The sequence below is a fragment of the Prunus mume genome, linkage group LG8 (assembly GCF_029339155.1).
Source record: "Prunus mume cultivar Tortuosa linkage group LG8, ASM2933915v1, whole genome shotgun sequence".
Lineage (NCBI taxonomy): Eukaryota > Viridiplantae > Streptophyta > Magnoliopsida > Rosales > Rosaceae > Prunus > Prunus mume.
Window position 1 is genome coordinate 13,662,061 of NC_142705.1, and position 118,457 is coordinate 13,780,517.

The following is a 118,457-nucleotide window of genomic DNA, read 5'->3' on the forward strand; positions in this document are numbered from 1 at the left end:
TTAAATTATTCTTTCCGTGATTAAATACTTATTATGTTTAGTTAATATATCAAATATAACAGTGATACATGAATGGTTTTTTTTTTTAATTATATTAATGTTAGTAATACTAAAAATACTTGAATATATCATAATACACTATGTTATTTTAGTTTTGGTGAGTGTATTACTTTATTGTGAATATTAAAAACAAATGATGTAAATCTTGTTTTTGTTGAATATGTATTTGTATTTACAACATTCAATAGCCATCGTTATCACTATTACAACGGGTTCAAAGTGTCGTAAAAATTATTTTTAAATCCAACGAAGAAACGGTTGCAACGCTGTGCTTGCCATTGTAATTGGTTTTCACGACAAAACCGCTGTAATAAGCATCAGAACCTTTTGTGACACCAGTTGGTTGTGTCGCGTGAACAAGCATCACAAGACCATCGTAAAAAGGCATTTGCAATGTATGCTTGACCTTTCACGACGGGTTTCTAGCGTCGCATCTAGCCTTATCCTCTATTTATTGGCATCCTTATCTTGTTGGATTTGATAGGCATGCTGCTCTTGTAGGAGCTCTAACTTTCACTCCTATATTCCTTTGCCTCATTTCCTTGTTGAACCAATTCAGACAAGAACTTTCCACTTTGGTTGAGATAACCTTCAACACTTTTCCCTTTTATTTTTTCATCCTTCTGTTTATCTCTTCCCAACAACCTTTGAGTGGGCATGACCACATCATCTTAATCTTCCTCCAAATTGACTGTATTGCATTATGGGAAGAATCTTTGAATGTTTGTGTGGGAGATTCGCATAGGTCATTCCATTTTGGGCAATTTTTAAGATTTGCCAAGCATGATACAACTTGAAAGGCCTATTCGGAGGTTTATTATCATTCAAGAAAAGTGTTTTTGCATTCATATCCTACCCACGAAATAAAATAAAAATCAAGTTAATAATTGAAAAGAATTATAATTATAAATTTAAGCATTTAAAAAGGAGTTTCACTAAAACACCCAAAATGGGGGTTGAAATTATAAAAAAACCCAAGCACTATTTAAACATATAAACACACCCAAAACTCATCATTACACACACTCAAAACCCATTTATAAACACACCCAAAAAGTTGACTATGAGATTGATTTTGGGTGTGTTTCTATGTTTAAATAGTGCTTGAGTTTTTTTATAAATACATGTCTAGGATTGGGTTTATTTATAAATTTGTATTTAAAAAATAGGTACTCACCACATATTCAAGATTGAAGCCAATCACATGTCTTGCATTGGCATTTGTCATACATGTATTCCATAGAGAACATTGTTGGTTGATTCTTGAACCGAGAAGCGATAGTTTGCAGTGATTGTTGAAATAAAAAAATTCATTGACAGCAAATTAAATTTTGGCCCGAGTTTAAAGAAGTTGGGCTCATAGCTAAAATGGTTTTGTGGGCTTGTTGCTAAATTGGTTTAGGCCCAAATGAATTAATATTAATATTTTTACAAAGAAAATATTAACGTACTGAAAGCAGTAACAGAACATGTACGTTGAGGGGGTGACTGCAATGGGAAGTTACTCCCACCCACACAGTACGTGAGGCCATAACTGGCTCCACTCTGTCAGTTCCTCTGGGTCTATAAAAAGGGACCAAAAGAGGGCAGAAAAAAAAGAGGAGGTGCTGCAGGAAGAAGGGCAGAAACAGAGGCAGGAGAGAAAACGCAGAGAGGAACCAAAGGGCTGCACATAAGGGGCGAGAAGTCTGAAGGAGGCAAAAATAAAAGCTGCTGCAGGAAAGAAAAGTCTAGAGAGAAAACGAAGAGCCTGCTGGGATTCTGATTAAGGAGGAAGAGAAAGAAAAGGGCAGAAGAAAGGCAAGGTATAAAGTTTATTTCTTCTGCCAGAAAATTTCATCATGTTTCTCTGTGCAGTATATTCCCTTGCTGCTCAAAACTCAAACATCTTATGTGAAGTTTAATTAAACAAGCCTCTGCAAATGACGTTTCCTGAGCATCACACTGAAGTCGACCTTTAAATAACAGTCATGGGGCACCAAATTGATGACAGATTTCCTATCAAAAGTTCAAAGTCCCCTTCCGCTGCTGTCTTCCATAAAGGCTTTGAGAATGTGCATTGCGAAATTCCTCCATGTCTTTGCTGTCAAAGAAGTCTCATGAGACTACTGCAGCAAAAAGAAATTCATCATTCTCAAAAAATAATTGAAGAATCATGTCCCTGCTTTTAGAGAAATCTCAAGAAATCACACAAGCGGGAGCTCTCGCAAGGACCTCCTTATTGTGAAAATATACAGATGGGCTTTCGTAAGAACCCCACTGTATTGAGTGCTATGAGCACCTTGCAGGTGTTCATAGGCATATTTGATGAAAATCTTGCAGGTGTTCGTAGGCATATTTGATGAAAATCTTGCAGGTGTTTACAGACATACTCATGAAAATAATGCAGGTGCTTTTGAGTAACAAACAGAAAGACAAAGATATTCAAGGGGTTTCTGTACAAAAGAAAACTGTCTTCTTGTCAGACCAAAACTTCTCCAAGTCAAGCACAAGAGAATTAATTTGCACCCCTCAATTTCCCTGGAGCCTTGGAGTCTTTAACAAATAAAGAAGAAAAGAATGCACCAAAGCATCAGCAAACAAAAGAAAGGATGGAGGTCATAGCCAACAAGAAAGGCTCTGCTGCTCTGTCAAGACGAATAATAAAAATAAGCAAATGAGCCATGTAAAGGCTCGTCTGAATACACTGCATCACTTTGAGGCCATATGGCCTTGAAAATTCTCTTCTCTCTATGAAACCCAACTCGTGCACTTCACTATGCTAGCTTGGAGGCTACAGCCAATTGGGTGGTGGAACATGAAAATAATCCAAACATAATGCCATCAGTACTAGTCAACACCAAAGTTGAGGCTCCAAAACCTTCTCTCACATCAGAGCAATTAAAAGCCAAACAACAAGAGCTTAGGGAGAAAGCTCGCAAGAAGAAAGAAGAAAAGCACAAAAAACCAAAAAAAGTAGCAAAACAAGCTCTCTGACAAAAGTTTCATGGAATGGTATGCCTGATCATATATTAGATGACATTTGGAAAGATGTGCAGATAAACAACAAAACACTAATTTCAAACATGCTAGTATTATTTTTTTAGTGAAATGCTAGTATTTTTAATTTTTTTTTACTGGTTACTATCTATTAATTGTAGGATAACACAGATGTCCCTTACGCATATAGATCCCATTGCTTAAAGGTAGTTGGTAATAGATGGGGAGATTGGAAATGTCGACTTACCATATATGAGACCAATGAAGAGCGTTTAGCCATCACTCCGGCTGAAGTCCCTACAGACCAATGGAAGATACTTGTAAAGTATTGGGGTCTACCTGATGTTAAGGTACATAGACATAAGATACAATTACTGAGTTTATAGTAGTAATGAATGTTGACTGAATTAATCATATTGTAGGGATGTTCTAAAGCAAATAAGGCTAATTGTGCACTAAGAAGTGCCCCTCATAGGATCGGTCGTACTTCTTTTGCTAAAGTGAAAAATAAGTTAAGAGTGCTAATCTTATTTTTATTTTTTTTAAGCATGCAGTGGCGGCGGATCCAGACTTTCTTTAAAGGAGGGGCAATATTTAAAAGTCTAAAGCTTAAAAAAAAACCAAAAAAACCTTTATTTCATAAAAACTATCTATTATATTGATTGATTATGGGCTAAAAGGGTTTTTGTTTGTTGTATAATCTTCTATTATATTTTTCGACCAAAATAAAATATTATATTATATTGAGAATTTCTAAATTTTTAATAGGCAACATTTTGATTTTAACTGGGCTAAGCAATAGTTTATTGTTGTTTCTTTTTGGATTTAGTGTAGGTGACGATATGATTTTATATGACTTGGGTAGTGGGCCCATTGGGGCAATTTTGTATTTCCAATGGCTTAGAAACCAATTTTAGTGAAACACTGTGTTTCATTAAACATAATGAAACCAGACGATGCCGTTTCAGAAAAAGAAAAATTAGGGTATTATGTCTTCTTCTTCCTTCGTGAGGCAGTGCCTCAACCTCCATTAACAACACTTCTGCAACCTGTCATCTGCTAAATCAGTGGCACCATGAGAACTTGTGAGCACTACGCAGTTTCGGCGAGAGGAGGTGCAAGTGCTCCTCCTTGCGCCTCTGTGGGTCCGCCACTGCTTCCAGATTTTAATTTTATCTAGGAAAAAATCTATGGCCAAACTTGACAGCATTATTATAAAGAAATTTTTATTGCTAACATGGTTAAATTTCCTTTGTTATTAAGATGGAAGAGAAATGATAGAAAACAGATCGGTTGAGCTTGACAAGAAAAATTAAAAAAAAGAATGACGATAGGGAAGTTTTTGACTATGAGCAAATATTATTGTAAGTATGATGTAGTTTTTTTTCTTCTAAAAGTATATGTGGAATATTGACCCAAAAAGAAAAGAAAAAAACGAATATGTGGGGTTGTGCATATGTTGTATCTTTTGACTAAGTTCAATATTGCATTATGATTTTATAGAATCAATTCAATCAGTACTTGGAAGAAAGGGAGGAGCATGAACAAGACGAGGATTATAGAGAGGAGGTCTCTACTAAAGTTATGGGACTGATGGACATGGACATGTTTGTATGTATCGGACAGGTATTACTCCATCTCAAGTGTTTGGTCAAATTTCAAGAGTTTCTGACATTAAGGAGAATAGTATACGAGAAGAGCTAGAGAGACAATACCAATCTAAAATAGATGATCTTAGTCTCATTATGAATCTAAACTTGGAGATCTCATCCAAGTATGAGGATCTCAGTTCGCAAATCCATCTCATGAAAGCTCATGTTGGTTTCCAAGTTAACCCAACTGAAAGCGGAAGTGGACATGTATAATATGTTTTAGTGTAACTTTGATATCTTTTTACTTTATTATAAAGAATAAATTACAGTGAAGAGTTAATTAATATTGATTTCCATCTAACTTTTTATGTGTGTGTATATATATAAATTGGTGAGTTATAGATTCCAGGTGCATCAAGCCTACACCAACGAAGACTTAGTGTGAGTAGTGAACAGCAACATCAATTTGACCCAAAAGCATAAAAGCATGAAGCAATTGTTTTCATTAAAGGTATATGTTCACAAATATTTGCTACTCAAGAAAAATTGTAATTTTTTAAAATAATTTATTAATGGTTTTTAAATTTCTTTTTTCAGGTTTTGTACAATCATAATTCTCTTAGTATAATCTTGTGAACTTTGTTTGGGCATTTGAAACCAAAAATATGTTTATTCACTTTAGAGACAATGTTGTTCGCCCTTTGACTTTAAATTATTCTTTCCGTGATTGTTACTTATGTTTAGTTAATATATCAAATATAACAGTGATACATGAATGGTTTTTTTTTTTAATTATATTAATGTTAGTAATACTAAAAATACTTGAATATATCATAATACACTATGTTATTTTAGTTTTGGTGAGTGTATTACTCTTATTGTGAATATTAAAAACAAATGATGTAAATCTTGTTTTTGTTGAATATGTATTTGTATTTACAACATTCAATAGCCATCGTTATCACTATTACAACGGGTTCAAAGTGTCGTAAAAATTATTTTTAAATCCAACGAAGAAACGGTTGCAACGCTGTGCTTGCCATTGTAATTGGTTTTCACGACAGGTAAAACCGTCGTAATAAGCATCAGAACCTTTTGTGACACCAGTTGGTTGTGTCGCGTGAACAAGCATCACAAGACCATCGTAAAAAGGCATTTGCAATGTATGCTTGACCTTTCACGACGGGTTTCTAGCGTCGCATCTAGCCTTATCCTCTATTTATTGGCATCCTTATCTTGTTGGATTTGATAGGCATGCTGCTCTTGTAGGAGCTCTAACTTTCACTCCTATATTCCTTTGCCTCATTTCCTTGTTGAACCAATTCAGACAAGAACTTTCCACTTTGGTTGAGATAACCTTCAACACTTTTCCCTTTTATTTTTTCATCCTTCTGTTTATCTCTTCCCAACAACCTTTGAGTGGGCATGACCACATCATCTTAATCTTCCTCCAAATTGACTGTATTGCCATTATGGGAAGAATCTTTGAATGTTTGTGTGGGAGATTCGCATAGGTCATTCCATTTTGGGCAATTTTTTAAGATTTGCCAAGCATGATACAACTTGAAAGGCCTATTCGGAGGTTTATTATCATTCAAGAAAAGTGTTTTTGCATTCATATCCTACCCACGAAATAAAATAAAAATCAAGTTAATAATTGAAAAGAATTATAATTATAAATTTAAGCATTTAAAAAAGGGAGTTTCACTAAAACACCCAAAATGGGGGTTGAAATTATAAAAAAACCCAAGCACTATTTAAACATATAAACACACCCAAAACTCATCATTACACACACTCAAAACCCATTTATAAACACACCCAAAAAGTTGACTATGAGATTGATTTTGGGTGTGTTTCTATGTTTAAATAGTACTTGGGTTTTTATAAATACATGTCTAGGATTGGGTTTATTTATAAATTTGTACTTAAAAAATAGGTACACCACATATTCAAGATTGAAGCCAATCACATGTCTTGCATTGGCATTTGTCATACATGTCTTCCATAGAGAACATTGTTGGTTGATTCTTGAACCGAGAAGCGATAGTTTGCAGTGATTGTTGAAATAAAAAAATTCATTGACAGCAAATTAAATTTTGGCCCGAGTTTAAAGAAGTTGGGCTCATAGCTAAAATGGTTTTGTGGGCTTGTTGCTAAATTGGTTTAGGCCCAAATGAATTAATATTAATATTTTTACAAAGAAAATATTAACGTACTGAAAGCAGTAACAGAACATGTACGTTGAGGGGGTGACTGCAATGGGAAGTTACTCCCACCCACACAGTACGTGAGGCCATAACTGGCTCCACTCTGTCAGTTCCTCTGGGTCTATAAAAAGGGACCAAAAGAGGGCAGAAAAAAAAGAGGAGGTGCTGCAGGAAGAAGGGCAGAAACAGAGGCAGGAGAGAAAACGCAGAGAGGAACCAAAGGGCTGCACATAAGGGGCGAGAAGTCTGAAGGAGGCAAAAATAAAAGCTGCTGCAGGAAAGAAAAGTCTAGAGAGAAAACGAAGAGGCTGCTGGGATTCTGATTAAGGAGGAAGAGAAAGAAAAGGGCAGAAGAAAGGCAAGGTATAAAGTTTATTTCTTCTGCCAGAAAATTTCATCATGTTTCTCTGTGCAGTATATTCCCTTGCTGCTCAAAACTCAAACATCTTATGTGAAGTTTAATTAAACAAGCCTCTGCAAATGACGTTTCCTGAGCATCACACTGAAGTCGACCTTTAAATAACAGTCATGGGGCACCAAATTGATGACAGATTTCCTATCAAAAGTTCAAAGTCCCCTTCCGCTGCTGTCTTCCATAAAGGCTTTGAGAATGTGCATTGCGAAATTCCTCCATGTCTTTGCTGTCAAAGAAGTCTCATGAGACTACTGCAGCAAAAAGAAATTCATCATTCTCAAAAAATAATTGAAGAATCATGTCCCTGCTTTTAGAGAAATCTCAAGAAATCACACAAGCGGGAGCTCTCGCAAGGACCTCCTTATTGTGAAAATATACAGATGGGCTTTCGTAAGAACCCCACTGTATTGAGTGCTATGAGCACCTTGCAGGTGTTCATAGGCATATTTGATGAAAATCTTGCAGGTGTTCGTAGGCATATTTGATGAAAATCTTGCAGGTGTTTACAGACATACTCATGAAAATAATGCAGGTGCTTTTGAGTAACAAACAGAAAGACAAAGATATTCAAGGGGTTTCTGTACAAAAGAAAACTGTCTTCTTGTCAGACCAAAACTTCTCCAAGTCAAGCACAAGAGAATTAATTTGCACCCCTCAATTTCCCTGGAGCCTTGGAGTCTTTAACAAATAAAGAAGAAAAGAATGCACCAAAGCATCAGCAAACAAAAAGAAAAGGATGGAGGTCATAGCCAACAAGAAAGGCTCTGCTGCTCTGTCAAGACGAATAATAAAAAAATAAGCAAATGAGCCATGTAAAGGCTCGTCTGAATACACTGCATCACTTTGAGGCCATATGGCCTTGAAAATTCTCTTCTCTCTATGAAACCCAACTCGTGCACTTCACTATGCTAGCTTGGAGGCTACAGCCAATTGGGTGGTGGAACATGAAAATAATCCAAACATAATGCCATCAGTACTAGTCAACACCAAAGTTGAGGCTCCAAAACCTTCTCTCACATCAGAGCAATTAAAAGCCAAACAACAAGAGCTTAGGGAGAAAGCTCGCAAGAAGAAAGAAGAAAAGCACAAAAAACCAAAAAAAGTAGCAAAACAAGCTCTGTATAAACAGACGTGGCCTCTTTAAATTCCATGACTTTCAATTCATGTTTAGTGGACTACATGGTCTGCTTTGACAGACATGAGCAAAGGAAGGGTCTTGCCTTGGTCTTTGCATCTCAGACCCAAGGCTCCGTATTGATTGTGACAGATGAGTAGTTGAAGAGATATATATAATCTGGTCCAGTTTGAATTGATTTGAACTACTCCAGATCCAGATGGGAATGACTCAGTTTGGATTAATCTCTACTACTCCAAATGGATATCGGTTTCAAATTCAATTGGCTCTCAAAGCTTTTCTGACATGGACTCTTTGTTTATGGGCCAACTAATAGAAATGTTAAGGCCCGAAAACAAATTAATGGGTTGATAAAATAAATTACCCATTAACTCTCAAAAGCCCAAAATATTTTATGGGTGGTCCAAATAAATTATGTGGTTAATGGATTAATCCTTAAAACCATATGTGAGTAAATTAATTGGCTCATCAAAATGCCTTTTTAATTTTCTTTGGACATTAACAATAAAAATGGTACAAAACCATTCCAAATTTTCTCATGAGTCATCTACCCTGCAAATTTTCAATGAGATCAAATTCAAATATCTCAAACATACAAATTCTTTTAAGGGGTCATTCATTCCTTGAAAGTCCAATCAAATTTTTTCTGAACTACGTCCGATTTGATTTCGCCAAGGATACGTAGGCAATTTGGAAATTCAATCCAAATACAACCGCAAGTCCAAACAAAATCCCTGGTTTACCTTAACCAAATTCGCCCCAAACACTTTTCCAATCATAAAATCAAATTGAATCCCTAGTCCAACCACATTCATCCAAATTCCATAAAATATTTCTCATACCACAAATTCTTTCAAAGGAGTCATTCATTCCTTGAAAGTCCAATAAAATTGTGTGAGAACTACAAAAGGCTTGATCCCTAAAATGGAGTATGTAGGCAGTCTAGGGTTCCCTGGATGCAGCCGCAACATCAAATCAAATTCCATTATTTATTTCATTCTTCATATTGGAATCAAAGGGTCTTTCTCTTTCCAAAGAGATTATAATTAAGAGATATTTTTATCTTGAATGGGTCGTACTCAATTAAAAATAAAATAAAAACTCTTATTTGTAAATAAGAGTGAGATTATGTTGAGTGAATTTTTAATTTTCTTATTACATTTTTTATCTAAGAGTGATCGTACCCTGGCTCTGCTCATGCCCGGATTATTTCCCAAAAACTTTTGGTACACACGCAACCAAAATGAGTCGTTTGATTGATTGGTGACAATAGCTCCCATCTTCAGAGATGGAAACCTACTCTTTGCACAATGCCTCGTCTTCTTATGGTTATTCACACCTTTTTGGGATTTTGAGGCCATTCTCAATAAGAATGAAAGTAGAATGAAAAAATATAACAAAGGGAGAAAAGAAAAAAAATAATTTTTTGTGGATTATTTACCGAATGAATGGCTATTTATAGAGTTTGGAATAAGTTTTGGGGTTGGATCTTATTTAGATTAATTATAAATATTATTTTGACTATTGGATTTAAATTTGAGTCGTTGAATGTGAAATTTTACAGTTCATATTGCCTAAAATTAATCATGATCGCTGATGTAAAATAAAGCCATTGGAATTTTTTTTTAAAAGCACACCTTTTGAATTTTTAGATGTTGGAATCACCTTTGCTAGAGTTGCCAGCTGTGTCACACAACTCTGCTGGCCAGACAGCAAAGCTGTCACGCAGGCCCAACAACTTTTCTTCTCCACATGGGTTTCCACGTAAAAAATAAATAAATAAATAAAGCAAAATTTGGGCTCCACATAAAATACCGGTCCATGCAAAACTTGGACTGAAATTCCACCCCAAATTTGACATTTCTCACATTTCCACCCTCCAAAATACATGGATTGGAGAAGAATTTTGGACTCATAACTGAAAATTTGAGTTTCCACCCCAATGGTTGGAGATGGCCTAAAATGGCTAAACATAGTTTTAGTTGATGCACTTTCATGAAAGATCACATTTGATCATTTTTAGTTTATACTACGCTACTAGGCAAAAAAAAAAAAAAAACATTACCGAAACCCTAGCCGTTCTCTCCTTTGTGAATTCCAAAGAAAACTCCATAGAGTCGGAGGAAGAAGCGCGTCATTGCCCCTCCTCTCTCATCGCCTTTTTCTTTTGAGTTAGTGAATAAGTCTACTGGGGCATTTTGAATAAGAAAGCTTTTATGGTGGTTTCTTCTGAGCCATTCTTAGATAGAAGTAGACATCACCCCTTTTAGGCTTTCTCAAATAAATCCTTTTCCCAAAACTCGGTCTCTAACACTGCTCATTTTCTCTAAATTTGGGTGTACATTGTCTTCGACGAAAGTTGCTTCAAATCACCCAATTATTCTTTGTAATATATTGTGAATACAACTTTGTTTTCTCATTTTCATTATTTGGAAACATTTCACAAAAATATATTTTAAAAATGTTACCATTTAATGGCCTTTATTCTCATATTAATAGTGTGGCTGACTTTTCTAACAAAAGAGTTAACATATGCTTTTATACGGTGTAAAAACCGGACGTCATCATCTAATTTTAAGGGTGTATTCAATTGAGATTTTAAAAGACTATTTAGGGATAAAAAAGTCTTGCATATTTAAGCAAAATATAATTACTTATAGGATTTTTTTAATGGATTTCTATAATCAAGATTTTTTACTTATGAATAAGTCACCCCACGTCTTAGGTTTGATTCCTCCCTCTCTTAATATCGCTTTTATATGGTCTCAGGTTTAAATCTCATGGCACCTGATAGTATGTGTGTAAGAAGTCCCCACGTGGTCCTCGATGTTAACATGCGTGCTCCCAGTTAGTCCATGTCGTCATGTTCCGTCCAAAAGTCTGTTAGATTGATGACGCGGCACATGTCCAATGACACGACGCCCATTCTAAGGTTAGGTAGGGCTTGAGCTTAAGATTTAAAGGCACGCCCAATGTTCGCCTGCATATGCCCTTGTTCTTTTAAGATTTAATTGATACACTCTCTGACCTCATTTTATACTTAATCAAAATAATGTAATATGAATGATAAAGTAATAAACTTCTTATTTTGTTTACACATATTATAAATTAAGTTAAATGTTTCAAGTAATAAAGTAATAAACTCCTCATTTTACTTTCGATTTGCCCCATATCTTTTTTTAATAGAAAATTAAGTACCTTAATTAAATTTTACTGCCAATCCCCCCCATCCCCGGCAGTCAATTTTTCATATATTTCATCCATCTTGTCGTCAAATTAGTCACGTGGGAGGCATGTGATGCCCTTTTTTAGGGCAAAACTGTCCATTCTGTGGGTCATTAAAGTTCAATTGTTTGAGCGAGCTCGAACTAAAAGGTTTTTTAGCACGACTCTTCCAAGTCTCCTGGGGGTTGTTTGTTACACATATTTGACTTGGTAGTATTTTGGATATTTTGGTATTGAGCTGTGATGCTCTTGTTTTGGATGCATGCTTCTGGATCATTGGGATATGCAGTAATTGAGCTTTCATGCTCTTATTTTGGATACAATTGGTAGTTTTTTGGATATTTTGATATTGAGCCGTGGTGCTCTTATTTTGGATGCTTGCTTCTGGATCTTTGGGATATGTAGTAATTGAGCTATTATTGTCTTATTTTCGTTTGGATAACATTACCTTTGTTTTGGATATTTGAATATTTGGTAATTGAGCATTATTGCTATTGTTTGGATGTGTATTGCTAATTTCCATATATTCATTTGTTTGGTATGTCAAAATACATTTCAAAATAATTTTTAAAATGTGGTCCTACTTTGGGTTTGCAATATTTAATGTTGGGCCGCATATACATTCTATTAACATCCATTTAGTAATAATTGATAAATAAACAAGCATTTAATCTCGCTCAAGTTTCAATCGGGCTTCAAGCCCACCGACATATCACCGACATATTCAAAACCAAACCCAACAAAAATAATAAATAGGATTTGAATCCAATAACCATATTAAAGTCCCAAAAATATATTTTATTTTGCTACTGAACCAAGTTGAAACCCTAGGCTACCTATGTACTCCTTTTCTTAAGTGATTAAGTCACACATAGTTCTTTCTACCATAAAACCAAAAAGAAATCATCCAGATACATAGCTGAAGACATCAATTGCTTTTGGTACCGTTGAATTATATACATACTTTCATATCGCGAAACCTTACTAACTCATTCGTTCAATCCCATTACAATTTTAACTCGGTACCTTTCCTAAGATCAAGCCTTTTTATCTAAAATTCATTCTTTGGGAAATCCTACTCGGACACTTGCAGAGTAACCTCGATACAGGTACAAGCAATTCCTTGATAGCTGGACACATGTAGAGCAACATCAATACAGGTACATGCAATTCTTTTGTGGTCGGACACCTGCAAAGCAATATCAATACATGCACATGCAACCCACTGGCCGAACACTCGTATATGTATATGAGTACATGCAATTTACTGGCCGGGTACAGGAAAATTCTCTTGGTCGAACACCTGTATCCAAACTAAAGGTACATGCAATATTCTTTCCCAAAGGAAACTTATAAAAATCCTTTTCCAAATCCTTAACTGAATTCCTTTTCCAATAATCAACATTGCAAAAACCATTTCCCATTTTCCACTTTCCAAACTACTCATCATTTATGAACATGCGTATACATTTAAAATCATCCCAAGCCATATCCGAATAAGAAACATAAATACATCACACTTGAACTGAAATGTAAAGCAATAAAATAATAAATTCATAAACACTGAAATTCATCTTGCTATAAACGATAATTAAACAAGAAATCAAACTTGCCCAATTAACAAATGGGCTTTAAACTATCAAACAAAGTCAATACAAACATCCCATTCTCAATCCGTAAATTCTTACATGCCCTTAAAGATCCAAGGTAAGACATATTCTAAAACAGGACCGATCCGATGGTCCGATCATAAAAACCTAAAAATCACATAATATGCGAAATTCCGATTCACCGACCAAACAGTGGAATCTCTCGTATCCAGGCATACCGTCGTCCTCAGAACAACACGAGAATAATTTTAGGACCAAAATATAATTTGAAAAGTGGCCTATGAGCAGCCACACGCTGCCAAAGCAACGGCGGTGGATCGGGCGGTTTCGACGATAGAAAATTTCCACATCGATTTAGTAATACCTATATGAAAACATTCAGACTAAATGGGACTAGAGTTTATACTTAACTCGACGGCTCGAGGGTGGTCGGTTTGGCCCCAAAACACTCTCTAACCGTTGGCCTTAATGGGTGTCCACAACAAACCCTAAAACTGGAAAATCAAGCTCAAAACCCTATACCAATAGCTAGAACACGAAAGAGGATGAAGTTTCACACCTTAATCGACGAAAATGGTGGTAGGAGTTGCTAGAAACTATCGAAACCCTCGACTTTTCTTCTAGCTTGCGCCCTCGCTATGTGGCCTAGGGTGGTGGGGTATTTGCCCACCATGATTGTCAACTCGGTCCTTTCCGATCAACGACTTGGCCTGGGACGGCTGAAGGTGATGATCGTCGGCCTAGAAGGCTCGGCGTCGCTTGCGCATAGAGAAAGAGAGGGTCAGGGAGAGAGAAAATAAGGAGGGAGGGTAACACATGTTGGGCTGGGGTATTCAGGGTTTTTAAAGAACAAAATTTCAAATTCCCAACAAGTCCTTTTCGTTTCTTGACTGGAATTTTCTCGTTTAAACTCATAATTGAGCATGCCGCCTGTCTACGAACTCGTATACAAGCTCCACGCGATGGTGTGACTCAATCTCCCAAAAATGATCTCGAGCAAAAAGTGACTAAAATGCCCCTATGCCCAAAGAAAAAAAAATTGTAATTTCAAACTAATTTTCCAAAATAAAATATCATTTTGGGCAGGGATGTTATGTGCTGCATCTCAAAGGATTGTTTTCTGTGGTCACCTTCTACACCTCATGTGCATAGTCGTGTATTTCGATCATGTGAGAGATCTCTTTAGCATAGTCGTACTCAGAAAACATTGAGTCACAGTATTTGCAAAATACCAAATCATCATAGGGATCCATCTCCTCAACTTGACATTAATACAAAACAAAATGTTAGAACATAAGCAGTCAAAGCCAAGGCCCAAAGAACCTAACCCAAATCATCAATCAAAGAAGGATGCTGAATAACAAAAATGAATATTAGTAGAGTACACTCCTTTGAGTAGCTTAGGGATCATCATTTGTCTCGCGGCCGTAGGCCAAATTAGGTAGCCCGAGGCCTAATGGGCCAAAGCCTGGCCTAGCTTGTTTTAAGGTTAGGCAGGACTTTGGCTTAGGATTTGAAACACTTAGCGCGGCCCGGCCTAGGCCCTCCCAAGGCCAAACCACATATACCCTTCCTTTTTTAAGATTTAATTGTTGTACTCCTTAACCTCATTTTATACTTAATCAAAATAATGTAATATGTATGATAAACGAATAAACTTCTTATTTTGTTTACACATGTTATAAATTAAATTAATTTTTCCATGATGTCTAACATTTTGTAATAAACAAGCAATATACATACGTTTTAGCGTCCAGTTTTTGTCAAGTTCAAATTTAATGGTTCAATAAAGAATTTGAAGTAATGAGAGAAGACTCTTTATCCATCACGTTTGACAAAAAAAAAAGTGCAACAATAAGATTTAAAAGATTTAGTTTTTTTTTTATTTTAAATTTTTAAAAAAGGCATGTGGTGTTTAGCCCCATGCGCCCCGCCCAATGGGCGGAGCCTCGCCAAGTCTTTTGAAACTTCAGCCCGGTTTGAAAATTTTAAAATGCCTGAAAGACCGGCCCGAACCTTAAAATTTCAGGCCGAGCAAGGTTTTGAACAGAACATGACGGCATGGAGTACTTGTGAGAATGCATGTTAACATTGAGGACCACAAATGATATACAAAAAATAAAAAGGATGCAACCTAATAGTTTCGTGAACCTCAGGGATGTTTTGTGATAAAAATCTTTAAAAAAAATTCCTAAGTCACCCAACAAGTAAGTAATATAAGCCCAACATTTGAAAACTTAACCCAAGATTCATCACTATAAATATAGAGATAAAAAGTAATTAATATGATATGAAAACATTTACAACTCACAAATATGAGTAATTTTTGGGTGTTCCGAGTACACCACGTGGCTAGTGTACCATCCAATAGACAGAAGACATATGAAATATTTGCAATGCAGCCCGCCACATGTTATAAAAAGAAATGCAGTAAGTTAGACAATAATTTCACATGTCCTATGTTGTACCATCCACGTGGTGTACCCGGAACATATAAAAATTTCTCCACAAATACAAGCTAATAACAATAGCATTTAGTGCATACGTTATGAGACATTTTTCCCTCTTTAGAGCTCCAAACTATGTTGAAGAGAGCCAACTCTTTGTGTACGTGGGCCAAAATACAACGACTATATCACAGAGACGACATTGCTTCACGACAAATGCTTCCACATCACAATGTAAATTAACAATCTTGAGGGAAAAGGGAGAGGAGAAGAGATGAAAGGAGATGGGAGAAGATAGGGAAGGATGCCAACCCCCAAATGGGGTGGCGACTGAGACTTTTTTAGTTAGGCTTTTCTCGAGAGATTGTTTAGGGTTTTTTTGCCTTCTTAAAAAAATTTCAAATACATTTTTACAATAGGATGACACCCACAGGAAAAAAAAAAAAAAAAACCTACGTCACCACAGTGAGGTTAGCACTAAATAGGTATCAAACTCATGACAAATATATATCATCTTCACATATGTGAATCGAACTTGAGACATTTCCAACCAAGTGGGGATAACTACAATTAGACTAAAGGCTAATTCGTACACATTATTAGCTCATACTATCTTGAAAGATATAAACTGTCCTTCAAACTAAGTTAAAAAAAAACAGAAGATTAATAGTTAGGATAAAAACAATAATCAATCGAGGAGAAACCATGTCAGCGGTGAGATGATATAGCATGATTGATGTCCCAAGTGTTTTATATTCCAACTTATTAAATCCCAAATTGATATGATATAATTTCATTTGTTTTGTTTTTCAAACAAGCGATAGTGAAGGAAGGGCCAATTGAACCTAGGACATGAAGTGCATGGGTAAATGTTCTTAACTACTTCAGTTATAAGACCCTTGATAATTTCATTTGCTTTTGTTTGGTTTCGTTAATAACTTTATTTATTTACAACCAATAAGTAACAAACATACTATGCATGTTCCACATCAATTGATATTAAAAAGTTTGGATAATATGTAAAAGACTTCTAACTCATGTCATTAAGAACATTTCCCTGCAGCAAAGGTCCTGTATTTAAACCCTCATTCACTTATCTTTTTCACGAACCAAATGGGATCTAAGAGCATCTCCAAAAAAGTATGCAAAAAAAGTAAGCAAAGCCTTGCCACATAAACATTTTTATCCATTGTAGACATTTCTTTTTCTTTTTGCCAAAATGGAGTAGACATTCAAGGAGACAAAATTTACCTATCCCTCTAATAAAGGAATGTTGCACATCTCAAAAGCAATATGTATTAAGTCCCACTAATATTTTATAACAAAATATCATTTCCTCCCTCCCATCTACTTTTCATAAAAGAGAAAAATAAATGTAAAATATAAAAATAAAATGATAAAATAATAGTTAATACAACTATATTATCAAGTTGATTGGAGTGATCAACTTAACGAATGCATAAACAACATGTCACTTAAATTGTTGAATTACATATTTGCCTAGCTCATTTGTATGGTATCTTGAAGATGACGTCCTTAATTAGCTGAAAAGAAAAATTTTAAATGATGTGACTTAAATGGCAGCTTACCAAAATTTGCACTTAAGAGGTAAACTTGCACTAGAAAAAAAAGGGCAACTTACCAGAAAAATTGGTCACTTAAATGATGTGACTCAAACCTTCATTATTGGTTCACAAAGGAAGAACGCATGGACAATGATGATCACGTTGACACGTGTGTCAAATGTGACGGGATTCAGCGGGCCACTTCATGACACGGAGGCACAGTTGACATCCACCACATACCACTTGGGTTTGTCGTCGTCAAGAACAGGCCACACAAGCTTCACCTTTACAAATCTCTTTGGGTCACTCGGAGAGTTTGGGCTGCAAAATGATTTCTTCTCTCGTTCTCATATCTCTCAGCTCTCTGGTAAGCAATAAGTTCTCTACTTTAATTCACTGTGAGCTTCCTTTCTTGTAGATTTTTGTACTTTTGTTCTTCTAAATTCCCAGAAAAATCTTTTCAGGATTGAAAGGATTGTTCTGGCTTTAATGCTAGAGCTCCAATTGCTGTTTTCTGTATGTATGTGTGAAAATTAAATTTCCTAAAGTGAACCCATCTCGGAAATTTTGAGTTCTCAGTTGGGAACTGCGAGAATTCTTCACGCCCAGACTGTAGTTTCAGGAACTTCAGGCGACCCAGTTTGAGTTTTAGGGAGATATCTGGAAAAAGTGTTGGGAATTCATGGATACATTACTTAAAACTCATAACAAGCTTGAATTTTTGCACCCGCTTCATGGGTTTTCAGAGAAAGTTAGTAATTTGAATTCTTCGAAGCTTCAAAACCAGGAGCTGAGATGTGGCCTTAGAAAGTCTCATATGAAATTGAGCCGGACTGGTCTTGTTAAGGCTAGTAGCAGTGCTCTTCTGGAGCTTGTTCCAGAAACCAAGAAGGAGAGTCTTGACTTTGAGCTTCCCATGTATGACCCATCAAAGGGTCTTGTGGTGGACCTTGCAGTTGTAGGCGGCGGTCCTGCAGGACTTGCCGTGGCACAGCAAGTCTCAGCGGCAGGGCTTTCTGTTTGCGCGATTGACCCGTCTCCCAAATTAATTTGGCCCAATAATTATGGTGTTTGGGTGGATGAATTTGAGGCCATGGATTTGCTTGATTGCCTGGACACTACCTGGTCTGGTGCTGTTGTGTTCATAGATGAGCAGACGAAAAAGGATCTTGACAGACCTTATGGAAGGGTTAACAGGAAGCAGCTTAAGTCCAAGATGCTGCAAAAATGCATATCGAATGGTGTCAAATTTCACCAAGCTAAAGTAAATAAGGTTATTCACGAGGAGGAAAAATCACTGTTGATTTGCAATGATGGTGTCACTATTCAAGCTGCTGTGGTTCTTGATGCAACTGGTTTTTCAAGATGCCTTGTACAGTATGATAAGCCCTACAATCCAGGTTACCAAGTGGCTTATGGGATTTTGGCGGAGGTTGAAGAGCATCCATTTGATGTAGATAAGATGGTTTTTATGGATTGGAGAGACTCACACTTGAACAATAATATCGAACTGAAGGAGAGAAATGCTAGGATCCCTACTTTTCTATATGCAATGCCTTTTTCATCCAATAGGATATTTCTTGAAGAAACTTCCCTGGTAGCTAGGCCTGGAGTACCTATGAAAGATATCCAGGATAGGATGGTTGCTAGGTTAAGGCACCTAGGCATTAAAATTAAGAGCATTGAAGAGGATGAGCATTGTGTCATTCCAATGGGGGGCCCCCTTCCAGTGCTCCCTCAAAGAGTTGTTGGAATTGGTGGTACAGCTGGGATGGTGCATCCTTCAACTGGTTATATGGTTGCAAGGACTCTGGCAGCGGCTCCTATTGTTGCAAATGCGATAGTTCAGTACCTTGGTTCTGATCGAATTCTTTCAGGAAATGAGCTGTCTGCAGAAGTTTGGAAAGATTTATGGCCCATAGAAAGGAGGAGACAGAGGGAGTTTTTCTGTTTTGGTATGGCTATTCTGCTTAAGCTTGATTTGAAAAGTACTCGGAGGTTTTTCAATGCATTCTTTGATCTAGAACCCCGTTATTGGCACGGATTCTTGTCATCTCGACTCTTTCTACCTGATCTTGTATTTTTTGGGCTTTCACTGTTTTCTCATGCTTCTAATGCTAGTAGAATAGAAATTATGGCAAAGGGGACTCTTCCTTTGGTAAAGATGATCAACAACTTGATACAGGATAGAGATTAGGACTGATGTTATTTGTATTAAGCAAATTGCGTCGATAAATTTGCATCTTTGAAAATACTTACAATTGCTAATAGTTGTCAGCAAATCATTATGAATCAGCTACTCTTTTTTTATAACAAAAAGGAAAAAAAAAGGAAGAAAAAGGAATCATCTGTGCCTTATTATTATATGTACAATACTTAGCTTACAGAAACTCTTGTTGTTGAACATGGCTTTAATTATTTTAAATTTCAAATAATTTACCTAGTTGTGTGCTTACTTGCAAGTCAATTTGTTTATTTATTTATTGATTTTTTTTTTATGCTGTGCAATCAAATCAATGAAGGTTAGTTTTCTTGTCCTGTCGGTTTACCCATTTTGGTTTGTAAGAAAAAAGGAAACGAACAACAAAGAATAATGGTTACTGTTGCATTGCTGAGACATTACCTCTAAATCATGAGCTGTACAGGCCAGGTTTTGAAGATGGAAAAGTTAATTGAAGTTGATGCAGAATTCATAGGGTCACAACAAGAAGTAACCAAGAAAATCATTAAGCTGAAACAAAAAGCAAAAAACTCTAATCTCAATCCTTTTCTAAAATTGTTTAGACTAAGCTTGTTTACACCTCATCTGAAAATGTTTGGACTAATCTTTTTGTCAAGTTGGTCTAATTGAGGTCGGTTAGAACTTAAAATGCAACCCCAAATTCGATTCAAGCTGAGCTTTTTGGGTGGCTGCATTTGGTTTTGTCAATTTGAACAGAAAATTCGATTTGAGCTGAGGTTGCTGTGCACCTGACCAATTTTGTCAAGAGGCTTTTGAAATGTTTAGGAAATGTTTCTTACAACATGTAACATGCTGGTTAGTTTACAGAAACTCATAAAATATGCAACATATGGGCTCGTTTGGGAGTGCTTCTCTAGGAAGCACTTCTACTTATAAGTGCTTTTACCAAAAACACTTTTATTATAAAGACGTTGAAATTTTCATAAGAAACATAAGTGCTTCTTGGAAGCACTTGGGAGTGCTTCCTGAAGAAGCACATGATAGGTGCTTCTCCGGAAAGCGCTTTTATGGCCTAAAAGCGCTTCTAAACATTTCTGCCAAACGCCTATCAGAAGCGCTTTTGGTTGTCGAGAAAGCACTTTTAACTATTCTAGAAGCACTCCCAAAGCGGCCCGGAATCACTTGGTTGCTTAAACGAAAACTTACAAACACATTGGCCACACAAAATTAAATTACATTCTGATAAACACCTCAACCAAGTAAGACAACTTGGCTTATTATAGTCACACTTGCACACACACAAATTTAAATGAGAACTGAAAGGTTGGATACCAGTACAGGCACCGGCAACTAGAAGGTATAAAACCATGTAGCCAAACAAACCAGAAAGAAGAAATGCATGTAAAAACAACCGAAGCATGTATTTTAGTAACTGTATGTATCTGTCAGGTTAGGTGTAGCCGTGTTTTCAAGTACTGGCATACAGCCTCACAGGGAGAGGGTTAAGAAGGGACTGTGTACCAAGTCTGAATGCCGCTTAACCCAAGTGCTGATAAGACCCCAAGGAAAGCCAGGATAGTCCAGGGGCTACTGAAATGATCGTGACAGAACTGAGACATCCAGGTCTTCCACTTGGTTTTGTAGTGCTTTTCTAATTCGGCTTTAACACTGAGGTATATGGCAGTGTTAGGCACCAAGTCAGTGCCTATCTCATTGAAGAGTTTAGCCACCTCCTCATCACTCCCCAGAAAGTTGAACAGCACAGACGCTGACCTTAGCTTCTTAACATCGTCAGTATGATCAATGAGTGCATCGAGGAAACCTATGTAAGAGGTAACCCCGTAATCATTTGGGAAATCAGGACACATTTCATAGGCTATCAAATTCATGAACTTAGGCCCTGTTGAGTCGTCTACTGATATTGGAGGAAGACTAAGGAATCCTGCAAAGCAATGAGACTTAAAAGATATGTCCCCCAAGAAGTTAGTCTTACTGGGCTGAAAATGTATCCCAGCTGCACTAAGCTCCTGCACGTTACGAAAAGTTTGTTTAGAGGACTCTCCAACTTCTTTCTTTGGAACATCCTTTTTTGGTGGACCTCGAATTCTTTTGAGCAGAACGTCAAGAAGATGAGTGAGCTCTTTTGGTTGTTGCTTCTGATTCGCGTCCGTTGTTACGCCTGATTGTTGAACATCCTTTTTTGGTGGACCTAGAATTCTTTTGCGCAGAAGGTCAAGAAGATGAATGGGCTCTTTTGGTTGTTGCTTCTGATTCGCGTCCATTGTTACGTCTGGTTGTTGCTTCTGATTCGCGTCTGTTGTTACGCCTGGTTGTTGCTTCTGATCAGTGTCTGTTGTTAAGCCTTCTTGTTGCTTTGTTTCTGTGTTTTCTGTTATGTCTACCTTATGTTCCGTGCTTGCTGTTGTGTCTGGTTCTTGCTTCTGTTCCCTGTTTTCTGTTTTTCCTGGTTGGTGCTTCTGTTCCTGCCCTTTTGATTGCTTCTCAACGTGTACAATAATGTGCATCTGAACAAAACTCTCGATTGCGCTCTTCAAATCCTCACGTTTGTCGCTTGAGCTCATCAACAGCTCGAGGACTTGATATGGGATTTGATTCTCCAGCAAGAATAAGTCTTGCTGTGCAAAGGCTACCTGGTCTCTTTTGATCTCAAACCCTTCATGCTCGTTCATGAGGGAGTATATGAATTGTAAGGTTGAACACCCATCTAAGAACAACATCCAGGCGAGGTCATCATCATCAATGTGCTCTGTTGCTTCCTTGACGTAGCATTCCCTTAGTTCTTTGATCTTCTCCTCAATCTTCTTATACAAATCTTCATCTTTCTGGCCAACAAATTCGGCAAACTTTTTTGTCAACATACGCTTGTATTTTTGTGCCAGCTTGCACCTTGGATTACCACGATGGAAAGGGCCAATTGCTACTGCCCTTGGCACATAGTATTTGTCGAAATTTTTGTGATCCCGGAGCATGAAGGGAACCTTTTGGATCTTCGGTTCCGAGCTGGGAATTGGACTTTTTGGTGCATCCCTCAATTTTCTGAATCTCTTCTCCTTACGACTTTCCCTTACATCCCCCATGGAAACTATGGTTTTTTCACTTCCAATCTCAGGCTATTTTTTAGTTGCTTGTCTAAACAAAGCAAAGCTTTGATATTCCCTAGTTTCTGCATTTTATAGTAAACCATAGGTTTTAGGCACTTGAAATTTAACTAAGAATATAGGATCTGTCACCCTTATTATTCAAATATATTTGGATGTGCACTTTGCTATTGAGCAAGTAGGCCGAAAGGAAAAAGCAAATATAATGACTTTATTTGCCTGGGAGGCTTAGAATGATTTCTTGAAATTCACACATTTGGTAGTGACTTTAACTTCATCACAAGTTTAGCATATACGCCGATCATTGTATAAGGAAGAACTCTTGCTTGGGAAAACCAAAAAGTTGTTACTTGCAACTTTATTCTCGTATCTAAGCAACTTCTGTAAAAACTCTACAAAGGAACAACTGGTTATATGCTTGGGGTCCAACTAAAAACTTTAAACTCACAACTCATCACAGGAAGCAGAAGCTTATTTGCCACAGCAAAAGAAAAAAACTAGTCAACACAACCAATTTGATACTCTGTAGTAGCACACAGAGGCACCAAAAGCATTAAGACACTCAGCTACATAGTCTGATCGCAGCATCAGACCATCAAAGTTTAGTTTAACAAATTAACCAGGCGACGGAGAGCTTTTTATTGCGACAAATCCACCCGTCAAGGGTTCAAGATATATCGAATAATATGCGGCGAATTAAAGTCAATATAACTCTGCAATCGACGTTAAGGATCAATTTTAGTGAATTAAAGTCAATATAACTCTGCAGTGGAAGTTAAGGACCAATTTTAGTGCATTGTGAGGGAACAACAGGCACATAAGCTTCACAACTAAAAAGCCTCGAATGTGAAATATTGGGTTGCCTCTCAAAAGCAAGTTGTAAAATAGAGTACTGATGGTTGGTATAATACTTCTGAACCGAGCAAATTATTGTAAAAGTGAATATTGATGGTTGGTAACGGTTCTCAGTCGTAAGTATGATGCTGCATATGTCTCCAAAATTGGCGGCAAGACGCTTAATAGAAACTGCTGCTAAGCCATTTTGGATATGGATATGGGGAATTGGATACTCAACATCAATGCCCAAGTCACATGCAATAGTTATCAAAAGTTTTGGAAAGTAAACTTAGGAGCGTTAGGAATTGTGCTCGTATATAAGAAGTCTAGCAAATGCAAGTTTACAAGGTGCCATCTTGCAGATGCATTTACTGAAAACATAAAATAGTATCACTTAAATGAGGCTAGCTTATTATCATTCCATTTGATTTCGGGAGTTTCTTTATTTAAACGGTATCTATTTGTAATGGTCTATGAACTTATATAGTTATACTCGAGTTTTATGTTGGTCCTCCAATTCATTTTTGAATCATTTTGGTCCTCCAATTATCGCACATGTTCCAAGTTTTGTTTTTTCTGTCAAATTTCATTAATTTTTTATCTATTGGACCAGTAAAATCGTCAATTTAGATACAATTTTCCTCTAAAAAATCACCAGATAACTAAACTAGATTCTCGAGCCATGAATGTTAGACATTCAAAACAAAATCAGCTAAAAAGTATAAATTATTATTATACATAAATATGTGCGCCAAAAAGCAAAGCGAAGTCACCTCAACCATAATGTTTGAATGTGCTTTATCGTCCTAAAATGTTCCAAATTTGATGTAAGCGAAGGTTGTATTTAACTCACCGACTCAATTTTGTGAAAAGATTTACCAGAGTGAACACAATATTCTTTGATATTATATGGTCAGTAGTGTCAACCAGGGGTGGCCCTGATATGGTGCAAGTGGCGTCACCTCACAAGCCCCTGAATTTTTTTTGTTTTATATTATATATATTAATATTATAAAACCGGTATATATACTCAAGCGTGAAGCACTTTGACATAAAAGTGTATTTAGTGAAGTTGATTTCTAGCGCTTTCTCCTATATATTCCACTCAAAACAAAACTAAAAAAAAAAAATTCATGCCTTCTTCTTTCGCTTGAACTGTAATTTTTTTATTTATCAAACATACTAATATTTAACTTTATCAAATGAAAATATTAAAAAAGTAATGAATTTGGTTTGTGATTGTTATTACATGCTAATTGAAAATGAATTTTAGTTATAAAAAAAATTATTTTATGACATTAAGTCATGGCCAAAAAACATTTGGTATTTTCATATTAGATTATATAAGGGCTCTAGTTTAAATTTCACACAAGGCCCTAAAAATGTCAAGACTTGCTCTGATGTCAACTTATTGCATTAAGAGCATCCACAGTGGGGGACTGTATTTTCGAAGTGTAAAGCCACTTTTACATCCCCTTTACACCTCCGTGGGGTGTAAATACGTTTTTTGCTCTAATGGGAAACAATATAAATCTAAGATGTATAATTTTTCCTCTCTTTTCTCGGGTGGGTCCCGCCTGCAAAAGATGTAAAAATAAATGCAAATTTGCATTTTATTTTACATCTTCATGGTGGTAATGTATGTTTACAACCCTTTATATCTCCCCATTGGAGATGATTCCGGTGACAAGGGGTGTATATTTAGCATACACTCCCTTATACACCCTCCCATTGTGGATGCTCTAGCAAACACATTGACTCTCACATAATATGATTAGTTAAATTTGACAGAATCTGAGATCCCTCTTGCAATATAATTTTTTTTTTATATAATTTTTTTATTTTATAAAGTTTGGAATGCTATAAAACAAACAAGAGGCTTCCAACATGTAATCTGCATGATTAATTCAGGGATCACAAATTGTTTATTTATTTATTGTTTATTTTTTCCAAGAATCACATCGATTATCAAATGACAACTTACAATAAGCATATTACACACAAACTTCAACTAAAATCAAACAAAAAGTTCCACCAAATTAAGAAAAAAACACACATATGTTCAACTTGCCTTATTTTAGCCACCATCTGCTCACTGTAAATTACCAAATGGAGAGAGGACCCTTGAGAAGCTATGACTTGTGAAAACCACTGGAAGAATTAGTATGGGGGGACGTACAGAACCATGCAGCGCACAAACTGCAAAGCAGAAAATGTATTTTTAGTACCTGAAAAAGTCTGAAGGGATCACAATAAAGTTAGGTGCAGTTGATGTGTACTTATTACATTATAATTACCATGTTCGTATATATGTTAATTACCACATCATGCTGCCAGACTATGCTTTAGCTAAAGTACGTAGTCCTTTTAGTACCCGCGCGCTTTCAGGTACTCAAGTAGGGCCTTGCATGGAGATGAAGGGTTATCAGAATTGGCGGAGTACCACGTCTGAACAGCGCTCAGCCCAAGCCCTGAGAGAACACCAATGAAAGCCAAAATCCAGGGCTTGCTGAAATGGTCGTAAAAGAATTGAGCCATCCATTTCTTCCACCTGGTCTGGTAGTGATCTTCTATCATGCGTTTAACATTGCTGTAAATTGCATTGTTAGGCACTAAGTCAGTGCCTATCTCATTGAAGAGTTGAGCCACCTCCTCGTCACTCCCAATTAAGTTTCGAAGTATGTGGTTTTTCCTTAGATGCTTCACATCATCCGGATAATTGATGAGCGAGTCGAGGAAGCCTATGTAAGAGGTGACCCCGAAATCGTTCTGGAAATCGGGACACATTTCGTAGGCTATCAAGTTCATGAACTTATACCCCATCGAGGCGTCTACTTTTATTTTGGGAAGATAAAGGAACCCAAGCCATAGAAAGCTCTTAAAATATATGTGGCCCAATACGCTTGGTCCCCTTACCGGCCTAAACTGGATCCCGGCTGCCTGAAGCTCTTGTACATTGTGAAAAGATTGGGGACGAATGTTGACACTTGGCTCACCTTTTTTAGGTGGATATCCTAGCATTCTTGTCAGAAGAAGCTCAAGAAGATGAGTTGGCTCTGGTTCTGTGCTTATTATTACGCCTGCTTCGCCTGCTCCCCATTGTCGCTGATATGGTGTACCACTGTGCATCTGAACAAACCTCTCGATTGAGTGCTTCAAGTCCTCATGTATGCTGCTCGAGCTCATCAACAGCTTGAGGAGTTGATAAGGAAGTTGGTTCTCGAGCAAGAAAATGTCCTGTTCTGCATAGGCCACCTGGTCGCTCTTGATCTCAAAACATTCTAAGTCATCATATTTGTATATGAATTCCAGCGTCGAACACCCATCAACGAAAAACATCAACGCGAGGTAATCGTCGTCAATGTCCTCTATGTCTACCTCGTCATAGCACTCCCTTAGTTCCTTGATGTTCACATCAACCTTCTTGAGCAAATCTGCTGCATCCTGCTTACTGTCTCTGACAAAATTTACCGCTAATTGAAGCTTGAGTTTCTCACCCCCGTGGTAGATTGGATTACCATGGTGGAAAGTGCTAAAATATGAAAACTATGAGAGAATATTTGTTTGTGAGAATTTTCTGTGTATTCTTCTCCTTGTAGGAGGTCATATTTATAATACAACGAAACCTGAATGGGCAAGTAAATAATAAATTCCTAAATCTATTTACAATCGGAAATCAAGAATTAAAGTAAATCAATTATAATTATAATAGGAATTCTTGATGTGTAAGGAAAGTAAGTCAATATCCACAAGTCACGCCAACACTCCCCCTCACGTTGGTGCATAGATGTCGCCAATGCCCAGTGATCCAGTGAATTGTGGAATGCTTTACTGAAATCACCTTTGTCAAAATATCCGCCAATTGATCCTCGGATTTCACAAAAGGAAACTGAAACACTTTAGCCTCAAGCTGTTTGATGAAGTGTCGATCCACCTCAACATGTTTAGTACGATCATGCTGAATCGGATTCTGTGCAATGGCTATAGCAGCCTTGTTGTCACAAAGAGATTCATTGTAGATGTAAGTTTATACCCAAGTTCAGTAAGCAACTTTCTTAACCAAAGAAGTTCACAAATCCCTTTAGTCATGCCTCACGAACTACCTTTGGATAAAGCTACTACATTACATTTCTTGCTCCTCCATGTCACCAAATTACCTCCCATGAATGTGAAGTAACCCGATGTGGATTTTCTATCTGTTACATTACCTGCCCAATCTGCATCTGAATAACCATCAATATTTAGATGACCATGCTTTGAGAACATAAGTCCTTTTCCAGGTGCAGACTTCAAATATCTAAGTATCCGAAGAACTGCATTCATGTGGTCTTCACTTGGAGAGTGCATAAATTGACTGACAACGCTCACTGCATAAGCAATGTCTGGTCGAGTATGTGACAAATAGATCAATCTTCCCACTAACCTTTGGTATCTTTCTTTGTTAGTTGGAACTTGATCCGGATATTCTCAAGATGATGATTCTGAACAATAGGAGTGTCCGCAGGTTTGCAATCTAGCATTCCTGTGTGTCAACAAGTCCAAGACATATTTCCTTTGAGAGAGAAATATGCCTTGCTGCGATCGAGCCACCTCAATTCCCAAGAAATACTTGAGTCCACCTAGATCCTTCATTTCAAACTCGTAGCGGATAGTCTTGTAGCTGTGATATTTCCTGTTTATCATTCCCAGTAATAATCATATCATCAACATAAATTATTAATGCTGTTACCTTCCCTTTCCGATGTTTCAAGAACAGAGTATGATCGGAGTTGCATTGTTTGAAACCATTGTTCTTCATTGCCATGGTGAACCGTCCAAACCATGCACGTGGTGACTGTTTCAACCCATACAATACTTTTCGTAACCTGCAAACTGTTCAAGTCTGAGTAGTATTATAACCAGGAGGAATGTCCATGTACACCTCCTTCGTGAGTTCGCCATGTAGAAAAGCATTCTTTACATCAAACTGGTGTAATGGCCAATCCAAATTAGCTGCAAGGGACAATAAGACTCTGACGGTGTTTAACTTTGCAACTGGAGCAAAGGTTTCTTCATAGTCTATACCATAGGTCTGTGTGTACCCTTTTGCCACAAGTCTTGCCTTGTATCGCTTGATAGATCCATCTGCATTGTGTTTTATAGTAAACACCCATCTACATCCGATAGTCTTTTTTCCTCGTGGTATAGTCTCCAATGTCCAAGTCTGATTTTTCTCAAGAGCTTTCATCTCCTCTTTTATAGCTTGGACCCACTTAGGATCTTTCAATGCTTCAGAGACCTTGGTTGGAATATGGATAGCAGACAACTGATGCACAAAAGCCTTGAGTGGTTCAGACAGCTTCTCAGTGGATACATGATTTGCAATCGGATACTTAGATGTTTTGCCAATATCAGGTGAATAGCGGTTTGGTGGCTTCCCACAATTTTGCCTGAAAGGTAATTGATATCCAATAGTTTTATCCTATAAATGCACAAGTCTAGTAGGAGTAGTTACCTCAAAGATATTCTCAGGAGATTGGTCTGCATTGGTACTTTGTTGAGTTAAAGGGGGTCTTCATCTTGTTGTTCTGTATTGTCTGTAGGTGTGAGACTCGGATCAGAAATATCTTTGTATGGATCAAGTGGGTCAGGTAATTGATCGCTATGAATGGGCGATTGGTCGCTTTTCGGCATAGAGTAATCTTGTGCTCCAGACTCGGGATGATCAATCATTTCTGTACATAGGAGAATTTCTTCATTTTCCAAGTTGCTCCACCGCTCTTCACCGTATCTCCCCACAAGCGTAGAATTGGATGATGGGTCATGAAAGAACAGCTCAGATTCCGAAAGGTCACATCCAAAGTGACATAGGTACGTCGGGTATGAGGGTGATAATAGCGGTAGCCTTTCGATGAGTGGCATAACCCACAAAAACACAGCGAAGCGCACAGGATCAAGTTTGCTACGTTGATTTTGTGGAGATGAACAAAAGCCACACATCCAAAGATTCGGGGTGTGAGTACCAAAACAGAGGGCGAGGTCTGTGTTGCGCAAGCACCTGTAAGGGAGTTTTAAAGGTCAATACACCGAAGGCATGCGGTTGATTAGGTGAACTGCGGTGACAATAGCATCATCCCGGTGATGGCGAGGAACATGAGCGCCAATCGAAGTGCTCGAGCGGTTTCAATAAGATGTCGATTCTTTCGTTCAGAACACCATTTTGTTGCGGTGTCCGAGGACAAGTCGTCTCATGGATAATTCCATGTTGTTGGAAGTATGTCCTGAAAGTCATGATTGACAAATTCTCCACTATTGTCGGAGCGAAGAATCTGGATTTGAGCATTAAACTGAAGTTTTCATCTGTTTGTGGAAGGACTGAAAGGAAAACACTTCGTTTTATTCTTCAAAGCAAATAAAGCCATGTCATCCGTGTACAACCATCTATGAACGTGACAAACCATCGAACAGCAGAATGAGCAGTGATAGGTGAAGGTCCCCGGACATCAGAGTGAATTAACGTAAATGGAGTAGTACACGTGTTCGTACTCAACGGGTAGGGCACACGGTGACTCTTGGCCAAAATACAAGTATCACATGTGAAATTGGAGTCCTTGAAACCTGAGAATAAATTTGGTATAAGATGCTTCATATAATTAAAAGACGGATGTCCCAATCGACGGTGCCACAACCAGATTTGCTTTTGTTTGCTATCAAATGGATGCGTCACATTAGCCATGCCAGGATCAAGTCATCGACATAATATAGCCCCCCTCTCTTAGTATCACGACCAAGAATCTCCTTAGTGTGAATATCCTGAAGCGAAAAAACTCGGGTAAATGAGTACACAACAATTCAATTGTTCAGAAGTCTGACTAACGGACAACAATTTAATGGATAAAGATGGAACAAGTAAAGTATTAGACAGTGTGAGAGAGGATGAGAGTGCAACAGCTGCATCACAGGGATAAGTAACACCATTGGCATTTGCAATACAGTTCGTCGAGGTTGTGTAGTATTCAGAAAATCATCAGGATCAAACGTCATATGATCAGTTGCACCAGAATCAATTATCTAACTCCTAGAATCAATCTTAGCGGAAGTATGGAATCCATAACCAATACCATTACTGGTCGTATTGTGTTGTCCTCGATCTTTAAGAGTAGCCCACCAATCGGGATAGCCATGCAATTTAAAACAAGTCTCACGAGTGTGTCTTGGATCACCACAATATTCGCAATTTGGTCCATGTGTCGGGGTCGTTAGTCGAGAAGTCATAATCTGTGCAGCGGAAGATGTATAGGATACGGTGTTTAGTAGGAATTGGATCGAGATCGAGCCGAGTCGGGTCGGAGTCGGAGTCGGGTCGGATCGGGTCCGAATCAAAGATAAATTCGGGTCGGGGTCGGAGTCGAGTCATCATCGGAGTGGGGTCGAGGTCGTTGTCGGAGTTGGAGTCGAGTCGAGGTCGTCGTCGTCGTCATAGTCGGGGTCGGTCGGGTCGTCAAAGAGGATCCTGATTCAGGATTAGATTCGGGGCCAAAGTCTGCATTTGTAGGAGCTGAGCCATCTGGGCACTCAACTCGGCTATGGTTGGTTGAGAAGGAGAGAAGGAGTCGGTGGTGCTACCTCCATTAGGGATGAAAAAATCACCAACCCCCATAGCGGTGGCGGGGGTGTGAAACTAGAGTCAGTAATTCCAAGATCGCCGCTCTGATACCATGCTAAAATATGAAAACTATGAGAGAATATTTGTTTGTGGCAATTTTCTGTGTATTCTTCTCCTTGTAGGAGGTCATATTTATAATACAACGAAACCTGAATGAGCAAGTAAATAATAAATTCCTAAATCTATTTACAATAGGAAATCAAGAATTAAAGTAAATCAATTATAATTATAATAGGAATTCTTGATGTGTAATGAAAGTAAGTCAATATCCACAAGTCACGCCAACAGAAAGGACCGATGGCAGTTACCCTTGGCTCGTAGTATCTTTGGAAATATTTGTGATTTTCTCGGAACATGACGGGAACCTTTTGGATCTTTGGTTTGGCATTAATATTTTGATACCGAGATGACTTTGCTTCTTCTGCTGCTGCTGCTACTTCCCTGAATTTTCGGAGTCTCTTCTCCACGGAATCTACATGTTCATATTTTCGGGCCATGTAAGTTCAAAGTGCTGCTAGTCGAAATGAAGATATGTGGCTATTCTTTTTTATTTTATTTTATTTTTTCCTTTTTTTTTCGTGGTTTGCCCTGAATGATCTGTGGCTATTATGACATGCATAGATATAGAGCAACATGCCACAGAAATTCATCACTTGAGCTTCAAGAAAATAGAAGCTTAATTCAGAAGAGAGATCCTTGATATACTTGGATGACACAATATTTATGGTGTTCGTGAAGGAATAAGTACACTTGCATGACTTTATATGAATCGGAAGATTGGTATATATTTTATTAGTAAGTACACCAATCATAAGGAATAAGCTTTTTGTCTCCATCAGATAAAATAAAAATTCTGTTTGCCTGTAACTTTAATCATGCAGTGGCATATATGTTATCTTGGACCACACTCTTGACAAAAGAGAGGGTTTTGCTCATCATGAATATTGGCTTGGCATAAATATTACGACTTGCTAAAATACTTACCTGGGATCGTTTCTTTCACTAAAAAAGAATGAAAAAGCTAGCAAATGTTTTACGATAAGAATCAATAATGTGATGCACATGTAAAGTAGAGTTTGCATCCGTGAAGAGAAATTTTCAAATAAAATGATCAAGAACGCGAGTCACGTAGTTCATTAGGATTTAGATGGAGTAATTCCAATATAGCGATTTGGATAAAATTATAATATCAAATTGTTTGTTTAGACTACTGCAATCCATGCATGCTACAATTTGAATAAAAAGAAAACGACGAAAACAAATGGACTCCAAATAACTCATGACGGTCGGCCTTAGGCCTAGGCTTCGAGGGCGGTCACCAAAGGCCTCGAATCAAGGGTCCTCAAAACTTTATATATATATATATATATATTTATTGAGGACTCTTGATTCAATAAATATCTTTTAGGCCCTACAAGATATTTATTGAAAGTTTAAAAATAGAAGGGACAAATAAACATACTTCCAAGTCTTTAAAAACGGAAATGCTATAATGTATGTGACTTGAAAGAATTCTAGGAAAACTCTGGATCTTCGGTAAGTTACTAGTTGAACAGACAAAATGGGTAGCGGATCCACTGCCTTTGTGTCCCCTCCATTTGCCCTCGTGTCCTACTATTTAACAGAGAATTAAATCTAAGGAGATTCACTATTATACCCAATATAGGGGCCTAAATTATAAAAATACCCCATATGAAATGGACTTTAGAAACACACCCAAAGCCCATTTACAATATAACAAAGAGACTTTTAACTTCTTGTAAATTACAAGACTGCCATCAATTTCTTAAAACAAGCCCAACCCCAAAATCTCATAAAAATACCCAAAACACTCAATATGGCATCAAAGTAATTTAATAATAAATATTAAATTCAATAAAGTCAGCTGTCATTTTTTAGGTTTTTTTGAGTTTGTTTATAGAAATTAAATGGTGTATGGTTTATTTATAATATTAGTGCTAAGAATGGATATATCACTAAATATCTCTTAAATCTGTTAACTTCTTTTATTTTGCTTTTAAAAAAATTAAAAATTAAAACTCCAAAATAGTCTGGAGCATCCTCTGGCTCCGGCCTGTCAACTCTCAAGCCCCACCCAACCACGTCTCTGAATTCTCGAGACCTAAGTTTCAATGCAACACCACTTCTGTTGCTCTATCTCTATTCGCTGACTATCTCCTAGGACGAATACCATAGCCCATTTTGAGGACTTAAGAATTCAATATTGGGACTTCCCACCAAGGCTTTCATGGAGACCATGACCCAATCATGAAAAGGTTCACATGCAAATGCATAATTAAGAATTTAAATTGTTCATTGATGTGATTATGTGGTTCGTTGTTGGAGATATCTCCTGGTGTTGTACTGAATTTTGGAATGATAAGGTTTGTATGACAAGTGTGAGATAGTTGAATGCATATTACTTGTTCGACAAAATGTGCAGCTGGTGGCTCGTGGATTTCCTGCTCTGTTTTTCTGCTTGTTGGCTTTAATGAAATATTTGATTGAACAAAGGCATACTCAAGAATTTAAATTGTTCATTTGATTAACTGGGCTTGAAGGAAACAGAGATTAGAAGGGAGGAGAAATCCTAAACCTTAAAATGACGTTGTCTTTGCCACAAACACATCATTAGGATTGAAAATGTAAATAGGGAACCCTATTTCTGATAAAAACTGAGGACTGTGTACCAAGTCTGGATGCCGCTTAAGACAAGCACTATTAGAGCTCCAATGAAAGCAAGCATGACCCAGGGGCTACTGAAATGATCTTCGAAAAATTGAGCGAACCATGTCTTCCACTTGGTCTTGTAGTGTTTTTCTAATTTGGCATTGATAAAGTTGTACATGGGATGGGCAAGCACCAAATCAGGGCCTATCTCATGAAAGAGGTCGGCGAGGGCTTGGTCGCTCCCACGTAAGTTGCAAAGTATGCGGGCTGACCGTAGCTGCTTAGCATCGTCGGGATGAGCAATGAGTGAACTGAGGAAGCTGAAGTAAGAGGTGACACCAAAATCATTTAGGAAATCAGGACACATTTCGTAGGCTATCAAATTCAAGAACAAAGACATTGTGTCTTCGTTTATTGGAGGAAGATTAAGAAATCCAACAAAGCCTATAGAAGTGAAAGATATGTCCCGCAAGGAGCTAGTTTTGCTGCGCCTAAAATGAACCCCCGCTGCCTTAAGCTCCTGTGCATTGCGAAAAGATGGTGAATTGTCTTCTTTGCGATGATCATCATTGGGAATCTTTGGTGGTGAAACTAGCATTCTTTCCCGAAGAAAATCAAGAAGATGATGATAAGTGGGGTGACTATAATAAGCAGGACGATGATGGGTTTCTTTAAATAAATAGGATTCCCTAATGGCTTCCGCGTGAGCTCTAATCTTCATTAGCGTCTCTTGCTTGTCCAGTGGCATTTCTGCTGCAATAATCTGCAGTTCAACAAAACTCTGTATACTTCTCAACAGCTGACTTTTTTTTGGGTTTGAGCTCATCAACAGCTCGAGGAGTTGATAAGGGAGTTGGTTCTCTAGCAGGAACAAGTCGAGCCGTGCAAAGGCAGCTTGGGTTCTGTTCATCCCAAACTCTTCCAAGCGATTAATTTTGTGCATGAATTGCAAGGTTGAACATCCATCTATGAACAACATCCAGGCGAGTGTCTCATCATCATTGTAGCACTTTGTTGCTTCGTTATCGTAGCAGTCCTTCATGTCAGCGATGCGGTCCAGAATCTGCTTGTACAACTGGTCGTAGGTGCAGTCGGAATCCTTGACAAAGTCTGCTGCCAATGTGTATTTGAGTTTCTCTGCTTCAATGCACTTATCATGATGGATTGGACCCATTGCTAGTACTCTTGGCTCGAAGTATTTATCCAAATTACTGTGACTTCGGAGAATTCTTGGAACACTTTGGATCTTCGATCTTGAGCTTCTAGCTGAAATGTCATCGGGAGCTGGAACAAGTCTTCTTTCTGCGTCCCTCAGTTTATTTACTCCCTGCTCCACAGAATCAGGCATTTTAATGCTCTGCTGATTTGAACCAAATTTCGCTTCCTGACTAATTTGTCTTCCTTTTGCGCGGCCAGTTAGTTAATTCCCTCTTATTATATAATATGACTCCACAGATGAACAAAAATGAGAGAGAGAGAGAGAGAGAGAGAGAGAGAGAGAGGAAGAAGATGGCAGGCGGCTGAAATGAGAGAGGGTGGACAAGAGTGCAGCAAAAAGGCTGAAGGTAAATCCCACTTGCCCAAGACGTGCGCCTATAGGGTAGTTGTTTGTTTGACAAAAGATTATATGTGGGGCCCGCGTCAATTATATAAGAGGGAGAATTGAGAGTGATGAAGAATGGTGATTTTTATGAACGAAGATTATATGAGTATCAGATTTTTTGTATCAATCTTTGGACAAAATTTCTTTAAAAAATCACAGCCATCCAGATGATGGCCTTTCATTTCAAAAGCCATCCAATTTGTAGCCGGTTGCTTTTGAGTTTTGACAGCGTGCTTTGATTTTTTTTGTTTCTTATATTCACAGACAGCTCCATCTCCATGGAAACTACATTTTTATTTGTTTGGGCCATTTAATTTCAAGCTGCTGCTTGTCGAAATGAATATTTGTGGCTATTCTTTTATTTATTTATTTTTTTTGGCCTGAATAATCTGTGGATGTCATGCATATTTATATATAGAACAACATGCCACAGAAATTCATCACTTGGGCTTCAAGAAAATAGAAGCTTAATTTATAGGGAGTTTCACTAATACACTCAAAATAGAGGCTGAAATTATAAATAAAAAAACCCAACATGAAAAACACTTTAGAAACACACCCAAAATCCATTTATTAAACACACTCAAAACCCATTTATAAACACACCCAAACAATATACAATTGTTGATTTTTGGGTTGATTTTGGGTGTGTTTCTATGTTTTAAATAGTGTTTGGTTTTTTTATATAAATTCATGTCTAAGATTGAGTTTATTTATAAATTTGTATAATTTATAAGAGTGATGCTTAATGTTTGGACATGTATATGAAACAATATTGATAGTGAAGGAACAAGCACAGTTGAATGACTTCATCCAAGAAGCAAGGAAGTTCTCTCTCTCTCTCTCTCTCTCTCTCATATGACTCTCTGACACCCTCCAGACCAAAAATTCAATCTAAAGTCTAATTCAATGACATCAAATTCACAATTTGCCCCCAAGAAAATTTTAATTTTCAAATTCCACATAAATATGTGATACTTCACTACTACAAAAGTGCAAAAAGACAACGCAGAATACATAACGGTTGGCTCCACAACTGTTGTAGTTGTTTTCCCACAACCGTTATTACGTCATCGTTGTCAAATGGAGTTTATAAACGTTGTGGATGTACATATATGGTTTTCTGATTTTATTTGACAACCGTTTTTGTTGCAACCGTGGTATATGAACCTTAAAAAAAACACGGACTCAACAAATGTACTTAATTATTTTTTCTCAAAGACTACTAAGGCCCGATAGTTTCTCTCTTATCTCTTTTGTCAAGCTTGTTCTTTCCTCCAGTCTTACTCTCATGCTCTACCCCTCTTTTTCTGTCTCACCATCTTCTTCAGACATCATTGCCAGATTTATTGGCTAGTAATCACCATATTCTCGTTTATTTGGGTTCATCAACGGTTTTAAAACATTTTCAACAACGGTTTTTACCCGTCATCTATTAGTGTTTTTGAAGTAGTGCTTGCACAACATCTTCTATTCATAGATCTGCGTCTGACTTTGAACAGTTAGATACATAATTATCTATTTTTGAAACATAAATTAAAGTAATATATATTTTAGCTCCTTATAAGTGTGGAGGAAAAATATGACTTTTTTCACCAAAAAAAAGAAAAAAAGAAAAAAGGGACTTTTTGGGAGGGCTAAAATAACATTGCCAAAGCTCAGGGGGGCTGTGTCTGTATCCTAATTTGAGCCACTAAGCGCTATCCCAACATCAATCTCTTAGTTCTTGTTTGGTATCCTACTCAAAAAATTAAATTCAAATATTATGATTCTTTTTAAAAATATGAGTTTTCAAATATTGATTTTAAGATATAAAAACTTGTTTGGTATTGAACTCCAAACTATTTTTAAGATCTAAAAACATTGAAATTAAAATCATAAACCCCTAGATTCCCAAATTGAAATTAACAAAAGAAAAGGAGAGAGGGAGGAGAGAGGAAGGGAGAGAGAGAAAGATGGAAGAGGGAGGAGAGATAGAGATGAGAGAGGAAGGAGGAAGAGATAGAGACGAGAGAGGGAAGATGTTGGCATGAGTCAATGTTGTCGTCGGATTAGCTGCACCAAAATGGATTCAGATACATCCTCAACTCGTGATACTCGCAAGTGCACGAGCCATTCGGTAGTATAGTATATGTAAGAGCGAGGTCGACCCCACGAGGATTGGTGATTGAATGATCCAATTCATTTTCCCTACACAAAACAGAAATGAAAAAGAAAGGAATTAAATAAAACAAGAAAGAAAGAAAATAAATTAACTCAAGCAAATAAGTTCCCAAGTTCAATTTAGATTAACGGATTGATTCTAGCTAAAGTATAATTAAGCCATGGTGTCTGGTCCTAACTTTGTATTCCTAATTCCCTAATTTGATCATCTGTTGTCTAACCTAAAATTAAGCACTAGGAATCTATTAAGCATAGAAGAATGTTTTAAACAACCAAGTATGTATCTAATCCCTGTTGTCGAATGTCCATACATACTCTTCCTATTCATAGTTCAATTCGAATTAAAGCATGGTGTCTACTCTTAATTCAAACCAAGATAGCTAACATATAAGTTTTAATGATGACCAATCATTCAAACTAGCATATTAACTTATAAGCATAATGAATAAGAGCAAAAACCATAATTGAAACTTGAAAACTAATCAAACTTGAAAACTTAAGAAAATAATTTACATTACAAAGAAAAATAAGTTACAACTAAGAAGCAAAAGGAAAACTAGAATTGAGAACTAGAAAGGAAAACTAAGAGAATTTGAGGGAGAGAAGGGAGGGGAGCTCTAGAGAAGTGTTTGAGAGCTCCCCCCCCCTTGGGGTGTGTTTACAAGCTTGGAGAACCTCACTATTTATAGGCCTAGGAGAAGTAAGAATCTAATTATACAATTGAGTGCACCAATCACAAATCTAATTATACAATTGAGTACACTAATCATATTCACTTCTCCTAACACACAATTGCATTTGAAAACAATTCCTCTTTTCTTTAGGCTTAGTGTTGCAGCTCCCACTTCATCTTGTTTAATTCTTTTGGCTGCTGCAAAACTTCACTAACAAATCCCACCACAAACAATTAGCTCATGCATATGTTATGCATGACAATGCATTGCAGTCTTCATTTTGGCTCAGTTTGGGCTTGTTCCTCCATTCTGAAAAATCTGGAAAAATATGGATCTTGAAGCTCTTTGTTTTATCTTTCCAAGAATATGCAGCCCAGCTCAAGGAAAAATCGGAAAGACCTTCAAATGTGATTTTTGGCCCAATAACGCAGATGCTGCCAATTTTTGACCTTAAGCTGCCAAAACTTGTATAACTTTCTCTAGAAGACTCGAAATCATGAACCGTAAAATTCTCCAGAAACTAGACTTCCGCATCTTTCAAATGATGTATGTCTCATTTTCTGGTTCTTCCTGAGTAAGTACAGTCCAATCCGTGAAGTTGACTGATATGCAGAAACTGTTTTGAGCTAACTTGTCTCCAAAATGCATTTAATGAGTCTCAAGCTTATTACACTGAAACAAACACAAAAGAAATTAAAAGCACAAGTTTAACTCAAAAACATAACCAAATCATAAGTTAGAAGTGTACAAAATGATATGTAATTATGCACCGATCAGTCAACTTTCCTATTAGAAATAGAATTTATGCTTTATTGTAATTATCTAATTTTAGTAGAATAAACTAAATGTTTAAGTGGATGTAAAAATCACATTTACAACCCCGGAGGTGTACAGGAGATGTAAAAGTGGCTTTACACCCCCAAAAATACACCGCTCCAAATGTGGATGCTCTTAGTTGGACTTTAGGATTAGTTAAATGTAAAGCTTTGTTTAAAGGAATTTGAATACCTATTGGGCTTAATGTTTACACTACTACATTTTACACTTTATGCGACGAAGAGAATTTCATCGTGCAAAATACATTTTAGTCGCACAAATTTCAGCGTGACGGAAAACATTGGTCATACAAAATTATGTGTGATGAAAACATTGGTCTACCAAATTTTTGCGCGACGAAAAACATTGGTCGCGCAAAGTCTTAAAAGAATTTAAAAAAAAAAAATTCCGTGTCCCATTTTTGGTACCCGACCAAATTTTTAGAGTTTTGCATGATGAAATATTTTTTGTGTTTCAAAATTTTTTTAATTAAAATAAACTAATGTAATAGTTTGCGCGACGAAATATTATGTCGAGCAAGGTTTTTGACTTTTTTTTTATTATTTCTTTAATATTAATTTAATTATATTAATTTTTCAAAGTTTTACTTTTTAAATTTAATTTAATTGTTTGATTTTTTTTAATAACTTTAATTTAAATTGATATTAATTTAATTATATTAATTTATTCAAATTTTTACTTTTAAAATTTAATTTAATTGTATGATTTTTTTAATTACTTTAATTTAAATTGACATATTCAAAATAAAATTACATATGAAAAATAGTGACCAATTTATCTAATATATATATACAATATTCAAAACGTACACATAAATTAACAAAGTACAATAATAAAATCCTAATACAATCCTAATACAAGCGTATTGTGGTGGTAGTGGCGGAGGATATGTTTTGATAACTTCCTAATCCTCAACTTTAGCCGTCAAAGTCTCGATGGTTTCCTACAAAGAAACAAATATGGTCAAATAACAAAACAAAAAAAAAAGGCATAATCTCCCCTAAAATTTTTATACCACAAATCCAACCCAAACTCCAATCCCTCCCCTTTACTCTACCCCAAACCCCACACAAACTCAAAATTAACTCCAAAAACACATATTAATGAAAATAATTTAAAATTTGGAGAGAATATACCTTTTGGCAAGATTGAGAGTGAGTGAGAATGAGAGGGAGAAGTGAGTGTGAGAGAATTAGAGAAGATAGTGATAGAGAGATGAGAGAGTGAGTGAGAGTGAGAGATAGTGAAAAGAGAGATGAGAGAGTGAGAGATAGTGAAGAGAGAGATGAGAGATTAAGTGAGAGGAGTGAGTGTGAGAGAAAGGGTGGGATTTGGGGAAAGAGAGAGGAGAGGTAAGAGTAGAAAGACATTGAGAAAATGGTGGAGGAGTTTTTTGGTTTTAAAACCGTGATCACTTTATGCGACGAAAAATATTGTTGGTTGCGCAAAGTTTTGTGTGACGAAAAATATTGGAATATTGGTCGCAAGAAAGTCTAAAAAATTATTCATCCGTCCAATTTTGGTACCCACCCAAATTTTTGCGACGAAAAATATATATTGGTCGCGTAAAGTCTAAATTTTTAAATAAATAAAAAAATCCGTGTCCCTTTTTTGGTACCCGCTCAAATTTTTAGAGTTTTGCACGACGAACTATTGGTCGCGCAAACTTTTGAGAGACGAAAATTGGTTCATAGCACAATATTTATAAAAATAATTGTTATGAATAATAAAAAAATAAAATTATTTTATTTTACGATTTAAAATATAAATTAGGTTAAAGCTACTTAATAAATATATATACTATTCAATTTCTTAAGTGTTATACGTACAAAATAAATAAATTTAAAGCTACTTAATATATATATATACACACACTATTCAACGATCCAACCGTCAGACTTGTTTGTATATACTTCAAGATCGTATACTCCAAAAAATCGCAAAAAACAAGCATGCAGAGATCTAGTAACGGGACAAAACTTTTTGATGGTTATAAATGAAAAATCACGATTTAACGGTTATTTTAACTCCGATTTTGATGATTTTTTACGGCTACACTCCTTGACCCTATATGAATACAATGATTGAATTTGATCTTCAATTTAAAATATTTACACTAGTGGATACCACAAAATCTTATGTTATATTTAGCGAAAGTATAAATAAATTCTTAATTATTAGTGAATATATTGTTTTGATGGCATACACATTATACGAAACTAGTTTCAACGATCGAACAGTCAAACTTGTTTGTTTATACTTCGAGATCATATACGCCAGAAGAAATAAACATTCATAGATCAAGTAACGGGACAAAACTTTTCGACGGTTATAAATGAAAAATCATGATTTAACGGTTATTTTAACTCTGATTTTGATAATTTTTTACAGCTACACTCTTTGACCCTATATGAATACAATGACTGAATTTGATCTTCAATTTAAAATGTTTACACTAGTGGATACCACAAAATCTTATGTTATATTTAACGAAAATATAAATAAACTCTTAATTGTTAGTGAATATATTGTTTTGATGGCATACGCATTCTACGAAACTAGTTTCAACGATCCAACCGTGAAACTTGTTTGTTTATACTTCGAGATCAGATATGCCAAAAATCGGAAAAAATAAACATTCAGAGATCAAGTAATGGGACAAAACTTTTCGACGGTTATAAATGAAAAATCACTATTTAACAGTTATTTTAACTCCGATTTTGATGATTTTTTAAAGCTACACTCCTTGACCCTATATGAATACAATGAATTAATTCGATCATCAATTTAAAACATATATTTTCTAACAAAAACCCAATCCGAACAACAATAATATGTTTTTCTAACAAAAATCCGATCCGATCTAAAATAATAAATTTAAAGTTACTTAATAAATATATATACTGTTTAATTTCTTAAGTGTTATGCATACAAAATAAAAAAACAAAAATAAATTGGTTTAGGCGACGAAATGTTTGGATTACGTCATGCAAAGATTTTAAAAATTATTATTTTTATTTTATTTATGTTTATAAGGACTTTGCGCGACGAAGTTTATTGTTTCGTCGCGCAAAGTTACTTTGAGCTACAATGTATTGTCGTCGTGCAAAAGTTTGTTGCGCAAAGTGACTTTGCGCGACGAATTGTTTTTCATCGCGCAAGAGTTTGAGCGACGAAGTTTTGAGTTTCGTCACGCAACTTTGAGCAATGAATAGTTTTTCGTCGCGCAAGGGTTTGTTTTAACTAGTGTTACAAGGTGAAAACCCATCTTGTAGATGCACGTAAAGTATGAAAAAGAATGAAACAGCTAGCTAGCGTCGGACGATAAGAATCAATAATGTGATGCGCACGTAAAGTAGAGTTTGTGTCCTTGAAGAGAAATTTTCAAATAAAATGATCAAGAACGTGAGTCACGTAATTCATTAGGATTTAGATGGAGTAATTCCAGTATAAGGATTTGGATAAAGTTATAATATTAAATTGTTTGTTTAGACTACACAATAATTTATAGAAAATTGGTGTGTTGTATAATTGAAATTTATGCACATTTTTTTATAAATTAAAAATAGGTACATTATTTTGAAGAAAAAAATAAGTTCATTATACTAGGTAAATTGTTTTACTAGGTATACATTATTAGAGAAAAAAAAAAGGTACATTATTTAGAGAAAAAAATAGATACAAAGTTTAGCGAAAAAATAGGTTCTTTATACTAGGTACATTATTTGGAGAGAAAAAATAGGTTCATTTAAAAAAAAAAAAATTTCATAAAACAAACAATAAAAAGATGATCAAATTATTTTTCATAAAACAAGTAATAGGTGCTTTATTTAGAGAAGAAAAGTACATTATTTAGAGAAAAAAATGTTACATTATTTAGAGAAAAAATAGGTTTATTTAAAAAAATGTTAAAAAAAACAATAAATAGATTATCAAATTATTTTTCAACATAATTAAAATGTACACTATTATTCATAAAACTATAATAAAATAGATTACTAGTCGTATAATTCATAAAAGGAAAACAACATTAATTCCTAAATTTAATATTGCATTTAAATTACTAATACGTTAAATAGATTACTAGTCGTATAATTCATAAAAGGAAAACAACATTAATTCCTAAATTTAATATTGCATTTAAATTACTAATACGTTAAATAGATTACTAGTCATAATTCATAAAAGGAAAACAACATTAATTCAAAAATAGATTACTAATAAGTTAATGTTGAATTTAATATTTCATTTCAAATAAGTTTCTAAATTAATTCCTACATCCATTACAACCATTTGGAGATCTTTCCAAATTCAATGTGTGTCATTAGTTATACTCGACTATAATACATTAAGTTATAAATAGGGATAGTTTTGGAATCCGAAAAATACAATGAATCAGATTTTAAGTTATATTAGGTAACTTACTTAGTTGGATCCCAATCATCGGATATTATTTAAAACAATTTGAGTATTTTAAATAGAAAACAAAAGAAAAAGGTTGTAGGTGTTTTAAAATAAATTTGATGGGTTTAAGCTCAATTTACTATTAAAAAAAAATAACGAAAACAAATCAACTCCAAATAACTCTTTGGCATTAGGCCTGGACTCCGAGGGCGATCACCAAAGGCCTCAATCAAGGGGCCTCAAAACTATATATAATTATTTACGCCTGCACGATATTTATTGAAAGTTTAAAAATAGAAAGGCCAAATAAAATAAAAATACTTCGTCTTTAACAACGGAAATGCTTTTGATTAAAAAAGAAAAAACACAACGGAAATGCTGTAATGTATGTGCCTTGAGAGAATTCTAGGAACACTCAGGATCTTCAGTAAGTTTCTAGTTGAACAGACACAATGGGTAGCGGATCCACTGCCTTTGTGTCCCCTCCGTTTGCCCTCTTTAAATGTTTGACACGTGTCCTATCATTTAACAGAGAAATAAATCTGTTAACTTCTTTTATTTTGCTTTAAAAATTAAAAATTAAAAACTCCGAAATAGTCTGGAGCATCCTCTGGCTCTGGCCTGTCAACTCTCAAGCCCCACCCAACCAAGTCTCAAACCCTAAGTTTCAATGCAACACCACTTCTGGTGCTCTATCTCTATTCGCGGACTATCTCCTAGGACGAATACTAAAGCCCCTTTTGAGGACTTAAGAATTCAACATTGGGACTTCCCACCAAAGGCTTTCGTGGAGACCATGACCCAATCATGAAAAGGTTCATATGCAAATGCATAATTATGTGGTTCTTTGTTGGAGATATCTCCTGGTGTTGTACTGAATTTTGGAATGATAAAGTGTGTATGAGAAGTGTGAGATAGTTGAATGCATATTACTTGTTCGACACAATGTGCAGCTGGTGGCTTGTGGATTTCCTGCTCTGTTTTGCTGCTTGTTGGCTTTAATGAAATATTTGATTGAACAAAGGTATACTCAAGAATTTAAATTGTTCATTTGATTATCTGGGCTTGAAGGAAACAGAAGATAAAAAAAATATATACTAGATTGGTTTTATTCTTGTGGAGATTAGAAGGGAGGAGAAATCCTAAACCTTAAAATGACGTTGTCTTTGCCACAAACACGTCATTAGGATTGAAAATGTAAATAGGGAACCCTATTTCTGATAAAAACTGAGGGCTGTGTACCAATGAAAGCAAGCATGACCCATGGGCTACTGAAATGGTCTTTCCCGAAGAAAATCAAGAAGATGATAAGTGGGTGACCATAATCTGGAAGATGATGAGTGGGCCGAAGATAATCAGAAGGATGATTGATGGGTTCTTCTCCCATTCCTAAATAGGCTATATATCCTAATGGCTCGTGCGTGAACTCTAATCTTCAATAGCGTCTCTTCGCTCTCCCTTTTTAGCCAGTAGTGTCGACTTGTTGCATTAATAGACACATTGACTCCCACATAATATTATTAGTTACATTTGACAGAATATGAGACCCCTCTTGCAATACATATATATATTTTTTAAAAGTTTGGAAATGCTATAAAACAAACAAGAGGATTCCAACATGTAATCTGCATGATTAATTTAGGGATTAATTACAACAAAGGCCACACATGATCACAAATTGTTTATTTATTTATTGTTTCTTTTTTCCGAGAATCACATCGATTATGAAATGACAACTTACAGTAAGCATGTTACACACAAACTTCAACTAAAATCAAAGAAAAAGTTCCACCAAACATAGAGAAAAGCACACATGTTCAACTTGCCTTATTTTGCTGTAAAATACCAAATGGAGAGAGGACCCTTGAGAAGCTATGACTTGTGAAAACCTCTAGAACAAGTCGTAATTGGGGGGAAGTACAGAACCATGCAGCACACAAATTGCAAAGCAGCAAATGTATTTTTAGTACCTGAAAGGCTGAAGTACGTAGTCCTTTTAGTACCCGCGGTCTTTCAGGTACTCAAGTAAGGCCTCACATGGAGCGGTACCAGAATTGGCGGCGTACCACGTCTGAGCAGCGGTCATCCCAAGCCCTAAGAGAACACCAATGAAAGCCAGGATAGTCCAGGGGCTGCTGAAATGTTCATGAAAGAATTGAGCCATCCATTTCTTCCAATTGGTTGTGTAGTGATCTTCTATCTTGCTTTTAACATCGGAGTAAATTGCATTGTTAGGCACCAAGTCAGTGCCTATCTCATTGAAGAGTTGAGCCACCTCATCGTCACTCCCAAGAAAGTTTCGAAGTATGTGCTTTTTCCTCAGATGCTTCACATCATCCGGATGATCAATGAGCGAATCAAGGAAGCCTATGTAAGAGGTGACCCCGAAATCGTTCTGGAAATCAGGACACATTTCGTAGGCTATCAAGTTCATGAACTTAGGCCCCATCGAGTCGTCTACTTTTATTTTGGGAAGATAAAGGAACCCACAGCATAGAATGCTCTTAAACTTTATGTCTCTCAATGCGGTTGGCCCCTTTTTCTGCCAAAAATAGATCCCGGCTGAGTGAAGCTCTTGTACATTGCGAAAAGATTGGGCACTTGACTTACCATTTTTCTTAGGGCGATGAGTTTGCTCTGGTTGGGCACTTGCACTTGTCTCACTTTTTTTCTTAGGAAGATGAGTTTGCTCTGGTTCCATGCTTACTACTACGTGTTGTTGCGTGTTTTTTGCTCCGCCTGCTCCCGGTTGGGCACTTGCACTTGTCTCACTTTTCTTATGTAGATATCGTAGCATTCTTGTCAGAAGACGCCCAAGAAGATGAGTTTTCTCTGGTTCATCATGCCGTTGTGTGTTTTGTGCTACGCCTGCTCCCGGTTGGGCACTTGCACTTGTCTCACTTTTCTTAGGTGGATATCCTAGCATTCTTGTCAGAAGATGCTCAAGAAGATGAGTTGGCTCTGGTTCCATGGGTTGAGGCTCTTGCTTCTGATCACCACCGTGCATCTGAACAAACTTCTCGATTGAGTCCTTCAAGTCCTCGTATATGCTGCTCGAGCTCATCAACAGCTTGAGGAGTTGATAAGGAAGTTGGTTCTCGAGCAAGAACATGTCCTGTTCTGCAAAGGCCACCTGGTCTCTCTTGATCTGAAAACATTCTAAGTCATCATATTGGTATATGAATTCCAGCGTCGAACACCCATCAACAAACAACATCCACGCGAGGGAATCATCGTCAAAGTCCTTTGTTGCTTCCTCATCATAGCACTCCTTTAGATCCTTGATTTTCTCCTCAACCTTCTTGAGCAAATCTGCTTCATTCTGGTCACTGTCTTTGACAAAGTTCACAGCTAAATGAAGCTTGATTTTCTCTGCATACTCGTACTTTGGTTTACTACCATGGTGGAAAGGACCGATGGCAGCTACCCTTGGCTCGTAGTATTTGTCGTTTTTTTTGTTATCCCGGAGCATGAAGGGAACCCTTTGGATCTTTGGTTTGGCAGCCTGAGTTGTTGAATTTGCTGCTGCTGCTGCCGCCGCCGATTCTGCTGCTGCTTTCCTGAATTTTTTGAGTCTCTCCTCGTTAGAACTAGGTTTTATTGCCTTCTCATGGATTGTAATACTCGCCTTTGAAGTTTGCTCAATTTCTCCTCCGCTTACTTGCCCACCTCCTCTTCTTGTGACTTGCCTCACAAACAGCTCCTTCTCCGTGGAAACTACATTTTCATTTGTTTGGGCCATTTAATTTCAAACTGCTGCTTGTCGAAATGAAGATTTGTGGCTATTCGTTTCTTTTCTTTCTCTCTCTCTCTCTCTCTCATATGACTCGGCCGATTAGCAAAAGCTGTTAGCTTGTGTGAAAGCAATAAATGTTGCGAGTTGTGAACGCCAGAAATATTGGTTGTGTGTTGGACTTGTGGAGGTTGCTGCTGGACGTTCTCATATGACTCGACCGATTAGCGAAAGCTGTTAGTTTGTGTGAAAGCAATAAATGTTGGATTTCTACTTCAGTACTTTGATGTATCCATATATCAACCCTAATTCAATATGTGGGACCTTCCGACTTGGACTGGCTGCTCCATCCCATTCAGCCTCGAACGGGACTCTCTGACACCCTCCAGACCAAAAATTCAAATCTAAAGTCTCATTCAATGACATCAAATACACAATTTGGCTCCAAGAAAATTTTAATTTTCAAGTTCCACATAAATATGTGATACTTCACTACTACAAAAGTGCAAAAAGACAACGCAGAATACATATAACGGTTGGCTCCAAAACTGTTGTAGTTGTTTTGCCACAACCGTTATTACGTCATCGTTGTCAAATGGAGTTTATAAGCGTTGTGGATGTACATATATGGTTTTCTGATTTTATTTGACAACTGTTTTTGTTGCAACCGCGGTGTATATGAACCTTAAAAAAAAAAAAAAAAACACGGACTCAACAATGTACTTAATTATTTTTTCTCAAAGACTACTAAGGCCTGATAGTTTCTCTCTTATCTCTTTTGTCAGGCTTGTTCTTCCATCCAGTCTTACTCTCATGCTCTACCCCTCTTTTTCTGTCTCACCATCTTCTTCAGACATCATTGCCATATTTATTGGCTAGTAATCACCATATTCTAGTTTATTTGGGTTCATCAACGGTTTTAAAACATTTTTCAACAATGGTTTTTACCCGTCATCTATTAGTGTTTTTGAAGTAGATTTGCGTCTGACTTTGAACAGTTAGATACATAATTATCTATTTTTGAAATAAATTAAAGTAGTATATATTTTAGCTCCTTCTAGGTGTGGAGGAAAAATTTAAATTAAAATCATAAACCCCTAGATTCCCAAATTGAAATTAACAAAAGAAAAGGAGAGAGGGAGGAGAGAGGGAGGGAGGAAGAGAAAGATGGAAGAGGGAGGATAGATAGAGATGAGAGAGGAAGGAGGAAGAGATAGAGACGAGAGAGGGAAGATGTTGGCGTAAGTCAATGTTGTCGTCGGATTAGCTGCACCAAAATGGATTCAGTTGCATCCTCAACTTGTGATACTCGCAAGTGCACGAGCCGTTCGATAGTATAGCATATGTAAGAGCAAGGTCGATCCCACGAGGACTGGTGATTGAATGATCCTTCCCTACACAAAACAGAAATGAAAAAGAAATGAATTAAATAAAACAAGAAAGAAAGAAAGAAAATAAATTAACTCAAGCAAATAAGTTCCCAAGTTCAATTTAGATTAACGGATTGATTCTAGCTAAAGTATAATTAAGCCATGGTGTCTGGTCCTAACTTTGTATTCCTAATTCCCTAATTTGATCATCTGTTGTCTAACCTAAAATTAAGCACTAGGAATCTATTAAGAATAGAAGAATGTTTTAAACAATCAAGTATGTATCTAATCCCTGTTGTCGAATGTCCATACATACTCTTCTTATTCATAGTTCAATTCGAATTAAAGCATGGTGTCTACTCTTAATTCGAACCAAGATAGCTAACATATGAGTTTTAATGGTGATCAATCATTCAAACTAGCATATTAACTTATAAGCATAATGAATAAGAGCAAAAACCATAATTGAAACTTGGAAACTAATCATACTTGAAAACTTAAGAAAAGAATTTACATTACAAAGAAAAATAAGTAACAACTAAGAAGCAAAAGGAAAAATAGAATTGAGAACTAGAAAGGAAAACTAAGAGAATTTGAGGGAGAGAAGGGAGAGGAGCTCTGGAGAAGTGTTTGAGAGCTCCCCTCCCCTTGGGGTGTGTTTACAAGCTTGGAGAACCTCACTATTTCTAGGCCTAGGAGAAGTAAGAATCTAATTATACAATTGAGTGCACTAATCACAAATCTAATTATACAATTGAGTGCACTATCACACTCACTTCTCCTAACACACAATTGCATTTGAAAACAATTCATCTTGTCTTTAGGCTTAGTGTTGCAGCTCCCATTTCATCTTGTTTAATTCTTTTGGCTGCTGCATAACTCCACTAACAAATCCCACCACAAACAATTAGCTCATCACTACTACAAAAAACGAAATAGACAACGGGGATTCACCGTCGTTGTGATGCTTTGAAAACCGTCGTTAAATCGACCGCCATATTTTGGAGTATCAAACTATGACGGCTTTTCACCGTCGTCGTTTATTTGTAAAGACGACGGGTTTTAATAAAATAGTCGTTCTTCTGATGTAAAGACGACAGTTTTTTGTTAAAAACCGTCGTTATTTATGGTAAAGACGACTGTTTTTGAAAACCGTCGTTGTTTGTGGGTAAAGACGACGGTATTTTGTTAAAACCGTCGTCATTTATGAGTAAAGATGTCAGTTTTTTGAAAGAACCGTCGTCTATTAACTATAAAAGCGACGGTTGTGTGAAAAGAACCGTCCTCTATTATGTCTAAAGATGACGTTGTGATAAAAACTGTCGTCTATTAACTCTAAAGGCAACTTTTTTTGTGAAAAAACGGTCATGTATTATCTGTAAACTGACGTACATTGTAGTTTTTTTTTCTTTTTTTTTTTTCCAATGGTTCTATAGAAAGGTTTTAACTAGATAAACAACCACAATGCTTTCTAAGCAATAAATTCAGGTCCAAATTTGTTATTACCCACACCATACAAAGTACTCAAAAAATTGTTTCTTTCATAAAACTTGAATATTCGATAGTAATTACATAGTTTACCAATCTTGATTCCTACTATATCCATACAAAATTCCATAACCATAGCATTAGCCTATACTTATAACTACATGTGGTTGCTCATAAATGTTGTCCATTCGATGCGAACTTCTGCTGGACCTTCAATGTCCACACCATGGCTGCCATTATGGTACAACTCTACCAATCCTACAATTCACCATTTACATGACAATAAACAATTAATTCAGGGAGAAAAAAAATTAACCAGAGCAAAAGTGTTGGAGTTTTTTAATCTAACTAAAGCACTCAAAGCATAATAAAGGACAAGAAAGCTGAAGGGAAAAAAAAATACGAGCTATTTCTTCAACTCTCTGTTTTGTTCCTACTCTCAATATAGGAGGAAACTATTATTCTCCTTAACTTCTCTTCCTACACAGTAGTGCACTTAAGACCTCTATAGTCTTGTTCTCTTACAAACTGAATCTAATCTAATTAGGATAAGAACATCAAACATAAAGCTTTATCAGATAGAAGAGCAAGCTTATGCAAAGAGCAAACAGCTAGTCAATCCTAAATTGCATTACTAACAAAAAATCTTTGTGAAAAGCTTAGACTATAAACCACGAGCCTAACAAAAGTCAGATATCAACATACACTTCACAAAAGGCAGCAAAAAAGAAAAAACCAAATCCTATGAAAAGGATCTTACCCCATGTATAGTTTTTGAAAAGCAACCACATGAAAGTTAGACCATTTAAATGTGTGGGATGCTCCCCAGCCCACCCCCCGAATTCCATAAAAAAATGGCACAAGAGTAAAAAAAGTAGAAAATACATAGACACTCACCAAAATGGTTGTCCACAGACACAGATAACTAGATTGCATCCTCCATTCTTTTCAACCAACTTGCAACATTTTGGGCAAGGTTTCGTATTGACTGCCAACACTTCCATTTACACCAGCATTCTTGGCAATTAACTTCAGGGGGTAACTAAGAGCTCTTTTAACTGTATCTGCTCCAACCTGTAAATTACCATATGGTTTGAGCCTTGAGCAAAAGTAAATGCATGTAAATTATGGCACCGTCATAAATTTGAGAATTATCAAGTAAATGCATGTGAATTATTTGATCAGCCAACAAACCAGTGTTGGACATGGGTGGATATACGAATGTTGTGAGCTCATAACACCATCAGCAATATTGTCATTCCCTATATGGAAAGCATTTTCCTATTATCAACTGTACACAAAAAATGACTTCCCCAGTGGAAAGACGTGATCATAAAACACGCATTACAATTATCAAACAAAAAACTATTATATTCGAGATTTAATTAGCAAGTATGATAGCAGGAAAAACAATCAGGGACCAATATTATAAGCAATGCACCGTCCACATACTTTTCACATGATCCTTTCCGGTACTTATCCGCATATGATAAATCTTTGCATCTCTGTCATACCAGGATTTTGTATAATTCGGATCGGATTTCCATTTCCTTTGATGTTTTAAACTCTATACATAAATAGAAAGAAAAATCCCCATAAGCATATGCAGCTTTGACATCTCAGTAAGAAAGGGTTTACAAATCTTTGAATGTTAACTTACTGGTCTCTCGGCATTAAGATACCAAGGCGCAGATGACATATTGAGGAATGTGAGGATTAATCTCTTTCCCATCTCATAATATCGTATTATCATGTATCTCAAAAAACATAAATAAATAATTCTATCCTGCATATCCAATAATGAATTCAATTTCTGCCATTGTCAGAATTTTCTGTTGACAAAACTCAAAAGATTGGGGGAGTTCAATGAGCAAAAAATAATTTACCTTTTCTTCATCATAAGCCCCAGTAGCCTCAGTGCTTGTTGGAGTTTCTATATAATAGCAAGTGTTCTTGCACAGAAGGTATATGAGGAAACGTTCTAGAGAGAAAAGAGAGAGAGGGAGTCTGTTAGGCAAAATGATTGTATTATGCACACTGCCCGTGTGTTCTCATTTCACTATCACTATATTCTATATCAGTACAAAAAATGACTTAGCCTTACTATTTAGTGACAGCAATCTGAGCTGTACACTTGGCATGAATCTGGACATGTTAGTCCAACAATATGTGATGGCATATGAGCCATACACCTGTCTAAGCTAACAATAGAACCTGGAAACAATTTATATTTCAACACTCCCTTCTAAATTGTTAACTAGTTTAACACCAAGCAATCCTCTAAGATAGTTGAAACGATCTTTAGGTAAAGCTTCAGTGAAAATGTCAGCCACTTGTTCTTCAGACTTGCAGTATCTCAAATCCACTACCCCATCTTGCAAAGCATCTCGTATGAAATGATACCTGCGGTTGATGTGCTTAGTTTTCTGATGGAAAACAGGGTTCCTTGTCATGGCAATGGCAGAGGTATTATCTACCATTAATGGAGTTGCCTCAGTCTGCAATTCTCCAAAGTCTTCAAGCACAAATCTCACCATATAGCCTGTGTAGTAGCCTCACTTGCGCTGACATATTTAGCTTCAGCTGTAGAGAGAGCTACACTATGTTGTTTGACTGATGCCCAAGAGAATGCTCCACTACCAAAGGAGAAGGCATAGCCGGAGGTGCTTCTCATGTCATCTTGGCTTCCACTCCAATCACTGTCACAATATCCAATTAGGATAGCCTCTTTTCCCTTCTGATATTCAATACCAAAATCAATGGTCCCTTGAATATACCTTAGCACCCTCTTAGCCGTTCCATAGTGTTTCTTTGTTGGGCAATGCATGAACCTTGCTAATAGGCAAGCTGCAAACATAATGTCTGGTCTTGTACCTGTCAAATACAATAGGCTACCAACCATTTGTCTATATTCATTCTCATCTGCAGGTTCACTTCCATCATCCTTACACAGTTTCTCACTTGCTACAAGAGGAGTACTAACCGGCTTGCATTGTTTCAAACCAAACTTGTTCAGCAATGTCAGAGCATACTTCTTTTGATTTATGAAAATGCAAGATTCAGTTTGAATCACTGCCATACCAAGGAAATGATACAAAAGGCCTAAGTCATTTCATACCTTCTCATCATTTCAGTCTTGAATTCAGCAATTAATTCTTCACTGCTACCTGTATACACTGTAATAACCCAAACTTTAATTAATATTTAGCTATTACTTTATTAAGGAAAAATGACACTTTTGCCCTTAGACTATTTTAGTAATTGAGAAGTTGACTTTTTGACTGGAGAGGATTTTGGAAATTTTGTTTGCACCGTTACGTAGAGCACGACGAAACGAGTTCGTAGACATGCGGCACGCTCGATTCCGAGCTGTAACGAAGGAGGAAAGGTCTATAAACTAAAAGGACGTAATGGGAATTTTAAAATTGTCGGTGCTACAGTGTTGCTACAGTACCGGGTCTATTTCTCCTTCTTCCTCGCGAGAGAGACCAGATTTTTCTGGTTCTCTCTCTCTCTCCGCACATAGTCATCTTCAAGCACCGATTTCGTCGCCATCCGAGGTCCGTTTTGAGTGAAATTTGTTGCAAAAGTTTCGTGTCGTTGTCCTCTACGTAACCCAGCTCAGCTCCGACGCCAACCGCAGCGAATCCACCGGAAAACTCGAAGGAAGTTGCCGGTTTTGACAGAATTTTCCAAGCTTACGTTCTCCCTCGATTCTTCACCAAATTGGACGAGTGAGGTATGGTTTTCCAGCTATTTTTCGTAACTTAGCTGCTGGTTGGGTTAGATTTCAGAAATTTTAAGCGTAGAGCATTCGTTTTACAACTTAAGTTTCAGCCGGTTTTGAGGGTAAGATTCCGGCCACTTCCGGCCACTTTTTGGGGTAGGTCCAAGAACAAAAGTGGTTCCAAATTGGGTGTTTTATCTAAGTTAGGAGTTTGGGCAGGCGGTTTGGAGTTTTTCCGGCCGCCGGAAATTTCTCAAGCCACCCAAACTGCCGGCGCGTGTGGCGGCGCGTGGGCAGTCTGGTGGGGAGAATTCTCAGTTCCAGAATGATCCTAGTGTTCTCACGAGTGTGTAGAAATTCGCGGATCTCAATTCGGACGTCGTTTGAGTGTTAAGCGGACTTTTACATAGTATGCATTATCCGGTTCAATAGTTTCGAACCGTTGGATCGTGATCACTTTAAAATATGTTAATCTAGACCTTGCCAGGATTGTGTTGGATTCGACGGATCATGAATCGGAGTCTCGGATACTCCGGAATCGCGAACCCTAGGGTTAAGGTTTTAGAATCGTCGATCGTGTGATCGTGACGAATCTAACCGTCCGATCAAAATCAGATTTACGGGACGAATGTCCTAGGATTAAAGGAACGTAATGTGGGCATAGGAATAACTTTTAATTGATGCACGCACTTCTAGAAGCCGGGGGTCAGGGTTTTATTTAAATATTTATACCGAGCAGTTTTATTAATATATTTTATTCTGGTATTTGAATCAGGCATTCGGGCACCAGTTGACCCGCAGGAGGGACCTTCCAAAGGTCCGTGAGCTCGGACCAACTGTGAGTGGACTCTTTGTTTTCATAAATGAATTTATTCAATTTAGTTTCAGTATTTGATCTTGAATAAGTTTTATTCAAAGAATAGTGTTTTATAAGTGAGACATGCTTTTAAATATTATGATTTGCATGCTGCCGAGTGGAATATCCTTTAGAGACACATAAAAAGAGAATTTTAGCTAAACATCGGATAAATGGCAGAGTCCTTAATGAAATTCATTATTTATCAGATTTTTCAACAAACTTTGCTTATTACTATTATTATTATTTTCTAAGCCACCTTAGGTACCCAGATATACAGATGTTGCCTTCGGATATGATGATGTCTACGGACATCCAGGTTGCCTTTAGATTTTATCGATTGCCTTCGCTTAGTCAAGATGCTTGATGCTTGCCCCACGAGTTCCTTGGTACCGGACTCGTGCGGAGCGAGAATGCGGATCGGGTTGACTACGGTCCCTCAATCCTGCGGTTGCGGCTCGGGTTGACTCGTGTCACCGAGACTGCCGAATTGACGGATATCGAGGAATTGATGGCAAACCAGGAATTGACTGAAATAGAGGGGTACACCTAAGTGGTAGTTTTAAACGGATTTTAATGCTTTACAAGATTAATGTTAACCATGATTGTGTTTGGTATATAAAGCATGAATACATTGATTTCAGCATGTGTACGATAAAGAAAATAAGTTAGTTTTGTATAATTGTATTTTTACTGTGGGGTTAGTATGTTCTTACTTATTTTTCTAAACTTTGTTTTTGGGGTCCACTCACCTTTTTAATGTTTTGCGCCCCAGGCTGTAGACGTGCATCCGAGCCACCACAGGGCATTCCCGCTTCCGTTCTTCCCCATTTTGACGTAGGGTTCCTTGGTTCACCACGGTTACCTCCTTTGTAATTAAACCTGTATAGATGCTCAAATTGCCCTGGAACATCTTTAATTGGAACTTACTTACTTTTGTATACTTGGCGATTGGTGTATATATTTAAGTACTTGTTGACAGTGTAAATTTTGGGAACGTTCAATTTACTGAGGAGACTCGCGAATTTTCGGTAGAAGTCAAGATTTAAGGGAATTAAATTTTAATCAAAAAGCAACCAAGTCAATTGTGTTCGGCAACCACCGGTGTCGATCACAAACAGGTTCGGCTCGGATTCCAGCGAAATTTGGGTCAGTCCTGTCAACTTGGTATCGAGCATTAGGTTTAACTTCCCAGACTCCGACTCTGTGTATTCCATCTTATCAACATCTGTTTCTTGTGACAGAAGCATGGGCCCTAAATGTGGTGGCTTCCGTAGAGGGACCGATACGTCCCGAGTTAGGGACAGGATCACTGAGCAAGAGGAAATCCCCATTTCTCGCACCGGTGCGAACCAGAGAGCAGTCTTTTGTTGGAGGTCCATTAGGGGCCATGATTTTGATGGCGATGGTGATCCAGTGGTGAGGAGTGGATAGAAAGGATGGAGCGAATCATGGAAGTGATGAGGGTTCCCAGGATCACAGAGTGGCCCTAGCCACATTCTTTTTGGTTAGAAATGCTAGACATTGGTGGGAATCAGTAAAAAGGAGATATCGGGATCCATCGGCCATCACTTGGCAATTATTCGAGCTGCATTTGATAGTCAGTATTATCCACTAGCTTACAGAATTTGAAAATGGAAGAGTTTCTAGCGGTTGGAGCAGGGAGCGATGTACTTGAGTATGAGAAGAAGTTCAATGAATTGTCTAAGTATTGTATTCCACTAGTAGAGGATGAAAACAAGAAGTGCCAGTTGTTTACTAGAGGTTAAAAGCCTCCATTCGAGACATTGTGATTAGTCGATGGTGACTAATTTTGGGATTTAGTGATGTTCGCTACTGATAGAGAGCAATGATGATGGTCGGCGCGGGTGAACCTCGCAGAGCGATTTGACATGGGTGGTCCCAGGTCATCCAAGAGAGCGCTTTAGCTCTGGGGTTATCTAGTAGCGTCAGAGTTATGTGGGTTTTAACCGAGCGCAGTTCTAGTGGAGGTTCCAATCAGAGTGGTAGTTCGGGAACCGCCCAGAGTAATACTGACTAGAGGTTACTGGGAGACGATCGCGGCCAAGAATGGCGGGAGGAGGAATCCTCGATGTGCCGAGTGTGGTAGGTTCCATATTGGGACTTGCTGTGGCACTATCGGTGTTTTTACGTGGTCAACGACATTTTCAGAGGAGTGTCCGATGTTTCTCAGGTGGAGAGACTACGATTGCATCGACTCGTGGGGACGAGCACTCGGGGCATGGATCTCAAGGGATATCTCGGCCTGGAGGGGCCTCGTCTAGTGTCGGGCCTAAACCAAGTGTTGCTAGCGGCGGCGATCAGAGGGGACGTGGTGGGACGTTCGAGCTGGCAAGGTGTATAATATGTCCCGGCAGAAGCACGAGGCGTCACCCGATGTGATCATAGGTATTTTACCGATTTTGGAGTTCTGCTAGAGTTTTGATTGACCTCTGGGCTACGACTCATTTGTTACACCTAGTTTCGCCACAATGCTAATGTAAGACTTTCAGCCTTAACGAACTAGCAATCTCTGTGCCTACTGAGAAATTTTTAAGGTTGGTACGGTGTATCGAGATAGTATGGTGTTAGTGGGAGATGTATTTCTGGAGATAGATTTGATTCCATTGGAAATGGTTGACTTGGATGTCATTCTAGGGATGGATTAGTTGCGGACATCATGCCTCGATGGTGCTTCCGAAAGAGGTTGTTTTCCGTAGTCCCGGACGACCAAGTGACTTTTTATGGCGGCGCAAAGTGCTTCCATCTTGCCTCATCTCAGCTATGACGGCAAAACGGTTGCTTAGAAAAGGGTGCTCAGGATATTTAGCACATGTGATTGATACCAGAGATAAAGGGTTGAGATTGGAAGATGTTCCAGTGGTACAAGAGTTTCCGGATGTATTTCCTGAGGATCTCCCTGGGCTACCTCCTCACCGGGAGATCGAGTTCACCATTGAGCTCGTTCCAGGAACGAATCCTATCTCTCAAGCACCATATGGAATGGCACCAGCAAAATTGAAGGAATTAAAGACTCAGCTGCAGGAGCTGGTAGATAAAGGTTTCATCCGACCTAGTTTTTCACCTTGGGGCGCTCCAGTGTTATTTGTTAAGAAGAAGGATGGAACCATGAGGTTATGTGTTGACTACAGACAGTTGAACAAGGTCACAGTGTGAAATAAGTATCCTTTGCCTCGCATTGATGATTTGTTTGACCAGTTGAAGGGTGCCAAGGTATTCTCTAAGATTGATCTGAGATCTGGGTATCATCAGTTACGGATTAAAGAAGAGGATGTGCCTAAGGCGACTTTTGACGAGGTATGGGCACTATGAGTTCTTGGTGATGCCATTTGGGTTGTGAATGCACCAAGCTGCGTTTATGGATCTCATGAACAGGGTGTTCCGACGTTACTTGGATCGCTTTGTGATTGTGTTTATAGATGACATTCAGTGTATTCCAAGAGTCAGAAGGCACATATGAAACATTTGGAAATTGTCTTGAAGACTTTGAGAAGGAGACGATTGTATGCCAAATTCAGTAAATGTCGGGCCAATTTGGATAAAGTTAGTTTCTTGGGGCATGTAATCTCTGCAGAGGTGTTTGATTGATCCCGAAGATTGAGGCGAGGAATCGCCACGACCAACAGTGTTACTGAGTGTACGGAGTTTCCTTGGGTTAGCCGGTACTATCGCCGCCGTGGAAGGGTTTTCGCTATAAGCGGCGCCTCTCACTCGTTTGACAAGGAAATGAGTGAAGTTTGAATGGTCAGATGAGTGTGAGAGAGCTTCAATGAACTCAAGACCAGATTGACCCTTGCTCGGTTTTAGCACTTCAGATGATAGCGGGAACTTCGTTATCTCACAAAGTGATGCATCCCAACAGGGACTTGGTTGTGTGCTAATGCAGCACGGTAGGGTGATCGCTTATGCTTCTAGGCAACTTAAGAAGCATGAGTTGAATTACCCTGTTCATGATTTGGAGTTAGCTGCAGTGGTTTTTGCCTTAAAGATTTGGCGACACTATCTTTATGGGGAAACCTGCCGGATTTTTACAGATCACAAAAGTTTAAAGTATTTATTCACCCAAAAGGAGCTGAATTTGAGGCAAAGAAGATGGCTAGAGTTGATTAAAGATTATGATTGTACCATTGAGCATCATTCGGGAAGAGCTAATGTTGTAGCTGATGCACTCAGCAGAAAATCCTCAGGATCTATAGCTTATATCAGAGGGAGGTATGTGCCAATTATGGTGGAGATGAGGAAGCTCAGAGTTGAGCTAAGTATGGATGGTCAGGGAGCATTGTTAGCTACTCTCCATGTGAGACCAGTACTCGTGGAGCGAATAGTGGCCGCCCAATCCCGGATCCTTTGATTTGTACATTGCGATTAGAAGTGGAGAGTGGTGACAGAACTGATTGCTCAGTAAGAAGTGATGGAGCTTTAATGGTGGGAACCAGATTGTATGTCCCTAATGATCAAGCCTTAAAAAGGGAAATTCTTGAGGAGGCTCATAGTTCAGCTTTTGCAATGCATCCTGGAAGTACTAAAATGTATCATACCTTAAGAGAGCATTACTGGTGGCCTTTTATGAAGAAAGAGATAGCAGAGTATGTCAGTAAGTGCCTAATTTGCCGACAAGTGAAAGTGAAAGACGAAACCATCAGGGTTATTGCAACCACTTCCAATTCCTGAATGGAAATGGGAGCATATTACCATGGATTTCGTGTTCAAGCTTCCCCGAACACAGAATAAGCATGATGGAGTTTGGGTAATCGTGGATCGACTCACTAAATCTGCTCATTTTCTACCAGTGAGAGCAAACTACACCCTAAACAAGTTGGCTAAGATCTTCATAGATGAGATAGTGAGACTTCATGGGGTGCCAGTATCTATTATTTCAGATAGAGATCCACGGTTTACTTCTCGTTTTTGGGCGAGGTTAAATGAAGCTTTGGAACTCAATTGCGGTTTAGTACGCATTTCACCCCAGACAGATGGTCAATCTGAGAGGATAATTCAAACTTTAGAAGACATGCTTTGAGAGCTTGCGCACTGCATTCCGGGGTGATTGGGATGAGAAGTTGCCACTTATGGAATTTGCTTATAATAACAGTTACCAGGCGAGTATTAAGATGTCTCCATATGATGCCTTGTATGGGAAACAATGTAGAACTCCATTCTATTGGGATGAAGTGGGTGAAAACAGATTGGAGGTGTCCGATGATGTTGAACGGACAAAGGAACAAGTGAAAATAATCAGAGAACGACTCAAGGCAGCCCAAGACCGACAGAAGAGTTATGCGGACAATAGAAGGAAAGACCTTCAGTTTGAGATTGGTGATTGGGTATTTCTGAAGTTATCACCTTGGAAGGGTATAATGAGATTTGGAAGGCGGGGAAAACTAAGTCCTCGCTATATTGGGCCTTATGAAGTCGTGGAGCGTGTTGGTGATGGCCTCTGAGCTTGCTTTACCTTGATCTTGCCCGGTTGCATGATGTGTTTCATGTTTCAATGCTCCGGAAGTATATTTCTGATCCTTCTCATGTTTTGGAGGAACAACCAATAGAATTGCAAGAAGATTTGACTTATGTGGAGCAACCAGTTCAGATTTTGGATTGGAAGACGCAAGTATTACGGTCAAGAGAGATCCCTCTTGTGAAGGTCTTATAGAGAAGTCATACTGTGGAAGAGGCTACATGGGAATCAGAGAACCAAATGAACAAGTACCCTTACCTCTTCGAGTGTAGGTACGTAAATTTCGAGGACGAAATTTTTATAAGGGAGGGAGATTGTAATAACCCAAACTTTAATTAATATTTAGCTATTACTTTATTAAGGAAAAATGACACTTTTGCCCTTAGACTATTTTAGTAATGGAGAAGTTGACTTTTTGACTGGAGAGGATTTTGGAAATTTTGTTCGCACCGTTGCGTAGAAAGACGAAACGAGTTCGTAGACATGCGCACGCTCGATTCCGAGCTGTAACGAAGGAGGAAAGGTCTATAAACTAAAAGGACGTAATGGGAATTTTAAAATTGTCGGTGCTACAGTGTTGCTACAGTACCGGGTCTATTTCTCCTTCTTCCTCGCGAGAGAGACCAGATTTTTCTGGTTCTCTCTCTCTCTCCGCACATAGTCATCTTCAAGCACCGATTTCGTCGCCATCCGAGGTCCGTTTTGAGTGAAATTTGTTGCAAAAGTTTCGTGTCGTTGTCCTCTACGTAACCCAGCTCAGCTCCGACGCCAACCGCAGCGAATCCACCGGAAAACTCGAAGGAAGTTGCCGGTTTTGACAGAATTTTCCAAGCTTACGTTCTCCCTCGATTCTTCACCAAATTGGACGAGTGAGGTATGGTTTTCCAGCTATTTTTCGTAACTTAGCTGCTGGTTGGGTTAGATTTCAGAAATTTTAAGCGTAGAGCATTCGTTTTACAACTTAAGTTTCAGCCGGTTTTGAGGGTAAGATTCCGGCCACTTCCGGCCACTTTTTGGGGTAGGTCCAAGAACAAAAGTGGTTCCAAATTGGGTGTTTTATCTAAGTTAGGAGTTTGGGCAGGCGGTTTGGAGTTTTTCCGGCCGCCGGAAATTTCTCAAGCCACCCAAACTGCCGGCGCGTGTGGCGGCGCGTGGGCAGTCTGGTGGGGAGAATTCTCAGTTCCAGAATGATCCTAGTGTTCTCACGAGTGTGTAGAAATTCGCGGATCTCAATTCGGACGTCGTTTGAGTGTTAAGCGACTTTTACATAGTATGCATTATCCGGTTCAATAGTTTCGAACCGTTGGATCGTGATCACTTTAAAATATGTTAATCTAGACCTTGCCAGGATTGTGTTGGATTCGACGGATCATGAATCGGAGTCTCGGATACTCCGGAATCGCGAACCCTAGGGTTAAGGTTTTAGAATCGTCGATCGTGTGATCGTGACGAATCTAACCGTCCGATCAAAATCAGATTTACGGGACGAATGTCCTAGGATTAAAGGAACGTAATGTGGGCATAGGAATAACTTTTAATTGATGCACGCACTTCTAGAAGCCGGGGGTCAGGGTTTTATTTAAATATTTATACCGAGCAGTTTTATTAATATATTTTATTCTGGTATTTGAATCAGGCATTCGGGCACCAGTTGACCCGCAGAGGACCTTCCAAAGGTCCAGTGAGCTCGGACCAACCGTGAGTGGACTCTTTGTTTTCATAAATGAATTTATTCAATTTAGTTTCAGTATTTGATCTTGAATAAGTTTTATTCAAAGAATAGTGTTTTATAAGTGAGACATGCTTTTAAATATTATGATTTGCATGCTGCCGAGTGGAATATCCTTTAGAGACACATAAAAAGAGAATTTTAGCTAAACATCAGATAAATGGCAGCAGAGTCCAGCCTTATGAAATTCAGTTATTTATCAGATTTTTCAACAAACTTTGCTTATTACTATTATTATTATTTTCTAAGCCACCTTAGGTACCCAGATATACAGATGTTGCCTTCGGATATGATGATGTCTACGGACATCCAGGTTGCCTTTGGATTTTATCGATTGCCTTCATTTAGTCAAGCATGCTTGATAGCTGCCCCACGAGTTCCTTGGTACCGGACTCGTGCGGAGCCAGAATGCGGATCGGGTTGACTACGGTCCCCGAATCCTGCCGATTTGCGGCTCGGGTTGACTCTGTGTCACCGAGACCTGCCGAATTGACGGATATCAGGAATTGATGGCAAACCAGGAATTGACGGAAATAGAGGGGTACACCTAAGTGGTAGTTTTAAACGGATTTTAATGCTTTACAAGATTAATGTTAACCATGATTGTGTTTGGTATATAAAGCATGAATACATTGATTTCAGCATGTGTACGATAAAGAAAATAAGTTAGTTTTGTATAATTGTATTTTTACTGTGGGGTTAGTATGTTCTTACTTATTTTTCTAAACTTTGTTTTTGGGGTCCACTCACCTTTTTAATGTTTTACGCCCCCAGTAGACGTGCATCCGAGAGCCACCACAGGGCATTCCCCGCTTCCCGTTCTTCCCCATTTTGACGTAGGGTTCCTTGGTTCACCACGGTTACCTCCTTTGTAATTAAACCTGTATAGATGCTCTGAAATTGCCCTGGAACATCTTTAACTGTTGGAACTTACTTACTTTTGTATACTGGCAGTTGGTGTATATATTTAAGTACTTGTTGACAGGTGTAAATTTTGGGAACGTTCAATTTACAGAGGAGACTCTGCCGAATTTTCGGTAGAAGTCAAGATTTAAGGGAATTAAATTTTAATCCAAAAGGGCAACCAAGTCAATTGTGTTCGGCAACCACCAGGTGTCGATCACAAACAGGGTTCGGCTCGGATTCCAAAGCGGAATTTGGGTCAGGTCCTGTCATACACAATGTCATCAACATAGATTGAGACTATTAGAGTTCCAGAGTCTTCCTTAGTCTTGCAATACAATGTAGCCTCGCTTCTGCTTCTGACATAACCACAGCTAACCAGATAGGCATTGATTTCATCATACCAGGCTCTTGGAGCTTGTTTTAAACCATACAAGGCTTTCTTCGGTTTCTACACCTTGTCTTCATAGTTTTTAGTCACAAATCCATCCGGTTGATCTACATAAACTTCCTCTTTGAGCACACCATTTAGGAATGAAGACTTGATATCTAGATGGTATAGTTTCCACCCCTTTTGAGCTGCCAAGGCTATAAGAGTTCTAATTGTGTCAAGTCTGGCCACAGGGGCAAAAGTCTCATTGAAGTCAATTCCAGGCTTTTGTGCATAGCCTTTGATCACCAACCTAGCTTTATGCTTCTATATTGAGCCATCAAGGTTCAATTTGGTCTTGTAAACCCATTTCACACCTATCACAGGTTTACCACTTGGTCTATCAACTAGTTCCCAAGTCTCATTCTTCTCTATCATCTCCATTTCTACTTCCATTTCCTTTTGCCAAGCTTTATCCTTTGAAGCTTCTGCAAAATTCTCTGGCTCAATGATGCTCATATTGCATCTAGCATATATCTCAGTGATGTCTCTAAGCTTCACAGGTGTAGAACTTGGAGAATCACTTAGTGAATCAGCACTAGCAGCAGCTGTAGTCATCTAAATTGGGCTAGAGATGTTGTCTATCATTATCTCTTCATATTCCTCTTCAGAGTTTCTGGAAGTATCTTCAAACCTCATTGGAACTGTGGTAGAGTCAGCAGTTTGCTTGTCCCAATCCCACAATGAGTTCTCATCAAAAATCACACTTCTAGATGTAGTGACTTTGTTGGTTTGCAAATTGTACACTCTGTACCCCTTTTCACATTTGCCATAGCCAACAAAAATACATGTTTCAGCAGCATCTTCCAGCTTAGATCTCAACTGATTAGGCACATGACAGAAACAAATAGAACCAAACACTCTCAAGTGTTTAACTCCAGATTTTCTTCCACTAAAAGCTTCAAATGGAGTGACATTATCTAAAGCTTTTGTGGGGCATCTATTTTGGATATAGATAGCTGTATTCACTGCCTCTCCCCAGAATTTATACGGTAGTTTCTTTTCTTTCATCATTGTCTTGCTCATTTCCACAATGGTCCTGTTCTTTCTCTCAGCAACTCCGTTTTGCTGAGGTGAATAGGCCACAGTTAGTTGTCTTTCTAAGCCAACCTCTTCACAAAACCTCAGAAATTCAGTAGAAGTGTATTCTCCACCTCTGTCACTTCTAAGTGTCTTAATTTTGTAACCACTTTGTAATTCCACCATAGCCTTGAATTTTTTGAATATATTAAACACCTCTGACTTAAACTGCATGAAGTATACCCAGCACATCCTAGTACAGTCATCAATGAAAGTCAAGAAGTATTTATTTCCACCTATTGATGTAGTCTACATAGGTCCACAGACATCTGAATGAACCAGCTCCAGAGGTACACTAGCTCTCCAAGTTTTCTCTTTATCAAAGGCCTCCCTGTGAGATTTTCCAATTGCACAGTTTTGGCAAATTTTGTCTGCATTTCCAATTTCTGGCAGTCCATAGACCAGCTCCTGTTGTTGTAACAACTTCAAACTTTGCATATTCAAATGACCAAACCTCCTATGCCAACACCAAGTGGATTCTTCAATTGTTGTTTTCATAGCCACAGAGTTTGCATATTTCAGAGAGAGTGGGAAACATCTGTTTCCTGTCATGGAAACCTTTGCCACTAGATTTTCCATTGACCTGTCATCATATATCTCAACCATAGAATCACCATAAACCAGATAGTAGCCATGCTATACCATTTGACCTACACTCAGTAAGTTTTCATCCAATCCCGGTACAAGCATAACCTCTTTGATATATCTAGGCCCGGCTTTAGTATCAATAACCAAAGTGCCTTTACCAGTTGCTTGCACTAAGTCTCATGTGCCCATTTTTACCTTTGCAGTGACCTTGGTATCAATATTGACTAGAAGGGATGCTTGTGAAGTCATGTGGTTGCTACAAGCACTGTCCACATACCACACACCATTATGTTTCACTATTTCAGCAGCATGACAAGCATAGAACATATTGCCTTCTTCTTCCTTGTGTGATGCATAGTTAGCAGCTTGATCTGATTTTCCCTTGCAGTCTTTGGCTATATGACCAAACCTATCACACTTATAACACTTGGGTTTGCCTTTGAACCAGCAAACACCATAGTGCAATTTGTCACAGGTTTTACAAGGAGTCTTGGCTCCTTCAGTCTGATTTTCCTTTTAGAACTTTTCAGACTTAGTATCCCACTTCTTCCCTTTCTGAGATTTCCAATTCTTCTTAGACTTGGAACCACCAGCTTGTCCTGTGTTTGATTGGTCTTTAGAACTCACATTCAAACTAGAGAAAGCCTCTCAGTCACTCTCTCATTATGTCTTTGCAGCCGTTGTTCATGAGATTTTAGAGAGCCTATAACCTCTTGAACCCCTATAGTTTCTGTATCCTTTGTTTCCTTTATAACTTCAGCAATAGAATTATACTCTCTAGATAAACTGATCAAGAGTTTCTGAACAATTCTCTGTTCAGTTAACTCTTCACCATAAGCCTTCATTTTATTTACCAACTCTAGCAGTTTAGTGATATATCCAGATAATGATTCATCATCATGCATACGAGTATATTCAAATTCTCTTCAAAGAGCTTGAAGTTTCACAAATCTCATATTCTTATCACCTCTGAATTCTTGTTGCAGGATTTCCCATGCTTCCTTGGCTGATTCTTTCAATGCAATTCTGGGGAAAATGTCATCAAAGACTGCACCTTGTATCGGACCCCAGGCTTTAGCATCCTTTGCAACGTTCTCTTCCAAAGTAAGCTTTTGAGCTGCAGTCAGAGTTTCTCCTTCTTCCTTCTTCACAGCAGGTTGCTCATACCCATTCTCAACCATATCTCATAGCTTGTGAGATTTGAAGATTGTGCACATCTTTATTCTCCAGAAATCATAGTTGCTTCCATTGAAGATGGGAGCTCAAAGCTCACCCATGCTAGATCCAGCCATATGAGACTAGATGGAGCCTCGCTCAGCTGGATTGCTTTGATTTCACTACGCCCTCTCTCGATCGTAACCTTCGCATCGATACCATGAGGAAACGTTTTAGAAAGAAAAGAGAGAGAGGGAGTCTGTTAGGCAAAATGATTGTATTATGCACACTACCCGTGTGTTCTCATTTCACTATCACTATATTCTATATTAATACAAAAAATGACTCAGCCTTACAATTTAGTGACAGCTATCTGAGCTGTACACTTGGTATGAATCTGGACATGTTAGTCCAACAATATGTGATGACATATGAGCCATACACTTGTCTAAGCTAACAATAGAACCTGGAAACAATTTATACTTCAACAGTGCTTCCAGCTAAGAAGCCTCCCATCATAACTTTCAATCCATTGACCAAAAATTGGTTTTTGCAAGAACACCAATATGAAGAGTTCCTTGGCATAATAGGGCCGTACCTTGATTTAGGTGTATCCAACTATGAGTATGCTGGACTGTCGCCAACACTGGTTGTGATTATTCCTTATGCCGCTTACTAAGTTTGTGAACGAGACCGTAAACTCGACGATGACCCGATTATGCTGCGACATCAAAGACCAGCTCATCTTCTCCTTTGTCTCTCTCGATCCGTCGCCTGAGGTTCGATTATAGATCTGATGTTCTAGGCGCCTCTCTTGAGGTCTCTAGATCTGTTTTTAAGGACATCGTCTCGCTGATCGTGACGATGACCGCCACCTCTTCGCCTCTGTCTCTCAGATTTCTTTTATGTCGAAGAGGTTGTATGTCTTCTTGGTGGTGGTGTCGACCTCACAGCGTTAGTTTAGGAGTGTTGGCGAAGTCTGGAATGAAGATGGCGTCGATGACGGCTTGTGATGACTAATGCGAAGAATATGATGGCGTCGACGACATCGATGGCATCGCGGCAGTGATGGCCGGTAGGTACGTATGATGAGTAGAAAGGTGAGAGAGGGAGTGTTTCAGAGAGCTCAGGAGGGTTTCAAGGAAGGAGAGAGAAGAGCTCAGTAGGTTTCAAGGAGGGAGAGATAAGGTTTTCACATAAGACAAGGAGAAATTTGAATATTTAGTTCGAGGGTGAATTCACTTAAGCCGCTCCTTTTGTTCAGCGTGTTTTAAAAGACGACGCTTGTTAATTCACAAGCATCGTGTTTTAAAAATCAACCCAGCGTAACTCCTTTTTAGTAGCGTATAAGATGATATACTATGACGGTTTTAAAAAACCGTCGTCTTTTAAAACACAACGACGGTTTTAAGGTGCACCGTCGTCTATTTTGAGTCGTGGTTTAACCAAATTGTAGATGCATATATCATGCATGACAATGCATTGCAGTCTTAATTTTGGCTCGGTTTGGGCTTGTTCCTCCATTCTGAAAAATCTGGAAAAATATGGATCTTGAAGCTCTTTGTTTTATCTTTCCAAGCATATGCAGCCCAGCTCAAGGAAAAATCGGAAAGACCTTCAAATGTGATTTTTGGCCCAGTAACGCAGATGCTGCCGATTTTTTTACCTTAAGCTGCCAAAACTTGTATAACTTTCTCTAGAAAACTCAGAATCATGAACCGTAAATTCCCCAGAAACTAGACTTCCACATCTTTCAAATGATGTATGTCTCATTATCTGGTTCTTCCTGAGTAAGTACAGTCTAATCTGTGAAGTTGACTGATATGCAGACACCGTTTTGAGCTAACTTGTCTCCAAAATGCATTTAATGAGTCTCAAGCTTATTACACTGAAACAAACACAAAAGAAATTAAAAGCACAAGTATAACTAAAAAACATAATCAAATCATAAGTTAGAAGTGTACAAAATTATATGTAATTGTGCATCGATCAGTCAACGTTCCTATTAGGAATAGAATTTATACTTTATTGTAATTATCTAATTTTAGTAGAATTAGGAGATTTTATACATATTTCCTATTTGTACCCACTCTGTATGTAGTATATATATTCCTCCTTGAGAGAAGAATAAACATATCAGTTTAAACCCTAATGTGATGTGCATGTAAAGTAAAGTTTGCATCCGTGAAGATAAATTTTCAAATAAAATGATCAAGAATGTGAGTCACGTAATATATAGCTTTAGACCCAAAAAAAAAAAAAAAGCAGTAAAATCTAGCTAGTGTCCTACGTACGATAAGAACCAATAATGTGTTATGCATGTAAAGTAGAGTGTGCATCGTTGAAGAGAAATTTTCATGTAAAGAACGCGAGTCATGTAATTCATTAGGATTTGGATAAAGTGATTCCAAATTTAGGGATTTGAATAACATTATAAGGTTAAAAAATTTTGTTTAGACTATTACGATGTATGTATACCCAAATTTGAATAAAAAGGAAATGACGAAAACAAAACATGGGACAACCATATTTATGCCAAAATTAAAGAACATGTACACAATTTTGTTTGTTAAATTGTGATTATATACAAAGGGAAATGGGCCTCATTTTAATTTCTGGTCCATGCCACTCAAAACTTACGGGCAACCCTGTAATTCCTTGCATATTGTCATACAAATGTAATTCATTAGTTTGATTGAAAGGAAATAACCAAATTTACTTATAAAATTTAAAAAAAACCACATCTCCCTCCTCTCTCTCTCTCATCAGAGTTTCCAAAACAGATCTTAGTTCATTGAAATTGATTGAGCTCTCAACTGGCCGTATCCTATCCTTTGTAGGCATAAAGAAGTTAGATCGTGAAATATCAAATATATATTGAAAAGTTTGGAAGTTTCACCTATGCATCATATTTAAGCTCAAGTTATTATAAGAGCTTTCAGTTGGGTTGAGAATATTGTCTTTGTCTGACATTTATACAACTGATCATCTGAAACTTTTTGGATTTCTTGGTCTAACTGGTAATTGCCACTGCGAATTCGATTTAAGTTGAGCCTTGCATAGATTAAGCTGGTCTAATTGGTAATTATTTATTTTCATCAAATTAAGATTTTTCCAAAGTTTTTTTTAGGAAAGAGTTGCTTCCAACGAGTAAGCTGCAAATTTACCCTTCTGCACAGCAGCAAAGACGAAATTCAAGTAGATTCATGAGACTTAAACCACGTTAAGAAAAAAAAAATTAATAAACCAATACATGCTCAACTTGATTTAGAGTGCTGCTAAACGAATCATAAAATCAACTTATCTTAAGGTGTACTTAGATCATAGGGTGTATTCAATTAATTTTAGAGTTCGTTTAGCAGCACTCCTTGATTTATTTAGTAAAATTAGTGAGAACTGAAAAGTTGTCCTAAACCTAAAATGTTGTTATAGACATAAACATAGTATTAGCATTGAAAATGTAAATCAATTATATTCCTTATAAAAACTGCGGACTGAGTACAAAGTCTGGATGCCGCTTATATATTTGGATTCCTTATTTATTTTACTGTATTTTGGGTACATAAATTTTATATGGCGGCCTGCCGGTTCATTTAGTCTTCACGATAGTTGTCTTGCTTTCTGGCTGGAATCCAGCCTCATGGCTACAGCGTGCAAGATGATTGTTTGTTGGATTAGTCTGTTTTTGTATTTGTATGCTTGTTTTGAATTTTGTACTTGTGGTACTCTTTCCTAATTTGAAGTTTTGTCCCACTGAATTTTTTTAAGGAGGGTTTTAAGGAGACCACACAAAAACATATCGTGTTGATGTACCCATGTTTTGTTTTGGTGATAATGAATTTTGATATTTTGCTATCATATATATCATAAATTCAATTCAATTAATGATAAAACAAACATCAAATATAAATATAAATCTGAAATCTGAAATAGATGCTGCATTTGTGGCGACAAACCATTGAGTCGGAGAAAATAGACATGTGGTGACAAACTATTTCGTCGGGAGAACATAGACATGTGCCGACAAACCATTTCGTCGGGAGAAAATTGAAATATGCCGACACACCATTTCATCGGGAGAAAATAGACATGAGCCAACAAACCATTTTGTCGGGATAAAATAGAAATGTGCCGACACACCATTTCGTCGGGAGCACATAGACATTTTTAGATTTACATCATCCCCATTGGAGCAAAAATCACATTTACAACCCCGGAGGTGTACAGGGGATGTAAAAGTGGCTTTACACCCCCAAAAATAGACCGCTCCAAATGTCGATGCTCTTAGTTGGACTTTAGGGTCAGTTAAATGTAAAGCTTTGTTTAAAGGAATTTGAATACCTATTGGGCTTAATGTTTACACTACTACATTTTACACTTTGCGCGACGAAGAGAATTTCGTCGTGCAAAATACATTTTAGTCGCACAAATTTTAGTGTGACAGAAACTTCATCGGGCAAAGATCGTGAAGAAAGACTTTGCCCGATGAAAAAATATTGGTCGCGCAAGTTTTGCGTGAAAAATATTGGTCGCGCAAAGTTTTGCACGACGAAAAATCAGGTCGCGTAAAGTTTTGCGCGGCGGAAAACATTGGTCGTGCAAAACTAGGCTTGATGAAAACATTGGTCTCCCAAATTTTGCGCAACAAAAAACATTGGTCGCAAAGTCTTAAAAAATTAATTTTAAAAAAATTCGCGTCCCATTTTTGGTACCTGCCCAAATTTTTAGAGTTTTGCACAACAAAATATTTTTTGTGTTTCAAATTTTTTTAATTAAAGTAAACTAATGAAATAGTTTGCGCGACAAAATATTTTGTCGCTCAAGGTTTTTGACTTTTTGTTTTATTATTTCTATAATATTAATTTAATTATATTAATTTTTTCAAATTTTTACTTTTTAATTTTAATTTAATTGTATGATTTTTTAAATTACTTTAATTGAAATTGATATTAATTTAATTATATTAATTTATTCAAAATTTTACTTTTTAAATTTAATTTAATTGTATGATTTTTTTAATTACTTTAATTTAAATTGACATATGAAAAATAGTGATCAATTTATCCAATAAATATATATATAATATTCAAAACGTACACATAAATTAACAAAGTACAATAATAAAATCCTAATACAAGCGTATTGTGGTGGTAGTGGCGGAGGATATGTTTTGATAGCTTCCTAATCCTTAACTTTAGCCGTCAAAGTCTCGATGATTCCCTACCAAAAAAAAAAAAGGGCATAATCTCCCCTAAAGTTGTTATACCACAAATCCAACCCAAACTCCAATCCTTCCCCTTTACTCAACCCCAAACCCCACACAAACTCAAAACTAACTCCAACAACACATATTAATGAAAAAAATTTAAAATTTGGAGAGAATATACTTTTTGGCAAGATTGAGAGTGAGTTAGAATGAGAGGGAGAAGTGAACGTGAGAGGATTAGAGAAGATAGTGATAGAGAGATGAGAGAGTGAGTGAGAGTGAGAGATAATCAAAAGAGAGATGAGAGAGTGAGTGAGAGTGAGAGATAGTGAAGAGAGAGATGAGAGATTAAGTGAGATGAGTGAGTGTGAGAGAAAGGGTGGGATTTGGGGAAGGAGAGAGAAGAGGTAAGAGTAGATAAAGACATTGAGAAAATGGTGGAGGAGTTATTTTGGTTTTAAAAACCGTATCACTTTGCACGACGAAAAATATTGTTGGTCGCAAAGTCTAAAAATTATAAAAAAATTTCATGCGTCCCATTTTTGATACCAGCCCAAATTTTTTGTGACGAAAAATATATATTGGTCTCACAAAGTCTAAATTTTTTTATAAAAAATTCCGCATCCCATTTTTGGTACTGCCCTAAATTTTTAAAGTTTTGCGCGATGAACTGTTGGTCATAAACTTTTGAGAGACAAAAATTGGTTCGTAGCACAATATTTATAAAAATAATTATTATGAATAATAAAAAATAAAATTATTTTATTTTACGATTTAAAATATAAATTAGGTTAAAGCTACTTAATAAATATATATACTATTCAATTTCTTAAGTGTTATACGTACAAAATAAATAAATTTAAAGCTATTTAATAAATATATACATATATATATATATACACACACACCATTCAACGATCTAACCGTCAGACTTGTTTGTATATACTTCAAGATCGTATGCCCCAAAAATCGCAAAAAACAAACATTCAGAGATCAAGTAATGAAACAAAACTTTTCGACGGTTATAAATGAAAAATCAAGATTTAACGGTTATTTTAACTCCGATTTTGATGATTTTTTACAACTACACTCCTTGACCATATATGAATACAATGAATTATTCAATCATCAATTTAAAATATATATTTTCTAACAAAAACCCAATCCGAACAACAATAATATATTTTTCTAACAAAAATCCGATCTGATATAAAATAATAAATTTAAAGTTACTTAATAAATATATATACTGTTTAATTTCTTAAGTGTTATGCATACAAAATAAAAAAAATAAAAATAAATTGGTTTAGGCGACGAAATGTTTGGATTACGTCATGCAAAGATTTTAAAAATAATTATTTTATTTTATTTATTTTTATAAGGACTTTGCGCGACGAAGTTTATTGTTTAAATCGCAAAGTGACTTTGCTCTACAATTTTTTTCGTCCCAGAAAATTTGGTCGCGCAATACTTTGTGCGACGATGTATTGTTGTCACGCAAAGTGACTTTGCGTGACAAATTGTTTTTTCTCGCACAAGACTTTGAGTGACGAAGTTTTGAGTTTCATCACGCAAAGTGACTTTGAGTAACGAATAGTTTTTCGTCGCGCAAGGATTTTTTTTAACTAGTGTTACAAGGTGAAAACCCATCTTGCAGATGCACGTAGAGTATGAAAAAGAATGAAACAGCTAGCTAGTGTCGGACAATAAGAGTCAATAATGTGATGCGCATGTAAGGTACTGTTTGTGTCCATGAAGAGAAATTTTCAAATAAAATGATCAAGAACGTGAGTCACGTAATTCATTAGGATTTAGATGGAGTAATTCCAGTATAAGGATTTGGATAAAGTTATAATATTAAATTATTTGTTTAGACTACACAATAATTTATAGAAAATTGGTGCGTTGTATAATTGAAATTTATGCACATTTTTTTTATAAATTAAAAATAGGTACATTATTTTGAAGAAAAAAATAAGTTCATTATACTAGGTATACATTCTTAGAGGGGAAAAAAAAAAAAGGTACATTATTTAGAGAAAAAAATAGATACAAAATTTAGTGAAAAAATAGGTTCATTATACTAGGTAAATTATTTGGAGAGAAAAATTAGGTTCATTTAAAAAAAAATTGTTTTCATAAAACAAACAATAAAAAGATGATCAAATTATTTTTCATAAAACAAGTAATAGGTGCTTTATTTAGAGAAAAAATAGGTTTATTTAAAAAAATTAAAAAAAACAATAAATAGATTATCAAATTAATTTTCAACATAATTAAAATGTACACTATTATTCATAAAACTATAATAAAATAGATTACTAGTAGTATAATTCATAAAAGGAAAACAACATTAATTCCTAAATTTAATATTGCATTTAAATTACTAATACGTTAAATAGATTACTAGTGTATAATTCATAAAAGGAAAACAACATTAATTCCTAAATTTAATATTGCATTTAAATTACTAATACATTAAATAGATTACTAGTCATAATTCATAAAAGGAAAACAACATTAATTCAAAAATAGATTACTAATAAGTTAATGTTGAATTTAATATTTCATTTCAAATAAGTTTCTAAATTAATTCCAACATCCATTACAACCATTTGGAGATCTTTCCAAATTTAATGTGTGTCATTAGTTACACTCCACTATAATACATTAAGTTATAAATAGGGATAGTTTTGGAATCCGAAAAATACAATGAATCAGATTTTAAGTTATATTAGGTAACTTACTTAGTTGGATCCCAGTCATCGGATATTATTTAAAACAATTTGTGTATTTTAAATAGAAAACAAAAGAAAAAGGTTGTAGGTGTTTTAAAATGAATTTGATGGGTTTAAGCTCAATTTACTATAAAAAGAAAATAACGAAAACAAATCAACTCCAAATAACTCTTTGGTATTAGGCCTGGACTCCGAGGGCGATCACCAAAGGCCTCAATCAAGGGGCCTCAAAACTATATATAATTATTTACGCTTGCACGATATTTATTGAAACTTTAAAAATAGAAGGGCCAAATAAAATAAAAATACTTCGTCTTTAACAAGGGAAATGCTTTTGATTTAAAAAAAAAAAAAAACACAACAGAAATGCTATAATGTATGTGACTTGAGAGAATTCTAGGAACACTCAGGATCTTCAGTAAGTTTCTAGTTGAACATAGGGCTCGTCAATGGGCCGGGCTAGCCCGGCCCAAGTTTAACGAGCTTGAGTCGGGTCGGGCGGGCTTTAAAGAAGAGAGAGAAAATATCGGGCCGGGCCGAGGTGTTTTTAGAAAATTCAAAGTCCAATAGGTCAGGCTTGAGAAAGCCCATTGGGGCAGGCCGGGCTAAGCCCAACATGCCAGGCCGAAACGGGCCTACTTCATTCGAAAAAAATCATAAACTTAATCATAAGGGCATTTGAGTCTAAATTTGATATTAAACTCACTTAATTCCAATATTTTCACATCAAACCAAATTCATAAAATACCCAATAAAGTCACACAACTTAATAAGATTTTCCACAAAAATAATAAACACAAAGTATTATTTTTGAGGTTATTACATAATTAGACCGTAATACGTTTTAAGAAATAATTTTAAAAAATAATAAGTATCAAAAATATTTTTTTTTTAAAGGATGGTATAAATAAATATGTAAATGTTTGGTGATGTGTTCAAGAAAAACATGATTATATTTGGTGGTATGATTATACTTCGTAATATGATTATATTTAGTGATATGATATATTGTTCATCTTATTTATATATATATATATATTTGTTGTATTAATAATTGACACAAATTAATATCCTAATCATCCAATTATAAACTAGGAATGAGTAAAGAAAAGTAAATAAAATAAAACAAATTATATATGTGATTTAAGTGATATAATCATAATCCTAAACTCTTATTTATACATAATTATATATGTATGCGGGCTTAACGGGCCGGGCTTTTGTGGGCGGCCCGGGCCGGACTTTCTTGGGCTTAATCGGGCCGGGTCTATGAGTTGGGCCGGGCTTCAAAAACCCAAGCCCAAGCCTAGTCTGGCCCAAGGCGGGCCGGGCCATCTCAAAGCCCATAACGGGCCAGGCCGGACTTTTTTCCAATGGGCCGGGCTAGCTCCCATCGGCCCATGAGCCCGCAGGCCAAATGATGAGGCCTAGTTGAGCAAACACAATGGGTAGCGGATCCACTGCCTTTGTGTCCCCTCCATTTGCCCTCTTTAAATGTTTGACACGTGTCCTACCATTTAACAGAGAAATAAATCTGTTAACTTCTTTTATTTTGCTTTAAAAAAAATTAAAATTTAAAAACTCCGAAATTGTCTGGAGCATCCTCTGGCTCTGGCCTGTCAACTCTCAAGCCCCACCCAACCACGTCTCTGAACTCTCAAGCCCTAAGTTTCAATGCAACACCACTTCTGGTGCTCCATCTCTATTCGCTGACTATCTCCTAGGACGAATACCATAGCCCATTTTGAGGACTTAAGAATTCAACATTGGGACTTCCCACCAAAGGCTTTCGTGGAGACCATGACCCAATCATGAAAAGGTTCATATGCAAATGCATAATTATGTGGTTCTTTGTTGGAGATATCTCCTGGTGTTGTACTGAATTTTGGAATGATAAAGTGTGTGTGAGAAGTGTGAGATAGTTGAATGCATAATACTTGTTCGACAAAATGTGCAGCTGGTGGCTTGTGAATTTCCTGCTCTGTTTTTCTGCTTGTTGGCTTTAATGAAATATTTGATTGAACAAAAGGTATACTCAAGAATTTGCAATAAACAGAGGATTAAAAAAAAGTATGCAAGATTGGTTTTATTCTTGTAGAGATTAGAAGGGAGGAGAAATCCTAAACCTTAAAATGACGTTGTCTTTGCCACAAACACATTATTAGGATTGAAAATGTAAATAGGGAACCCTATTTCTGATAAAAACTGAGGGCTGTGTACCAAGTCTGGATGTTGCTTAAGACAAGTGTTGTTAGAGCTCCAGTGAAAGCAAGCATGACCCAGGGGCTACTGAAATGATCTTCGAAAAATTGAGCGAACCATGCCTTCCATATGTTTTTCTACTTTGGCATTAATAGAATAGTAAATTTGGCTTACACCCTTTAAATTCAATTTGCCATACCTAAAACCCTTCACTTTTTGTTCCTATAAATAATACCCAATTTGTATAAGTAAAAACCCATGACTAGGATCCAACTCAGCAACTTACCTAATTAAACATAAAATCTGATTTATTGTACTTTTCAGATTCCAAAAATACCCCCAACTAAGCCATTATTGCATTTTGTATATTAATGTATGAATCAATATGGAAACGGTTTTTAATTGGATTGTATATAATGACAGATGTTGAATTTGGAAATATCTCCAAATGGTTGTAATAGATGTAGGAATTAATTTTGGAACATTTAAAAAAAAATTAACAATAAATTCAAATTTGGGTAATTGGTTTGTTTAATAAAATGTTTATGTTATTTTCTTTTTATGAATTATACATGACTAATAATCCACTTTATAATTGTTTATGAATAAAACTGTACATACTAATTATGTTGAAAAAATAATGTACCTATTTGTTTTATGAAAAATATAATTTACCTAGTATGAAAAGTGTACATAATTATCTATTCCAATATACCTACATTAATTTTAATGTACTTACAATTAGGATAATATATATGTCATCCAATGTACCTACCATTTGAATAATATACCTACTACGAATAAAGTACCTATTATTTATCTAAATAATGTACCTATTTTCTACTATAAATAATATAGCCTTTTTTCTCTGAATAAAGTACCTATTATTTGTTTTATCAAACGTAATTTTTTTAAATGAACCTATTTTCTCTCTCCAAATAACTTACCAATTTTTTTCCTCTAATAATGTACCTATCTTTCCTCTTCAAATAATGTACCTATATTTTATATAAATTATTGTGTACCTATTTTTAATTATGAAAAATATACGCAATTACAAAGTAACTGACTTTTTTTTTTGGGTAAATAATATACCTATATTTTATATGTATATATTTATATTATATTTTTCATAGGTACATTATTGGATATGTAATTTACAGATTTTTTTTTTTTGTTTGCAATTTTAGGGGGCGAGATGTGAGAGGGAATGACAACTAAAAGAAATGGGGTGATTGATATGCTATTAATAGGGAGTATATTAATTACAATTATGGCAGTTAATGAAATGCTTGAAATAAATTATAAATAAAATATGAAGTTTAGTGGCAACGATGTAAAAACATAGAAATACTACGACCTCTTATATCCTACTGGTCATTTAAATTTGAATTTGGGTTTTCAACGTAATTATATAGATAGATGGGTTTGTGTCTAGGGGATATCAGTTGTATGGGCTTATATTGGAGTCTCTCTTAATAGAATTGTACATGGTATGGGCAAGCACCATATCAGGCCCTATCTCGTGAAAGAGGTCGGTGAGGGATTGGTCCCTCCCACCCAAGTTGCAAAGTACGCGGGCTGACCGTAGCTGCTTAGCATCGTCGGGATGAGCAATGAGTGAACTGAGGAAGCTGAAGTAATAGGTGACACCAAAATTATTTAGGAAATCAGGACACATTTCGCAGGCTATCAAATTCAAGAACAAAGACTTTGCGTCTTTGTTTATGGGAGGAAGACTAAGAAATCCAACAAAGCCTAGAGAAGTAAAAGATATGTCCCACAAGTTGCTAGTTTTATGCATCTAAAATGAACCCCCGCTGCGTTAAGCTCCTGTGCATTGCGAAAAGATGGTGAATTGTCTTCTTTGCGATGATCATCATTGGGAACCTTTGGTGGTGGACCTAGCATTCTTTCCCGAAGAAAATCAAGAAGATGATAAGTGGGTGACCATAATCAGGAAGATGATGAGTGGGCCGAAGATAATCAGAAGGATGATTGATGGGTTCTTCTCCCATTCCTAAATAGGCTATATATCCTAATGGCTCGTGCGTGAACTCTAATCTTCAATAGCGTCTCTTCGCTCTCCCTTTTTAGCCAGTAGTGTCGACTTGTTGCATTAATAGACACATTGACTCCCACATAATATTATTAGTTACATTTGACAGAATATGAGACCCCTCTTGCAATACATATATATATTTTTTAAAAGTTTGGAAATGCTATAAAACAAACAAGAGGATTCCAACATGTAATCTGCATGATTAATTTAGGGATTAATTACAACAAAGGCCACACATGATCACAAATTGTTTATTTATTTATTGTTTCTTTTTTCCGAGAATCACATCGATTATGAAATGACAACTTACAGTAAGCATGTTACACACAAACTTCAACTAAAATCAAAGAAAAAGTTCCACCAAACATAGAGAAAAGCACACATGTTCAACTTGCCTTATTTTGCTGTAAAATACCAAATGGAGAGAGGACCCTTGAGAAGCTATGACTTGTGAAAACCTCTAGAACAAGTCGTAATTGGGGGGAAGTACAGAACCATGCAGCACACAAATTGCAAAGCAGCAAATGTATTTTTAGTACCTGAAAGGCTGAAGTACGTAGTCCTTTTAGTACCCGCGGTCTTTCAGGTACTCAAGTAAGGCCTCACATGGAGCGGTACCAGAATTGGCGGCGTACCACGTCTGAGCAGCGGTCATCCCAAGCCCTAAGAGAACACCAATGAAAGCCAGGATAGTCCAGGGGCTGCTGAAATGTTCATGAAAGAATTGAGCCATCCATTTCTTCCAATTGGTTTTGTAGTGATCTTCTATCTTGCTTTTAACATCGGAGTAAATTGCATTGTTAGGCACCAAGTCAGTGCCTATCTCATTGAAGAGTTGAGCCACCTCATCGTCACTCCCAAGAAAGTTTCGAAGTATGTGCTTTTTCCTCAGATGCTTCACATCATCCGGATGATCAATGAGCGAATCAAGGAAGCCTATGTAAGAGGTGACCCCGAAATCGTTCTGGAAATCAGGACACATTTCGTAGGCTATCAAGTTCATGAACTTAGGCCCCATCGAGTCGTCTACTTTTATTTTGGGAAGATAAAGGAACCCACAGCATAGAATGCTCTTAAACTTTATGTCACTCAATGCGGTTGGCCCCTTTTTCTGCCAAAAATAGATCCCGGCTGAGTGAAGCTCTTGTACATTGCGAAAAGATTGGGCACTTGACTTACCATTTTTCTTAGGGCGATGAGTTTGCTCTGGTTGGGCACTTGTCTCACTTTTTTTCTTAGGAAGATGAGTTTGCTCTGGTTCCATGCTTACTACTACGTGTTGTTGCGTGTTTTTTGCTCCGCCTGCTCCCGGTTGGGCACTTGCACTTGTCTCACTTTTCTTAGGTAGATATCGTAGCATTCTTGTCAGAAGACGCCCAAGAAGATGAGTTTTCTCTGGTTCATCATGCCGTTGTGTGTTTTGTGCTACGCCTGCTCCCGGTTGGGCACTTGCACTTGTCTCACTTTTCTTAGGTGGATATCCTAGCATTCTTGTCAGAAGATGCTCAAGAAGATGAGTTGGCTCTGGTTCCATGGGTTGAGGCTCTTGCTTCTGATCACCACCGTGCATCTGAACAAACTTCTCGATTGAGTCCTTCAAGTCCTCGTGTATGCTGCTCGAGCTCATCAACAGCTTGAGGAGTTGATAAGGAAGTTGGTTCTCGAGCAAGAACATGTCCTGTTCTGCAAAGGCCACCTGATCTCTCTTGATCCCAAAACATTCTAAGTCATCATATTTGTATATGAATTCCAGCGTCGAACACCCATCAACGAACAGCATCCAGGCGAGGGAATCATCGTCAAAGTCCTTTGTTGCTTCCTCATCATAGCACTCCCTTAGATCCTTGATTTTCTCTTCAACCTTCTTGAGCAAATCTGCATCATTCTGCTTACTGTCAAGCACAAAGTTCCCAGCTAACTGAAGCTTGATTTTCTCTGCCTGCTCGTACTTTGGTTTAATACCATGGTGGAAAGGACCGATGGCAGCTACCCTTGGCTCGTAGTATTTGTCGTTTTTTTTGTTATCCCGGAGCATGAAGGGAACCCTTTGGATCTTTGGTTTGGCACCCTGAGTTGTTGAATTTCCTGCTGCTGCTGCTGCTGCTGCTGCCGCTTCTGCTGCTGCTTTCCTGAGTTTTTCGAGTCTCTCCTCCTTAGGACTAGTTTTTATTGCCTCCTCATGGATTGTAATACTCGCCTTTGAAGTTTGCTCAATTTCTCCTCTGCTTACTTGCCCACCTCCTCTTCTTGTGACTTGCTTCACAAACAGCTCCTTCTCCGTGGAAACTACATTTTCATTTGTTTGGGCCATTTAATTTCAAACTGCTGCTTGTCGAAATGAAGATTTGTGGCTATTCTTTTCTTTTTTCTTTTTTTTTTCTTTTTGGTTTGGCCTGAATAATCTGTCGATGTCATGCATATTTATATATAGCACAACATGCCACAGAAATTCATCACTTGGGCTTCAAGAAAATGGAAGCTTAATTTGTAAGGGTGATGCATATTTATATATGAAACCATATTGATAGTGAAAGAACAAGCACAGTTGAATGACTTTATATGAATGGGAAGATTGGTATATTATATTTTTATTAGTAAGTACACTAATCATATGAGAGCTTTTTGTCTCCATATCAGATAAAAAGTCTGTTTGCCTTGTAGCTTTAATCATGTTGTTTTGGACCCCACACTGAAAAAAGAGAAAGTTTTGCTCATCAAGAAGATTGGCTTGCCATAAATATTACGAATTGCTAATATACTTACTTGGGATAGTTTCTTTCTCACTAAAAAGAAGGAAAAAGCTAGCTAGTGTTGTACGAAAAGAATAAAAAATGTGATGCGCATGTAAAGTAGAGTTTGCATCCGTAAAGAGAAATTTTCAAATAAAACGATCAAGAATGTGAGTCACGTAATATATAACTAGTGTCCTTTGGATAAAAAAAAAAGAAGAGAGAAGTAAAAACCTAGCTAGTGTCCTACCTACGATAAGAACCAATAATGTGTTATGCATGTAAAGTAGAGTTTGCATCCTTGGAAGAGAAATTTTCATGTCAATAACGCAAGTCACGTAATTCATTAGGATTTGAATAACATTATATAGTTAAATTGTTTGTTTAGACTATTACAATCTATGTATGTCCAAATCTGAATAAAAAGAAAATAACGAAAACAAAATAAATTCCAAAGAACTCATCAGGACCGGCCTTAGGCCTAGGCTCCAAGGGCGATTGCCCAAGGCCTCGGATCAAGGGGGCCCTCAAAACTTTTTGCATATGTATATATATAATTGCTTAGGCCCATATTAAAAGGCATTTCTTGAGAGTTTAAAAATACATGTACGTTTATATATGTATTTTATAATATATAATATATATCTATATGTATACATACATATAATATATATATATACATGTATATTATAATAATAATATATATATTATAAATACTATAAACATTATGTATGTATATATACATATATTATACATGCATAATATATATATGTGTGTGTGTGTTTATACATGTATATATGTATATTATTATATATATATACATATATTTGTATATAGGTGTAAATATATATATTGTAATATATACATGGGTATAATATATATATACGGGTATATTATTATTATATTTAATAAGTATATGTGTATATAGGTATATCATAATAATAATATACCCGTATAATTAGAATATATGTATATATATATATATATATTATATGGGAGCTAATTTTTCCACTTCTCTTTTCTTTATATGTGTATGTACGTGTATATATGTACATTATAGTATATGTATATGTAAGTATAATATAATATAATATATATAGATATATATAATAATAATAATAATAATAATAATAATAATAATAATAATAATAATAATACTAATAATAATATATGTTGTTATTATTATTACAATATAATATATGCATCCTATACATTGGTGAGCATGCTACTAGTTAATCTTCCCTTTCTACATGGGTTTATTAGTCCCCACCTAAGGAGATTTTTTGGTGGGCCCGGTATTAGCAATCTCATCTAAGAGCATCTCCAACCGATATGTTAAAATTACCACATAGACATTTAACGGTTAGAAATAACATCTCACATCACTCCAACCGAATTGTCAAAGCTGATGTGGAATGAAGGTTAGAGGTTTAGCTGTTATTTTTGACATTCCAAAAGCAAGATGTCAAATGAATATTTTATTATTTTTTAAAGACAGCTGGTTGTAACTTTTATTTATTATTTTCCTTTTTTATTTTTTTTCTTCTTTATTTTAAATGATTTGACTGTTACAATAATTATTTATTTGACATATCGAGTGGAATAAAAAACTGTGTGAATGTCAAATTGCCACATCAGCCATCAAATTTAAATTTGATGCTTGGTATTTGACATCTCCTTGGAGATGCTCTAAGACTAGGATTAAATGAAACAAACATGGGATTACCATATTTATGCCAAAATAAAAGAACATGTACACAATTTTGTTTGTTAAATTGTGATTATATACAAAGGGAAATGGGCCTCATTTTAATTTCTGGCCAATGCCACTCAAAACTTATGGCGAACCTTGTAATTCCTTGCATATTGTCATTTCAAATTCATTAAAAACGTAATTCATTAGTTTGATTGAAGGGAAATAACCAAATTTACTTATAAAATAAAATAAAAACCACATCTCCCTCCTCTCTTCTCTCTCATCAGAGTTTCCAAAACAGATTATTTCATTGAAATTGATTGAGCTCTCAACTGGCCGTATCCTATCCTTTGTAGGCATAAAGAAGTTAGATCGTGAAATATCAAATATATATTTCAAGGGTTGAAAAGTTTGGAAGTTTCACCTATATGCATCATATGTAAGGAAAAAGAATGTTTTGTGCTCCGCAGTACAGTTCTATAGTGTTTTTGAACTGAAATTTGGGCTGAATTTTAGCTCAAGTTATTGTAAGAGCTTTCAGTTGGGTTGAGAATATTGTCTTTGTCTGACATTTATACAACTGATCATCTGAAAATTTTTGGATTTCTTGGTCTAACTGGTAATTGCCACTGCGAATTCGATTTAAGTTGAGCCTTGCATAGATTAAGCTGGTCTAATCGGTAATTATTTATTTTCATCAAATTAAGATTTTCGCAAAGTTTTTGAGGAAAGAGTTGCTTCCAACAACAATCATGAGACTTAAACCACGTTAAGAAAAAAAAAATTAATAAACCCGAACATGCTCAACTTGATTTATTTAGTCACACTTGTGTATAGTAACACAAAAGGTTTTTTAGGTTTTAGACATAAAAAATTTCACTTTTGGAAAAAGCCAAAACTTTTTCAAAAAAGACAAAAAAATCACTCAACTTTCAAATCAAAGACATGCAAATGTATTGGATTCCTTAGGAAATCTAAAAATAAATAAGGGCATTTTTGTCCATTTTTGCTTCTTTTAAAATTTTCTCTCTCCTTTTGCTTTTTCCAAAATGTCCCGACAATGTAAATTAATCATATTCCATATAAAAACTGCGGACTGAGTACCAAGTCTGGATGCCGCTTATATATTTGGATTCCTTATTTATTTTACTGTATTTTGAGTACATAAATTTTATATTTGAACTCCAAACTATTTTTAAGATCTAAAAAAATTGAAATTAAAATTAGAAAATCAAAAACCCTAAATTCCCAAATTGAAATTAACAAAAGAAAAGGAGAGAGAGAGAGAGAGGAGACATAGAGATGAGAGAGGGAGGAGGAAGAGAGAGAGACGAGAGAGGGAGAAGAGAGAGAGTGTGGAGAGAGGGAGGAGAGAGAAAAAAAAACTATAAATCCTCATTTTTTTTGTTTGTAATAATGGGGGTGTTTTTGAGTTTTTAAAAATGGACCTATCAAACGGTTTTTAGTGGCTTTAGACTTAAAATCTGATTTTGAGTTTATAAAATTGGAGCGTAATATAAAAAATAAACAAAGCACAATGCCAATATGAGCCAGAGGAAAACTTCATGATTGAGTTAATACAAGTACCCGTAAGCAACAAAAAGTGACAATTTTTCGTTTATTCCACACTATAACATGTCAATAAATCCAATGCATTACCTCATGCATTTCACAAGTATTGTCTTTGTCTGACATACAATTGATCATCTTAAACTTTCTAGATTTCTTGGTGTCTAACTCGTAATTGCCACTGCTAATTCGATTTAAGTCGAGCTAAGCTAGATTTAAGTTGGTCTAATTGGTAACTAGTTCTTTTCATGAAATTAATATTTTCACAAAATGTTTGAGGAAGAGTTGCTTACAACAAGTAAGCTGCAAGTAAATTTGCAGCAACCCATAAAATGAAACCATACAGAACTACATATTGTTTATTAAAGAAGAGCCTACAAATACCCTGGCATTTATTGGATACTTCTACAAACCAGAAAACAGAAATGAGTACAAGCCATATGCATTTTCAGTACCTATAGCTCATCTTTTATAGTGGGGAGAGGGTTGGAGCTGTGATTCTCTGCTTATAATTTCTGCATTTTACGATTTATTTCCGAAACTAAGGTCATTTTTAGGCTTCGATTCAATTATTTTACTAGCACAAATCCAAAACCTACAAATGACCTTGTTTAAGCCATAAACACAGTATTAGCATTGAAACTGTAAATAGAGAATCCTATTTCTGATAAAAACTGAGGACTGCGTACCAAGTTTGGATGCCGCTTAAGATGAGTGCTATTAGAGCTCCAATGAAAGCAAGCATGGCCCAGGGGCTACTGAAATGATCTTCGAAGAATTGAGCGAACCATGCCTTCCACTTGGTTTTGTAGTGTTGCTCTAATTTGGAATTAATAGACTTGTACATAGGATGGGCAAGCACCAAATCAGGTCCTATCTCGTGAAAGAGGTCAGCGAGGGCTTCGTCGCTCCCACGCAAGTTGCAAAGTATGCGGGCTGACCTTAACTGCTTAGCATCTTCGGGATGAGCAATGAGTGAACTGAGGAAGCCGAAGTAAGAGGTAACCGCAAAATCATTTCGGAAATCAGGACACATTTCGTAGGCTATCAAATTCAAGAACAAAGACATTGCGTCTTCGTTTATGGGAGGAAGACTAAGAAAGCCTGCAAACCCTTGAGAAGTAAAAGATACGTCCTTCAAGGAGATAGTTTTGCTACGTCTAAAATGGACCCCAGCTGCCTTAAGCTCCTGCGCATTGCGAAACGATGGTGAAGTCTTCTTTGCCACCACGATAGCTAAGCTCTTCTGATGGACCTAGCATTTCTTTCCGAAGAAAATCAAGAAGATGAGTACTGTATTTCGGCTCCCCACGACGCTTTCGTAGCATATTCTTGATTTCCACCTCTTTTTTGTCAACGAAATCCATCAATGACTTAAAGTTTGTGCTTCGCAACGTTTGCCTTTCCACTGGCATTTCTGCTGCAGCAATCTGCATTTTCGCAAAACGCTTCATATTTCTGTTCAGCTCATCTTCTTTTCTGCTTGACCTCTTCAACAGCTTGAGGACTCGATAAGGGAGTTGGTTCTCTAGCAAGAACAAGTCCAGCCGTGCAAAGGCCACTTGGGTTGCGTTCATCCCAAACTCTTCCAAGCAATCATATTTGTGTATGAATTGCAAGGTTGAACATCCATCTATGAACAACATCCAGGCGAGTGCCTCATCATCATCGTAGCACTTTGTTGTTTCACTATCGTAGCAGTCCTTAATTTCAAGGATGTTTTTCTGAATCGTCTCGTACAAATGGTTATATGTGCAGCCGCAATCCTTGATAAAGTCTGCTGCCAAAGTGTATTTGAGTTCCTCTGCTTCCTTGCACTTACCATGATGGATCGGACCCACTGCTAGTACCCTTGGCTCAAAGCATTTCACCAAATTACTGTGACTTCGGAGAATTCTAGGAACACTTTGGATCTTTGATTTTGATCTGCTTGTAGCTGAATTGTCATTGCCATCGGGAGTTGGAAGTCTTCTTTCTGCGTCCCTCAGTTTATCAACTCCCTGCTCCACAGAATCAAGCATTTTAATGCTCACTTTTTTAGCTGAAGTGAAATCAGCCATTTTAATGCTCTGCTAATTGGAAGCAAATTTCTTCTTAGTTTGTTTAATAAGCAAGGCAATTTTGTCTTTATATAATATGATTCGATCGATCAGCAAAAGCATAGAAGAATAACACACTTTATCTCCAAGGAAGCTTGGTATTATATTTGGACCCTTTTTTACTTTAACTTGGTATATATATATATTGCAAAACTTTCGATTTCACTTTTACTTTACATTTCATAGAAGAATAAATGTCATACATACATGTGAGAAGTATATTTCTGTGTAGACCCTATGGAAGAGTCATACTCTTAAGGCAGGACAAGCCTTGGGCCCCACTTTTTCTAATATTTTTCATTCTCCAATAAGTATTTAAGTTAAAGATTAGTTACATACTTCTAATCTCAATCGTTGGATTGCATTCAAGAGACTACCAACACATTTAATGAATGCAATCCAATAACCAAGATTAGAAGCATGTAACCAATATCCTTAACATAAAAAATTTATTGGAGAATCTCCCTACATGTTAATATACAAATTGTAATGGAGGACTCATAATTTAAGGGCTCTTTCGATAACCAATTTTTTTTAAATTTTCACTTTTTTTGAAAACTGAAAATTGAAAACATGTTTGAGAACAGTTTTCAAAATAAGGGCGATTTTTATAAGTTTAATTTTTTGAACTCCTTGCTCATTCACAAATTCTACATCATCACACATGTATCGCACTTGAGTCCCAAAATTTGATATACGGGACCTTCTAATTTGGACCCAACTGCTCAACTCTTTGCATTCAGCTACGGACGTAGTACGAGCCCCGAGACCCTTTGACCATGCTCAACACCTCCAAACCAAAAACTCACTATACATACATATTCACGTGCATTCTGTGACATCAATTTCACAATTTGGTCCGAACAAAACTTTATCTTTTAAGTTCCACATAAATATGTGATATTCGCACAACATCTCCTATTCATAAATCTAAGTCTGGCTTTTAATGCTCTGCAGAATCAGGCATTTTATTGCTCTGGTGATTGCAAACAAATTTCGCTTCCTAATTTGTCTTCCTTTTGCGCTTTGTATTTTCAAAGTTCCTGTCTTGAAAAAGTAAGGTAGGTAGTTCTCTCTATATGACTCGACCGATCAGCAAAAATAACTTAAGCGTTAGGAATATTATATTTGGAGACTTTAAGCTTGGTATATATAAAGTTTGCAAAACCTTTGGATTTCATCACTTTAACTTCATTTCAAGTTTGGAATATATGATGACTTTTGATTTGAGGTAACAAAGTAAGATCTTCGTATAAGTGACAAGAATAACTTGGTATATATATTTTGCAAAACTTTGTCGGCAAGGAAGCTTGGTATTATAGTTGGACCCTCTCTAAGCTTGGTGTATATATATTTTGCAAAACTTTGGATTTCAATTTACCTTCATTTCACTTTTGGCTTATACGATGACTTTTTTTCATGTGAGATAACAAAGTAATATCTTCCTATAACAAGAATATATGTGATACATGTGAGAATGAGGAGACAAATACTAATGGAGGATTCATATCTTAAAGGCTAGTTTGATCATCAATTTGTTTTAAGTTTTAAGTTTTTGTTTTCGTTATATATATATATATATATATATATATATATTTACCCTTCTTTTTCAATCACCAATTCTATATTATCAGATTTCGACTAAAAATAAATAAATAAAATTCATATTATCACACATGCATCACACTCTATTCTTAAAATTCAATATTTGGGACCTTCTAACTTGGACCCGGCCGCTCCACTCTTGTATTCAACCGTGAAGGATGTGTGAGCTCCAGGACTCCCTGACACCTCCAGACCAAAAATGCAATCTAACTTCCAGTCTCATTCAATGACATCAAATTCACAATTTGGCCCCAAGAAAATTTTAATTTTCAAAAGTTCCACATAAATATGTGATACTCACACAACATTTTCTATTCATAGATATGTGTCTGGCTTTGAACAGTTCAGGACAAGAATCTCTTTTCTTGTTTAAATAATTGGGCAAATTCTTAAACTTGCACTTGTGGTTTGCACGTTATTTCAAAATGACGGTTTAGAACTATTTGCCTTATAGGTTCAAATAACCACATTAATCTCTCAAATTATATATTTCAATGCGTGTGTGTCAAAACTTCTAGCTCGTGTTAAACACAACCTCAGAATTTTAATTACCTTTTTCAAATAGGCATAAAATATAAATTGAGGAAGAGCCATAATAATACTGCAATATAGTAGTGAAGAGCATTAACTACTATATACCCAAAACTTCAAGTTTAGGATTTATGATACATTGAGATCCATGGGCTTCCAGTCCAGATCATATTATATAACAAAATATAGGGAGCCTCAATTCATCCCTTGAGGTTTATCCTGATGTTATTGACTTCAGGGTGAATTTTTAACAACCAGAATCATAAAATGTAGTTATTCCTTGAGGTGTCAATTGTAATAAAATCAATCTTTGCTAAATTCATCATTTTCTTATGCCAAAGAAATATGTGGTGTGCCACAACTTGCAATATTACCTCAAGGATTGTCCACTTAATTGTTAGAACTTTATGTTTTCAACACTTTTTAGATTGTGAACTTCAGGCCTATTCTCATGATATGGACATTCTTATAATTTCATGTTCATATTTCGGGACTTTTGGCCCTCACTTAATTGTTCATGTCTTGATGAACTTTTGGCCTCTCATTTAGTTGCTCATTCATGAGTTTAGGGAACTTCATGTCCCTTAATTGTATATAGCAATGGTTCATCAAAATGGCTACTATTCATGTATACAATTACTATTCATCAATTCATGAATACGGATTATTCATACATATAGTACATTTGCAATACAGTTACTATTTATGTGTACAGTACTACTCATCCATACAATACTGCTAGATTATCAAGGAACTTCATATCCTGATTTACAGGTCAAGGATCAAGGATTTTTAGGTTCGATCACTTTTTCACAAATATAGTATCAGAGAGTCTGCTAATTCTCATATTATTATCATCATCAAGGATCTTCAAGTCATGATGTAGTTGTATGATGAGGATCAAGGAACTTCAGGTCCTAATTTCTAGTAAACACTCATCATAATAAACTTGTAAAATAAATTCACAAAATAAATTGTTTGTTGTATGGACAGCACCATACTTTGAATAAAAATAAATATGTGATAAAATAAAGGGAGTTTCACTAAAACACCCAAAATGGGGGTTGAAATTATAAAAAAACCAAAAACCCATCTTTACACACACTGAAAACCCATTTATAAACACACCCAAAAAATATACAATTGTTGATTTTGGGTGTATTTCTATGTTTAAATAGTGCTTGAGTTTTTTTATAAATACATGTCTAGGATTTGGTTTATTTATAAATTTGTATAAAATAAATTCATAAAATAAAGCTTAAAAGTCACTTTTGGTCCCTATAGTTTGGCACTTTAACCACTTTTGACCATGTAGTTTCATATTTGTAGCAATTCAAGAACAAGTTAGTATTCATGTCAATTTCTTTGACAATGCAAGGGGCAATTTCGTCAACCCAAAATATTTGAGCATAAAAGCTCGTATGAAACTCCCCTAATTTCATATTAGGGCTTGAAATTGGCCATTTGGATTTAGGGTTCTTCAAAAATTGGGATTAGTGGTTGAATTTCGAACCCTAATATGAAATTATGGGAGTTTTAGACGAGCTTTTATGCTCAAGGATTTTGGGTTCACTAAATTGCCCCTTGCATCGTCAAAGAAATTGACAGGAATATTAACTTGTCCTTGAATTGCTACAAATATGAAACTACATGGTCAAAAGTGGTTGAAGTGCCAAACTACAGGGACCAAAAGTGACTTTTTGCCTAAAATAAATGTGCTTGTATGGAAACTACAGGGTCAAATTATTGTTAAGTTGTGTGCCACATGTCACAAGAATAAGGAAGAAACAGGGGGACATAGGGGATTTGGTAACAGGAAAATTGGACTCGTTTAAATGTGGCTTTCTTTAGTAAATGACTACGAAATGATGTGCTCATCTGATGCTTCACAAAATACATATAGAAGTGGGGCCTCAGATGTTTAAGGGGGATTGTTTAAGACATAATTGCTTAAGAAGTTAAGATAATACAAATGGTTTTGTTGAAAATTAGAATATTTGGAGCTTGACGCAGTCCTTAATTTTATTGTACAAATCTTCATCTTTCTGGCCGCTATCATGGATAAAGTCTGCTGCCATTATGTATTTGAGTTCATCTGCTTCTTTGCACTTACATTGATTGATAGAGCCCATTGCCACTGCCCTTGGCTCAAAGTACTTCTCCAAATTTCTGTGACTTCGGAGAATTCTGGGAACACTTTGGATCTTTGGTATTAAGCTTCTAGCTGATGTATAGGACCAGGCATTTTAATGCTCTGCTAATTGGAAGCAAATTTATTCTGAATTTGTCTTCCTTTTGCGCTATTATTTTCAAAGTGCCTGCTTTAGCGCATTGGAACAGACGCATCTTATCAACTCGTATACCAAATCCTTTATTTGATAATCTCATCTTCATTTTAAAAGATGGCTCTGGGACGTATTCCTAGTCCTCACACTTGAAAATAATCTGTGTGTCTTTGTTAGGCAAAGACCACTGAGAACTCTTCCTCCAAAGAGCGTGGTTCGAAAGTCTGTTTCCAGGCACTCCTCTCCTTTTCGTCATAGCGAGAAGAGGTTGAAAGAAATGCGGACAAATTTTCAAGGATAACGAATATTCCTCAATGCAGAGTTAGTCTACACCTACTGCTATTGTTATATATTCATTGCCACAAATCAAAAGATTCCATACCAATTAGGCAAAAAATATAGTTTTGTTCAGATTCTTATGAACAAACTATGTGAATAATTCTACAAGAAGTAGCTTACAATCTCATGTTCTTTTTGTGTGCTCTTATATACATTCAATCTTTTCTGTTGAAAAACAAGAGTCGAGTAATATTTAAGTGATGCTTTGATGCAGGGGCAACAAAAGATGGCTCTACATATGGGCGGGGGCAACATGGAGACAGGAGGAAAGTTCATTGGGTCAGTTGAATTTTGAGTAAAAGCTGCCAATCATATCTTCTGATTTGTGTTCTTTACCGTTAAAAGCATTTCATGAGGAGCCTCCGTTGACAGCATTGGGCTTGGAATTGCGCTAATATTTTGTTAACGAACATAAAACCAAGAAATTTTTATTATAATTATTGCTAGCTAAGCTTTATTCTACCTGTAGTCCAACCTTGAAAACATTATTTCAATCAAACTCTAATTCAGCATATTGTAGCAAGGGACAATATATAAGAATCGATAAGATTCTCTGGAAATGAATTCTATCCCCAGCGCTATGAAAAGGAAGGGCCAAAAGCTCATCTGATATAAGAATATCCCTCACTGGCTCTGCGAAAATTCTCGACTGCGTCTGGCAGCAGCGAGGACTGCATTCATCAGTATTCCACGAAACCCGCCCTTCTCCAGCTCATGAATGCCAGCAATAGTAGTTCCAGCAGGTGATGTTACATCATCCTTTAGCTGACCTGGATGCTTCCCAGTACTAGTAACCATAGATGCTGCTCCTAATACCTGCAAAGGGAAGCAAAGAATTGGCTATCCTCACAATTCGGAATTGAAGAAAAAATAAACCAAAGTGACGACACATTATGAACAGCCAGCAAATACAATATGAACTCTTGACGTTGAAAAGAAAGGGAATTTTTTAAAATGTGTTTCGGATGTTCAAGCCACCAAAATCAATCCGAAGGCAGTTGAGAGTTAGAAACTATTTCAGTTCTTTAAAAACTTTTTCTTGTTGGTGAAGGTTTAAATTTTAAAAGTAAAGGGATTATCTAGACCTACATTGTTACAAATTGTGACAAATAGACATAAATACACGATGGTGTGATGATGTCACATGACTGGTTGAGTACTAAAACACCATGCAATGTAAGCAGACTTACAGTTTGAGATGCTAGACCCAGTGCAAGTTCTCGAGGTAGACCTGCAGCAACTCCTCCATCTGCCAAAGCCTCTATCGCCAAATATATATATGCAGGACCACTGCCACTGTATGTTTATAAAAGGTAGCAATAAAACCAGAATCTATGACTTCATATCTAAAATTATTACAATTATTGGGATGAAAATGCATGATTAACAAACCTAGGAATCTCTTTGGAAGATACATTAAGAGTATATTTGAAAGAAAGATCTCTGATTGCAACAAGAGATAAGTAAAAGATATTCTGCAGTGGAGAATGAACAGCATCATTTTTTATTGCGACGCAAAGTCACATACCTAACGCCAGTAACTGCATCAAACAATTTTTCATCAGCTTTCCACGTCTTTCCTACTGATCCAAATAATTTAGCTATTAGGTCTCCATCTTGTTCTGTTGCACCTACTCCCAAGCTCAAAACTGTGTGACCAGAGGATTAGAGGCATGACCATTTTCATTCTACTCATACAAATTTGGCGTACCAAATTAAAAGCAATATGAAAATGAACAACGAAAAATGTAAATATGAGCGAGCGGAAAACTTCAAGATTAAAAGGTACGTAAGACTACCCGTAAGCAACAAAAAGTGTCAATTTTCCTTTTATTCCATACTAGCAACATGTCAATCAATCCAATGCACTACCACAAACAGCATTTCGCAAGTCTTGTCACCACTGTAACATGTCATACTAGCATGATCTAGGGTGGCCAGCTGTCATATTCCCAACTTTTATGCAAACTATTATGGAGAGAAAAAAAATAAACAGTACTTTTGTGTAATACACCAAATGCTGCTAGTTATTATTTCTATAGGCAGCAGAAGTATAACATGAAGTTTAGTAAATATTGCTTTAAAAATGGCTTCATAAAAGAATATTAGTTTTAAGAATCCTCCAAACCTATTAATTTACTTTTTTAACTGAAAATTTGCACGGAGCACCTCGTTGTAAGTTCACACCGAAAATATTCACTTAAGCAAATAACAATTTGGTTCACAACGTGAAAAACAGTGCCAAGCCAGTTTGCAGATACGTTAAAAATAATAGTATACCCGACATTATTCGTTTTTATTCTAAGTCAAGGAATAAACCATTGAAAGGATAACAGAAGTACCTGATGCTGCCTCACCAACAGCAGAAGGAGTGTTTGGCATTACCCTAATAAATCGGCTGTTACCAGCCCACTCCTAAGGTAGATAGAACGATTCCGTTAATACATTAAAAAAAAAAACTGAAGGTGTCTCAACCCTTGATTTTCAATAACATTAAGAACTCAAAAGTTATACATTAAAGTTTAAAAGAGAACTACATGCATGAAAGACCAAAAAAAGAATAAGAATATACTTGTACAGTGGTAGGAATCAAAGGACTTAGAGCATGGGGATCAACAAACAGGAAGAGATAGTGCGCACAAACTAGAGAAGCTATCACACTTAATCTTATGATTAACGTATAGAATAATAAAATTATTTATGTTAAACAAATTTGATGCTAAAAAGTCATTTCCAGGATTAGGCTTCCCTGGTATTAAGAGCATGCAGTCCAGTAACTATAGTTATTATCAAGAGATGCTGGTCAAAACAAAGTATACTGTGTTCCGGCAATCATAAAACTAGTAACCCAAATTACTGAAGCTGCCCAAGATTACTTTTCAAAAATAAAATGGTTAAGAAACTTAAATTTTTGTTACTATGTTGTCACAATTTTGAAGGGTGAGAACTGGCTAAATTTACCAGACCCTGAAATTCAAGAATGAATGCTCAGGTGATAACATGCCTATATTGCTCATTCAGTTCATCAAATTGTTTGTTCTGTTATTAACTATCATTCCTTTTATCCTTTATATAGTGAACCAAACATTGAGGACTTCAAATTTCCCCTAAATAGTAAATATAATTCTACTTTCTTACGAAACTTGGTTAACAGTAATGTGCTTATTCATCAGACACTGCAAGGAAAACAAATGTGGAACAGAACAACAGATTTATTCATCTATTGCATTAGACAAAGAAAAGGGTGATGCTTGAAGCTGGAAAGAAATGCATTCTTTTATAATTGACTTTTACACAAGCAGAGCTAAAAATTAGCTAGAATTTGAAAAAAGAATTTACACATGTATATTAGACTGACGTTAGTTAAGCCCAGCCCTCTATCCTCCCTTTTACCTTCACAAAAGTTAATTCCCTACTCTCTGTCTACTCTCTGTCATTCTTTAGAGAAAGGCAAAAGAGAAGTGAAAGATGAAAAAGGGCTGCTCAGTGTGGAATGGTAAAGGAGTGGAACTAATTTTGTGGGAAGGGAAAAGGAGAGGCATGCAAATGTGGGTGGGCTAATGTGTAAAAAAAAAAAATTATACACGTAATTTTCTTCTTTGAAAACATATATAACCTGTTCACTCCAACTCTTACATACATTTACATAGCATTTTATTTCCTGTTGTCTTTTTCTGTTCGTGTCCCATGGCTACGTGAATCCTTTCTTTCTTATTAATAGTATTTCCATACAGATTCCTTAAAAAAAGAAAACATCTATGCAGTACTTAAGAGTAGAGTTTGTTTATATATATATAGCTTAGCACACACCAATATAAACTTTTCGCTCCACTGTGTACAATACTTAAATCAATTAACGCATGTAATATGTTCAGAACATAACCTTTTCGTACAAACTGAAAAGAACTCACTCAAAATGATAAACTGGAAGTTAGAGGTTCATGAATAAAATACAGTGTGTTTTGGCCAATCCATATAGACTATAGTCAATTTAGATAGTTGACCAAAAAAACAAATAGTCAATTTAGATCAAAAGCAAGAAGAGTTGTAACTGAGAGACCTGCAGATCTTTCAATTTGACTCCAGCAGCAATTGAAACTAGCAGCTTCTTTTTGGAAAGAAGTGGCCTCAACTGCAAAACTACATCTTTAACTGCACAAATGCAAAGGCACAACAACATCATTATCTGGTAAAGATCCACAAAATTACCATCTAGAAATTCATTCCCATATCTCTAAAATCAAGACCAATCATACAAGAAGCAAGAGCAAATGATAAATAAAATAAAAACCAATTATATTATATATATATATATATATATATATAATATATAAATACAATATCCTTGAGAAATTGAAAGATAATGGAAAAGTGTAAATACCAACTTGAGGTTTGACAGAGAAAATGACGATATCACTCTCTTCCACCACCTGTAACCACCATAGAAGAAATGCAACTCCAATTCTTCAACACACAAGATACAGACAGATATACAAAGAAGAAAAGGGAGAGAGGGCCAAACGTCGTCGTTTTTGAGGAGGAGCTCGACGCCGAAGGACTCGAACGCTTGGCGTCGAATGGGGTTAGCGTGGAACGTAGAGATGCGATTTGGAGGCAGAACGCCCGATCGGACGATCCCTCTGGCGATGCTCTCCGCCATTTTACCTGCTCCAATGAACCCTAGCTTGAACGTGTCCGTGGGGATGGGTAACGCCTCCATGGCCAAATGCGACGGCGTATCAGAGTCTGATTCAGTTTGTTTTTGTTTTCTCAAAGTGCCGCAGAAACAGAAGTGAGGGAGGAGGAGAAGTAGTCTCAGTCAGCAGCGCGGCAGTGATGCTTTTATTATGACTGGTTTGTTTGAATAAAATTCGGGTCATCTAACCCGAACAAAGGAATTAATGGGTCGGGTTGGATTGAATGAAACGTGCCAGACTACGACAAGCTTTGCATCCCTCCGATTTGAGGGGTAATGCTAGAACTTTCTCTCTAACCTTTTCTTTTGGACATTCTCTTTTTATAAGAAAACCCTAATGTTGTAAGTATCTTTTTTCAAAATAGAGGTGATTTGTGTGTTAGATTGTTGTTGAGATTAAATGGTGTAACCATTTGTAACTTTAAAATTGTTTCTAATAAACAAAGACTAAACTCAAAGACTCAATTGCCTCAATTAAATTTATTATTAATTTTAATATACAAATTTATAAATAAACCCAATCCTAGACATGTATTTATAAAAAAACCCAAGCACTATTTAAACATAGAAACACACCCAAAATCAATCCCAAAGTCAACTTTTTGGGTGTGTTTATAAATGGGTTTTGAGTGTGTGTAATGATGAATTTTGGGTGTGTTTATAAAGTGTTTTGGGTGTTGGGTTTTTTTATAATTTCAACCTCCATTTTGAGTGTTTTAGTGAAACTCCCATTTTAATAAGGTTCCAGTTTATGATTAACATAGCCACTTTTTCATTGGTTAACATTAAAATAATGTACAAAAATTATTGATCCACATCTGAACAGTTTAAAATATGGAACCAACAAACTTTCAAGCCTAAAAATATCCTATACCCCAATTTGGCCACATGTACTCTCCAACATACACCTAACATAATCTGCTCCAGCCACAAACAAGATTGCCTGCCTAACATAATCTGTTCCAGCCAGCCACACACAAGTACGTGTTGGGAACATAAAAATCCCAAATTAAGAATTCGAAGCCTTAACTCACAATATATAAAATTTACGATTCATTGTCAAAGTTTTGAGATCAATAGTCTAATTTTAACATGATATCATAGCAGAAGATCGACAGTTATTTTAGTAAAATTTACACTGAGAGAATCGACTTTACTAAAGTAGAAACCGTTTATTTTACATAGCAGTCAAATGTACATTCATACACTGGAAGTAGAATCCACTTCAACACAATGCAGAAGCATCATACCATGAGCAACATGGTACAAATTGGCTGGAATGGCCAGTCTCCTGCATTCGGAGTAACATTCTGATGTCGTTGTCATAAGCATAACCAACCCTACTAGGGGTAATTTACTCATGGAAAGCCAAGTCATTGGCCCATCTCATGGCTACGCTTGGTAGTAGCAACAACCGCATTCATCATGCTTGCGCGAAATGCACCCTTCTCAAGCTCATGAATCCCAGCAATGGTGGTTCCTCCTGGTGAAGCAACTTGGTCTTTCAGCTGACCTGGATGTTTTCCTGTTTTCATTACCATGGCAGCTGCTCCGTAGAACTTCAGCAGAACAAGAGAGACAGAAGGGAAAAGATATAAATCAGAAGCCTAGAATTGTTCATAACATGAGGACCAGGTCCTAAAGAATATAATTGCCAGGCAAAAGCATGGCATATCATGAGCCTGCGTGAGGTTGTAAGTGTCTATAGAGCGAGAAGAAACTTGGAGGAGCATTCTATAAGAACATCTTATATTCCGTTGAAATTATGATCCTCCAAAATGTTTCGAAACAATATCTCAAAGTTCAATCAACTTCATTTCTTAAAAAATGATGTTCTGATCACTCAGATATTTGTGCATCTAAACCTATCAAATGCCTGCATTATTAACTCAAGAAAAAGAAGCTGGAAGTGGCTGAAGAATGAAACAGAAGCTATTCTTTACTAAAAGTCACTTTCTAAATAGACCGTGAAAAATCCGTACGTTTGTATAACCCCTCACTAGAATGTGTGTTCTGTGAATCCAAAGTAGAAGTCTGAGCTTTTTAGCTATCTCATTTAAGGCCTTGAATTGTTTTCAGAAGCATATATCCAGTACCCAGCATAGACAAATCTTGGAGAAAGATAATGGAGTGTCAAGATATATAAACGTTATAGCTTATAATACACCACTAGATTCTTCAGATATACATAACAGTTTCCACTTACAGCTTGAGCAGCAAGACTCAAAGCAATTTCTCGTGGTAAGCCTCCGGCTACACCTCCATCAGCCATAGCTTCTATTGCTATATATACAAATGCCGTACCAGCACCGCTGCAAAATTATCCAAACAAAAAGCCACTAACTTTGGTGAACGGCTATTGATGCATGTCTCTACCCCTTCAATTATGCATTTTCTTTTTTGAAAATTGAAAGAGATGCGTATGCGAGAGGACACATCTATGGTGTTTAGTACTCCACAAAGTGCCAATAGAAATAAACAGAAGAGCAGTAACCAAATGTACCTCTAAATATTTGTTGACAGATGAATATATGTGCACACAGAATGATGTGTAAGTGCAAGAGCAGGTGCATTTCCAAACTCTAATGATATACATAAGCAGTAACCAGATACGTCCTAGTTTACAAGTGTGATTATGTTTTATCTTTTGATTTAGAACAAGAATGATACAGCAGCAGCAACAATATGCTACCCCAGTTTACATGAGTGATTATGTTTATCTCTGATGATAGCAAAGACATGTACCTACCCGACTGCAGCAGCAGCATCAGACAATTTCTCATCCATTTTCCACACCTTGCCAACTGCTCCAAATAGATCTGCTATTAGCTCTCCGTCATTTTCTGTTGCAGCTTCTCCCAAGTGCATAACTGTTTAATTTAAGTACATTAGCTCTCCGTCGTTGTCAAACATAGGATTGGACTAGTTATCCTCTCCAATCAAATGTAATCCAGTACAATCCAATCCTACCTCATAATCCAGTTCCCAAATATGTCCAAATGGCAGTGAAGTTAAATAATTCAGACGTAGAAAGCATTTCTTTCAGTATAATATGATAAATGTGAGAACAAGGAATTAGTTGTTACCTGTAGCTGCCTCACCAATGATAGAAGCAGTAGTGGGGACTACTCTAACAAATCGACCATGACCAACCCATTCCTGGATAGAAGCTTTGAACAAATAAGTATTAAAAATATGAAAGTTCAGAAACTTGACTGTAAATTAATAATCTTTGAAAACTTTTTCAAGCATATCACAGTAATGCTACCAACAGATAGCTTAAGGACACAGAGGAAAGAGTAGAAATGTTTGCATTGAAGTATCGTTTCTTCTGGTAATGGATAGAACATGAGAAAATTTGTAAGCAATCATGATTCTATCTAATTTGGCTTACTTTTCCATCTATGATGACCACCGCTTTTACTCACTAGATATTAGATTCATCCTTACCTTAGTAAAGATAAACCAAAATGACACTTCAAAACGAACATAATAGATTTGATAACTAAGGTATTTTTGGAATTGGTCAAGGAAACAGGACTTTCGAATTGTAACAGTACCAGTTCAAAAGAATAAATTGTAACAGTATAACAGATAACTGAAATCTTCCAGAGAGTATTCATGAACGACCTAATGAATAATGTTGAGCGTCTGCATAACTCCATAATAATGAATAATGTTTACTATCAAAGTGAAAATCAGCCTGTATCAAATGAAAAACAACTCTTAACCTTCATATCATAGATAAAATGCATATGTTTTCCAATATTAAGTTGCTAGAAGATATTCCATAAAACCTGTATAGCAATTGGCAGAGTAGACAGACCACATTGTGATTGATGATAACATCTACACAGAGTCAACTGGGAAGATGAATTTTAACCGGACAGAATTGTCTAAATATCGCAATATGCTCTGACCATGTCTTACAGTTGAGACTCAACGACCGGCTAAGAGTGAATCTAGAGTCAGAGGACATGAACCTAAGAAATCATCATTTTGTAATAAATTGGTTGAGAAGTTCCGTCATCATCCCTTAACATTATTGAGATTCTATTATTAAGCATTTATGCAACAAGTCGTCAATTTCATATAGCAGTCATCTATACAAACCTGCAGAGCTTGCAATTTATGTCCCACAGCAAGTGACAGAAGAAGTTTATTTTGTGAAAGTAGTGGCCGTAAGTCCAAGATTACTTCCTTAACTGCATATCCAACAATCCAGTTTATGATAAAAGAAGATAAAACTTCATAAGGATTATCAGTGATCAACAGAGCGTTAATAAGAATGCATGTCAAATTATTTCATATTCAAATATGGAGGGGAAAAGAAAACCAAGCGAAAGAAGGCGTACGTATTTGAGGTTTCACTGCGAAAATGATTACATCACACTCTTCAACTACCTGTCCATGATATTAATGGAAAAGAAAAGGAGAAAGGAAAAAGGGAACTATAAGAGCAGTATAATATCACGGAAGCAGTGCAAAAATTAATTAAATCCAAGTTTGTTAATATATGAGTAAATAATTTGTTTTGTCCAGCAATTGAAGAATAGGGGACTTCTTGTCTCTTGCAGCAATGTAGGAAAACATGACTGGATTTAGTACATTGAAACTACATATTCGCCTTCTTTTCCTTTCCAGCAAACAAATATATAGCAATATCACATTAATGAAAAATACAAACATTTGCAAATATTTGGACGCATAATCCATAAAACATATTCGTATAGCGAAAACTGCCACACGAAACTATCTTCCTTTTCCATTAGAACTACTGTCTTGGTTTTTTTTTACTGTCCCTTTGTAATTTCTTTTCTGCAGTTCCCTTGTAATTGCTCTGGCTTTACAACCCATCTCCTAACTCTATTTGTTTTTCATTTGTGCAACATTCAGCAAATAACAACAAATAAAGGTTCAATTTTTATTGGGTAAATCAATGAATATATTGAAAATGAAAACAACGAACCAGCTACAACCAAACTCAATGAATATATTGAGAATGGGACAGCCCCAACCAAACTCAGCAAGAAGGGAGCACCAATTAACAACTAACACAAGAAACTGACAGCCTCACTGCCGAGGCCAACTGTCCATAATGGAAAAATTGCCTTATATATATGTTCCATGATATAAATGCATTGACTTTGACTATGACCATAAAGAGACATGTACCTGATGATTTTTCGGGAAAACCTTAATTCCCATGGATGTAAAATTCACCCTGCTTTCCGGGTTCCGGTGTGCCGTGAAAATTCTTGAAGCTGGTACTATACCCTGCTTGACCAATCCGGTTGCAACACTTGATGCCAAGTTACCAGCCCCAATGAACCCCAACTTGAAGGCTTCCTTGTCAATTGGGTTGACTTGTGCTAGTGGTGACACTTCCTCACCTGCCATTTGGTTGGCTCTGCACCCAAACTGAATGCTCCCTCAGCAGCACCTGATCAGATTAGGAAAAAGAAAGAGGTTGCTGTAGTTGTAGTGAGGTGTTGGTGTTTTTTGATTCAGAAGAAAGACTTCGGTGTCTCTGTCACGGTTATGATAGGCAAGGTTTTCTACAGAACGAGACAAGGTTGGAAATGTTGGCGTGACTTGTGGATATCGACTTACTTTCCTTACACACCAAGATTCCTATTTTATTTGTAATTGATTTACTTTAATTCTCGATTTCCTCTGTAAATAGATTTAGAATTTATTATTTACTTGCCATTCAGGTTTTGTTGTATTATAAATATGACTCCTACAAGGAGAAGAATACATAGAAAATTCCACAAACAAATATTCTCTTATAGTTTTCATATTTTAGCATGGTATGAGCGGCGATCTTGGAATTGCGACTTAGTTTCAAACCTTGCCGCTATGGGGTTGATGATTTTCAACCCTCATGGAGGTAGCACGCACTCCTTTTCTCCTTTTCAACCAACCATACTGAGTTGAGTGCCCAAATGGCTCAGCTCCTGATGCAGAACTTTGGCCCGAATTTGATCCTGAATCGATCCTATTTTGACGACCCCAACCCCGACCTCGACTATGACGACGACGACCCCGACCCGACTCCAAGACGATCTCGCCCCAACTCCGATGATGACCACAACCCCGAATTTGTCTATGATTCGACCTCGATCCCGATTTCGACTTCGACTCTAGCCCCGACTGAGCTCAGATCCCGATCCAATTCCTACTCTACCTATATCCTATGCATCTTCCGCGCGCAGATTATGACTTCTCGACTAACGACACCGACACATGGACTAGATTGCGCATATTGTGGTGATCCGAGACACACTCGTGAGACTTGTTTTAAATTGCATGGCTACCCCGATTGGTGGGCTACTCTTAAAGATCGAGGACAATGCAATACGACCAGTAATGGTACTGGTTATGGATTCCATACTTCCGATAAGATTGATTCCAGGAGTTGGATAATTGATTCCGGTGCAACTGATCATATGACGTTTGATCCTGATGATTTTATGAATACTACACAACCTCGACGAACTCTGTATTGCAAATGCCAATGGCGTTTTATCCGTGATGTATGCATCACTGCACTCTCATCCTCTCTCACACTATCTAATACTTTACTTGTTCCATCTTTATCTACTAAATTGTTGTCCGTTAGTCAGCTTACTGAACAATTGAATTGTTGTGTACTCATTTACCCGAGTTTTTGTTTGCTTCAGGATATTCACACTAAGGAGATTCTTGGTCGTGGTACTAAGAGAGGGGGGCTATATTATGTCGATGACTTCAGTCCTGGCATAGCTAACAGTGTGACGCATCCCTTTGATAGCAAACAAAAGCAAATTTGGTTGTGGCACTGCGTCGATTGGGACATCCGTCTTTTAGTTATATGAAGCATCTTATACCAGATTTATTCTCAGGTTTCAAGGACTCCGACTTCACATGTGATACTTGTATTTTGGCTAAGAGTCACCGTGTGCCCTACCCGTTGAGTACGAACAAGTGTACTACTCCATTTACGTTAATTCACTCTGATGTCTGGGGACCTTCACCTATCACTGCTCCCTCTGGTGTTAGATGGTTTGTCACATTCATAGATGATTGTACACGGATGACATGGCTTTATTTGCTGAAGAATAAAAACGAAGTGTTTTCCCGTTTTCAATCATTCCACAAATAGATGAAAACTCAGTTTAATGCTCAAATCCAGATTCTTCGCTCCGACAATGGTGGAGAATTTGTCAATCATGACTTTCAGACTTACTTCCAACAACATGGAATTATCCATGAGACGACTTGTCCTCAGACACCGCAACAAAATGGTGTTGCTGAACGAAAGAATCGACATCTTCTTGAAACCGCCCGAGCACTTCTGATTGGCGCTCATGTTCCTCGCCATCACTGGGATGATGCTATTGTCACCGCAGTTCACCTAATCAACCGCATGCCTTCGGTGTATTGACTTTAAAACTCCCTTACAAAGCTTGCAACACAGGCACCTCTGCCCTCTGCTTTGGTACTACACCCCGAATCTTTGATGTGTGGTTTGTCATCTCCACAAAAATCAACGAGCAAACTTGATCCATGCGCCGCATGTTTTTGTGGTTATGCCACTCATCGTAAAGGCTACCGTTGTTATCACCCTCCTACACCGACGCATACCTATGTCACTTTGGATGTGACCTTTCTAGAATCGAGTTTGTTCTTCCATGACCCATCATCCAATTCTACGCTTGGGGAGATACGAAATGAAGAGCAGAATTTGAGCAACTTGAAAACGAAGAAATTCTCCTATGTACGTAAATAATTGATCATCCCGAGTCCGAGCACAAGATTACTCTCTAAAGCGACCAATCGCCCATTCATAACGATCAATTACCGACCCACCAGATCCATACGAAGATATTTCGATCCGAGTCTCACACCTGCTGCACAATACGAACAACAAGATGAAGACCTCTCTAACTCAACAAGTATCAATGACCAATCTCCGAGAATATCCTTGAGGTAAGTACTCCTACTAGACTTGTGCATTTAGAGGATAAAACTATTGGATATCAATTACCTTTCAGCAAAATCGTAGGAAGCCACCAAATCGCTATTCACCTGATATTAGCAAGACATCCAAGTATCCAATTGCAAATCATGTATCTATGAGAAGTCATTCGAACCACTCAAGGCTTTTGTGCATCGCTTGTTCGCTATCCATATTCCAACCAAGGTCTCAAGCATTGAAAGATCCTAAGTGGGTCCAAGCTATAAAAGAGGAGATGAAAGCTCTTGAGAAAAATCAGACTTGGACATTGGAGACTATACCACGAGGAAAAAAGACTATCGGATGTAGATGGGTGTTTACTATAAAACACAATGCAGATGGATCTATCGAGCGATACAAGGCAAGACTTGTGGCAAAAGGGTACACACAGACCTATGGTATAGACTATGAAGAAACCTTTGCTCCAGTTGCAAAGTTAAACACCGTCAGAGTCTTATTGTCCCTTGCAGCTAATTTGGATTGGCCACTACACCAGTTTGATGTAAAGAATGCTTTTCTACATGGCGAACTCACGGAGGAGGTGTACATGGACATTCCTCCTGGTTATAATACTACTCAGACTGGAACAGTTTGCAGGCTACGAAAAGCATTGTATGGGTTGAAACAAGTCACCACGTGCATGGTTTGGACGGTTCACCATGGCAATGAAGAACAATGGTTTCAAACAGTGCAACTCAGATCATACTTTGTTCTTGAAACATCGGAAAGGGAAGGTAACAGCATTAATAATTTATGTTGATGATATGATTATTACTGGGAATGATAAACAGGAAATATCACAGCTACAAGACTATCTGGCTACAGAGTTTGAGATGAAGGATCTAGGTGGACTCAAGTATTTCTTGGGAATTGAGGTGGCTCGATCACAAATGAGGCATATTTCTCTCTCAAAGGAAATATGTCTTGGACTTGTTGACAGACACAGGAATGCTAGATTGCAAACCTGCGGACACTCCTATTGTTCAGAATCATCATCTTGGAGAATATCCGAATCAAGTTCCAACTAACAAAGAAAGATACCAAAGGTTAGTGGGAAGATTGATCTATTTGTCACATACTCGACCAGACATTGCTTATGCAGTGAGCGTTGTCAGTCAATTTATGCACTCTCCAAGTGAAGACCACATGAATGCAGTTCTTCGGATACTTAGATATTTGAAGTCTGCGCCTGGAAAAGGACTTATGTTCTCAAAGCATGGTCATCTAAATATTGATGGTTATTCGGATGCAGATTAGGCAGGTAATGTAACAGATAGAAAATCCACATCGGGTTACTTCACATTTGTGGGAGGTAATTTGGTGACATGGAGGAGCAAGAAACAGAATGTAGTAGCTTTATCCAGTGCACAAGGAGTTCAGAGGCATGACTAAAGGGATATGTGAACTTCTTTGGTTAAGAAAGTTGCTTACTGAACTTGGGTATAAACCTACATCAACAATGAATCTCTTTTGTGACAACAAGGCTGCTATAGCCATTGCACAGAATCCGGTTCAGCATGATCGTACTAAACATGTTGAGGTGGATCGACACTTCATCAAATGAAGCTTGAGGCTAAAGTGTTTCAGTTTCCTTTTGTGAAATCCGAGGATCAATTGGCGGATATTTTGACAAAGGCGATTTCCAGTAAAGCATTCCACAATTCACTGGATCAGTTGGGCATTGGCGACATCTATGCACCAACGTGAGGGGAGTGTTGGCGTGACTTGTGGATATTGACTTACTTTCCTTACACACCAAGGATTCTATTTTATTTGTAATTGATTTACTTTAATTCCTGATTTCCTACTGTAAATAGATTTAGGAATTTATTATTTACTTGCCCATTCAGTTTTGTTGTATTATAAATATGACCTCCTACAAGGAGAAGAATACATAGAAAATTCCCACAAACAAATATTCTCTTATAGTTTTCATATTTTAGCAGGAAACTGAAGGGCAAAAGAAGACATCGTTGTGCACTTTGTAATTGCGAGGGGCAATCATTGGACTGGAGTTTTTCAACGGATGTGCAATTTTAAAAACCTAAGAGATCAAAACAAAAAGAAACAAAAAAGGAAAAGAGAAGATAATTAAGCATCCTTATAATTTAAACAATACTAATGTTATTCATAATTAATTAAAATAATAACATTACAATTAACCTACAATTGTTGCCGACGAGCTTTTATATAATGAAAACGTCGCATTATATTTGCATTACTAATATAATTAACCTACAATTATTGTGACTTGCGATCGTTTTGGACTACCCGAATTATTTAAGGGAGGATGTGAAGTAGGCAGATTATTTGAAGGTTGATTTGAACTAGCTGGATTATTTGAAGGAGGGTTAGAACTAGCTGGATTATTTTAGGGAAGATTTGAATTACTCGGATTATTTGAAGGAGGATTTAAACTCTTTCTTTGAAAGTACCGTTCCATTACCGTACAATTAAAACAAAATAAGGGTTTTATATATATTACTATGACTAATTGACTATAATTTATCAATTAAATAAACAAATCAATATCAAATTATCAATTAAATAAACAAATAAAAATTAATTATACCTTGAATAGTGTGTCTAGTAGCCTCTTCCTTCTCGAGTTTGTTACTGATCTTACTAATAGCTAAATAAGAAAAAAAAAATTATTAAAAAAAATAAACAAAATAAACAAAATTGGCATTTGCTCAAGAAAAAAAAAATGCATTTGCCTTATTTTGGATTGGCGTACTCAAGAAGAAGAAAAAACGTATGATTCTTGTGATGCATACACAATTGAATAAATTGGTCCTTATATAGAGAATTCCAATCCCAATTAAGTACGGAATAATATAAATTAAAAAAGTCCAATAGAATGGCCAAAGAGACCAGTTTCCTATATTTTACCTTTTTTTAAAAACCTTGGTCCAAAACGCCGTCGTTTGGCGGTGGTATTAAAAAACCAACGCACACAATGATGCAACTCTCCCAACCTGTGGTTTGGGCATTTCGTCGACAGGTTCTCAGGCATCTCATTTCGGGCGATGTGCAATTCCACTGTGGTAATGGACTTTTCCGGGCGATCGGAGGTGTGTGCACCTCCTTGCACTTGCACAGGTCCACCACTAGGGGCAATGATACTATATTGTGAATTATTTTATTCTTTTGTTTAGCTTTTTTTAAAATAAAAAAATTACAGTTTTTGTTATAAATTCATACGTTTTGGGTTTATAGGTTATGGATGCCCACAATAATAGCCATTATTAACCTATCTAATACCCATCATTATATACTTGTAACCTACCAATTATGGTTGGTAAATGATTTAGGCCTCTCTGCCCCTATAAACAGTGGATCCAAATATGAATGGAATACAAGTTGATTTGAGCAAATTATACTGCCTCTTTCTTCTTCTTATCTCTCCTTACAAATTCCCTAGTTTCACAACACGTTATCAGCACGAAAGCTCTTGGCATGGAAAACAATCGTGGATGCTCTCATTTTGGGATAAATGACGAAGATATTTGTCTTGCGGATAGTGCAACTACGCACACAACTCTTCGAGATAAAAAATATTTTGATAATTTACATTTATCAAAAGCAAAGGTAACTACCATACTAGGTTCTGCAAACCTAAATGACGGCTATGGAAGAGCTCAAATTTTGTTACCCAATGGGACTCAATTCTCCATTGATAATGCTTTGTACTCTTTCAGATCGAGAAGAAATTTACTTAGCTTTAAAGACATTCGAATGAACGAATACCATGTTGAAACTCGAAAAGATCACAATGTGGAGTATCTTTGCATTACCACCAATATCAACAGCCAGAGGCGTATATTGGAAACACTTCCTGATTTCTCTTCTAGGTTGTATTATACAACCATCAAAACAGTTGAAGTCCGTGCTATCATGAACCAAAAGTTCATTGACCCAACGACTTTCATGTTTTGGCATGATCGTCTTGGGCATCCTGGATCCACAATGATGCGTAGGATTATTTCAAATTCAAATGGACATCCTTTAAAGCCTTACCATAGTACTTTGTGCATTAACCAATCTTGCAAAGCTTGCTCCCAAGGGAAATTGATCATCAGACCATTTCCGTCAAAACTTGGCTTTGAATGTCCATCTTTCTTATGGAGAATTTAAGGGGATATTTATGGGCCAATTCACCGATCTTGTGGACCATTTCGTTATTTTATGGTTTTAATCAATGCATCTACAAGATGGTCACGCGTTTGCCTATTGTCAACTTGCAATGTTGCTTTTGCTAGGCTCCTTGCTCAGATAATTAAATTCCGAGCACAATTCCTTGATTATCCAATAAAGTCAATTTGACTTGATAACGCTGGTGAGTTTACCTCCCAAACTTTTGATGCTTATTGCATGTCACTTGGTATTGATGTTGACCACCCAGTTCCCAACGTCCATACTCAAAATGGATTAGCATAAGCTTTTATTAAGCGTCTCCAGTTCATTGCTCGCCTTTGCTATTGAAGACAAAGTTTCCAACCTGCTTAGGGACATGCAATTTTACGTGCAGCAACTTCTGCTTGAGGCCCGTTGCCCAACACCATTCTCCCTTTTACAACTTGCCTTTAGGAGACAACCCAATATATCACATTTAAGTGTTTTTGGTTGTGCAGTTTATGTGCCAATTGCACCCCCACAACGCACTAAAGTGGGTCCTCAACGTCGATTGGGAATATACATTGGTTTTGATTCACCAACTATCATTCGCTATCTCGAACCTATGACATGAGATACTTTTACAGCACACTTTGTGGACTGTCACTATGATGAGACATTCTTCCGCCGTTAGGGAGAAAAACTATTCCCGAAAAACGGCTTGAATTAGGTTGGAAAATATCCATTATGTCTCATCTTGACCCTCGTACAACTCAAAGTGAAAGTGAAGCATGAAAGATTGTCCACCTTCAGCAAATTGCTAATAAAATGCCAGATGCATTCAACGACATAGGGAAAAGTGACAAAATCACATATACCTGCAGCAAATACACCAGCAAGGATTGATATCCCAATCGGATTAACCAATGTTGCAGCAAATGAATCATCTACTGCACGCCTCAAGTGAGGTAGACCCATTGGTTCGAAGGACTCAGGTCCTAGAAAGCGAAAATCAAAAGCATATTCCAACCCCAATGAAAACGCTCATGAAGATATTATTGGGAAAGAGATTGTTGAACACAATTCATCCAGGAGGTAAGTGTCATTGAAAATACACAAGCCAGCGAGAAAAGATACCTAAGACAAAAATTTCTGTAAATTTCGCATGCAATGATGAATTGTGGGACCGCAGTGAAATGGTTATCGATGATATTTTTTCTTTCGCAGTAGTTGCTGAAATTATAAAAGGTCATGAAGATATTGAACCACAATCTGTTGATGAATGCAAATAGAGGCTTGATTGGCCAAAGTGGAAAGACGCAATCCAAGTTGAGTTAATTTCCTTGGAAAAACGTGGTGTATTTGGACCTATGGTTCAAACACCGTAAGGTGTAAAACCTGTGGGATATCAATGGGTGTTCACAAGAAAGCGTAATGAGAAAAATGAGATTGCAAGTTATAAGGCACGACTCATTGCACAAGGCTTTTCTCAAAGGCCTGGGATTGATTATGAAGAAACATATTCTCATGTTATGGATGCAATTACGTTCCATTATTTAATAAGTCTAGCAGTTTCATAAAAACTTGACATGGGTCTTATGGGCGTTGTTTGCATACTTATGGGGAGTTAGATGCCAATATTTATATAAAGTCCTAGAAGGACTCAAGTTGTGAGAATCAAACACTAAATCACGGAACATGTACTCATTGGTAATCGTTCACTATATGAGTTGAAACAATCCGGATGAATGTGGTATAATCGTCTTGGTGAATATTTGATTAAGGAATGCTACATCAATGATCCCATACGCCCTTGTGTTTTATAAAGAAATCAAATTCTGGATTTGCAATCGTAGCAGTGTATGTCGGCGACATGAACTTAATGGAACTCTGAAGAGATCATTAACACGCTGAATATTTAAAGTGTGAATTTGAGATGAAAGACCTTGGAAAAACTAAATATTGTTTGGGCTTGCAGATCTTGCCCATCAATCAGCTTACACTGAAATTCTTTTTTAAGTGATTTTATATGGATAATGCCCACTCGTTGAGCACTCAGTGTTAGTTCGTCCATTACACACAAATAGATCCATTCCATCCTAAAGAGGATGATGAAATGATACTTGGTCAGTACCATATCTTAGTGCAATAGGTGCTTTATTATTTAGCCCAATGTACAAGGCTAGATATTGCATTTTGATAAATTTATTAGCGGTATATCTCGGCTCCAACACGTGAACCTGGAATGGTATAAAGCATATCTTGCCATACCTTGCGGAACAAGCTGATATGGGCATTTTATTCAAAGCGAACCTTCCAGCAGTCCAAATCTTGTTGGATCTGCGGATTCACAGGTATCTCTACAGTCCATAAGGGTCGCTCCCAACTGGTTGTGTTTACTTGTGGAAACACAACGATCTCATGTCGATCTACAAAACAAACTTTGGTTGCTACCTCTTCTAATCATGCAAAATTCTTGCGCTCCATGAGGCCAGTAGAGAATGTGTTTGGTTAAGATCCCTAGTTCATCATATTCGGAAAACATGTGATCTTTCTTCAACAACAAAAGCTCCAACAATCATTTATGAAGACAATGCTGCTTGTATAGCTCAAATTAAAGAAGGGTTTATCAAGGGTGACATAACCAAACATATACCACTAAAGTTCTTCTACCCGCATGGGCTTCAGAAGAATCAAGAGATTGAAGTCAAGCAAATTCGTTCCTAAGATAACCTGGCAGACCTCTTCACCAAAGCTCTTCCGAAGTCTATATTTTAGAAGTTGGTATATGGTATAGGGATGCAATGACTTTACAAGCAATCAGACTGTTGAAGATTAGGGGGAGATATCAATCGAGGAAACTCCTCAGTTTTATTACATTCGATGTATACTCTTTTTTCCTTCGATCAGGTTTTTATCCCATGTGATTTTTCCTGACAAAGTTTTTAATGAGGCAACATTTAGCACGTCCAACATGATGTCACTGTATGGTGGACATCCAAGGGGGAGTGTTATAAATCTATACGTTATGGGTTTATAGGTTATGGATGCCCACAATAATAGCCATTATTTACCTATCATAATACCCATCATTATATACTTGTAACCTACCAATTATGGTTGGTAAATGATTTAGGCCTCTCTATCCCTATAAATAGTGGATCCAAATATGAATGGAATACAAGTTGATTTGAGCAAATTATACTGCCTCTTTCTTCCTCTTATTTCTCCTTACAAATTCCCTAGTTTCACAACAGTTTTCTCTTTTTAGCCAAAATATTTTCTTATAATCACCAAATTATACTGGCTAATACAAGATTACAAGGAAATTATTTCTTATAATCACCAAATGAAAGTAATATTTGGAAATAGGAAAATATTTTCAAGGGAAAGCATTTGGAGGCAATGTTTAAGCAACTATTGTGGGAGTGATTTTCCTCCCAAGAGAATATTCGTCTTGAGATCTCGTCTTCCTCTTCGCTTCTCTTGTTCCCTATAAAACAACACAAAGTGAAAAGACCACACCCAAGGGGTGTTGGGCAAAGGTCATCCGATGCCTAATTTGGGTCTTGTGTGTAGGATGTGATAGCTAACAAAGTGTCGGAGATTTCTCTCGGGGAGACAGGTGGCGAGAGTGTAGTGTGTGTGTGTGTGTGTGTGTGTGTGTGTGTGTGTGAGAGAGAGAGAGAGAGTGTGTGTGTGTGTGTGTGTGTGTGTGTGTGTGGCGGCTAGGGTTTGAGAGAGGGGATTTCTGCATAGTTTCAGATGTCCCTCAAACCTTGTGCGTAGCCATGTATTTATAGGAGCCTCGAAGGCTAAAGTATAGGAAAAATAATTTCACACATGAAAAGGAATTATTCTCTGTCAAGTTGGAGAGTTTGAGTTAATTAGTTTAGTCAAATAATTCTCAAATTGATTGGATTAATTATTTGACATAGGATCTATAAATATGCTTCTACAACTGTGCTCACAACAATCATCATAACTGATTCCAAACCAATTCTAATACAGATTTGAAGGATTTCCAATTGACAACTTTTGCAAGATCTCACCATTGTTTTCGAAGACTGCTCTGCCACATCTTTGCGTTAGTATAATTTCCAATAGACGATCTTAATTTCCTGCTGCAACCAATCAGTTCAAGTTGACAACTCTTCGGCCCGAATCGAGTTTTGCTTTCTTTTCCATTTACTTTGCTTTAATTTTATGTTGTTTATCTTTCTCATAACAAGACTTATTGCTATTATTTTGTAGTAGTGATTCAAATTGCATTGTATGTTTGCAACTAGTTTAGTCCTGTTATTTTTTTGTGACTATTTTTAATTCAATTTAGCCCTTTATTTCTTATTTGCACTTGATAAATATTGAAGACCTTTATCATTTGAGGCAGAGAAAAGAACTACAATAAGCCATCAACTGTCCTCACTCCTAAAATATGAATATGGTTTGAATACTTTAGGTTAATTGTATTCTTCTCCATTAGGAGGTATATATAGGAGTTTACATGAGTGTTTTACAAAGAAATAGATACATTAATCAATTAGGAGAATATCTCCAAACTATATAAAATAAGGAAGTAAATCCCCTAATTAATCAAGGAAATAAATCTTCTTGATTAATTAGGATAGCTCACATCAACACTCCTCCTCAAGTTGGTGCATACACATCACCGATGCCCAACTTGGTAAGTGAGTCATAAAACACTATTCCACAAATAGCTTTTGGTATGACGATAGTGTTCATCTTGGCTACTAGGGCAAAGGTCTCTTGGTAGTCCATCCTATATCTCTATGTGTCCCTCTTCGCCATCAATCTAGCTTTATTTCTTTCAATGGATCCATCTACTTTTAGTTTCACAATATAGATCCACATGCATCCCACCGTCTTCTTTCCTTGAGGTAAAGGCATGAGTTCCCATGTGGCATTCTTCTAGAAGGCTCGCATTTCTTCATTCATGGCTTCTTTCCATTTTGAGTCTTCTAGTGCTTCATTCACACTATTTGGGACAGATATATTGGCCAATTACTTCACAAAATGTACACATGACTCTGCTAATTATTGATGGGGTATTTCCCTTTGACTTTAAGATCTGCTTCGTATTATACGAGGTTTACCACGGTTCTTCCTTTATGGAAGCTAATATATAGAAATATCTGTATTATACTTTTTAAATCGAATCATTATGGTATTTTTCATTAGTGTTATTAGTTAGGGGGATATGTTACTTGAATGACTTCCTTATAAGGTGATTGTGTGGTACTAGAGTGAGGCGGGTTCAGAGCAAGCAAAATCTCTTAAAAAAGTTTCAACTTCCTCCTCCTAATTTTGGTAGCATGGAGTAGATTCGTCGTTTCCCACTGGTGACAAAGGCTCAATGTTTGGCAAATGAGGACAAGCGGTGATCATTTAGGCAGAGCGACGGTCGTTTTGACATAGTGGCTCCGCCTATGAAGGAATAAAGGGGCGTCGATCGTTGTGGATGGGCAACCGTCGCTGATCTGAATCTCTTCTGTTGTGAAAAGTCCAAAAAAGTATAGGTGTTTGGTTCTAGATTCTCCTCCTGTGCTTTTAAAAAATTCGTGTTCCCGAAACACTACATCCATGGAGGTATATACCTTCTGACTTGGAGGGTGATAATATCAGTAGTCTTTCTGATGAGGGGCATAGCCAATAAAAACAAACTTTTCTACACATGGATCCAATTTGTTACGTTGGTGATCATAGAAGTGTACAAATACAACACAGCCAAAAATCTGTGGTTCAGGGTTTGGGGTGGGAGGTGTTTGGAGATGGCGGTGAAGTGCTTGAAGATGAGTTTGGAAATTCAATATACTTGAGGGAATGTTATTTATAAAGTAAGTTGCAGAGAAGATGTCCTCGCCCCAAAACGATCGAGGCATGTTTGCACTAAATAAAGATGCATGAACGACTTCCAATAAATATCGGTTCCTTCATTCAATACCCCATTGTTGAGGAAGTATGGACACGGCGTTGATGTATGATGTCATGATCCGTAAAAATTTTTGAGATCATGATTAAGCTATCCTGGGCATGGCCAAGAGTCGCCACCATTTTATGGAATTATTAAAATGTTAAATTGACTTCCCCTTTGGTTTTGAGAAGAAACCAGGTCATTCGGGTGTAGTCATCAATGAAAGTGATAAATCATCGAGCTCCAACCAGAATAGTGATTTGAGCAGGGCCCCAAACATCAGAATGAATAAGGGAGACGGGAATCAAAGTTTTATTAGTACTTAATGGGAATGAAATACGATGGCTCTTATCTAATTCACATGTATCATCAAGAAAGTATATACATGAATTTACATGAGTGCTTTTGAAGGAAATAGATACATTACTTAATTAGGAGAATGTGTCCCAATTATACAAGGATATGTCAACTATGTAAAATAAGGAAGTAAATCCCTTAATTAATCAAGGAAATAAATCTCCTTGATTAATTAGGATAACTCAATCAACACTCACCACCAGCGTGTGAGCTATACCAAGGCAGGCCTTGGCCCCTCAAAATTTAAGGCGTCCCCAATAGGGGCTTTAAAATGGGCTGCACCACCTTTAGGCTCTAATAAATAACAACTCTTTGAAAAAGAAAAAAAAAAAAACAATCCTAGTGGTACAAATTTGAGGCTTTAAAGCCGGAGTTGAATCAAATATGTGTACTGGTTGCAACCCTTGAATCTCGGTGGAGATCACATCTGAAAAAGCTGCCAACAAATTTTTTTGGCTCACTTGCCTTGCAACTCAACAAGTCATACTTGCCCATTTTGATAGTTGCTGACCAATTTTTTATATATTTTTTTAATCATTTGGCCAATTACAACAAGCTTGTCTTTTTTTTTAATTTTTTGGTAAAGTTGACGTAGGCTACAACCTTCAAGTTCTAAACGGCTAGGTTTATTATTTTTTTAAAACCATGTTTTCAAATCTTGTCCTTTTTTTTTTTTGAGTTGAAATGTTCACACACAAAAAAAAACCTAACATAAATAAGTTAACAAAAAACAAAAATAGCACCTAAATTAAATTACATCATAAATATATATATATATATATATCAAAATCTAATATAGGCTCCTCCAGCTGTGGGAGAGATCGCTAAAGCCAAAGATTCATGGAGCTCTAAATAAAATATCAACTTCTTTTAGAGCCCCAACCAATGGGGATAGCCTAACAAACTATATGTATTTGGGTTTTCATTGGACAGGTTTAGTAAAAATTGGATAATAAAATAAGCTTGTGGCCCTTTCCACAATAAAGAAAAGTTGAAATTTCCGTAAAGTCCAAATTGGACACCAATTTGGGGTAGAATAGTCTTACGGCCCAATCAGTTAAAACTGAAACCTTGACCATTATGTTAAAACCAAATCCCGTAGCCAATCGTTACCCACTTCCAAATTAAACACATGTTGAACATATAAATAAATAAACAAAGTTTAGGGTTTAGGACATAAATAATTAAACACGTGCTCATCCATTCAATGGGCATGGATTCCTCGCACTGCCAACAAAGCTGCCCATGTGGCATCTTAGATGGGCTTCTCAGCCCCCTTCCTCCCTAGTGCCTGTTCTCTCCCGGGATGGCCTGCCTGGGCCACCAAGTCGGTCCTCTTGCTTTGCTTGTGTCATGGTTTGTAGTTTTCTGGGCCACGTGGTTAGCTTTGGTGTACCACGTGCCTCCCCAGCTTGTGGGTCTTTTATTGAAAGCTGAATTTGACCAAAAAAATAATAATAAACAAAGTTTCGGGTAGAATAGTCCGGATTGGATATGAAAATAGAGATAATACAAATTCCCAACAGTATTGTGTGTTGCGCAAGCTTAAAAAACAGACAAGTATTTTTAGCTTTTGCTGCGAAGTTGCCAAATTGAAGTGTTCCACCTCCCTAAACCCTTCATATAAATTTCCTCTTCCCATTCATACAATCACATCCCATCTGTTTCTGTTTTTGTTTGAAGAAAACCTCAGAGATGATCGGAATGCAGTGCTTCTCCATTCGATCGAAGCCTTGCATGTCCATCTTTTCCAATGAATTATTTTCTAGCTCTTTGAGGCATCTTTTCTTTTACTCTATCAATGTTTTTGTTATATATATATTAAGTGAGAGGCCAATGATGATTTAAACATATTTTGCCTACATCGCTTGATTATCTCATTTGGTTGAGATAATGATAAACTGAAATGTATCATGAGGCCTCTTCTGCTAACAAGCTTTAAACTGTCACGGCTTTACCGTCGGAGGTTTTGCTCCATCTGGTTGTTCTATTTTGCATTTACGCCGTCACAGATTTTCTGTCGAAGATTTTGTTTCTTTCTTGTTCGTTGTGTTGAGTTTGTGCTATTTTAGTTTCCTGTTTGCTTGCTTACATCAATTACGGTGGCAAGGACGATATTTTTCTGGCAGATACCATCGTAGAAGCGGTGTGGCGATTGCTCGCAACAGTTTTGGCGGTTGGGAGCAGTTATTGGTGATTTATCTGTTGTGATGTCACTTCCTCGAAGGATGGTAACGACATTAACCAATCTGTACAAAGCAAAATTAATCACCATTAACCAATCTGTACAAAGCAAAATTAATCACCAGTGTCTTTCATTTTCTCAGTTTGGTGGTGCAGTGTTTTTTTGGTTCCTGTCTTTTTCGTTTTGTTTTGCAGGGTGTTTCTTTGCAAATTGTCAGATTGAAGTTGGTGGAATAGTCTTTCTCACACCGATGCCTACTCAATTGAGAGTCTGATGGTTGCCGCCGTTCCAAATGTTTTGTTTTGTTTAAAGTGCCGCAGAAACAGAAGTGAGGAGGAGGAGGTAGTCTCCGCAGCAGCGCGGCAGTGCCGCTTTATCATGACTGGTTTGTTTGAATAAAATTCGGGTCATCTGACACTTGATGGGTCGGGTTGGATTGGATGACACGTGTCAGACTACAAAGCTTTGCATCCCTCTAATTTGAGGTCAATGACAATTTGGTGCATAACTTTAAAAAATTTATAAAAATAATTATAAGTTAGGAATATCCTTACATCATTGGCCCCTTCATTAGTTTCAGTATGACAATTTTTATTATTTTTTGGTTCAAAATAACATTTGTATTTTTCACGTTGCACTTGATGAACCCATCTTTCTTGACATAAACGCTAAATTAACGAATGTCATGAGAACAAATGATTTATAAGAAAACCCTAATGTTCTAAGTGTTCCTTTACAAATTGCGGTGATTTGTGTGTTACATTGACACAGAGACTAAATGGTGTAACAGTTTGTAACTTTAAGATTGTTTCTAATATACAAGGACTAAATCAGACTCAATTGCCTCAATTAAATTTATTATTAATTTTAATAAGGTTCCAGTTTATGATTAAAATAATAAATAATTCGGTATAAGTTCAATTCTTATGATAGAATTTGGTGCAATCCACAGTATAGAATAATCACAATCTCTGCCTCGTTTATGATATTTCCATTGAAAATATGTCATATGTCATTTAGGAATAATAATTTTAATTATTTTTTACAGTTGGATTTGAAATCTAATTATTATATTTTGAATAAAACTAAGAAATCAACAAAAGGAAAAAAGTCACCACCCACCTCGACCCGTCGTCTACCTCGTACTGCCTTCTTGGCCGATGCCCACTCTCTCTCTCTCTCTCTCTCTCTCTCTCTCTCTCTCTCTCTCTATTGTAGGAGGTATAATTATCTATGGACGAGGAACATACATGAATATTAATTAGGTATGAATATGTAAATTACCTATGAAGGAGGTATACATATGAATGCTATTTATCTATGGAGGAGGTATACATATGAATGTTAATTACCTATGGAGGAGATATATGATATGAAATTACCTATAAAGGAGGCATACACAAACCTGCAAAGCAGGTAAATCAAACCACCCAAAGACATATATACATCATCATAAGGTATTCACTGGTTGAAAGTGTTTGATAAATTGAGATTAATTGTAGAAATGTGATATTAATTTATTGATTGCAGGAATTAATAAAATTTAGAGGATTGACTATGTATGTAAATGTTTTAAAAACAGTGGCCAAGACTTTGCATACTTGGCTGGCCTATTGAGTCCCTGGACCCAATTCTACATTAAAGAGAAATGAACTGCATTCATAGTGCAAACTCAAAATTGGACCCATATCAAAAGACTCCTTAAAATAACCACTTTTTCATTGGTTAACATTAAAATAATATACAAAAGTTATTGATCCATGTCTGAACAGTTAAAATATGGAACCAACAAACTTTCATGCCTAAAAATATCCTGTACCTCAATTTGGCCACATGTACTCCAACATATACCTAACATAATCTGTTCCAGCCACAAACAAGATTGCGTGCCTAACATAATCTATTCCAGCCAGCCACACACAAGTACGTGTTGAGAACATAAAAACCCCAAATTAAAGTATTCGAAGCCTTGACTCACAATATATAAAATTTACGCATTTTAATTCATTGTAAAACGTTTTGAGATTAATAGTCTAATTTTAACACGGTATCAGACAGGGGTGGATTCATGTAGGGGTAATAAGGGTTAATTGACCACTGCAAGCCTGGAATTCATAGGCGAAGATGTTGACCCCTGCGAATTGTTCATAAACTGCTTGATGAAATGCTCTAAAGGGTGCAGTACAGCGCACCCTTGTATT

The 118,457-nt window shown here is 36.8% G+C and overlaps 10 protein-coding genes and 2 pseudogenes across 10 annotated transcripts; 3 read left to right on the forward strand and 9 right to left on the reverse strand.

Annotated features, from left to right (window-relative positions):
* The first annotated feature begins 2,030 nt into the window (after nt 1-2,030).
* Nucleotides 2,031-4,904, forward strand: LOC148914773 (uncharacterized; annotated as a pseudogene).
* A 12,559-nt stretch (nt 4,905-17,463) lies between these two features.
* LOC148914774 (lycopene beta cyclase, chloroplastic/chromoplastic-like) lies at nt 17,464-19,681 on the forward strand. Its single transcript, XM_089043498.1, has 2 exons — nt 17,464-17,605; nt 17,703-19,681. Exon 2 carries the CDS (start codon nt 17,921-17,923, stop codon nt 19,433-19,435), a length of 1,515 nt encoding a protein of 504 aa, XP_088899624.1. The 5' UTR covers nt 17,464-17,605; nt 17,703-17,920; the 3' UTR covers nt 19,436-19,681.
* A 913-nt stretch (nt 19,682-20,594) lies between these two features.
* On the reverse strand, nt 20,595-22,616 carry LOC103339281 (UPF0481 protein At3g47200-like). The gene has a single exon (XM_089042114.1). The coding sequence runs from the start codon at nt 22,516-22,518 to the stop codon at nt 20,923-20,925; it is 1,596 nt and encodes a 531-aa protein (XP_088898240.1). The 5' UTR covers nt 22,519-22,616; the 3' UTR covers nt 20,595-20,922.
* Nucleotides 22,617-25,295: 2,679 nt separating this feature from the next.
* On the reverse strand, nt 25,296-31,518 carry LOC107881681 (UPF0481 protein At3g47200-like). Its single transcript, XM_089043297.1, has 4 exons — nt 31,424-31,518; nt 27,986-28,048; nt 25,751-26,908; nt 25,296-25,575 (listed from the first exon to the last, which is right to left on the reverse strand). Exons 1-4 carry the CDS (start codon nt 31,516-31,518, stop codon nt 25,509-25,511), a joined length of 1,383 nt encoding a protein of 460 aa, XP_088899423.1. The 3' UTR covers nt 25,296-25,508.
* Nucleotides 31,519-33,538: 2,020 nt separating this feature from the next.
* On the reverse strand, nt 33,539-35,133 carry LOC148914775 (uncharacterized). The gene has a single exon (XM_089043060.1). The coding sequence runs from the start codon at nt 35,037-35,039 to the stop codon at nt 33,681-33,683; it is 1,359 nt and encodes a 452-aa protein (XP_088899186.1). The 5' UTR covers nt 35,040-35,133; the 3' UTR covers nt 33,539-33,680.
* A 9,888-nt stretch (nt 35,134-45,021) lies between these two features.
* On the reverse strand, nt 45,022-47,147 carry LOC148914776 (UPF0481 protein At3g47200-like). The gene has a single exon (XM_089042943.1). It carries the CDS (start codon nt 47,112-47,114, stop codon nt 45,369-45,371), a length of 1,746 nt encoding a protein of 581 aa, XP_088899069.1. The 5' UTR covers nt 47,115-47,147; the 3' UTR covers nt 45,022-45,368.
* A 12,113-nt stretch (nt 47,148-59,260) lies between these two features.
* On the forward strand, nt 59,261-60,008 carry LOC148914777 (uncharacterized). Its single transcript, XM_089043298.1, has 2 exons — nt 59,261-59,484; nt 59,660-60,008. Exons 1-2 carry the CDS (start codon nt 59,261-59,263, stop codon nt 60,006-60,008), a joined length of 573 nt encoding a protein of 190 aa, XP_088899424.1.
* A 3,634-nt stretch (nt 60,009-63,642) lies between these two features.
* LOC148914778 (uncharacterized) lies at nt 63,643-65,933 on the reverse strand. Its single transcript, XM_089043299.1, has 7 exons — nt 65,720-65,933; nt 65,463-65,611; nt 65,285-65,351; nt 64,948-65,189; nt 64,723-64,800; nt 64,432-64,572; nt 63,643-64,332 (listed from the first exon to the last, which is right to left on the reverse strand). Exons 1-7 carry the CDS (start codon nt 65,931-65,933, stop codon nt 63,643-63,645), a joined length of 1,581 nt encoding a protein of 526 aa, XP_088899425.1.
* Nucleotides 65,934-78,333: 12,400 nt separating this feature from the next.
* LOC148914779 (UPF0481 protein At3g47200-like) lies at nt 78,334-80,581 on the reverse strand. Its single transcript, XM_089042970.1, has one exon. It carries the CDS (start codon nt 80,424-80,426, stop codon nt 78,681-78,683), a length of 1,746 nt encoding a protein of 581 aa, XP_088899096.1. The 5' UTR covers nt 80,427-80,581; the 3' UTR covers nt 78,334-78,680.
* A 3,817-nt stretch (nt 80,582-84,398) lies between these two features.
* Nucleotides 84,399-86,194, reverse strand: LOC103339279 (UPF0481 protein At3g47200-like; annotated as a pseudogene).
* A 5,171-nt stretch (nt 86,195-91,365) lies between these two features.
* On the reverse strand, nt 91,366-95,850 carry LOC103339231 (pyrroline-5-carboxylate reductase-like). The gene is made up of 7 exons (XM_008242506.2): nt 95,491-95,850; nt 95,350-95,398; nt 95,029-95,120; nt 93,311-93,383; nt 92,497-92,617; nt 92,159-92,264; nt 91,366-91,784 (listed from the first exon to the last, which is right to left on the reverse strand). Exons 1-7 carry the CDS (start codon nt 95,686-95,688, stop codon nt 91,593-91,595), a joined length of 831 nt encoding a protein of 276 aa, XP_008240728.1. The 5' UTR covers nt 95,689-95,850; the 3' UTR covers nt 91,366-91,592.
* An 852-nt stretch (nt 95,851-96,702) lies between these two features.
* On the reverse strand, nt 96,703-101,241 carry LOC103339230 (pyrroline-5-carboxylate reductase-like). Its single transcript, XM_008242504.3, has 7 exons — nt 100,840-101,241; nt 100,020-100,068; nt 99,778-99,869; nt 98,751-98,823; nt 98,414-98,534; nt 97,871-97,976; nt 96,703-97,223 (listed from the first exon to the last, which is right to left on the reverse strand). Exons 1-7 carry the CDS (start codon nt 101,062-101,064, stop codon nt 97,038-97,040), a joined length of 852 nt encoding a protein of 283 aa, XP_008240726.1. The 5' UTR covers nt 101,065-101,241; the 3' UTR covers nt 96,703-97,037.
* Between the last annotated feature and the right edge of the window lie 17,216 nt (nt 101,242-118,457).

Bases quoted from the DNA above. Each gene is read 5' to 3' on its own strand.
- LOC148914774 (XM_089043498.1), top strand. From the start codon at position 17,921: ATGGATACATTACTTAAAACTCATAACAAGCTTGAATTTTTGCACCCG.
- LOC103339281 (XM_089042114.1), bottom strand. From the start codon at position 22,518: ATGGGGGATGTAAGGGAAAGTCGTAAGGAGAAGAGATTCAGAAAATTG.
- LOC107881681 (XM_089043297.1), bottom strand. From the start codon at position 31,518: ATGGCCCGAAAATATGAACATGTAGATTCCGTGGAGAAGAGACTCCGA. The intron at 28,049-31,423 runs GTATCAAAATAT...AATGATAAACAG, and splicing joins GAAGAAGCAAAGTCATCTCG to GAAATATCACAGCTACAAGA. The intron at 26,909-27,985 runs GTATTTCTTGGG...TTCATATTTTAG, and splicing joins AAGGATCTAGGTGGACTCAA to CACTTTCCACCATGGTAATC.
- LOC148914775 (XM_089043060.1), bottom strand. From the start codon at position 35,039: ATGCCTGATTCTGTGGAGCAGGGAGTAAATAAACTGAGGGACGCAGAA.
- LOC148914776 (XM_089042943.1), bottom strand. From the start codon at position 47,114: ATGGCCCAAACAAATGAAAATGTAGTTTCCACGGAGAAGGAGCTGTTT.
- LOC148914777 (XM_089043298.1), top strand. From the start codon at position 59,261: ATGGATTTCGTGTTCAAGCTTCCCCGAACACAGAATAAGCATGATGGA. The intron at 59,485-59,659 runs GTTAAATGAAGC...TTATAATAACAG, and splicing joins ACTTCTCGTTTTTGGGCGAG to TTACCAGGCGAGTATTAAGA.
- LOC148914778 (XM_089043299.1), bottom strand. From the start codon at position 65,933: ATGGTTGAGAATGGGTATGAGCAACCTGCTGTGAAGAAGGAAGAAGGA. The intron at 65,612-65,719 runs GTGATAAGAATA...CTAAACTGCTAG, and splicing joins CCTGCAACAAGAATTCAGAG to AGTTGGTAAATAAAATGAAG. The intron at 65,352-65,462 runs GTTATAGGCTCT...AATCAAACACAG, and splicing joins AAACTATAGGGGTTCAAGAG to GACAAGCTGGTGGTTCCAAG.
- LOC148914779 (XM_089042970.1), bottom strand. From the start codon at position 80,426: ATGGCCCAAACAAATGAAAATGTAGTTTCCACGGAGAAGGAGCTGTTT.
- LOC103339231 (XM_008242506.2), bottom strand. From the start codon at position 95,688: ATGGAGGCGTTACCCATCCCCACGGACACGTTCAAGCTAGGGTTCATT. The intron at 95,399-95,490 runs GTTTGGCCCTCT...TGGTGGTTACAG, and splicing joins TCCTCCTCAAAAACGACGAC to GTGGTGGAAGAGAGTGATAT. The intron at 92,265-92,496 runs GTATGTGACTTT...ATAAACATACAG, and splicing joins GATGCAGTTACTGGCGTTAG to TGGCAGTGGTCCTGCATATA.
- LOC103339230 (XM_008242504.3), bottom strand. From the start codon at position 101,064: ATGGCAGGTGAGGAAGTGTCACCACTAGCACAAGTCAACCCAATTGAC. The intron at 99,870-100,019 runs GTACGCCTTCTT...TTGGATATGCAG, and splicing joins CGCAGTGAAACCTCAAATAC to TTAAGGAAGTAATCTTGGAC. The intron at 98,535-98,750 runs GTAACAACTAAT...TAAATTAAACAG, and splicing joins CATTGGTGAGGCAGCTACAG to TTATGCACTTGGGAGAAGCT.